The sequence below is a fragment of the Podarcis erhardii genome, assembly GCF_964252035.2.
Source record: "Podarcis erhardii genome assembly, chromosome: W".
Lineage (NCBI taxonomy): Eukaryota > Metazoa > Chordata > Lepidosauria > Squamata > Lacertidae > Podarcis > Podarcis erhardii.
The window spans coordinates 3,660,504-3,804,682 of NC_138506.1; the positions used below are offsets into that span (position 1 = coordinate 3,660,504).

Below are 144,179 nucleotides of genomic sequence, written 5' to 3' on the forward strand. Positions count from 1 at the left end.
GATCTGAAATGCCTTCCTTTTCTTGTCAATCATGTGTTCAATCTCACTGTCATTCTCATCAAACCAGTCCTGGTGTTTCGTGGTTTGGTATCCAATAGTTTGTTCACAGGCTGCAATAATGGATGTTTTCAGTTTGGTCCAGTGTTCCTCGATGTTATCAGGGAATTCTGAAAGCAGATGGTCCTTAAGAGTCATTTGGAAGCAATCCAGCTTAATGGGATCTTGAAGGGCTTGAGTGTTCATTTTGCATTTTGGTTTCCTTCCTTGAAGCATGCGTTGAGGTATAATCTTGATAGCCATCGTAGAGCGTATTAGTCGGTGATCTGTCCAGCAGGCGTCGGCGCTCATCATAGCTCTTGTAAGAAGCACATCACGTTGATCTTTAGCACGGACAATAACATAGTCTAAGAGGTGCCAGTGGTTTGACCGAGGATGCCTCCATGAAGTTTTAAATTTATTTTTCTGTCAAAAGAAGTGTTTTGGTAATAACAAGTTTGTGCACTGCACATATCGTCAAAAGTAAGATTCCATTCTGGTTGCTGTTGCCAACTCCTTCTTTCCCAATAGTCCCAGGCCACAGATCGAAATCTCACCCAACTCTTGCATTAAAATCACCCAGGAGGATAATTTTATCTTCCTTAGGCATCTCTGACAGGATGGTATCCAGCTGAGAGTAATTTTTTTCTTTAATGTCTTCATTGGCATCCAGTGCTGGTGCATAAGCGCTTATAATAGTAGCCTGTTGGTTTTTTGTGAGCTTTATTTGAAGGGTTGAGAGTCACTCATTAATGCCAGTAGGGACATCTGACAGGAGCTTCACAAGGTCGTTTTTGATAGTGAAGCCTACCCCATGTATTCAATGTTCTTGTTCAGATAGAGCTTTCCAGAAGAATGTGTAGCCTCCTTTTTCTTCCTTCAGTTGTCCCTCGCCTGCTCTTCGAGAGTCTTGAAGCGCTGCAATATCGATGCTAAAACGTCACAGCTCTCTTGCAATGATGGCAGTTCTGCATTTAGGACGTTTGCTGTCTGTGTTATCTGACAAAGTCCATATATTCCATGTTCCAAAGTTCAATTGTCTTTTACAGCCCCTTGGGTGGTGACCCCACTGGGCATAGTAATCCAGTCAGGGGAAAAGGGAGGCAGACTATGCTTAGGGCACCTTTTCTAGCCCCTCCCTCTTTTGGGGTTGAGCAGAGTGGATCCTAAAGAGGGCTGCTCAGTCATGGATACAGCTGCTGAGCTGCTCAACTGCCTCGTTCCTTGAGTCAGAACGACTGAATCTGTATCCACCGCCCATGTGCTGGTTCATGACTAGGGGCTTCCAGATTTCATGATCCTGCCCCTGTAACCATTTGCCGATCGCCATGGGACTATTGAGGTTTGGGTTGGGTTTTTGGAAGACGCCTGTGTGTGAATTTGTTTCATGTGTGTAGATCAGTGCATGCTGACCAACGCACAGTCTTCGCAGTAAGGCTCTGTTCCGATGGCATGAGTAGTCACGACAAACTGGTAGATCCTATCTGCTGCAGCCTTCATCCTTCTTCACAGCCGTTGTAACATACCGCTTGTTATCATCCGCCTGTTCTGCCGTTGATGACTTCTTGGAACATTCTTTGTCTAGCTCCTTCCCTGTTATGTACTAAGCTTGGATCCTAGAACAATAGGCAAGTAGGATCCTAGAATGCAACAACTGATTGGCTTGCAGAAAAAGACCAATCAGGCTCCAGGATCGAAGCAGAATCAGAAAAACACACGGGACTCATTGTGTAAATAATGTATATAAAAGCCTGAGCTTTGGGGGGCAATTCAATCACTGTTTTACAAGCTGCAATAAAGAGCATGAAATCACTACAGGACTCTGAATATATTTCATTCCCTTTGACCTTACCGCCTTGGGTGACCCTGCTGAGAGTACGAGATTCCCAATGGCTTCACTCACAAGGTTCATAGGAATGTGCAAGCCCACTCACCACAACAAGGTGATGATCCAGCGAGTGAGAGAACTGAGATAGATTGCACTGAGCCCTGGTCTCATTCGACAAAGCGTTCCACCAAAAAGGCTCTGGCTCTGGTTGAGGACAGCTGGATATGTTTTGGGCCAGGGAACACCAGTAGGTTGCTCTAAGGTGAGCATCACGCTCTTTGGGGGGTGTATTGAAAGATAATTCCCACAGATAAGAAAGGTGACAGGCAGTTTAGGGCTTTAAAGGTTAGCACCAAAACCTTGAACCTGATTCGATACTCCATCTGGAGCCAATCCAGCTGATGAACAACCAGCTGAATGTGGGCTCTCCACAAAGTCCCAGGAATAATAATAATAATAATAATAATAATAATAATAATAATAATAATAATAATAATTTATTTATATCCCACCCATCTGGCTGGGTTTCCCCAGCCCCTCTGGGCGGCTTCCAACAAAAGATTAAAAATACATTAAAATATAGAAATTTAAATAATCATCATCAGGCCAATGGCCCACCTGGTCCAGCATCACAATGGTACAAAATAACTCAGCAAGCTGACATTTATCAAGAGTTAAACAAAGGTTAGTGTACTAAATATTATTTCCAATTCTAGGTAGTTTGCTATTGGAGAAATACCATATATGATTATAAACATCTAAAACAAAAATTATTTAAAAATATGATTTCATTTCTAGATCAGACAGACAAGATTTCTTCTACTATATGTTTCTTTATCATATACACACAAAGCTTCTATTTTTAAACAGGAAATATTTTTGTAACCTAAGGTCTATTATACAAATCGATACAGATGTTCATTTTGTTACAGTTCTGTTAAGTTGTATACAAATTATAAAGATTCCAAGTTTTTTTATGTTCCTCCACGAGTCTATTATTTACTAAATTGGCGAGTTTTGCCATTACTGCATATTCTGTTTTTTTAAAAAATAAATTTTTATTAGGGTTTTAAAGATTACAGAAAAAAGAGAATAATAACAATCAGTGATAAAAAGAAAAAACAATACATATATAAAAGAAAATCATCAAAAGCCAGAAAACACAAGAAAAAAAAGAAAAAAACAAATCAAACCTGTACATCACTTGCTTACATTCACTTATTTCCTTGACCTCCTCACACCTCCCATTTTTGTATTCTAATTCAATTTGTTGTTTCAGCAAATCCTTCCAACCTTATGTTTATCTTAATAATTTGTCTTAGTATACTATAAATTTTACATTCTCTCTTTCACCAACTCATTTTTACTTAATCCTTTATGTCATTTCTACTAAAACCACATAATTTCCTTTTCCCAACATCTTTCTAACAATCCTTATGGACCACTGGTATGAAGTTCACGGCATGTAATGCCTTAAGAGAGAATATAATGAAAATGATGTACAGGTGGTACATGACACCAGTCAAGCTTGCAAAAATTTATCATTTTCCCGATAATAAATGTTGGAAATGTAAAGAGATTGAAGGTACATTCTTTCACCTTTGGTGGACGTGCCCAAAGATTAAGACCTTCTGGGAGATGATCTATAACGAAATGAAAAATGTATTTAAATATACCTTCCAGAAGAAACCAGAGGCCTTTCTCTTGGGCATGGTCGGCCAATTGGTGCGAAAGGAGGATAGAACTTTTTTTATGTATGCCACAACAGCAGCAAGAATACTCATCGCAAAGTATTGGAAGACACAAGATCTACCCACCCGGGAAGAATGGCAGATGAAGGTGATGGAGTACATGGAACTGGCTGAGATGACTGGCAGAATCCGGGACCAAGGAGAAGAGTCGGTGGAAGAAGATTGGAAAAAAATTAAAGTTTATCTTCAAAAATATTGCAAAATTAAGCATTACTGCATATTCTGATAGTTTCTCTTTCCATGCATCTATTTCAGGACATATGTCAAATTTCCATATGTTAGCCAACACCACTCTGACTGCTGTGGTCATATAACTAAATCGTTCCACTGATGATTTCACAATACAGTAGCTGAAGGAGTCGTTCCCAATGGCATAGTTTTGGGGTCCAATGTAAATGTAGGGTTTTTTGTTGTTGTTTTTTTACATTTTTTGCATTTCAAAATGAATTTTCCTCCAAAACTTTTTGGTCTTTTCACAGGTCCACCATAAATGGAAGAAGGTTCCTTGAGGTCTATGACATTTCCAGCACTGTCCATTCATTTCATTATTCATCTTCTGTATATCTTTCAAAGTTATATATATTGAAAGAACATATTTGTACAGTCATACATCATGTTATGGCCGCTTCAGGTTACGTGTTTTTGGGGTGTGGACCGCAGGAAACCCGCAAGTACCGCAAACTTGCTAAGATATATCACCTGTCTGACAATAAATGTTGGAAATGTAAAGAGGCGGAAGGGACATTCTTTCACCTCTGGTGGACTTGCCCGAAAGTGAAGGCCTTTTGGGAGATGATTCATAATGAACTGAAAAAGGTACTTAGATTTACCTTACCTAAGAAACCGGAGGCCTTTCTTCTGGGCATTGTGGACCAGAGAGTACTTAAGAAAGATAGAACTTTTTTTATGTATGCTACCACAGCAGCAAGGATCCTGATTGCTAAGCATTGGAAGACACAAGATTTACCCACGCTGGAGGAATGGCAGGCGCAGTTGATGGACTACATGGAACTGGCCGAAATGACTGGCAGAATCCGAGACTTGGGAGAAGAAACAATCGAGGAAGACTGGGAAAAATTTAAAGACTATTTGAAAAAACATTATAAGTTGTATGAATGTTAAAAAATGCACTTTTTAGGAAACTCTAGCTTCAGCAATTGTAAATTAATGAAATGGAAATTAAGGTACAAGAAGTCAGAGGTGGAATAATGAAATAACTTTATTATGTTTAAGCTAAAACGTATAAGATGTGGGTTACAACACTTTGGAAACTAGGTAACATGATAAAATGAAAGATACAATAAGTTTTGAAATAAGTTAACAAATTGCTGATGTTTTGTATCACAGAGAACGCAGGGTTAGGAAGATGCGGGGAAGTCCATTAGATTTGCTGAAAAAAAGGATCATGGAAATTCGCAACTTCTCTATTTTATTTTCTATATCTGTCTTTTATTCTTTTTTCTGTATTTCATAAACTTAATAAAAATATTAAAAAAAAAAAAAGAAACCCGCAAGTACCAGAATGGGTTACTTCCGGGTTTCGCTGCTCACGCATGTGCAGAAGCGCCAAATTGCGCCAGCGCGTGCGCAGACGCAGCACTTCAACATGCGAACGCTGCGGGTTGTGGAAGTGCCTCCATCACAGGTTATGTCCGCAACCCGAGGTTCCACTGTACCAATTTTGTTTTAGGGCTTAACTTGCAGTAATTTTTATTCCTTTATTCATAATTGCTCTCATTGTTCCACTGTAAACTGCTCTTAAAATTTTTGCATCCATTTTGTCATATAAGGTTTTGCTTGTTCGGGCTCGGTGTCATATTTGAGTAATAGTTTGTAAATTTTACCCAAAAGGTAAAACTCTGTTATGATGGACTCAAATTCTGTCTTTTCACTGATTTAACTGTTTGCGTGGCTATTCCCGCCCCCTCCCACAGCTGGAGTAAATAAAGACACCGGACACCAGAATTTAGGTTAATGGGCGAAAAATGGCCACAACTTTATTGATTACAGGTAAGAGGCATTGGCCCTAACAGACTATCCGGTCTAACCGGGAAGGGTTAAACACCAGCAGGGGGAGCCCCCGAGATGCACATCCCATGGCGCTCCCCGAGGGGTTACCGCTCGGGAGCGCGCTTTAGGCCCTAGCCTCCATAGGTTTCGGACGAGGCGACGCCCCTCGGAGTCCTTTAACAAACTACCCTTCAAGAATTGGGGGAGGTGATGGATGCTTGGAGGGGAATCCAACATGGCGGCGAAGGTAGTTTCCGAGTAATTTTGTTTACCCTTATCAGAGTTTTTAAGTGGTTTTAAGCGGTTTTTATCCTCCCTTGTTTTTATCCGGGAGTTTTAATGATATGCTGGCTGTGCTGGCTGTCTTTTAGTATCTTTTAGTATCCCGCTGCTTGTGTTATCTTTGTTTTCTTTTTATCTGGGTTGCTCTGACGCCGGACTTGCCGCCATGGCTGCCGCCGCCTCCCTAACTGGGAGAGATAAGTGAAAGGTTCTCCTGGGCATAAATCCTCTGCCCTGTCGACCAGCTCTTTCCTTTAGCTTTTAGTTTATTGCGTACTACGAAGTGAATTTTGCCCGACTGCTGGAACCGAGCTGTCTCGAAAATCCTAGGAACAAGGAAGAGGGGAAGGAAGAGGCTTGAACTAACTGCCTTACTGTGAGTAATTTTATGGCACCACTCTCCTGGAAGTGGTAGTATTCTTGTGAGGAAGACTAAAGGATTTAAGGAGCTCCCCAGTACAGTGCCCACGACGGTTCTCCTGCAAAATTGACTTATGGGTCATGGAAAACGTCCAAGAGACTCTGACGAGGCATTATCCTCTCCGAGGCCTAAGCAATTAAGAAAGGGTTCACCTAAAGGAGGGAGAGGCCCCGAGGAATGTACCTACTCAATAGCAACTCAAAATCGTTTTGATCCTCTAACTGCCCTTGAAACAACATCAGAAGATGAGGCCCCTGAGACGTTACAAATTGGAAACGCTAATGGTAACACAAATGGGGATGGTCCCTATCCGAAGGAGGAGTTGGTAGCCGAATCGGACTGCACAGGATGCGAGCAACTCCATCTAATAATTAGAACTCTAAACTGTATATTTAAGAGAATTGACGGCCTATCCTCTCAGCTGCATAGCCTTCAGCAAAAACTGGATGACCAGCCGGCACAGACAGCCCAAGATGGGGGAGTAGATGTTCCATTGTGCCGGCAGAAAGCTCCACCAAACACTGATTGTATGAAGAACTGCAAATACAATCTCAACCCCGCACTGAATCGCCAATCCCTGATTCTACATCCAAGGAAGATTTCCCTAACCTTCCGGGAAAGGGACCTAAGTTGGACAACGCTACATGGGTCAAAAGAGCACCTCAGATGGCTTCTAAAACTCGAGACATCACAAATAGATCTTTGTGCTGTGCTTCCCTTAGTCCGCCAGAACAGATATCAGAGAATAATGCTGGCTTTCCGCTCTGCAAAAATCCCCTCTCTTCTTATTCAGCAAAAAGCGTTTTTGAATAGTCTTGGCATTTTTCCAACGAGAGTTTTCATGGACTCCATAATTAGACCCCTCCTATCGGAGAGATTAATCAAGGAGACGGTACAACCTTCCCATCCTGAACCACAAAAGAGGGCTGAGCTGTACACCTCATGTCGGGGCCAGTCCCATAGTACCCCCACTCCTACAATTAAACACTATGATTGTGCCAGTAACTCTTTGACACCCCAGGAGGAAAGAGAGCTTATCGCCTCCTTTGGAGAGTTACCAGCGATGGAACAACAAGAAATTATAAATAGGCTGGACTCACTTAAACTTCAGCTCCTAAGTATCGCCTGCAACGGAGTTACTATGAATAATACCCACTCTAACTTAGCGGTGCCATGCCCCATGGAGGTGGAAACAACAATCCCCCAATATCCAGCAGATAAGGTGCCATCGGCATTGGATGGGAAGGTCTCACTGCTGGAGGCAGACTCTTCTCCTCCCCTTCACACTGGTAACTCATCCCTGCTTTTAATAGACTTATCTGTTCCCTCTGAAATTAACCGATCAAAGAATGAATCTCAGGATAACACTCCCCTGGATAAATCGTCGCCCCTGCATCCCTCCATGCCGGACTTGGAATCAACATACATCGAAGACCATCCACGACCTGAGACGGTAGTGGCCACTCCAAGTCAGGCTTCTCCACCAAAAATCCAAAAATTACGTGAGGAAGACACTATAGTGTCGAGAGTCAACACAGAGTGGTCCGAAGACCCAGCAGGACATATAAATCAAATGATCACAAGTGTTTCGGTTAGATCCCCAAAGAGGACGGCTCCAGCGGACTTGGCAGGAGCCTCTTCAGAGCCTAGTTGGGCCCGACAGCTAAAATCGCCAAATATTATCTCTACTCACCAGGATGCTAACTCTTTTCTGCCCCCAAAAAAGTCTGGCCCTTGCGACTTGATCGTGCCACAACCGGCTCGCACCAGAGCAAAAGACCCACCACAACTGGCGCGCACCAGAGCAAAAGACTCACCACACCAGGACGTCAACCCTCAGCAAAGGAAAATAACGGACTTCTTTAAGGGAGCGTCCTTGCTGCATAAGAGCTTCCCACAAGAATTTAAATGACGGTTAGCCGGACAACCCAAAAAACCACCAATATCGATCCTCTGTTGGAACATCGCTGGCTGGCGTAGGAAAAAATGTGACCCAGAATTCCAGTCGTATATCAATTCGTTCCATATCATTCTATTGCAAGAAACTTGGGAGGAGGGTGAAATTGTTATAAACGGATTCGACCTTCTATCTCTTCCAGCTTGCCCCTCCCAGAAAGGAGGACGGCCGAAAGGTGGTCTAGTAATTGGTATCTCACTGAAGCTGCATTTCAAATTTTCATTAGTTTTGACTGCTCCCCCCTATGCTTTATCCGGGTTGATGTTGGGGGGGGGAAGTATCACTGCTAATCTCCAATGTCTACCTCCCGCCAGGGGGTTCGTCCCTTGAACTGCACGATAGATGGGAAATATTAGAAGATCATTTAGTATCATGCCGAGTTAAATATTCCAATAGCCAATCCTTAATTGGGGGTGACTTTAACGCACGCATAGCAGCAAATTGGGTCGATTTAACTAAAGCTAAATGGTGGTCTGCTCCATGCCTCGACAATTATGATTTGAGACACGCCGTGAGGAGAACCTCAAAAGACTCTAAAGTAAACGAGGCGGGAGTACTTCTTTACCAAATGGCTATTCGCTTAAACCTAGTACCCCTGAATGGTTGCTGCCCTCCCGATATACCGGGGGAGTATACCCACCTAGGCATAAAATCAAACAGTGTACTAGATTACCTTTTAGCCTCGAGTGATCTGATGCCGAAAGCTCTCTCTTTTAAGATTGACAATATTCAGTTCAGTGACCACCTTCCACTTGCTGCTATGTTTGACCTAGACTGGCACGGGGACGAGTACAGTCATCCAACTCAATTAGACACTAACACAGAAAACCCGGTAGAGGGCATTAATACGGCATTACGAGTGAAGGGTATAAAGTGGTCTGTAACGCAGGCTCAAAAATATTCTCAATTTTTTCAGCAGGAGATCATACAAACCTATTCAGCCCTTGACATAACCTCATATGAACACGATCAAACTATTAATCTATTTGCCAATCTGTTGAATGACCTCACGTCATTCTTTACTGTCCCAACCCACCAGGTAAATCGGGCCCACTCCAAGACAGGTGCACTGTGGTTTAACCGTAATTGCAAACAAGCCAAACAACATCTTTGTGCTATTTATAATGATTACAAATCCTCAGGGGCGACTATGCTTCCCAAAGAGTACTATCAGGCAAAATCAGCTTACAAATATGTGCAAAAAAAGGCCAAACAGGAATGGCAACTGAACCGCTGGCATGCACTTATAGCTGCCTCAAATACCCGTAATTCCCGAAAATTCTGGCTGTTGGTTAACAGAAAATCTAAAAGTTACCCACTAACCGTTATTCCTGCCCCAGTTTGGGAATCATTTCTAAGGAACTATTTTGCCTTACCAGACCTTAATATTAATAAAATCAATGGATTCTATGAGCAGCTCCCTCTTTGGCCACCCACTGACCCGGAAGAAATCCACGGACTCATTTCCAATCTCAAAGTTGGAAAAGCCCCCGGTCCCGACCTAGTCCCGGCGGAAGCTATAAAACTTCATGCACACTGGTGGGCGAAAATCCTGGCCGTTACTTTTGATGCCATAAACAACAGTGGGAAGGTCCCAAGAATATGGAAGGATGCGATTATTATTCCAATTCATAAAAAGGGCTCGACAGATGACCCGGGAAATTACAGGAATATCAGTTTATTGTCAATAATTGGGAAAATATATGCACGGTTCTTGTTAACTAAGCTTACTAAGTGGGCCGAAGAGAACAACCTGATTGGGCCTGAACAGGCTGGTTTTAGACCGAATCAGTCAGCGGTTGATCATGTCTTAGTTTTATACCACCTTGCCCGGAAATATTCCGCCCCAAATAGAGGCCAACTTTGTGCAGCCTTTATTGATTTAAAGGCCGCTTTTGACAGCATCCCCAGGGGATTACTTTGGGGAAAATTAGCACGATGGGGAATAGACAAAAGACTTTTGTGGCTAATAACTAAATTGCATGACGGATCAGCCGCAAGGGTGAGAATCACCCCAGCCGGCGACCTCTCAAATTCAGTAACCATCAATAGAGGTGTCCGTCAAGGATGTATCCTTGCTCCGACCCTTTTTAATCTATTTATAAGTGATATGAGGGCGCCTCTGATAGATTCTCAAGAAACGATCCACGCCCCCCGTCTTGCCCAATATCGTTGCCCCCTTCTACTTTACGCAGACGACGCAGTGATCCTATCTTTCTCAAGAGTAGGCCTTAGGAGGGCACTGAAAATTTTTGATGCTTACTGCAAATCAAATTTTCTTACAATTAATCATGCCAAGTCCAAAGTTCTAATTTTCACCAAGAGTCGAAAAACCTATAATTGGAGAATAGACGGAAAAGCCATTGACCAAGTCTTTAAATTTCAATACTTGGGAGTCCTTCTCCAACACAACATGGGCTGGAAGGTCCATCTTGCATATGTATTAAATAGAGCTAAAGCCCTTTCCTTTGCGCTACTGCGTTTTTTCTTCTCAGATGGGGCTTTCCATATTCCATCAGTGTTAAAAGTTTTCAAGGCAAAGGTGATTGCAACAATAGCATATGCAATCCCAATATGGGGGTCCTTTGTTAATCTAACCCAATTGGAGGTAATCCAAAACCAGCTGCTAAGAAGGTTGCTAAAATTACCCAGGTGTGTAGGCAATACTGCTATACGTCTCGAACTAAATGTTACATCTCTAGAAACCACATTATGGAAATGCATCCTCTGTTACTGGTTGGCATTATGGCATAAACTTCCAAATCTCCACTTGATACAGTGTCTCTGGAGAGATGACTTCCCTAGCCCTTGGGCAAAAATAATACATGGGAAACTTGTGTCCTTAGGACTATCTCCATCTGAACTACTAAAATTGGATTTAATTTCTGCCAAGAGAATTATAACTCACAAATTAGAGGAGATGGATTTACAATTTAATATTGCGACAGGTGGTGGCACCTGTTCGCCGATAAACCTTGGCTTAACACCACCAACAAAGCTTCCATCTTATTTAACTACCTTATCTGTGGTGATGCACAGGTACGCCTTTATAAAGGCTAGATTCAATGTTTTCCCATCAAATGTGTTGGGTAACAGACTCTCCAACGGACAGATCTCACTCCTCTGTGACTGTAAAAGTGGATCTACAGAATCGTTATATCATATAATCTTCTGTTGTCCTATACATTCGGCTTCACGGTCCAAGTTTCTGGCCCCATATTTATCGAGAATAGCTGACAGACCTCAGGAAGCCCAAATAATATACTTATTAAACGACGAAGACTCAAGTAGATCCCTTGCAGTCGCTAGATACCTGATAAATGTCTTATTTCATAAGAGGAGAAATGGATCACTGTATGACTCTGACAGCTTAGCCAAACTTAAGAACCATCAATAAGTGCCAGAACTAAGACGCATATCCCCCAAAAGCTGAGGGATTTGAATTGTGGTTGACATAGAGGGAGCTTATTGTGTATAGTTTACTTAATTGAAGTAAAATTGGTTTTATAGGGGTGTTTTAACTTGGAACTGTTTAAATTGTATTGTTTATGGATAAATTTTGATGTATTGTTTTTAGATATGGGCCAATGGCCATAATAAACCAATCAATCAATCAATGGGGGAGGTGATGGCGTTCCTCCCCCCCGATCTCATTTGCATGACAATACCCCGGCCAATGCCTAACCGCCAAGACCAAGGAGTTGTGACGTTGCTACGAGGTAGGCGAAAAAACCAAGTGGCTTCAAAATTCCAGCCAATTAGCCAAATGGAAAAACTCCTACCAGGCCCCATGCGGCGACCAGCCGAAGCCCATAGCAAAGTCCGAATGCGAAACCTAAAGGGCGGGTGGGTGGGAAATCGCAGCTGCCGTAGAGGAGGGAAAGGGGCGAGCCAGGGGCTGCCCCGACCTTAAGTGCCCCTAGTACGGCCCACCCCTGCCGCCAGCCGATTGGCTGACGCTGCAGGAGATGAATAATAATGGGAATCCCTGGGTCCTGCGGGGCTGGCGCCAGCCCCGCGAGAGTGTAGGCGGGGTCGTGAGCCCGCAACACCCCCCCTCCTAAGTTCAGGAGTGGCTTTGCGTGGCTATTCCCGCCCCCTCCCACAGCTGGAGTAAATAAAAACACCGGACACCAGAATTTAGGTTAGTGGGCGAAAAATGGCCACAACTTTATTGATTACAGGTAAGAGCGGTATTGGCTTAGGCATTGGCCCTAACAGACTATCCGGTCTAACCGGGAAGGGTTAAACACCAGCAGGGGGAGCCCCCGAGATGCACATCCCTAGGCGCTCCCTGAGGGGTTCCCGCTCGGGAGCGCGCTTTAGGCCCTAGCCTCCATAGGTTTCAGACGAGGCGACGCCCCTCGGAGTCCTTTAACGAACTACCCTTCAAGAATTGGGGGAGGTGATGGCGTTCCTCCCCCCGATCTCATTTGCATAACAATACCCCTGCCAATGCCTAACCGCCACCCGAGCCAGGCTCGCCGCCAATACCCTCAGACCTGTAACCAATCCCTGATACCCTGACAAATATCGGCCAGCCAAATATCATTTCCCGCATCAGAGAGATGCACGCCATCCCCGCGATAGAGTGCTTCCTTGCTAAACTGGATGCATGGGTGTTCAATGACCCGCCCACCCATCGCAGCCACTCTACACGCCACCAAGCGCTCAAGGATCCTCCTGGCTCTATTCACAGCCACAGGATTTGCGGCGTCCCGCCAGTAGCGCCTCTCCAGCAAAGATGACCAGATTATTGTTATGTTTGAATAGGAAGCCCGCAACTCCTCCAGGTCATTGACAATATTCCACATCAATTCCACCCCTTTTCTGTAAGCCAGGTCATTCTCGCCCAGTTGGATGACCAGCGCGTCGGGTGGGCCTTCGGCTGCAATTCTTTTTGTTACTGCCGGGAAGAACTCTTCCCAATGCATTCCCCGCCGTGTAATCCAGGACAATTTGACATTGTTGGGGAGTTGCAGGTCACCGCACCAGCCCCTGATGACCGCCCGAAGTCTTGCCCAGTGAACAATACTGTGGCCAATGATCCAGAGACACACTGCCCCGACACCTGAAAGAAGAGAATAAGAGAGCTGGGTCAGGGGAAATGCTGTGCAAGGGGGAGTTAGCGTGGTTTGCAGATGTATCCCTTGTACGCGCTCGACTTCCACCGTCCCATGTCCATTATCCTCTCTGCCGGTAAACCCATGTGAACAGCGGTGGTCGCAGCCCCAATGCGGAAAGAGTGTGCAGCATACTCCTCAGGTGGAAGCCAAATGGCCGTGATCGCCTTGTGCATAACCCTCGTAAACTGGTGTTTTGACAGGCAGGAGCCATCTGCGTGTATGAAGAAAGGGCCACTTACTTTTGGTCTTATGCACAAAAACTTCCTAGCGTCCTTTACTGGGCAGGGTCCAGCTTTCTGAGTTGCCTACAGGCGGATTAGAGCCCCTCTACCAAGCTGATCGGTCTTTGAGCTACGGATCTTCAAGATTACCTCTGAGCTTGACAAGGACATGTCCTCTAACATGAGCCCCTATTGCTACTAACCGGTACATCCTCACAGACCACCTCGCCAATGCGTAAGGCCCCCCCAAAAGCAAAGGAAAATGCTGTGGAAAATAACCTGGCCTCGAACCTGGACCAGCAAATGACCCTGAGCTTCTTACGTATCTCCCTGAGTATGTCATAAGTTATGGGTCTTCTGCTGTCTGGGCCAGTAGGCCGCGACCTACGCCAGCCCTCCAGCATCTCCCACACCACGAAGTGCGCACAGGGGTCGGTTGAGAACAGAGCTTTGGAGAAGAATGATATTGCTGCAGAGTGAATGTTGAGGGTTTTGGGGGCCCGACCTAAGTCACGGAGGTGGACAAGATATTCAATGACCTCTGACTCATAAGGGGGCCTGCCTGGTTTGAATAGCCCTTTTTCTGGCGAAAAGATGTGAAATCTAACCACGCCTTATTATAGGATCTTAGGGTTGAGGGTGCTACTGCTGACAATACTCCCTTTATCGCTTCTCGTTGCCAATACTCCAGAGATGTTCCGGAAAAGGCTGCGGCAGCTGCTGTGCATCCGGCGCCAATAAGCAAAAGCGATCCATCTGGAAACGAGATAGAGCGTCCGCGATGTTGTTATCAATACCCGGGACAAATCTGGCAGAGGCGTATAGGTTTAGCCGAAGGCAGGAAAGGACAAAATACCGCAACAGCGACGCCACTCTGGGGGAGTGAGAAGATTGCTTGTTTAGGACAGACACCACTGCCTGGTTGTCTGTCCAAAAGCAAACCCTGTGGTCTTTAAATTGCTCAACCCATATGTGAATTGCCACCACGATAGGGAAGAATTCTAAGAATGTTAAATCACGCAGTATGGGCTTACCCTGCCAGGACGAGGGCCAACGTTGTGCACACCACTGACCTCTGAAGTAGACACCGAATCCCAAGGAACCTGCTGCGTCTGAGTGCACCTGGAAATCAGCTTGCAAGGCCATGTTATCTTGCCAAAGTGAAATACCGTTATAGCCATCTAAGAATTGCAACCACACCTGGAGATCTGATTTTACTGCCTTTGAGAGGCGCACCCTATGATGAGGTGACCGTAGGCCTGCTGACAGTTTCGCCAACCGTCCACAAAAGGGGCGACCGGGGGAGACTACCCGGCACGCGAAGTTGAGATGACCCAAGAGTGATTGAATTTGCCTCAGGGTCACTTTCTTCAGGGGCAGCATCTGTGAAATAAGCTCTTTTAGGGCCAACAATTTCTCATTAGGCAGGCGAGACGTTTGGGCAACCGTGTCATGTTCAATGCCCAAGTACGTCAACGTGGTGACCGGGCCCTCTGTCTTCTCGTTTGCTAGAGGGACGCCCAGTTCCTCGGCCAAGGACTTGAAGGCCTGTAGCAAGGCCAAGCAGTCCTTTGCATTACTTGCGACCAAAATAAAGTCATCCAAGTAATGCCCCACCCCTTAAGAACCAGTTTTAAATTTAAGCTCCCACTCCAGAAAGGAGCTGAAGGTCTCGAAAGCGGCACAAGCAATCGAGCACCCCATAGGCATCGCTTTATCGATGAAGTAAGCGCCCTGGAATTTAAAACCTAACCAACGATAGTCCTCAGGGTGAACTGGGAGAAGGCGAAATGCGGATTTGATGTCGCATTTGGCCAGAAAAGCGCCCCTACCGTATCTCCGGACCAACTTCACCGCTTGGTCAAAAGATGCATACTTCACTGTGCATAGCTCCTGGGGGATAGCATCGTTCACTGAAGCACCCTTGGGGTAAGAAAGGTTGTGAATCATCCGAAATTCCCCAGGGGCCTTTTTCGGGACAATACCGAGCGGTGAAATATGCAGCTGATCAATGGGAGGCTCCGGGAATGGACCAGCCACCCTCCCGGCTAGGATTTCTTTCTGGATCTTTTTCATTGCGATGTCAGGTCTCTCTAAAACTGACTTTTGATTGGGGGGGCAACTGGAATTGGGGGTAAAAACCACTGGAATTCTGAACCCTTGAGAAAACCCTTCCCCTAAAAGAATGGCAGCCTGTCTATTAGAATATAAATTTAAAAGCGTTCTTAGGGGTTGGAGCTTAATCGGAGAGTGAGCTAGGAGGAGGGACAAATTAGTAGCGATTCCCTGTTGCCCCTTGGGCGGATCCTGAAGAACCAGAGGGGGCACCCCGGCTTCCCTGGTGGAGGTGACCCCTGCCGCCTCGAAAGGGCTGTTGTCTACCCTTGTAGCAGTTACTAGCCGGGTGGTTGCCTAAACATTTATCGCATTCGTGCAAGTACTTACAAGCGGTTCGCTGGCAGGCCCCTTTATTGAAATCCCAGCATTGCTTTCGACGTTTGGCGTCCACCTTGCCGGGTTTTGTTTGGTCATGAGCTTTCTTCTCGATGTTGGGCCCCACATGCTCCATCCAGTAGTTATTGTCCCTCTGATCCCAGCGCGTTGAGGACAAAAGCGAGGCATTCCTATGGAAATCCTCGTCGTACGATATAGCAGCCTCATCTCCCGCTAACTCGCGAGCCCTTCTCACATGCGCCAGATAAGATGCAAGGTGCAAGCCACGTTTTGGATAACATCCTACAACTATCCCCATAAATACCTGGTAGCCATTGAGCCAGTTCTCGAATGTACGCCCCGCGCGAGGTGTCCTATATCTCTTTTTACCATAATACCTCTTTTTCTCACCTTTTCCTTTTATTTGTGCTGGCGGGAGTAACGTGAACATATCTATGAAATCCCCATTCAGAATCTTATCCCTTTTCCTCTTGGAAAGGTGATTACCCAATATAAAATCAGTGGACAAGTGAGTTGAAACTTTCACATCCTCCACAAGCACCCCATCTTTCCAGTCAAGGGTACCATTAAAGGTTTTCCGGTGCGAATTGGCCCGTCTCTCATGGACCCACAAGGGGGCGCCTGTCTCTTCCCCTTTCCCCCAGTAAGTCTCCATGGGCGTGTCACTATCCCCCTCTGACGAGGAAGTACCTGTCTCATCCTCGGAGTCAGATGGGCCCCTTCTTCTGCTCTTCTTAGACACGTGTTTCCTCTTCGCCTTCCGCTTCCCTCCACGGGAGCTACTGTCCTGCGGGGCTGGATCATTAGAAGTTGATGCTGCCTGATGAGGTGGCAACTCGTCATCCGAAGAAGACCGTTCCGACGAACTGTGCTGGGCAGGAGTATTCTGAAAAACACTAGGAACGCCAATTGCCTCCTGGCTTGCATTAGAGGGGGTGGCCCGTGATGATCTGGCCTTCTGCGTGCTGGCCTTAGACTTCTGCACACCGGCCTTGGCCTTCTGAGCACTAGACTTAGACCTCTGCGCACGTGCGGTTTGCAAATGTGTCTGGGGCCGATTGATGTCCTGCTGCGACGTGCTGGCTTGCAGTGACGTAGCTGAAGAGGGACCTGCCTGGGCCTGCTGACTGGGAGGGGTGTAGGGTATACAATCCTGGGATACCTCCACTATGGTAGCCATTGAGGCGACTGGGGGGCTGCATTGCGCGTAAAATGATTGTAGAGCCGAGAACAATTGGGCCAAGGCTTGAGGGTTACAGGGTCCAACAGGCACTAGAGCACCACCCGACTGGGGTGCTTGAGCATTGCCCCTGTTCGCCATGTTAACCCCCGAAATATGAATGAGTGTATGCCTGACTGCAAGGATTTGAGTATCTATCTAACTATCTATATATGTTATTTTATTTATCTATTTATTTATCTTTATTATTATTATTATTATTTTCTTTCTTACTTTCTTTTATTATTATTATTATATATTTGTGTATGTGTATATATATATATATATATATATATATATATATATATATAAGCTTAAGTTACCTTATTTATTTATTTATTTATTATTATTTATTATTTATTATTTATTATTATTTTTTAAAAATATTATTACCTATTCACTTATAATTATTTATTTTATTATTAGAATTATTGTTTATGCGTAGTATTGTACATTCGCCTAATAATTAAGTAATGTTGATACTGTTACTAGACAGCGGCTCGAAGTAAGGCAGCAAGGTTGAGGCGTGCCTTTTTAAACTTGGCAACGACTTCCCTAAGATTAAATCAAAACACCATAGCCAACACTGAACCGAATGCAGCTGCTCCTTAGGACATGAATGTAAACGAAAGGCAAGCCTCTGAGAAACACGCAGCAACTTCTTTGTAAGAATAATTTAAGACACAATAGCTGACGCTGAATAGAAATGATAACTCCCCGCATGAAATGAACAGGAACTTCCTAAGACTTATACCCAGCTATTAATTTAAGCTTAAAAACTATAAAATTGGGCATGCAGCACCTTATAGTGAGCTAATGAATTATTAATAGCAGATAGCAGGATCAAATAAAATAATTGTATGCGGCAAGTAAATTATTGAATTATGAGGTGGTGCAAGGATTTAAAATGAAGCAAGCAAGCAGCCCCTACTAATAATGATAAAGGTGCGTGGGGTATCCTGCGAAGCCGGGCTACTTTACCGCCAATAAGCCTGCTAGACTGAAGAGACTTCCAAGAACAGTAACAGAGCAGCCTTTCTTAATGCAATGCAAAAGGTATAATAACAATGCTACAATAGTTCCTATCACTAAGCTGCAAAGAAGCCGCGTGTAGGCGAGGGTATGCCTCTCCTGCCGCTGAGACCACGTGGTCGAGACAAAATGGCGTCCGCCCCCTTTGTTGCCCAGGCAACCGCGCACGCCTTGAATTACACCGCAATGCCGCCTGAATTCAACCGAGTAAAAAGAAGGGAACAGAACTGATTTTAAAGTAAAATCTAATCTATGCTAAAGCGCAGCACTCCCGGCGATCTGACTAAGGCAGCGAGCGTGCCCTCCACGCCGGACAGCTGATCAGGCGCCCACAAATCTCCTAACTCTGCAAGGGTCAAGAGAATTGCCTTCTATAACTCCCTAAAGCTACGCGTTGATCTCCCAAGGCGAGGCAACGATGGCCCCAAGCCACCGAAAAGAGGGGGGTAACAAGAGGGGGGTAACGACACCCTTCAAAGCCCGATCCACCCACGGACCGGTCCAAAAACTTGGAGGAGTACTGCTATTACAGGGCTCACCTCAGAGTGGAAGTCAGCACTGTACAGGGACTCCGCTGCGAACGCCTCCCACCGTATAGTGATCGACCCCCAACACCTCGGAGCCTGCTCCCGCCAGAAGAAATCAAACCTTCCGTGAGCGCTGTGGCAGCCCACGCTGATCCGCTCCAGGGGAGGAAGGAAGACGCATCTCCGGGGATGGATAAAGAAGAATGAAACCGGCGAAGTTCCGCTCGGAGGATTCCAGCGCGATCCACTCGCGCCCTGAGAAGCCGATGTCCGTAGCACCGAAGGCCGGGTAAGAAGCCACGGATTTAGGCAGCGACCCGTTCGTTCGCTGTGCTGTGAAGCTCACCGAGAGCCGGAACCACGAGAACTACAAGGAAAATACAACCCCGGCAAAAGAAAACCGCATGAAAAAACTTAACCACAGCTCAAACCGCAGCTGCTGTAAAGGAGGAAAAGGGGCGAGCCAGGGCTGCCCCGACCTTAAGTGCCCCTAGGACGGCCCGCTGCTGCCGCCAGCCGATTGGCTGACGCTGCAGGAGATGATTAATAATGGGAATCCCTGGGTCCTGCGGGGCTGGCGCCAGCCCCGCAAGAGTGTAGGCGGGGTCATGAGCCCGCAACACCCCCCCCTCCTAAGTTCGGGAGTGGCTTTGCCATACAGTCTTTCTTGAATCTGGATATTAGTTGACAGTATGTAAGCAGTTTCTTATTTTTTCTCCTCTTTCATACTTCAGCATGTATTTGATCTGTTCTTGAAGATGAACCATATCTTGGTACAATATATAGTCATACATTCTCCTATCGGCTCTAATAATAATGTTCCAGTGGTGACATTAACAGTGCAGGTAAGGGCATTTTGTGATTTTTGTAGTGCACCTCATGATTTTTGTGTGTGATTTGACAGTGAGTTTGGGTTGGCCCAATGCAAAGAGCGTGAGGATCCATGAGAATCCATGCTTCGAAACCACGTCTTTGGGCCAGGGTGTCACCAGGAAGCCGTAGATCCGTGATTTTTGTGTTGCATCCTGTGACCATGGCCATGATATTTGATCTGATGGTGACTTCGGGCTGATCTAGGGCAAAAATCATGAGGACCCATTAGGATCCGTGTTTTTTAACCATGTTTTTGCGCCAATGCGGCACCACGAAACAGTGGATGCGTGATTTGTTTGGTTCTGCCTACAGACTAAGATGTAGTCTAGAGCATCATGGTGTTTTCATTTTGTTTCAATATAAAAATCATGAATTCATGAGGATCCATGCCTCGGATCCATGTTTTTGTGGTGCTGCAGCACAGCAAAGTGTTGGATCCACGTTTTTTATAGTCCAGTCTGTAGGCGTGCCTTGCAGGTGTGTTTTGACACTGGATTTGTTGGAGTTATTTTTTTAAAGGGGGAGGATCCATGAGGATCCGTGTAGATCCGCCTGTAACCCAGACCCATGTTTTATGTTAGCTTGCTGGTTTGTGGTTGGCAGGCGCTGGCTCGTGTATCTAAAGTAAAATTTGCCGCCTATCTACTCTGGAGCTTTCAAGGCAGCCTACAAAACAGCTAAGAGTATATGGGTATATGGAGACTTACTGGCATTTTGTATTTTTTGTGTTTAATTGCAAATACGCAGGTTGAGTTTAGGGGCTGAACACTCGCCATAAAGTTTGCTGCTCCAGGCAACCTGTTTATTGAACATTCATCCTGATTGGTTTGTGGAGATGTTATTTAATGTCCAGTTTTTTCTGCTGCCGCCGCTCCCAGGTTTCCAGTGCATTTATATCCCAAAAGTCCCAGGCTTGGGGGTTTTTGTTTTAAGTGGGTGTCAAATCAACTTTTAATTGTGCAACCCAAATTTTTTAATATGTGTTTGACGCAACTCCAGCTCTCCAGAGAGTCACAGCCAACACCCAAAATTCTGCTAGCTTACAAATGCCCCAAAGTCAGCTGAGTCTTGGCCTCACAGACACCTAAATATTACAACATCACCTCGAAGGGAGAGGGGGATAAATATAGGCCCTTTTTCAGGTATTCACTTGCCATTCAAAAGACTTATGGAAGATCATTAACAAGTAGTTCCCACGACACCTGTAGTACAAGAGAGGTAAATAGTCCCCGTAAGGTTATGATTATACCAGTGTACCCCTACAGTATTTGAGGCCTGAAGGAGAAAAAAATCATTTTTTCCCTTCTGTCAAAAGAAGCAAAGGGAAGCTAGTTATGCTTACCCTATTAGTGAACATTGGGCCACTTCACAGAAAAATCACTTCTACTTAAAGGACACTGTGTCCATTGGAAGCATGTAGGTAGAACATGAGTTGCTTGTATGACAGAATGCTTATTTAGTGAACCTTTCATAGGACGTAACCTGCCAGTGTTGCATCACTGTATTTTTGGCTTCCTGCTATTGCAGATTCAACATGGCTGTTCTTCTGGAACAGACATTTACACTCTGATCTTTCTCTCTCAAAACTTGAGGTGATTGAAATGGAGGACTCGATGGGACGTTATGACTTCTACAGCGGACTGGGCTTGGCTCTCAGCTCTAGCCTGTTCATTGGAGGAAGTTTTATCCTAAAGAAGAAGGGACTTCTCAAGCTAAGTAGCAGAGGTGCTCTCAGAGCAGGTAATAATATTGAATAGGAGCTCACAGAGTTACCATGCCATCTGTTGTGGATGGGAAAAATCCCAGAAACCAGGCTGTCCATGAATGAATGGATTTTATTATTTTGGTCACAGACCAGTTCCAGTCCACATACAATATCAAGGAAGTCATAAAACACGATAGGGATACATTTGAATTTGCAATTAGGTATAACAGGGACAATACAGATATGGCAACAGTTTAAAAATATATAAATTAAAACTTAGCCACTAACCTATAACCTGAAATTATCATTTGAAACCTTAATAATGATGATAACACAGCTTGTTCCCTAAGTTTTATGGCAATCACACAGAATTTGGCTACTCTTAACGTGATCTCAGGATCCTTGTCCTCTACCAGGGATTTTAGACACTGAAGTTCGGATTCATTTGGAGATTTTTGCATAGCAGGGGTAATAAATACAGAGCATATATCCCCATAGAAATGGCAGCGTAACAAGGCATGAGAGACAGTTTCTACCTCCATCAAGCCGCAGGCGCAGACTCGTTCAGCGTATGGTTTACCCTCAAATCTGCCCTGCAATAAGGCAGATCGCAGCACGTTGAATCTAGCGAAGGTAAATGACCATCTGTATTTAGGTATTTGTAATTTTGACAAACAATTTGCCAGGGTAAATCCTCTCCCATTATCTTTTATTGCTGGGTGTTTATTCATCTCACTCACGTGGCATTGCATTTCCACATCCCAAATTTGTTGGTGGATTATTGCTCTAGCTTTCACATAACCTACAGCTATCAGAGTCTGTGGGGAAAACCCCAAGCCTCTTAGCTTTTCATGCAGCGTAGCTTTCCATTTAGATTGGTAGGAATCCAGTAGGGTTAAGGGTGCCAACCCAACAGGGAAAAAGATAAGTTTTAACCAATAATGGATCTTCAGAATCCATATCTGAGCGCTAACAGGGATTTGCCCGACCTCCAGGTGGACAGCTATGTTAGACACATAAGAAGGGATCCCTAGCAGGCAGCGATAGAACTTAGTTTGGAATGATTCTAAGGAAGCAAGGTTTAAGAAACTGCAGATCTGAGAGCCATATGTCAGTTGTGTTGATATTTTTGCAGCAAAGACCTGGGAGGCTGCCGGAATATATTGCCCCCCTTTTCCATAGAAAAACCTTATAATAGCTTTGGTAGATCTTTGGGCATTTGCAATTGTCAGGGATGATTGGTGGGTGCTAGAAGAGATAAGAGCCTGGGACTCCAGCCAGCTTTCCAGGATTTATTAGGTCCATTTTACTATTTACACTACAGAGCTCTCAAAAGCATGTCCGGCTCATTCGGTCTCAGTTGCCGAGACTGACCCCTCCTTTTGTTTTCTCCAGCATAACCATTTCTGGAGCCCTCCCCTCTTCCTTCCTCTTTTACGTGAAGAGCTAAACCCCGGAAGTTGCTCCCCCCTCCCTGATTCATTGCTTCCTGACAACCCTTCGTCATCCTCCCCCTTTGACAAGGTGCAGCTGCTTGCGATCGGAGGCTTCTCTCTGCATTTCCCCAGCTTTTTCCCCTTCTCAGCCTCCAGTTCCCTGACATCCACCCCCTCCTCAAAGCACCCCCTCTCCTCCTCAGGAGAGACGGCTGTCTCTGCTTCACCTATGTCGCGAGGTGCAGGAGGGAATCCTAGAAAGACGTCGTCTTCATCTTCTGTATCTGCAAAAACATCCCTCCAGCCCTCCCCCAACCCAGCAGTTTCGCGGCGATTCTCGGGCTGACCTTCTCCCATGCCATTCCCGCCGACCCCCTTCGGTTCCCACTCATCATCGTCAGATGGTGCGGAACCCTCAAAGTCCTCCTCGTCATCCGTCGGCCCAAAAATCTCCTTAAAGAACTTACCCGGGGGTTTTGGTTTGTCGGGAAATAAATCGTGGAACTCCTCCACCAGATACTCCTCAGTGATGCAACTCTCTGGAACCCACGTGTTTTCTGAGCTAGGCGCCCCCTCCCAAGCCACTAGATACTCTAGTTGCTGCCCGCTCCAATGAGAGTCCAGTATTTCTGTCACCTCGTTGCATTTCTCCCTTTCCTCTATGTTGGGATCATCCCTTCCCCCCTCCCCTGCTGGTTGCCCCCTTCCCGATAGGGCGACAGCAGTGACCTGTGGAAGACGGGATGAATCCTCATACTGTCCGGCAGCCTTAACTTAAACGCCACGGGATTGACCTGTTGGATGACCTCAAAGGGCCCCACTCTCCTGGGCTTGAGCTTCTTGCACCCACCCCTCCAGAGCAACCCCTGCGTGGACAAGCACACCCTATCCCCCACCCGGATGACCTCCCCTGGTCTTCGATGCCTGTCTGCTTCCCTCTTGTACACCTCTTTGGCCCTCTCCAAGTTCAACTGAAGCTGTTGGTGAATAGCCTCCATCTCTTCCGCAAACTGTTCACACTCCATGACTCCTCTCCCCTCCCCGGAAAGGCCCTGGGGTGACACCCGTGATTGGCAAAGAAAGGAGTCATCCCTGTGGACACGTTTTCGGCGTTATTGTACGCAAATTCTGCTAGGGCTAATTTGTCCACCCATTCGTTCTGTCTCTGACTGACATAACACCGCAAATACTGTTGCAAAACGGCATTTGCTCTTTCCGCTTGCCCGTTGGTTTCGGGGTGCCTTGCTGTCGCGAAGCTCACCTCTACTTGCAGCAAACCCATCAGCTTGCACCAAAATTGTGAGGTGAACTGCGTCCCCCAATCAGAAATTACCCTTGAAGGAACTCCATGCAGCCTAAACACATGCTCTACGAACAGCTTGGCTGTGTCCTCCGCGGTCACTGCATGGGAACATGCCACGAAGTGACACATCTTGGTTAGTAGATCCACCACTACCATGACTGCTGTTTTCCCCCTGGACGTGGGTAGGTCAGTTATAAAATCTACCGACACCACCTCCCATGGCTTCCCTGGTGTGGGCAAAGGCTCTAGTAACTCTGCCGGAGCAGCCCTCTCCCCTTTGGTCCTCTGACAGGTGTCACAACCTCTCACATATTCCCGCATGTCCTCCCTCACCTTGGGCCGCCAAAAGTCCCTTGTAACCAACAGCATGGTCTTGTGTTGCCCAAAATGTCCTGCAGTGGGGTTGTCGTGGAGCTGCTTGAGGATTTTGGCCCTTAGGGATTCACCCGGGACATACACTGCCCCCTGATAGAACAAAAGCCCCCCTTTCTCCTCGAAACCTCCCTCAGCTCCCCCCTTTTCCCTAAGCTCGTTCAGCTTCCGCTGTGCAAAAGCATTGTCTCTGATCAGTTGCTCTAGTTCAGTGTTTCCCAACCGGTGTTCCGCGGCACACTAGTGTGCCGCGAGACGTTGCCTGGTGTGCCGTGGGAGGGAGGCTGGCGAGTCGGGCGGCGAGAGGCGGGGCGGCGGCGGCAAGCACACGCGGGGCGGGGAGCGAGCTCCCTCCCACATCCCATCGCCCCGTGCTCCGCGCTGTTGTAGGCCAGCCCTGCGCACCCGGGGGACCTCCCCCCGAGAGCGCAAGGCTTGCGGGCGTCAGCTGGCAGCGCGGAGCACGGGGCGCCCTTCGGAGGACGCCCCGTGCTCCGCGCTGGTGTCGGCCAGCCTTGCGCACCCGGGGGATCTCCCCCCGGGAGCGCAAGGCTTGCGGGCAGCAGCCTGCAGCGCGGAGCACGGGGCGCCCTCCAGAGGACGCCCCGTGCTCCGCGCTGGTGTCGGCCAGCCTTGCGCACCCGGGGGATCTCCCCCCGGGAGCGCAAGGCTTGCGGGCAGCAGCCTGCAGCACGGAACACGGGGCGCCCTCCAGAGGACGCCCCGTGCTCCACGCAGGTGTCCGCAAGCCTTGCGCACCCGGGGGATCTCCCCCCGGGAGTGCAAGGCTTGCGGGCGTCAGCTGGCAGCGCGGAGCACGGGGCGCCCTTCGGAGGACGCCCCGTGCTCCGCGCTGGTTTCGGCCAGCCTTGCGCACCCGGGGGATCTCCCCCCGGGAGCGCAAGGCTTGCGGGCAGCAGCCTGCACCGCGGAGCACGGGGCGCCCTTCGGAGGACGCCCCGTGCTCCGCGCTGGTTTCGGCCAGCCTTGCACACCCGGGGGATCTCCCCCCGGGAGCGCAAGGCTTGCGGGCAGCAGCCTGCAGCGCGGAGCACGGGGTGCCCTCCAGAGGACGCCCCGTACTCCACGCAGGTGTCCGCAAGCCTTGCGCACCCGGGGGGAGATCCCCCGGGTGCGCAAGGCTGGCCGAAACCAGCGCGTTGCCTGGTGTGCCGTGGGAGGGAGGCTGGCGAGTCGGGCGGCGAGAGGCGGGGCGGCGGCGGCGAGCACACGCGGGGCGGGGAGCGAGCTCCCTCCCACATCCCATCGCCCCGTGCTCCGCGCTGTTGTAGGCCAGCCCTGCGCACCCGGGGGACCTCCCCCCGAGAGCGCAAGGCTTGCGGGCGTCAGCTGGCAGCGCGGAGCACGGGGCGCCCTTCGGAGGACGCCCCGTGCTCCACGCAGGTGTCCGCAAGCCTTGCGCACCCGGGGGATCTCCCCCCGGGAGCGCAAGGCTTGCGGGCGTCAGCTGACAGCGCGGAGCACGGGGCGCCCTCCGGAGGACGCCCCGTGCTCCGCGCTGGTGTTGGCCAGCCTTGCGCACCCGGGGGATCTCCCCCCGGGAGCGCAAGGCTTGCGGGCAGCAGCCTGCAGCGCGGAACACGGGGCGCCCTCCAGAGGACGTCCCGTGCTCCACGCAGGTGTCCGCAAGCCTTGCGCACCCAGGGGATCTCCCCCCGGGAGCGCAAGGCTTGCGGGCGTCAGCTGGCAGCGCGGAGCACGGGGCGCCCTTTGGAGGACGCCCCGTGCTCCGCGCTGGTTTCGGCCAGCCTTGCGCACCCGGGGGATCTCCCCCCGGGAGCGCAAGGCTTGCGGGCAGCAGCCTGCAGTGCGGAGCACGGAGCGCCCTTCGGAGGACGCCCCGTGCTCCGCGCTGGTTTCGGCCAGCCTTGCGCACCCGGGGGATCTCCCCCCGGGAGCGCAAGGCTTGCGGGCAGTAGCCTGCAGCGCGGAGCACGGGGCGTCTTTCGGAGGACGCCCCGTGCTCCACGCAGGTGTCCGCAAGCCTTGCGCACCCGGGGGATCTCCCCCCGGGAGCGCAAGGCTTGCGGGCGTCAGCTGACAGCGCGGAGCACGGGGCGCCCTTCGGAGGACGCCCCGTGCTCCGCGCTGGTGTTGGCCAGCCTTGCGCACCCGGGGGATCTCCCCCCGGGAGCGCAAGGCTTGCGGGCAGCAGCCTGCAGCGCGGAGCACGGGGTGCCCTCCAGAGGACGCCCCGTGCTCCACGCAGGTGTCCGCAAGCCTTGCGCACCCGGGGGGCGCATGGGGCGCCCTGGAACAGAGGGTTCCCCATGCTGCGGACTGTAGCCTGCCGCCGGACGCGCGGGGCGCCCTGAAGCAGAGCGCCCCTCGCGCCAGGCAGACATGGGCCAGCCCCACAAGCTTGGGGGACAGCGGGGAGGCGCAGCACCGCCATCCCACTGTTCCCCGACCTGGTTTTTTGGGGGGGAAATAAAGGAAAAAAAAATTTCCTTTATTTCCCCCCTCAAAAAAGTAGGTGCGTCCTATGGGACGGAGCGTCCTATGGGACGAAAAATACGGTTCTTACTATTTCATAATAAAGTAATTATAAAATACTTTCTTTGTGTTTATTTGATTCCTTTTAAAGAGAGTTACTTTATATATAGTCAATATAGGCACAGAGTTAATTTTTTAAACATTTTCTAATGGTGGTGTGCCTCGAGATTTTTTTCATGAAACAAGTGTGCCTTTGCCCAAAAAAGGTTGGGAAACACTGCTCTAGTTCACCGTCCTTCACCAGTGCCCCCCCCCCACAAGTCCAACCATCCTCCGGGAACATGAGCCTGGCCACAGGAGGTCCCTCTTCCACCCAGTACTCCGGTTTGCGTGATAGCGCATCCGCCCTCACGTTCTGCTCTCCTGGGATGTATTGAATCCTAAAGTTGAAGTTGGCAAAAAAACTCTGCCCAGCGTACTTGCCTTTGGCATAACACACGCGCCGTCCGCCAGTACTCCAGGTTCTTATGATCCGTGCATACCTGCATCTGATGTTTCGCACCAATCAGGAAATGTCCCCATTGCTTGAAAGCTGCAAAAATAGCAAGCAATTCTTTGTCGTAAATACTGTAGTTTAACTCCGACTTTTTCACTTTCCGGGGGTGGGGGGAGCGCACGGTCTCCAATCCCCCCTACCATCTTGCTGCATAAGGACCGCTCCGATGGCCCAGTCTGACGCATCCGTTTCCACTCGAAGCGGCAGATCAGGGTTGACATGCAATAACTGCTCCTCCGATGCAAAAACCTTCTTCAGTTTCTCAAATCCCTCTTGTGCCGCTTCAGTCAACAAAAACTTCTTCTTCCCACTAAGGCAGTCAGTTATGGGCGCTGTCAAACGTGCAAAATTCTTGATGAACTTCCTGTAGAAGTTGCTGAACCCCAGGAACCGCTGAACATCCTTCCTGGTCTTGGGGCTTTTCCATTCCACCCAGCCTTCACCTTCTCAGGATCCATTGCTAGACCCTTATCCGATAACCTGTAGCCCAGCAACTCGACCTCCCTCGTGTGGAACTGGCACTTTTCCAGCTTCACCCACAGGCGATGCTCCTTTAGCTTCCCCAGAACCTCACGCACGTCCTCCACATGCTGCTTTTCATTCTCAGAGAATACCAGAATGTCATCCAAGAAACAAACGCAGTTACAGTATAGTAGCGGCCCCAGCACGTGGTGCATGAACGCCTGAAAGCATAGGCTTCCACATTGTAAGCCGAAGGGCATAATGAGATATTCAAATGCCCCAAGGGGGGTAAACATGGTGGTTTTCCACTCGTCTCCCTCTCAAACCCTTATGAGATTGTACGCCCCCCTGAGGTCCAGCTTCGTAAAAATTTTCCCTTTCCGCACTCTCACCAAAACGTCGTCGATTCTTGGCATGGGGAAGGCCATGAGTTCCGTCAAGGAGTTGAGAATTCTGAAGTCAACTACCAGTCTCTTTTCTTTTGTTGCCTTCTTGTCCACAAAGAACACCGGGCTGCCACCCACTGCCTTGGACTCCCTGATGAACCCCCTTTTCAAGTTTTTGTCAATAAACTCCTTCAACTCCTGTATCTCTTGGTCGGACATCGAGTACAGCTTCCCCACCGGTAGCTTGGCCCCCGGGACCAAGTTAATCTGGCAATCGTATGGCCTGTGAGGCGGTAACATGTTGGCCTCTCTCTCACTGAACACCTCCTCCAAGTCCCTGTATTGTGGAGGGATTTCGCCTTTCCTTCCTAGACACATTGTCGCCTCCCGGGCCTTCCTTTCCCGAGGTTCTCCTCCTCCCAGGCAGTTCTCCAAACAGTTAGTCGACCCGAAAGTTAGGGACCGCTGGTGCCAAGAAACCACCAGGTCATGCAAGGCCAACCAACTCATCCCCAGAATAATAGGTGGCCCAGCCAAGGTGGCTATGTGAAAGGCAATGGTCTCGGAGTGCATGGAAATCCTCATTCTCATGGGAGGAGTCCGATGTGTGAGTTCCCCTTCCAAAAGCTCTCTTCCATCAATCGTGGTAACTTGCAGAGGAAAATCAAGCAGCCGGAGATGCAGCTGGTGCTGCGCAGCAAAGTCCCTGCTGAAGAAGTTGGCACTGGCCCCCAAATCCACTAGAGCGTGGACCTCCATTACTTGGCCGTTTGGGAGCTCCAGCAGCACCCTAACCACTATGCCTGGTTTGGGGTGGCCTGGTCGGGGCTCTTCGCTGCTGCTGCTGCTGCCTGGCTGCTGCCCCGGTTTACCTCCAGCCAGGCCTTCCCATTTCCCTGCACCTGGGGCACTTCTTCTTCTCCTTGTGGAGTGGCCCCCACCATTCCCTGCCAGTTACGACGCTCCGGACACACTCTGGCAAAGTCGCCTGGTTTCTGGCCCATAAAACACTTCTTGGCAGTGGCCTCACCCACTCTCTAGCTGGCCCAGATAGGTGGCTGATTACAAAAGCCACTTTCTGCTGATCGTTAGCAAATTCACTCCCTGTCAGGGAACTGCCATCGGAGCCAGAGGAGGAGGGAGGGCTCCAGAGGGATGCCGGAGAGCGTCCCAGGAGGGAGAGAGGCAGCCCATCTGCGGAGGAAGGAAATCAGCGTAGCACCAGTGGAGAAGGGGGGCAGATGGGGGAATCGGTGAGGAGGCTCCATGACTCCTCGCCGGAGACCAGCGGGGAGAGCACGGGTCCTCCACTGCCCACACCCTCCCTGCGCAGAAGACTTCCGCGCAGGGAGAGTTGGCAAAGAGTTGGCGTCAAAGAACTTCTTTGCTGGAAGAAGTTCAAGAAACGCCCACTGACGGATTCTGCCAGCGATTGAGACAGCCACGGGCGAGTGGCTGTCCGGACGGAAAAGGTTCACTCAGGCAACCCAGCCAGGTGTGGCGACGACTTACGCACGAGCAACCCCTAGAACCATTACACTCCCCTGGAGCTCTAATGCATATTTCATTTCAGTTTTAAAGCTTAACTATTCCTGAGGATCCCCTTCAAACCTACCGACCAATGAAGGCATTTTCCTTCCCAGCAGGTCACCCCTCGGTTCCTTATTTTGCGAACGGCTCTCCTCCAGCCTTATTCGCAGCTCCTCCACGTGTCTTTCCAGATCCGAACGGCGTTGCTTCAAAGCAGCAAATTCTTTCTTGCTAGCACCCGGCAAAGGAGTCTCGGCAAGCTGTCAGGGATGATTGGTGGGTGCTAGAAGAGATAAGAGCCCGGGACTCCAGCCAGCTTTCCAGGATTTATTAGGTCCATTTTACTATTTACACTACAGAGCTCCCAAAAGCATGTCCGGCTCATTCGGTCTCAGTTGCCGAGACTGACCCCTCCTTTCATTTTCTCCAGCATAACCATTTCTGGAGCCCTCCCCTCTTCCTTCCTCTTTTGCGTGAAGAGCTAAACCCCGGAAGTTGCTCCCCCCTCCCTGATTCATTGCTTCCTGACAACCCTTCGTCATCCTCCCCCTCTGACGAGGTGCAGCTGCTTACGATCGGAGGCTTCTCTCTGTATTTCCCCAGCTTTCCCCCCTTCTCAGCCCCCAGTTCCCTGACAGCAATAGTATTTTTAACCTGATAATGCCACAAACCCTTTTCCTGGAAGGTTATACCCAGGTATTTAAAAGATGAAACCTGTTCAATCAGATCAGAAGGTCGGCGGTTCGAATCCCCATGAGCTCCTGTTGCTCGGTCCCTGCTCCTGCTAACCTAGCAGTTCGAAAGCACGTCAAAGTGCAAGTAGATAAATAGGTACCACTCCGGTGGGAAGGTAAACGGCATTTCCGTGCGCTGCTTTGGTTCGCCAGAGGCAGGTTTGTCATGCTGGCCACATGACCCGGAAGCTGTATGCCAGCTCCCTTGGCCAATAAAGCGATATGAGCGCCACAACCCCAGAGTCGGTCATGACTGGACCTAATGGTCAGGGGTCCCTTTACCTTTACCTGTTCAATAGGTCGATTGTCAATTCTCCATTTGTGCCTCATTCTTTTTTTAGAGAACACCATAACTTTGGATTTGCTATAGTTAATTGTTAATTGTTCGGCATTACAATAAACAGTGAAAGATCTTAGAAGTTTTCTTAGGCCTACACAGGAGAAGGCAATTAGAACTGCGTCATCCGCATATAAGAGAACCGGGAGGGGTGTACCAGCCAATTTCTTTCTCCATGTTTCCTACTAAGGAGTTAATATAGAAGTTGAATAAAGTAGGCGCAAGGATGCAGCCTTGTTTAACACCATGGTAGATTTGGATTTCCTTGGATAAATGGCCCTGTCGGTCACACCTAACCTGTACCCGAGTGTTTTCGTATAAACTGCGGATGAGACACAGTAGACATCTGTCTATGTTTGAGGCGCTTAGTCTTTCCCAAAGCCTATCTCGTGATATTAAATTGAAGGCAGATTTAAAGTCTATGAAAGCTGTGTAGAGAGATCCTCCTTTTCTTGAGGTATATTTTTCCGCAAGATGTTGAAGTACTAGGCCTTAGACTAAAGTTGACCGGTTTGCCCTGAAACCAGCTTGTGCTTCTGTAAGGACATGTTCTCGCTCCATCCAATCCTCAAGTTTATTACATAAGTGGGCAGCATATAGTTTACTGATAATGCTTAGGAGACTAATTGGCCTGTAATTAGCAGGGTCCGATCTGCTCCCTTTCTTGTGTAATGGGATGATGATTGCTAGTCCCCAATCCTCTGGGATGGTAGCCGATTGATCTATGCTGGTGAACAAGGCAGCAAGCAGTGGGGCCCACCAATCAACATTGGCCTTAAGAAGCTCAGGTGAAATATTGTCTGCACCAAGAGCTTTGCCAGGTTTAAGAGATTGAATGAGCCTGCGAGCTTCTTCAGTTGACACCAGGGGCCATTCAGCACCAGTATCAGTCAGAGTTAGGGACAGAGCCTGTAGAGGTTGGTTAGTTGTGTATAAGGATTGGAAGTATGACTCCCAAACCCCAACAGAGATGGTATATTCCACTTCGGAAGGGGAATCTTGCCATCCTTTTGCAACTATTTCCCAAAAGGTGACTGATTCTCTCCTTCGAGGGGCCACTCTCCCCTTTGGGCCTGAAGCTTTTTCTCTTTAATCAAAGCTTTATAATTTCGTTTAGCTTCAAACCACTCTGAAGGGAGTGAGGGTAGATTGGCAGACCTATAGTTCCTGTATTTTCCCAACAAAGAGCGCTTCATAGTGAGGCATTCCTGATCAAACCAGGGTTTAGATTTGTTGGAGTATAATGGCCATCACATTGCCTTTTGGGGGGTCAAATAGGGTTGAAGAAGTGAAATCAAATCCTGAAACAAGTTTATTCTAGTGAAGGAATGGGTTTCCAAAACCCAAAAACTGACTGTGCAGGCAGTTTTAAACTGCACCAAAATTCCTATTTTTCCTTAGCTAAAATGCATAAAGTTGAGCCGTTGAGGAAATCCATAACAAGAACAAAGCTCTCTCCCTTATCAGTTCGTGGCGGCAATGAGTCACCTTGCCAAGTTCCAGTACAGCAGGGATGGTGCGTGTGTGCCTTATCTTGTGCGCTGACCACAAAGACGTGCAGACCCACGTCTGGGAATAACGCCAGAGTGTGTTCTCGGAAATGGTGACCTCTGCGCCCCAGATAAGAGTAGGAAGAGGAAGATCCTTTTATGGTCAGAAGTACAGGAAGGAAGATCCTTTTATGGTTGAGAGTACCAGAGCAGGAACATATGTGATGTTAACCTGCGTACGCAGGTCGACGTGGTTGGGCTCCTAGGGGAGGAGTGAGAGGGTGCCTGGAGGATATATAAACTGCATGAAACCTGTCATTTCTTTTGACTTGCTGTGGACTCACCATGCAGGTGCCTTCTGCTATCCGGAGAGCAGAATAAACTCTTTCTTTGAACCAACCTCGGTGTCATTTTGACTTCCTTCCTCCTGTCCCGGAGCAACGCAGACCCAATCGGTGAACTCCAATGTGGGAGCCATGCAGCCACTAGTAGCTTGTAACGCTACTAGTAGCTTGTAACACTGAGCTCAGTGATGCAGCAGTATAACCATATATGGAGTTGTGTTCCCTCTCGGCAGTAATTACCTTTTATGGTGATGTGTGTCATAAAACCATTATCGGGCGATGTAACGTGAGACATTGGCATGATGACCATGCTGGCTGTGAGACAAAGAAGAATAAAAAAAGTTACCGGAGAGGAGAGAAGGAGGAATGAGCTGCTCTCCACCCTGAAGATACGTTTTTGCCTCTCTGTGTGCCTTTTCTATGCTATGCACCAATTTTATGATGGCTGGCTTCCGTCAAGTGGTGCCCCGTGTGAGGCCAACTTAAAAGAAGAGGCTAACTTAAAAGAAGAGGCTAACTAAAAGAAAACAGTGTGAGGCTGTTTTAAAGGAAACCGTGTGAGGCTTTTCGATCCACGTAACGGATACCATCGACTCTCCACGCCCGGCAAGGGTTTCAAGCGCTAATCATCTTCGGATCCCGGTGAGTCGATCCCTTTTCATTTTGATTTTAGAAAAATCGGCAGCTCTTTGTCTATTCCACAACAGAAATTTTTAAAAGACTAACCCTCTCCTCCAACAAATTGGAAGTTCCTGAGGGTGATTTGATACAGCTTATTCTGGCCATCGATGAACATTGCCCCTGGTATCCCCAAGATGGAACTTGGGAATTAAAAGACTGGGATAAGATTGGAGCACATTTTCATGGACACCCTAGCATCGGCGTTCGAGTTCTGAATGCATGGTGCAAGGTTTGTTATGCCATGGGCTCTTTATCACCAAAAAATATCTCCATGGTCGCATTGCCAACATCACCTCCGGCTTCTCTAATCCAGCCTGCCTTGTTGCCATCAGTTCCGGCACTCGCCTTGCCAGCACCACCAGACCCCAAGCCTCCGGACTATAGTTCCTCGCCAGAGGATCCAATCCTGCAAAAATACCATGGTCTGGTTGGCAATGACCCTGCTCCCTCACCGACAGAACCAGCCACTCCATTTCAACGTGCAGTCCTTGCCTGTTCCTTATTTCAGGATACTGTGGCATTTCCCATTATAGTGCCCCCTGCTGGCGCCCCAGCAGGAACTCAAGCCCAACATCAACCTTTTGACTTTAAGATCTTGAAAGAGTTGCAGCAGTCAGTAAAGACCAATGGACTTCAAGCCCCATATACGCAGGCACTTTTGGAAGCCACATTCGCCCAGCTTTTGGTTCCAGATGACATAAAGCTTCTGGCCCGTACGGTGTTACCTCCATCAGCAGGTGTATTGTTTGCCCATGAATGGGAAACCTCCTGCCATGCTTATGCTCCGGCCTTATTACAACAGGTCAGGGGGAATAACCCTAACATTACCCTCGCAGATGTCATAGATGCCATGATGGGGCGTGGTCCCTTTGTTCAGGCTTCAGTGCAAGCCACACTGCTGCAAATCTTATTGAGGGATATTGCTCTTGCTGCTAAAGCAGCAATGAGAAAAATTCCAGAACCCTCCAGTATTCAATCTCGGTGGGGTTCAATCAGGCAAGAGCCAAGAGAATCATATTCTTCCTTTATGGACAGGCTGATTACAGCAGCGAGTCGCCAAATTGATAATCCTGAAGCCAAACAAATAATTATCAAACAATTGGCCTTTGAAAATGCAAATGAGGATTGTAAAGTTGCATTACGACCAATAATACACAATCCTACCACAGACACAGCAGCTATGCTTCGCGTTTCTTTTCTATCCCACTGGCCCCAGCAGACAGGGAACGGTTTGCTTTTACATTGCCAGTATATAACAATTCGCAGCCCACCCAGCGATATCAGTGGGTTGTCCTGCCTCAGGGCATGCGGAACTCCCCTACACTTTGTCAACATTTTGTGGGGGAAGCATTGAAACCTTTCCGCATGCGCCACCTAGAGGTGATATGTTATCATTACATAGACAACATTTTAATTGCTGCGAAGAAACTCCCGCCTGGCATTTTTCAAGAACTTTCTGCCACGTTGGCAGAAGCGGGACTCTGCGTAGCGCCTGAAAAAAATCATTTTTTAAAAAATAAATGTTTATTAGCATTTTCAAAAAACCACACAAAAACAAAAATTAGACAAAAAATAACAGAAATACAAAAATCCAAAACTTAAAAAAACAATTAAAAAAAGAACACATAAAATTTCAATTACTTATTTTCATATAACTTGTTTCTCAGACCTCCTCACACCTCCCCTTCCTGTATTCCAATTTAAATTATTAATTCAACAAATCCTTATATCCAAACTTAAACCTCAATACTTGTAAATCATTGCTCATTTCTAAACATTTTTCCAAAAGTCGACCAAAATTTCCCTTCCACGGCTTTCCCAAATTGCATACAGATAGCAAAACAAAATAAAAACAAAGCAAGTTATAGTTATGTACCCTTTGGATTCCCAGACTCCACCCACCCTTTTCCCGGTTTCAGTCCCCAACAAATGTTCATCAGTCTAGTGTACTGTTTAGCCTGGAGATCTCACGTCCGAGGCTCTTAAATCTCTTTCAGTTCCTCTCGGCCGGCCTTTTTGATAGTCCTTAATGTTAGACCCCAAATCTCGGAGAGGCTCCGGCCCAACAGGATCCATATTTTTTCCAGACAGTCCTCCATGCTTAAAGATAAAGCCTATGGGGTACTCCAAATCTTGTTTCATGCTCCTTTCAAGTCCAAATGTCCCCATGGCTCCAGCTTCCACCTTGATCAAATTTATAATCCTTCGGTCTTCAGATCCCCACATAAGAGGGTCTCTCAATTTTGCACTCTCCAATTCAGGCCAGACCTTCCACCTCAGATTTTTATTCTCCTTTATGTCACGCCACAAGTTGCAGCACTCCTTTAACATCTGCGAAGTTACAGCTCCTCCTTCCTTTTCTTCAGGGGCAACATATGTCTCCTTCTCCATATTCTCATGGCTCTCAAGTTTCTCTATCTGTCCAATTGTATAAGCTTCCTGCTTCAAGTCCTTATCAACTTCAACAATATTGTTTGCTGTTAAGACCAGAGTTGTGACGCTTGTAGCCAAAACATTGATTTCACCTTGTAACTTTCCCAAGAGAACAAATGTTCTTTCCAATTCAGTCTGAATTTTCCCTCCTCCAGCCATTCTTGTAATGTCCCTAAACCCCCTCTAGGGGGATTTTAGTTCCTTAATGTCTTTCAGCTCAAATCCAATAATCAAGTTAGTTTGTATCAGCCCTTCCTTATTTTCAACAAATTGTAACAAATATACCCAGCAGAAGCAACAGAAACAAAGTTCTCTTTTTCCTTCTGACAGCCAATTTGACAGCTGTCAAACTTCAAAACTTCCTCAACAGGCTCTCCCGCGGGACGCTCCCGGGTCCGGGGGGGGGGTGAAACTTCCCCAACGTTAATCTTTTATCCTCCAGTAAAATTTATTTTAGTGTCAAACCATGAAGGTTAAAGTCTTTTAGGAAAAAAAAGAAAGGTTTCTCTCAACCTTAGATAGCAGGTTCTTTGCTTTAGATTGTTTACAAAGAGGGGGGTGGACTTCCTTTTTAACCCTTCCCCGCTCGTCCTAATTCAAGAAGATTTTTCTTAAAATTCCAAATTCCATGTTACTCACGGGTTGTTACTTTAGAATCCAATTGTTGCAAGGAAAAAGTCAGCGCTCTCCGACAATGGCTTGCGGCTTCACTCCGCAGAAGGAGCAGTTTACTCACAGCACCGCGCCGCACCCCGTCCCTGTTCCGGAGCCTTTAAAAAGGCTCCTTCGCAGATTGGGGGGGCGCAAATGGTGCCCGCCGAGTCACCACGTTCACAGGCATCAGCGCCTGTGATTTTTAAGGGTCCCCACGTCGCCGCCGCAGACAAGACCCGATCCTGCGGAGCCGATTCCCTCCGGAGCTCGGAGGGAATCCGCCATTAGCCGATGGCGCTAACCCGGAAGACTCTGCGTAGCGCCTGAAAAAATTCAATTGATGTTGCCCACCACCTACTTGGGACATAAAGTCACTGCACAAGCAGCGCTGCCTATTGTTCCCCAGTTGACTATCCCTTCAAGCATGAAGCTTGTGCAATTACAGCAACTTCTTGGGCATTTGAATTGGGCTCGCTCTTTCCTTGCATTACCTACCAGCACATTATCACCATTGTTTTCGGCGCTCGCGGGACACAAGGATCCAGCAGATGTAATCCAGGTCACTTCGGCAATGATCACTGCATTACAAACCGTTAATCAGCACCTGCGATCTATTCTTGTGGACAAGATCACAGAAGCCTCTGCACACGAGCTGCATCTGGCAGTGTTTGCCACACCATTGTTTGTTGCCAACAGGAATTTTATATGCTCAGACGAACAAGAGGAAGACTATCTGCATTATAGAATGGCTACACTTGCCACATACCCCACCAAAAAACATTTATTCAGTAATTGAATCCACATCAGACATTGTCATTAAAGGACGTTCTCGCGCCATGGCCTTGAGTGGTTTTGATGTTGCATCAATTTATTTGCCTTTCTCACAGACTGAACAGCAGCACTTATTGATAACTAATGCTGCTGTGCAAATTGCCTTGGCTGATTTCATAGGTGTCATCATTTTTAACCCTCCGAAGGATGACCGTTTGACTTTTCTGACACAAGTCACCTATGTTTTAGCCAGCCCCTTGTCTCTTACACCTCTCCCCTCTGCATTGACCCTCTTTACGGATGGAACAAAAACTAGGGGGGTGGTGACATGGGAAGAGGGAGGAAAATGGAAATGTTTATTTACCCCTCCACAGTCTTCTGCTCAGCGAGCTGAGCTAGCGGTTGTGATTCTTGCCTTTCAATCCTTTTCTACTCAACCTTTCAATCTTATTGTGGATACTCAGTATGTATATCACCTTTTTGCTGTTTTACCAATATCTTATATAACTCCTTCCTTGGATTCTGACTTGTTTTCTTTGTTTCTTGCCCTGCAAGCCTTACTTCAGCACAGAGTGTTCCCTTATTATGTTGCACATCTTCGCTCCCACACATCACACCCAGGGTATTTAGCAGAGGGCAATGCAAGAGCAGATGCGGCTTTGAGGGACATTTCTGCCTTTTCTCTCTTTTCTGATCCTGTACTATGCCATAACACCTTTCACCTCCCTGCGAAAGCATTGGCAAAGCAGTTTTCTATTCCTTTGGCCCAAGCAAGGGATATTGTTTCCCAATGTGCTTCTTGTTCTAAATCACAGCTGGCCATTCCTTTTGATGCTGTCAATCCTAGGGGCACGTCTGCATTGGCGTGTTGGCAGATGGATGTCACACACATGCCTGTGTTGGCTCCACTCTCCAAGATTCACCTCACGGTGGACACCCACTCTGGATTCATATGGGCTACGCCCATGAGGGGGGAAACAGCTCGTCATGTGATCAAGCACACCATTCGCTGTTTCTCAGTCAAAACTGATAATGGTCCAGCATATATTTCTAAAACATTTTCAGAATTTTGTATGTTGTGGAATGTGAAATTAACTCATGGTATACCCTTTAACTCCACAGGACAAGCTATAGTGGAAAGAGCGCACCTGACGTTCAAAACACTGTTGTTTAAGCAGCTTGGTGGCCGAAGCATACCAACAGCAGATATCCCTTCGGCAGTCCACCAAGTTCTTTTTGTACTTAACCATCTTTTATATCCACATAATAGGACCCATACCTCTGCTGAATTGCATTTTAGGAAGGAGGAGGGACTCCCCCACCCCTTGGTGGTGTACCGACGCTTGCCTGATCCCACGTGGCATGGACCTGTTCCACTGATCACGTGGGGACGAGGGTATGCGGCAGTGGAAGTTGAGGACAAGCCTTTGTGGGTTCCAGCTCGATGCGTACGGCCATGGCGAGTCCCTTCAACTGCGGAAGCGCATTCCTCACCATCTGCCTTGCCATCCTTTGTTGCACCGTTATACAAGGAAGAGAAGCAGACGACCCAGTCCAGTTGAAACCACCATATTTCACCTTATCAGCTGGCAAGCTGCAGCCGTCAGAATTCTACTCTGGCTGGCAGTATCCACGGCTCAGCCACTCTCAAACTAGAAGAACAGCGTTGTTGAATAAGACTTTTAGGGGAGAAAATTATCATAAGATTTGGAGGGATAATATTTTTGTACAAGATATGATTATGTTTGCCAGTTTATTGCATGCTTCTAAATGTTGGTTGTGCATGCACATGCCCCCTTTTGCCCGTCATTCAGGCTTAATGCTTCATGGTGTGCCTGTTAATGGATCCATGGGCATGGTTATATTCTTGGCTTCCAGATGGGAGTTGGCTTCGACATTTATTGATTTTAGTGATCTTTATAGTAGTTATTTGCATTATTTTGTGTTGCTGTATACAATGTATTCCTTCTTTAATCTCTGTATGTACTGCATGGTTCTCCCATCAGCGGCCTGCTTCAGGGCTTACAAGGGTTGCCTATCGTGCTTGGTATAACCGTATTGGTAATGAAATATATGACTCTGATTAATAAAATAAAGAAAGAGGGCATGTGGGAGCCATGCAGCCACTAGTAGCTTGTAACGCTACTAGTAGCTTGTAACACTGAGCTCAGTGATGCAGCAGTATAACCATATATGGAGTTGTGTTCCCTCTCGGCAGTAATTACCTTTTATGGTGATGTGTGTCGTAAAACCATTATCGGGCGATGTAACGTGAGACATTGGCATGATGACCATGCTGGCTGTGAGACAAAGAAGAATAAAAAAAGTTACTGGAGAGGAGAGATGGAGGAATGAGCTGCTCTCCACCCTGAAGATACGTTTTTGCCTCTCTGTGTGCCTTTTCTATGCTATGCACCAATTTTATGACGGCTGGCTTCCGTCACTCCAATAAGGCTACATTTCTGGGTGCATTGGCCGGGAATCCGCGTTCTCTGAGGACAAGGACGAAGGACCAGGGCGTCACTGCTCAGCAAACAGCTCGGTCGGCGTCGGTGGCTCCAAGCACGCACCCTACATTTTCTAGGGGGAGCCCCCCCACCCCGTATCTGAGTAGAGAATCAGCAGAGATGGAAGAAAGACAGCAGCTGCACGGGAGAAGGGTACCCAGGGGAAAGGTAGGCTCCACAGCTTGTTTTGTGGGAGTCAGGGGTTTGATCAGCCCCGCCCAGTAGGAGCAGTAAGGTGCCGCTGGGTTTAACCAGTAGAGAGCAGTAGTGTGCCACTGGTTTGCCGGTAGAAGAGCAGTAAAAGTGCCACCAGTTTTGGGAAGTTTGTGGGTAAAGGGGATTGGGGAGGTGCATGGGGTTTGTATGTGTGAAGCAAAGGGGTACTCGCGATGTGTTAAAAATAGATCAGCCAGACAGCAATGGAGAATAAGAAGGTGAGGTTTATTGCCAGGCAATAAGGTACCCAGTTGGAATATTTTCCAAAGAACTGGGAACCCCGATTGACAGAAATCCAGAGGTCTTTATACCTGAGCAGAACACAGCAAATCATTGATCATGAGACAATCAGGAAGGATTCACAATATTGTCAGCGAGAATCAGCCAATCAGCAAGCGGTTGTCACGCTACTTGACCCCCGGTCAAACCTTGGTCAGCACCGGATTCTAGTTCTGCTTTCCGATGCTCGCAGTGACGCTCTGTCTAACCTTTCCCCCAGTTATGACAGGACAGGGAGCTTGGACATTTTGTGGTTTTGCTCTTCCTGTTCTGTGGATTAATTTAGCCTGTATCTGAGGGGATTTTGTACCAGAATCTCTGATTCATGTCTTTCCCCCTTGTCCGGGGTGCACAGATATTTAGGGGAAAGGTCGGCTCTAACTTTTTGCCGTTTCAAGCAGTTTGCAGCACAGCTTCCCTTTTGATTCAAAATGGATTATAAAGTACTGTAATCTTTGATTATGTGTAAGCATATATGAATATATTGATTATATTGGTTTCTGATAACTGATTATGTGGATAGCATAGGGGTAGCCCTTCTCCCTTGCCTCATGTGTATGGGGATTCGTATGTATGTGCATTTATTTGTGTATGGGGACACTCCAGTGAATGTTTTGAGTGGATGAGACGTTGGGGCTCAGAGCCACTGGCGAAGCGAAGTGTGGTCCTTGTAAGGTGTGGTTCCTAGCGACGCGAGTCCGTCTAGGCCACTAACAGGACGCGTAGAAAGGTGACTGGGTGAGAAACAACTCTAGGTGAGACTTCCGGGTTGGCGCCTCCGGCAAATGGCGGATTCCCTCTGAGCTCCGGAGGGATCAGCTCCACGAGATCAGGTCCTGCTCGCTGCAGCAAAGCGGGGACCCCTAAGAATCACAGGCGGGTGAAGCCTGTGAGCGTGGGACTCAGCGGGCACCATTTGCACCCCCCGAACCGCGAAAGAGCCTTCTTAAAGGCTTCGGAACGGATCGGAGTGAGCGGCGCGGTGCTGAGAGTCGACTGCTTCTTTCGTGGAGTGATGCTGCGCAGCTGTGGCCGGAGAGCGCTGACTTTTTCCTGAACAATTGGACTTTAAAGCATCTACCCGTGAGTAGGTTTATTTAACGAATTGGAAGAACAAACTGGACAAATTCAGTACCGAAAGGGGAAGGTATAAACAGGAAGTCTGCCTTTCCTGCTTGTAGATAGATCAAAGCAAAGAGACTTTAAAGCTGAAACCTTGAAAGACTTTTTTGCAAAGGCTTAAAATCCAACACCAAAAAGTGGTCTCCCCCCCCCCCCCAGTCGACAGGAGTGGAGGGGGAAAGATTTAAACTTTTAATACCTGCGTGAAAAGGGGGAAAGAAAGTTATATCCACTGCCTCAAAACCCTGGGAACGGACTGCCTTTAAATGGGGAGAGCTGATCAGTGGGAAGCCTTCGTAAACTAGAGTGAAAGTTAAAGACGTTTAAATCTCTGCGAGAGAGAAACAGTGTTTCTGGACTTCTTCTGATTCTTCTGATTTTAAAGTAACTTTCTTACGATCTTAAAGTAACTTTCAGGGACTGTGAAACTGTGGCATTGAGTGGCTGGAGGGACTTGTAAGATCTATAATTGTTTAAAGAGTTGCAATTTGAAGCTGTCCCCCTAGAGGAACATTGACATTGTTGCAATAGTAATTACGCCACTGGAAAATTCCCCTTCAAAACAAATCTCTCAGGCGTGGGACTGACCTTGGAATGGCAGATGGAAAGGGAAAACTAGACCCAGCATATAATACCAGGTCTGGCAAAACATATCGGGCTGATACCACACAGCAGAGAAGGGCCTCAACATCTGGAGCATCAGGAGGAGCTGCTGCTACGCAGACTAAATTAAAAGTTATGTCATCTGAAGATGCATTGACTCAGGCACTCAGTAAAATTAATGACTCTTTGGAATTTTTAGCAAAACAGGTAGCAGAAACGAATAAACAAGTGGCCGAGACTAATAAACAGGTGGCTGAGGCCTCAGCAAAAATTGATTTGAATACTACAAGTATTAATGATTTGGGGGGAAAAGTGAATTCTAACACACAGTCTATTGAAAAACTACTTGAGGAATCGGCCACGACCAGAAAAATTGCTGAAGAAGCAAAAGAAATTGCTTCTGCTGTCCAAGAGAAGATACTACCTGTACACAGGAAACTGGAGGACCACAACCTGACATTGTCCATGATAGAATTACAAGGGAGGGAGAAGAATTTGAGAATTAGAGCGGTACCTGAAAGTGAGAAGGGGAATCTGGTGGACTTTCTTACAAAGGAATTTACAGACTTTTGGCAAGAAGACTTGGGGAAAGAAGAATTTAAGATAGTGAGTGCATTTAGAATTGGGACACGACAGAGGAAAAATAAGGTAAGAGACTGTTTGATTACCTTTCGAACAAAAGAAGAAAGAGATAAAATTTTAAATCTGCACTACCAAAGAACTCTGGAAATTGAAGATTCATTTGTGGAGATCTTTAAGGATATCCCCAAACAAATTTTGGACATTAGGACCTACTACAGAGATCTTGTTGCCCTACTGAGGAGAAACAAAATACCCTTCAGGTGGGAATTTCCCCAAGGCCTATCTTTTAAATACAAAGAAAGGAAAATAAGAATAAGAACGGTGAATGATAAAGACAAGTTTCTGAAAGATCACGAAGAATACCTACAGAAAGAAGCGGAATCCGGAGAAGAACCAAAAACACTGGAAAAAGGAATCTTGGGCATAGCAAATTTACCATTTGGTCTCCCTAGTCCAGAGAAAGAGACACCACCGACAGAAAAAGAACAACTACTAGACAGAGCACTAACAGAGCACACCGTCTCCACCAAGGAGGAGACAGGGGACTCCCCTGAGAAGGAGGCTAGTTCACCAACACAGGAGCCAGATATATGGAGAAACGTGACTCAAAGAAGTAGGAGGCCGAGGGTTCGCTCTGATTGTTTAGAAATACACAATCGCTTTGAGGTCCTCTCCCCTAGAATGGAAGACGAAGAGCAGACTCCATTTGAGGATCTCTCCCTCATTACAGTCGATCAGGTATATGAAGACGAGCAGCAAAGTCAGTCCTCAGGGAATGTGCAGGCGACCTTGGAACGGACAGATCACGGAAGAACCCCGACCAAACCTAAGAGGAGGCGTGTAGTGGTGATAGGGGATTCCCTACTGAGGGGAACAGAAGCAGTGATCTGTGGGCCTGACAAGATGTCTCGGGAAGTGTGCTGTCTCCCCGGGGCTAAGATCCAAGATGTAACTGAACGACTGCAAGGAATCATAAAACCCACTGACAAATACCCCTTCCTCTTGGTTCATGTGGGAACCAATGACACTGCAAGCAATAGCCTCCAGAAGATCAAAAGAGACTATGAGGCTGTGGGCAGGAAATTGAAGCAATTAAATGCACAAATTGTCATCTCATCTGTCCTCCCAGTTGAACGACGTGGCCCAGGGAGAGAGAGAAAAATAGTGGAAGTGAACAGCTGGCTTCGCAAATGGTGTAAACAGGAACGGTTTGGATTCTTAGATCACGGACTGCAGTTTCTTGAAGATGGACTTCTGGCAAGAGATGGGCTGCACCTCACAATGGTTGGGAGGAATGTTTTTGCCAAAAATCTCAGAAACCTCATCAGGAGGGCTTTAAACTGACTAATGTGGGGGAGGAAGACAGTGCTCCTGAAGGTAGGATTCTATCAATTGATGAAGATGATCATCCAAATGTCATAGACCAAATGGAGCAAACAGCACGCAGACCCAGTCGTGGGAGGAAAAAATCCTTAAATAAGAGACACGGGGGAATGATTAATGGACTTCAATGTCTGTACACTAATGCGCAAAGCATGGGTAATAAACAAGATGAGCTTGAGCTCTTGGTACAGCAAACTAAATATGACATAATAGGCATCACTGAAACCTGGTGGGATAAGTCCCACGACTGGAATGTAATAATGGAGGGTTACAATCTATTTCAGAGAAACAGACCAGACAAGAAAGGAGGAGGAGTGGCGTTATATGTCAGGGATGTGTATACCTGTGAAGAGATCCAAGATTTAGAACCTCAAAGCCAAAGTGAGAGCATTTGGGTCAAAATTAAGGGAGAAAAGAATAACAGGGACCTCATTGTGGGAGTTTACTATAGATCCCCAAGCCAAACGGAGGACATAGATGATGCCTTCCTGGAACAGATGGCCAAGCATGCAAAAGGAAGGGAGATAGTAGTAATGGGGGACTTCAATTACCCGGATATTTGCTGGATGTCAAACTCAGCCAAGAGCATAAGGTCAAACAGATTCCTCACTGGCCTTGCAGACAACTTCATTGTCCAGAAAGTGGGAGAAGCAACAAGAGGAACAGCCATTTTAGATCTGGTCCTAACCAATGTTGATGACCTGGTTAGTAGGGTAGAAGTGGAAGGATCATTAGGCGCGAGTGATCATGCTCTTCTGAAGTTTACTATACAGCGGAAAGGAGCAGCCAAGCATACTAGGACTCAATTTCTTGACTTTAAGAAAGCTGACTTTATAAAACTTAGGGAAGTGCTGGGTGAGATCCCATGGACAGTAATATTAAAAGGAAAGGGAGTTCATGATGGCTGGGAGTTTGTTAAGAGGGAGATAGTAAAAGCACAACTTCAGGCAATACCAATGAGACGGAAACATGGAAGGTGCCTAAAGAAGCCAGGGTGGCTATCTAAAGAACTTTTAACTGAGTTAAGATTAAAAAAGGATGTGTACAAAAAATGGAAAAGGGGGGAAACCACCAAAGAGGAATTCAAACAAATAGCCAGCACGTGTAGACACAAAGTCAGAAAAGCTAAAGCACAGAATGAACTCAGGCTTGCTAGAGAGGTTAAAAGCAACAAAAAAGGCTTTTATGGGTATGTTCGTAGCAAAAGGAAGAACAAAGAAACAGTGGGGTCACTCAGAGGAGAAGATGGTGTAATGCAAACAGGGGACACAGAAAGGGCTGAACTCCTCAATGCCTTCTTTGCCTCAGTCTTCTCCGATAAAGAAAACAATGCCCGACCTGAAGAATTTGGAGCAAATGATTCAGCAGAGGAAACACAGCCCAGAATAACTAAGGAGATAGTACAAGAATACTTGGCTAGTTTAGATGTATTCAAGTCTCCAGGGCCAGATGAGCTGCATCCAAGAGTATTAAAAGAACTGGCAGATGTGATCTCAGAACCACTGGCAGTCATCTTTGAGAATTCCTGGAGAACAGGCGAAGTCCCGGCAGACTGGAGGAGGGCAAATGTTGTCCCTATTTTCAAAAAGGGGAAAAGAGAGGACCCAAATAATTACCGCCCAGTCAGTCTGACATCAATACCAGGGAAGATTCTGGAGCAGATCATTAAGCAAACAGTCTGTGAGCACCTAGAAAGGAATACTGTGATCACCAATAGTCAGCATGGATTTCTGAAAAATAAGTCATGTCAGACTAACCTGATCTCGTTTTTTGACAGAATTACAAGCCTGGTAGATGAAGGGAACGCAGTGGATGTAGCCTACCTTGATTTCAGCAAGGCATTTGACAAGGTGCCCCATGATATTCTTGTAAAGAAGCTGGTAAAATGCGGTCTTGACTATGCTACCACTCAGTGGATTTGTAACTGGCTGACTGACCGAACCCAAAGGGTGCTCATCAATGGTTCCTCTTCATCCTGAAGAAGAGTGACTAGTGGGGTGCCACAGGGTTCTGTCTTGGGCCCGGTCTTATTCAACATCTTTATCAACGACTTGGATGATGGACTCAAGGGCATCCTGATCAAATTTGCAGATGACACCAAACTGGGAGGGGTGGCTAACACCCCAGAGGACAGGATCACACATCAAAACGACCTTGACAGATTAGAGAACTGGGCCAAAAGAAACAAGATGAATTTTAATAGGGAGAAATGTAAAGTATTGCACTTGGGCAAAAAAAATGAGAGGCACAAATACAAGATGGGTGACACCTGGCTTGAGAGCAGTACATGTGAAAAGGATCTAGGAGTCTTGGTTGACCACAAACTTGACATGAGCCAACAGTGTGACGCGGCAGCTAAAAAAGCCAATGCAATTCTGGGCTGCATCAATAGGAGTATTGCATCTAGATCAAGGGAAGTAATAGTGCCACTGTATTCTGCTCTGGTCAGACCTCACCTGGAGTACTGTGTCCAGTTCTGGGCACCACAGTTCAAGAAGGACACGGACAAACTGGAACGTGTCCAGAGGAGGGCAACCAAAATGGTCAAAGGCCTGGAAACGATGCCTTATGAAGAATGGCTAAGGGAGCTGGGCATGTTTAGCCTGGAGAAGAGGAGGTTAAGGGGTGATATGATAGCCATGTTCAAATATATAAAAGGATGTCACATAGAGGAGGGAGAAAGGTTGTTTTCTGCTGCTCCAGAGAAGCGGACACGGAGCAATGGTTCCAAACTACAAGAAACAAGATTCCACCTAAAGATTAGGAAGAACTTCCTGACAGTAAGAGCTGTTTGACAGTGGAATTTGCTGCCAAGGAGTGTGGTGGAGTCTCCTTCTTTGGAGGTCTTTAAGCAGAGGCTTGACAACCATATGTCAGGAGTGCTCTGATGGTGTTTCCTGCTTGGCAGGGGGTTGGACTCGATGGCCCTTGTGGTCTCTTCCAACTCTATGATTCTATGATTCTATGATTCTATGAGGGAGCAGTAGGCGGGGAAGAAGAGGAAGAAGAAGAAGAAGAAGAGGAAGAGGAAGAAACAACGGAGAAAAGGTCTACTAGAATAAAAATTAAAATTAAATAGTATAATGACGTTGAAGGTATTATCTTGGAATGTAAATGGTTTGAATGAAAAATCTAAAAGGAATAAAGTTGAAAAGGTGTTAAAGAATAAAAATTATGATGTGATTTGTTATCAGGAAACACATGTGGGGGAAAAACCCACAAACATATCTTGACAAATAAAAGATTAGGGGCAGAATTTGTTAATTCAGACATTAATAAAAAAGAGGGGTAGTGATATACGTGAAGGAGAAATGGGAACCAATACCAATATGTAAGGATAATGAAGGAAGAATTTTGGGAGTACAAATTAACCACCAGGGAGAAAAGTTCAATGTAGTAAATGTTTATGCGCCAAATATAAATGAAGCAGAGTTCTTTAAAAAATTGGAGCAAATGTTACTAGATCTGGAGAATCATAAGTTGATTCTACTTGGAGACTTGAATGCTGTGCCAATACCGGAATTAGACAGAAGCGCGAAAAGAAGAAAATTAAAACAAGGGAAACTACCAAGAACTTTTAATAATCTCGTGGAAAATCTAGATTTGATAGACATCTGGAGACATAAAAATCCAATAACGAAACAATTCACACACTTCTCAGAACCACACCAAAGCTGGGCGAGATTGGATCAAATATGGGCTCCAAGAGAATTAACAACAAGAGCAGTAAAATGTGAAATCCAACCTAGAACCCTTTCTGACCATAGTTCAGTAATTCTGGAGTTAAAAAATAGAATACAGGGAACATATAGATGGAGAATTAACGACTACCTTTTTGAAAATGATGAGATAATTGAGAAGGCGAAAAGAACCTTAAAAGATTATTTTGACATGACTATAAATAAAGAAACAAATATCGACATAGTTTGGGATGCCAGCAAGGCAGTGTTAAGAGGATTCCTAATTAATCAGAATAGCTATAGGAAAAAGTTAAGAGAACAAAAAAAAGAAGGAATACTCAACCAATTAAGAGAATGTGAAAAAAAACTGGTAATAAATCCAAGTGAGGAGCAGACCAAACAAACCTATAGAATATTACAATCACAATATTCAATTCTAATAGGCCAAGAAGTGGAATGGAGAATTAAGGCATGGAAGCAAAAATACTTTGAATCAGCAAACAAAACTGGGAAATTACTGGCGTGGCAACTAAGAAAAAGCAAAAAACAAAATGTGATTAATAAAATAAAAATAGAAGAGCAAACGGTGGAAGACCCCAATAAAATAAAGGAAAATTTCATTAAGTTCTATGAAAAATTATACAAAAGAGAAAAAGAAGATACAACAGGAATAAAGAAATATTTAGAAGAAAATAGAATAAAAGGATTAACAGAAGAGGAGAAAACACAATTAAATAAACCTATAAAAATTGAAGAAATCCAGGAGGCGATAAAAAAGATGAAATTGGGAAAAACCCCAGGGCCCGATGGGTTATCCGCCAAATATTATAAAGTTTTAGAGGAATACTTAGCCCCGGTGTTATGCGAAGTAGCAAATAATATTTTAAGAGGAGGAAAGACACCTGACTCCTGGAAAGAAGCTTATATTACATTGATACCTAAACCAGATACGGACAAGTTAGACATGAAAAACTATAGACCAATATCACTATTAAATAACAACTATAAAATCTTTGCAGAAGTTATGGCCAACCGTCTCAAGAAATGTCTAACAAATTTTATTCACACAGATCAAACCGGATTTCTACCCAACAGACAATTAAAAGACTGTATTCTGCTCTGGTCAGACCTCACCTGGAGTACTGTGTCCAGTTCTGGGCACCACAGTTCAAGAAGGACACTGACAAACTGGAACGTGTCCAGAGGAGGGCAACCAAAATGGTCAAAGGCCTGGAAACGATGCCTTATGAGGAACGGCTAAGGGAGCTGGGCATGTTTAGCCTGGAGAAGAGGAGGTTAAGGGGTGATATGATAGCCATGTTCAAATATATAAAAGGATGTCACATAGAGGAGGGAGAAAGGTTGTTTTCTGCTGCTCCAGAGAAGCGGACACGGAGCAATGGTTCCAAACTACAAGAAACAAGATTCCACCTAAAGATTAGGAAGAACTTCCTGACAGTAAGAGCTGTTTGACAGTGGAATTTGCTGCCAAGGAGTGTGGTGGAGTCTCCTTCTTTGGAGGTCTTTAAGCAGAGGCTTGACAACCATATGTCAGGAGTGCTCTGATGGTGTTTCCTGCTTGGCAGGGGGTTGGACTCGATGGCCCTTGTGGTCTCTTCCAACTCTATGATTCTATGATTCTATGATTCTATGATTCTATGATTCTATGATTCTATGATTCTATGATTCTATGATTCTATGATTCTACTAGGTGCCGTTGGAGGTAAGGCAAAGTAACCTCATCATGGCTCTGCAACTTCTAAGTTGGAATTGTAATGGTCTTAACTCCCCTCGAAAGAGAAAAAGTGTGTTTCATATACTAAAAAAAGAACAATTGGACCTGATTTGTTTACAAGAAACACACATAATGAGGTTACACAGGAAATTACTTATTAATAAAAGATTGGGACAAGAGTTTGTTTCATCCGACAAAGTTTAAAAAAGAGGAATAGTAATATATGCAAAGGAGAGACTTTTACCGAAATTAATCTTTAAAGACGAACAAGGAAGATATCTGGCAATTGAAATTCAATTCCAAGGAGAGAAATTTTTGATAGTAGGAATTTATGCACCGAACGAGGGGAAATCTGAATTTTTTAAGATGCTGAATGAGATTTTACTGGACCATTTAGACTATAATCTTATCTTGATGGGGGACATGAATGGAGTAGTATCTACAAACATGGATAAGGCACAAAGACAGGTAGTCACCAAAGATGGTAGACTACCAAAAACTTTTTTCGAAATGCCTGGCAATATGGATTTGGTGGATATTTGGAGAACAAAGAACCCTCTGGGAAGAGAGGGAACCTTCTTTTCTGAAGCCAAGATGACATGGACTAGAATTGACCAAATATGGGTAACTAGAGGAATGGCCCCAAAGATAAAAAAAAGTGGAAATCTGCCCCAAAACTTGCTCCGACCATAATGCTGTAAAGATGGAAATGAAATTAATAGCAACTGGCTCCTTCAGATGGAGAATGAATGACACCTTATTTAGAGATGAAGAAATTTATAAAAAGGCCCCAAAAATATTGAAAGATTATTTTGAAATAAATTTGAATACTGAGGTTGAAAAAAGAGTAATCTGGGACGCGAGCAAAGCCGTGATGAGAGGGTTTTTGATACAACAGAATGCAATTAAGAAGAGAAGTCAAAATGAAAGGAAAGATAAAATTTTGGAAAAAATAAAAGAAGGGGAGAAGAAATTGAGAGCAAAACCAAAGTCCCAGGAGATTCTGAGAGAAATAAAGCTATACCAAACACAATATATGGAATTGATGAATCAAGAGATAGAATGGAAAATTAAACAAATGAGACAAAAGACTTTTGAATCAGCGAATAAATGTGGGAAACTCCTGGCCTGGCAAATGAGGAAAAGACAAAAATTAAATACCATTACAAATTTAGAGGTGGAAGGAAAAAACATACATAACCCAGCTGAGATCAGAAATTGCTTTCAGAAATATTTTAAGCAACTATATTCACAAGGGCCACAGAAAGAAATGGACATAGAACGGTTTTTAAAGACAAGTGAATTACAAAAAATCTCTCAAGAAAGTAAACTGATGTTGAACTATAAAATATCAGAACAGGAAACAGAAGGTGCCATCCAAAGTATGCAATTGGGCAAGTCTCCAGGACCGGATGGGCTGACTTCCAGGTACTACAAATCATTGAAGGAGTGTTTATTACAGCCTTTAAAGGAAGTCTGCAATGAAATTATGGAAGGGAAGAGGGCGCCAGAGTCGTGGAAAGAGGCATATATCACACTTATACCGAAAACAGAGACTGAAAAGACTCAACTTAAGAACTACCGCCCTATATCATTGCTAAATGTGGATTATAAAATTTTTGCTGACATTTTGGCAAAAAGATTGAAAAAAGTATTGATGGAAGAGATTCATAAAGACCAAGCGGGCTTTCTCCCGGGAAGACATCTGTCAGACAATTTGAGGAATATAATAGATATTCTGGAAAAATTAGAAGTGAACATAAATACTAAAGCAGTTTTGATATTTGTGGATGCGGAGAAAGCGTTTGACAATATTTCTTGGAGTTTTATGAAAAAGGTTTTGAAAATGTTATAGGTGCAATATATTCTGAACAGAAAGCTAAATTAATTGTAAATAATGTGGTTACGGAAGAATTTAAGATAGAAAAAGGGACACGACAGGGGTGCCCAATTTCCCCATTGCTTTCTATATCGGTCCTGGAGGTCCTGTTAAATATGATTAGAAGGGACCGGTTGGTTAAAGGTATACAGGTTGGAGTTAAACAGTACAAACTGAGAGCATTTGCAGATGACCTAGTTCTGACGTTACAGGAGCCAGAATCTAGTACTAAAAGGGTTTTAGATCTAATTCAAGAATTTGGTCATGTGGCAGGATTCAAATTGAACAAGTCAAAAACGAAGGTTTTAGAGAAAAATTTAACATCAATTGAAAAAGAAAGGTTTCAGAATGAGACAGGTCTGACTGTGGTTAAGAAAGTGAAATATTTGGGGGTTAATATGACTGCAAAAAATGTGAACTTATTTAAAGATAATTATGAAAAAAGCTGGATGGCAGTGAAAAAAGACTTAGAAATTTGGTCAAATTTGAAGCTTTCCTTGTTGGGTCGAATCGCAGCTATAAAGATGAATGTATTGCCTAGAATGTTGTTTTTATTCCAAACATTACAAATTATGGACAAGATGGATTGTTTCAAGAAGTGGCAGAAAGATATCTCTAGATTTGTCTAGCAGGGCAAAAAGCCCAGAATAAAATTTAAAATATTAACTGATGCAAAGGAAAGGGGGGGATTTGCCCTGCCAGACTTTAAACTTTATTATGAATCAGCAACATTTTGCTGGTTGAAAGAATGGCTACTTCTTGAGAACACAGACATTTTGGATTTAGAAGGTTTCAACAATGCTTTTGGGTGGCATGCATATTTGTGGTATGACAAGGTTAAAGTACATAAAGCATTCAAAAATCATATTGTCAGAAAGGCATTGTTTAATGTTTGGATAAGATACAAAGACTTATTGGAAAATAAAACTCCAAGGTGGTTGTCACCAATGGAAGCGAAAGCATTTAAAAGACTCAATATGGAGGCCAAATGGCCGAAATATTGGGAAATTTTGGAACAAGAAGGTGATAAATTGAAATTGCAGAGTTTTGAGAAATTAAAAGATAAAGTGCGAGATTGGCTTCATTACCATCAGATAATGGAGGCTTTTAAACTGGACAGGAAAATTGGCTTCCAGACGGAAAAATCAAAATTGGAAACAGAATTGTTAGATCCTAAAACTAAGAATTTGTCAAGGATGTATAACTTGCTGTTGAAATGGAATCCTCAAGATGAAACGGTTAAATCTGCTATGATTAAATGGGCACAAGATGTTGGACATAACATTATGTTGGCTGACTGGGAACAGTTATGGACCACAGGTATGAAATTTACGGCATGTAATGCCTTAAGAGAGAATATTATGAAAATGATATACAGGTGGTACATAACCCCAGTCAAGCTTGCAAAAATTTATCACTTGCCTGATAATAAATGTTGGAAATGTAAAGAAACTGAAGGTACTTTTTTTCACCTTTGGTGGACATGCCCAAAGATTAAGGCCTTCTGGGAAATGATCTATAATGAACTGAAAAAGGTATATAAATATACCTTCCTTAAGAAACCAGAGGCCTTTCTTCTGGGCATGGTCGGCCAATCGGTGTTAAAGAAAGATAGAACTTTTTTTATGTATGCAACAACAGCAGCAAGAATACTCATCGCGAAGTACTGGAAGACGCAAGATCTACCCACTCTGGAAGAATGGCAGATGAAGGTGATAGACTATATGGGACTGGCAGAAATGACCGGCAGAATCCGAGACCAGGGAAAAGAGACGGTGGAGGAAGATTGGAAGAAATTCAAAGACTATCTGCAGAGGCATTATAAAATTAATGGACATTAGTGTGATGCTGGATAAAAATTAAGTGGTTACCAGCTGTAATGTAGAGGTTGAACAATAAGTTATGATAAGTTATAACAAGTTATAATAAGGATTTGCTGAATTAAGAATTTGAACGGGAATACAAAAGGGGGAGGTGAGAGGAGGTCTGGGAAACAAGTTAATGGAAATGAGTAATGGAAACTACATTTGTTTTAACTGTTCTTTTTTGCTTTTGTATTTTTGTGTTTTTATTATCTCTTTTTTGTGTATGTTTATTTTTTGTATTAATTGGAAACTTTAATAAATATCATTTTAAAAAAAGAGAGAGAAACAACTCTAGGTGGACGGAGTGTCTCAGGGCTATGGGGAAAAAACACAAAAACAAAACAAAACAAACAGCAAACCGACCCCCTTGCAGTGTTTGTTCTTTTTGGACAATTGGAAATGTCAAGCTACAGTTGAAAAAACCCCTTTAAGCTCCTTTCTGTATTCTGGCAGTGACCAGCATAGGTGCGTCCAGCTGGCTTGTATTGTATTGCCAACACGTGGGGTCCAGGGAAAAAAAGATATGTTCTCTGCCGAGGTTCCAGGAATAGAACCCTGCATGAAGGGGTTCTCAATTCTGCCACATTCACTGTGCTGCATGATAGGGGGTTGGGAAACAGACCTTAAAACACCTAGAATCTTGCAGAGTACAAGTATAAAAAAGGGATTATTTGGTCTTTAACATTAAAAGTGACATGAGTTGCTCATGAGGTCAAATTTTATATTTTCATGTTAAAGGTGGGAAGGCTTCAATTACTAATACAATCATGTAATCATGTACTGGTTTCAGAATCTGAATGTCATCAATTCACTGTGATTTGAGCTACCTGGTATCTTAATATTTTTGTTAAAAGTTTGTTTCTTATTGACTCTGTTGCATAGGTACCCTGGGTGATTTAGAAACCACTTGTTAAATGTTGATCAAAAGTAAAAATGTACAAATGTATGAGAAAAAGTAGTGTTGTCAAAAGGGATGGGATTTTAAAATTCTCCAAATGTCAGAATTTGACATACTTTTATAAGTAGCAGCAAAGGGAATTTGCAATATTTGCAGACCTGTGTTTTAAAACTTAAAGGGGGTGGTGTGCAAGTTAGATATTGCGTGGACAGGCGGAGTCCCCAGATCATCTGGAGCTTTGAGGTACATTGCCAGCTGTATGTTGATGACACACAGCTCTACTTCTTTGCACTTGCGAGTATGGCAGTGGATGTGCTGGTCTTGCCTCCACAATGGACTGGACGAGAGTCAGTAAACTAAAGCTCAATCCGAATAAGGCTGAGGCACTGTTAGTGGGTGGTTCCCTAGACCAGATGGATGGGAGGTTGCCTGCTCTTGATGAGGTTACACCCCCTTCTGAAGGAGCAGGTGTGTAGCTTACAGGTACTTCTGGCTCCATTGCTGTTGCTTGAGGCTCTGGTGGCCCAGCTGTGCTCCTATCTGGACAGGGATAGCCTAACGTCTGTTGTCTAATCTCTGGCAACCTCTAGGTTAGATTACTGCAATATGTTATATGTAGGGCTGCCTCTGAAGATGGCTCGGACACTTCAGCTGGTGCAGAATTCAGCGGCCAAGTTGCTCACTGGGGCAAGACAGTTTGAGCATATAATACAATCCTGACATTGGTGCTAGTTTCAACTTATAAAGCCTTAAACAGCTCATGATTGCAATACCTCAAGGACCACCTCTTCCTATAAGACCTAACTTGGACTTGGATCATCATGTGAGCCCTTTCTTTGTGTGCCTTCTCCACAAGAGCCCCAAAGGGGGGAACACCAGAACGGGCCTTTTCTGCAGTGGCTCCCTGCTTGTGGGATGCTCTCTCCAGGGAGGCTCACCTGATGCCTTTGTTGTATATCTTTAGGGGCCAGGTGAAAATGTTCCTCTATAACTAAGACTTTGGCTGATCAAACATTCTATGGCCTTTCAAATGTTTTTGTGGGGACTTCCGCTTTGCTGCTGATTGCTTCCGGACGCTCATCTCGGGAGTTCCGAGGGGTGAGCACTCACCAAAGGGGTGAAAGAGGGGGGTTGCTAGGCTTCACAACTCCCAAAAGATCCAGGAGGGCTTCCTGCATCTAAAAGGACACGCTGAGGCGTTGGAGGGGTCTTCAGAGTTGAAGGAGACCACAGACGCCAACAACAGCGTTCCCTGTCAGCCGAGGCATGGTTAGCCAGGCAATCTAGCCGAAAGCAACGGCAACTTACGCACCAAGAACTCCAGATCTAGGGGCTGCACGCGTCCACGCAAAGGGCGCCCCCCGTTTTAAGTGGGGAGCGGTCATTGCGTGGACAGGCGGAGTCCCCAGATCCCGCGCGGTCCCCCTGTCATGTGGAATAACGACTCAAGACAACGTGCTATGGGATTAAATTGGCCACAACTTTATTAAATTTCAAATGTGGGTAGACCTTGGCTCAGGCATTGGGCGTTCTCCCTCCCCAGTCCCCAGCCAGGGACCTAGGGAGCATCAGGGTTATCCAGTGTGTGGGGGAGGGGATGGGCCAGCTCTGGAGAACATATGTTCAAGCAGAGATAGCCGCCCCCGTTACGCCGCGGCAGGGGAGAGCAATGACGACCTTTCGGCGTACGGCCAAAGCCTCCCTTCAAAAACCCCTTTAACGGGGAACCCTGGTATCGCCGCCGCAAAGAGGAAGGTGGACTAAAGGATTCCGCCCAAGGCCTGATACTGCCACCCGAGACCGCAAAGATTGCGGTCTCGCCGCCAAGACTACCTATATCTGAAAATCCCCTTTGCTTTGATCAGAATTATGCTTTTTTGCACGACCGAGTAATTTTCGCCAAGGTGGAGCACAACCGCGTTTGGCGGGTGGCGGAACGCAAGTTCATGACGCAACCGAGGGAGCAGGGCATCCCATCGCATTCCACGTTGACCGAACCAGGAAATGGAGATCTTTGGCTGCAGACCCAGATGTTCTCCGTCTGGACCAGTGGTGGCATGGACGGCCGCCCAATGCACTATGTTGTGGCCGAAGATCCATACATGTTTGGGGGTTGAGCCTGAAAGAAAGGATTATATGTTGTCTGTCAGAGCCTGCTGGTTGTATCTAATGTAGCCTTTGAAGGCAGCTGAACGCCACCGCCCCATTGTCTTTATGTGTTCTGCCGGGAGGCCGCTTGCAGCTGCCGTGGTTGCTGCACCGATACGAAAGGAATGCCCGGAAAATAGTGCCGGGTCGCCTCCACAAGCGTGGATGGCCTTACGCAATATTGAGACAAATTGGCAACGGGTCATGGGGCAGCCTGATGCATGAATGAGGAGAGGGCCTGGTCCCGGAGGACGTACCTTCAGGAATTTGCGTGTGTCCACGACAGGGCATGGTCCAGTGTGCAGGGAGGAGGCTAGACTTAGCGTGGAACCCCTACCTAGTTGATCGGTTTTGGAGGCTCGGATTTTGACTTGTATCATGTGCCTGACAAGGTTGATATCAGCCACAGACAAGCCCCTGCGACGAGGTGACAATGTGCCCCCTATGCACTCCCCGATACGGAGCGCACCAAAGAAGGCCAGGGAGAAGGCTGCCCTGAAGAGCCTGACCTCATAGTTGGACCAGCAAATACTGGGGAGCGCATTCCATATCAGCCGGAGGATCTCTATGGTTACTGGCCTCCTCTTATCTGGAATGGGCAGGTGGGAGCGACGCCACCCTGCAATAAGCTTCCTTACGTGGAAAGTGTTACAGGGGTCTGGGAGCCAAAAACAGTTGCTGAAGTAGGAGATAGCGGCCTTGTGCAGGCTGATGGTTTTAAGGGCCATGCCCCTACGCTTTAGGTGAACCAAGTATTTTAGAACATCAGACTCCTTAGCTGTACGCCTGCGTCGTAAGCCAAACTTATCTCTGAACCCCTCGAATTGGGACCATGCTCTGGTGTAGGACCGCAGCGTTGATGGTGCAAGGGCGCTCAGAACTCCTGCTGTCACTTCTCCCGTCCAATTTCCCAGAGGTCCTCCGGAAAGGCTTCTGGGAGTTGATCGGCCTCGGGTGCTAGGTTGCGAAAGCGCTCCATCTGAAAGTGAGACAGGGCATCTGCAATGTCGTTATTGAGGCCCGGGATGAACCGCGCAGAAAAGGAGATGTTACCTTTCAGACATTCCAGCACGAAGAGACGGAGCACGCGAATTACCCTGTTGGATTTTGCGGATTGCTTCGCAATGATTCTTACCACCGCCTGGTTGTCCGACCAGAAGCACACCCTGGTGTCCTTCAGGAGGTGCCCCCAAACACGGAGAGCCACTAGGATTGGGAAGAACTCAAGAAAAGTTAAATCACGTGTAATGCCCTCCTCATGCCAAGATGTTGGCCAAGGATGCGCGCACCAGTGACCCCTGAAGTAGAAGCCGAAGCCAAAGCGACCAGATGCGTCAGAGTGCACCTGTAGCTGTTCCTTAGGCAGCAGCCAATCTTGCCAGAAGGACACCCCATTGTAACTTTCCAGGAAGGTTAGCCATATTTTGAGGTCTTCCCTTATGGTGTGGGTGACCCTGATGTGGTGATGGGGGGCAACACCGCCAGCCGTGAGACGGGCTAGGCGTGTGCAAAAGGCGCGACTGGGCGAGATAACCCTGCATGCAAAGTTGAGGTGTCCTAAGAGTGTCTGGACCTGACGCAACGTGGTCTTTTTCTGGGCCATCATGTTAGTTATGAATTCCCTCAACGTGGCGAGTTTGGCCAGGGGCAGGCGAGAGGTTTGGCTGACAGAATCCAGTTCAATACCCAGATATGAGATGACAGTGGTTGGACCTTCGGTCTTGTCCGCTGCCAATGGGATGCCCAATTCAGCTGCCAGCTGAATGAAGCATGCCAGCGCCCTAGCGCACGCGTCTGAGCCCGCTGGCTGGACGAAAAAGTAGTCATCTAGGTAATGGGAAATGCGGTGGGACCCTGACCTGCGTTTCATGGCCCATTCCACGAATGTGCTGAAGGTTTCAAATGCCGCGCATGCGATGGAACAGCCCATGGGCATAGCTTTGTCAAAGTACCATTGGTCCTGGAATTTGAAACCTAGCAACCAGAAGTCCCTGGGGTGGACTGGTAACAGACGGAAGGCTGATTCGATGTCACATTTTGCCATGAGCGCGCCCGGGCCACACTCCCTAACCAGCCTGATTGCCTGATCGAGAGATGCATATTTGACTGAGCATTGTTCTGGGGGAATGGCATCATTTACTGACCCACCCTTTGGGTAAGAAAGGTTATGTATTAATCGAAACTCGCCTGGGGCCTTCTTAGGTACAATACCTAGTGGAGACACTATGAGGTTAGGAAATGGAGGTTCTGTGAAGGGACCTGCCACTCGCCCCAGCAAGCGTTCTTTGGTAATCTTCTTCTCGGCAATGCGTGGCATATCTCGGACAGACTTTTGGTTGGGGGGATTGGTGCATGAGGGGGTGCCTACCACTGGGATGCGGAAGCCTTCCTTAAAGCCCTCCTCAATGTATTTTGCTGCCTCTTTATTGGGGTACTGGTGTAACAAAGGCAGCATTGCTGATAGAGATATGGGTGAGGGGGCTAGGGAAAGTAGAGCACTATTTGCGGGCATTGTTTTTGCTTTGCTGAGTGCCAGAGGAGCCTGTAGAGGCTCCGGCCTCTCTTTTGTCTTGAGATGTGCCTGCACCTGATCCGCGGGAGGCTCGAAAAAGCTTCTTCCCCCGAAAACATTTCATGGTGGGGTGAGATCCACTACAGTGCTCGCATTCATGAGCAAATCGACATTTTTCTCTGGAGCAGGAGCCGTTGTTATACTCCCAGCAAGATCTCTTGGGGGCCTTGGATTGATATTTGGACTGTTTCACATTGTCGGGCCCTTTCTTGAAGAGCGGTGAAACCAACTCAGACCACACGTCATAATCTTTGATATCCCATCTAACTGTGTCGTCCACTGCCGCCCGTTCCCTGAATGCCTGGTCATAGGTGAGTGCCGCCTCCCCCCCCAGACATGGCTTCAGCCTTTAGGATGATGAGTAGGTAGTTGGTCAGGTGCCAACCCCTGTCAGGGTAACTAGCGACTATAATACCCATGTAAGTGGTGTATGCAGTGAGCCAATTACGAAAGGTACGCTCAACACTCACTTTTTTATCTTTTTTCCTCTGCTCGGCGGATTTAGATTTTAGGGCTGTCGAAGCGGCAGGGGATAGCAGATCAAACAAATCCACGAACTCCCCATTAAGGATGCGTTCCCGCAACTTCTCACGCAGGCGAATGCCTGGGGGCTGGTCAGTTCTTTTGTGGTTGGATTTCCTAATTCTACCTCTGGAGTCAATGCCCTCCTCCCCGCACGGCGCGATAGCACCATGTTCACGCCTGTGCCTCCGGTTGCGGCGCCGCCAGACCCAGTGCGGCAGCCCTGGGGCGTCGGGGCCTGTAACCCAATAGCCTTTGATGCTCCCCCCCTGTTCACTATCAGTGGAGCTGGACCTACCTGAGGAACTAGATGATCCAGACGAGTCCCTCTTGGACTTGTGGCCCCTCCTCCTGGATTTGTGGTGTTTCCTCCCGCGATGACGCGATCTGCGCGACTCAGGGCTCTTGTCACTCTTGTACCTGTCAGAGGAGCTGGAATGGGGGGACCTACCTCTGCGCCTGGTGGATGCGGATGATGAACGTGACCCACCTTCCTGAGCACGGCGGTCAGAGGAGCTGCTACTGCGCCCTCGCCTGCGGCCGTGAGGTGACCCGGAGCTCCCTCTGCGCGAATCCCGCCGCTCCAGGCGGCACCTCAGCCGGGCGATGGTCCTGTCCCTACTGTCTCCACGCACCGAGTGTGAGAGACTGCTACTAAGAGAGGAGCGGGTGGAGGAGGAGCTCTCTGTACGTCTCGGCTTGGCAGCCGACCCCCTACCGGCGCGGCTTGCCAAGGCTAGTGTGCTTATGGACCCAGAAGACCCTCTAGTTGCCGCTGCCCTCTTGGGCGCGGTTTTCTTGGGCTTGGGCTGCTCCTCCCTGGTTGAACGTGCCTTCCGCTGTCCGGTTGCCTGTCTCTGGGCAGGCTTGGTGGGCGCACCCCTTACGGTGCCCCTTCTGGTGCGGGGAGGAGAAGTAGCCTGACGCTTCGGAGGCATGGTGTGGGGCTAATGGAGTGGGTATGCTAGGGAATCCGTTAGAAGGGGGGGCAATGATTGGCAGCAAATGCCCGCTAGTAATTCGCAAACACAGGCTAGTGATAAAGGTAAGGGTACAATTAATGGGAGGGGAGAGATAAGGCAAGAACTGAGTCGCAGCAGGAAACGCTACTGAAGGCTGCAAGATAAAACAAGCAATAGTTTAGAAAATAACTGCACAGGTTTCAGTTGGGGTCCATGGGCCTTCCCTCGTTGATGATGAGCGCGATGCCTGCTGTCCGCTGTACCTGTTGGCAAGCCATGATGGTGGGATGTGAAACCAATACGTACCTAATGAGGCCATAGGTGTGCCTGAGGAGCACCGAGGCATGTCAGCCTCCATGCAGCCGGATCCAGGGTGGCCACTGCCATGCGGCCACCGATACAATGGCTGCCACCATGCGGTCGCGATTGAGATGGCTGCAGACTTGGAGCCACCACTAGGCAGGCCCTGCCACGGTTCATGGGGGTGTGGGGCAAGCAGAGGCACACACTGTCCCCAGGGGCCATCTGGGGGGGGAGGCAGGTATGCCCGCCGGCTGCAGAGGTCCCCCCCCCGCCGCCCAGGGGAGGTTCCAGGGTCGCCAGAGGCCTGGTGTAGGCCGTGCGAGGTGGCAGGGCCTCCCTGCGGCCTTAAAAGGCTGGCCAAAGGTGGGGGAAGGTCACGCGGTGTGGCCCGCGGCCCCCCACGGAATGTGGGGGCGGCAGGAAGGCCCCCGCCGCCCAGGGGAGGCTCCAAAGCCGCTGCAGGCCCAACTAGGCCGCACAATTCGGCAGAGCCTTTGTGAGGCCCAGCTAGGCCTCCCGGAGCCGGGGGAGGGCATGTGCTGCAGCGCGCGCGCCCCCGGCGATCGCGGGTGTGGCAGGAAGGCCCCCACCACACAGGGGGAGGCTCCAGGGCCGCCGGAGGCCCGATTAGGCCGCAGAACGCGGCAAGGCCTCTTTGAGGCCCAGCTAGGCCTCCAGAGCCGGGGGAAGCCGCGCAGCACGACCTGCGGTCCCCCCGACGATAGCGGGGGCGGCGGGAAGGCCCCCGCCACCCAGGAGAGGCCCCGGGGCCGCCGTAGGCCCGACTAGGCCGCGCAACGCGGCAAGGCCTCTTCGAGGCCCAGCCAGGCCCCCTCGAGGCCCAGCCAGGCCTCCAGAGCCGGGGGAGGCCGCGCGGCGCGGCCCGCAGCCCCCCGGTGATCGCGGGGGCGGCGGGAAGGCCCCCGCCGCCCAGGAGAGGCTCCAGGGCCACCGGAGGCCCGACTAGGCCGCGAAACGCGGCAAGGCCTCACCGAGGCCCAGCCAGGCCCCCTCGCGGCCCAGCCAGCCCCCCGGATCCGGGGGAGGCCGCGCGGCGGGGCCCACGGCTCCCCCGGCGATCGCGGGGGCAGCGGGAAGGCCTCCGCCGCCCAGGGGAGGCTCCAGGGCTGGGGGGCGCGGAGGAGCCCCCCCGAGGCCCAGTAAGGCCTCACGAAACGCGGCGGGCCTCCCTGCGGCCTAAAAAGGCCGCTTGGAGGCCACCGAGGCCCTGGGGGCGACTGGGGACCCCCCCTCCACCGCACCCCAGGGCCGCCAGGCCTGGCGGGGGAAGGGGAAGGGCCGCGCGTGGCGTTGCCTCCCCCCCGCGGCCCACACACCCCTGCAGGCATGGGGGGCAGCTAGAGGGACCCCCGTGTCACCACCCAACACCCCGGGGCATCAGGGCCCGCCTAGGGAAAAGGATCCCCTTTTGAAAAGGGTATCCTGAAGTCCATTACCCCCCCCCCGCTATCCCTTGGGATCCCTGTAGTGGGGGGGGGGAGGCCAAAGGCCCCAAGCTTGCCTTTAGGAGCGAGGAAGTCCAGCGACGTCCTTCCTGGAGAAGCTCTGGAGCCAAGTGAGGATTCCCAGGTAAGATCCTCCCTCTATTGTGTGGGCAGGTAATCCCTCCCTACCTGGCCTGGTCTCCTTGGCAACACTTCCCCCAGGTGGGATTGGACAACTGACTGAGGTAGGCGGAGACCCCCAGGTATCCCACCTGGGGGGAGGCAAAGCCAAGCCTATGCTGTTGGGGCCGCTCCAGATCTAGGGGCTGCACACGTCCACGCAAAGGGCGCCCCCCGTTTTAAGTGGGGAGCGGTCATTATTATAAAATCTCAGCTTAGCTTAGAATAAGGATGAGCACACTATTTGATACCAAAATTGATTTTTGCACTACCTTTCTTCTGATATATTTTTGAAATGCTGTCAGGGGCTCAGGAGCTGAGGCACAGGGAAGATGGGAGATGGAGAGAGAGGGGGAGGAATCCGAAGGGAGCGTAGGAGGGGACAGTGGTCCGAGGGATTCCATGAGCCTCTCCAGCGAATCGGAAGATTCACAGAAGGGAGCGCCAGTGGCCAGGGGCAGGGGGGTCCCAAGGGGAACGCCCCAGGAGCAAGGGGGCAGCAGGGACTCCCAGAGCAGTAGTTGGAAATCAGGACCAGCTTCCCCACCAGAGCAGAGTGGGGGGGAAGAGTCCCAGGCATCGGGGCCAGTGCTTTCCCCACCAGGGAGAGGAGACGAGGCAGAGCCTACCACGCCTCCCTCGGGGAGTCGGACAACGGAAGGGAGGTCAGATCTGGCCAGTGTCACGGAAGAGGGAAGCAGTGATAGAAGTAGTGTAACGGTTAGGAGAAAGGTCACTGGGTTGGCGTGAGAAGCAAGTTCAAATGTACAGGAGCGCGGGACAGCAGAGAGTGAGGATTGGGAACCGGGTCCTAAAGCACGCCGGAGGCAGGGGGAGGAGCTAAGCGACTCAGCGTCGGAAGAGTCCAGAAAGGGCAATGCCCCAGAGGGCAGGAGGACCCAGAGGAGAAGAGAGCAGCGCAGGAGGTGGAGCAGGGCTAGGATCTTAAACTGGTGTGGAAGGGGCGGAGACTCAGACGGGACTTCGCCGATCTAGAGTCTAGACGTAGGGCTGCACGCTCTGGCTTTGAAATGGAAATTAAACTTCAATAAAGACTTTTGTACATAACATCAGCCTGGCGTTGGTCCTCTGTGAGCTGGGACCTAGAGGCAGCTCTGACAAATGCGTATAATTTTTATTTGTAAAAGGGATGAACAATTGTGTCCCAAATGTTATGCAGAAGGTGAAGTAGTGGTCTGGGCTGGAGAAGGTAGAGGGAAGTAGAAAAGAAGGTGAGAGGTAGAGGGTAGAGAAGTGAGAATGTTGGAACAGGAGAAAAGTTGGGTAATGGGCTGTAAAGACGGTTGAGTGTTTATGCTGATGAGTATTAATGAAAGTAATATATTAAGATGCTATTATTGAGAGAGAGTTTACTAAATATAGTAAAAGCTGAATTGCATAAAGGCTGTGTATGACCAGTGACACACTTAGTCAAAGTCTTGCATGTGCTGTTAAAATGCACTCAGATTATTGGTTGAGGTTTTCATGAGTAAAAACTAGCTTTTAAAGAATTCTGAATTAAGAATTAAGAATATAATATATTATGGAGCAGACCTCTTTTTTTGGCTGGCTGGACAGCTAACCATCCATAATTTAACAGCAAGAGTAGGGACCTAGAATGTTGTTTGTGCTCTTTTTAGTATGTCCCTCCCATGAAAGATACTCCTTGGATATCTATTAAATGAAAATTGAGATGGCCCCTTTTTTTTAATTTCTAAGTGTACATGCCAGGAGAGGTCTTAGGCAAAATAACTTTTATTTCCCTGTTCACATTAGGCTGCGGAAAGTGTCCAATGCTTTGAAATTTTCCTGTTCTGAGACACACATATACTCAGCGTAGTTGCCAGAATCAAAAGCTGTCAAATGCATTAGTGACAGCAGAATTAAGATGTTGAAAGACAAATACCTCAATGCTTATTGATACAGTTACTGTCGGGAAATCAAGCCCATATCAGGAGAAACTGGCAACTCTCCCAGGCACCCGGCATGATTCCCTGTTGACCTCCCTGGCTGCAGGCAAGGTCTCGATCGGCGATTCTTCTCAAACGTGGGAAAAACACCCCCCCTCTTCCCTGCCCCCTGGCAGGGGAAAGAGATAGACAGAAACGTATTTACATGCCTTTATTTCTGTCTTTGCAGTGTTACAAAAAACATGACTGCTCTCTTCAAACTCCAGCAGTGCAGTGACAAACACTTCCTGGATAGGAACAAACGGAAGAGCTCATATTACACTCTGAGCTAATTCCGGTGCTTCGCACTGTGAAATGACTGTCCCTCTGTTTCCCACGGGCAGTCCCAACATTCCCATTATGTTTACTTTTCAAGCTAGCACTTTGCAGCTGCATTGCATCCATATCGTAACATACTCCCCCATATGAATCAATGTGCGCTGCGAACATAGCTTGATCCAGAGAAGAAAACAAACAGTTGTTATACATATAACAATCCCCTGTTGTTTCAGTTCCACCCTTGGAACTACCCACCACTGGTTTCCCCAGTGTACCTCTCTGGTTGTCTGACTTCCAAGGAACGAGTGCATCTGCATTACCTTGGCTAGGGAATGTAGTGTTACGCTTAGCAACTCCCTGTTGTGTCTTTGTCTCTGACTTAGACACAGCTTCAACCTGTCTTGAGTTGTCAACAATAGTAACACATGCAACAGCTGAGTTAGCAAACTCTTTTGAATACCTCTTGGGTGGTACACCCTTTGTAACCCTCTCGGACCTGCGTATGAGGTGCTGATCCTCTCTGCTCACTGGTTCAGTCTCAAGACTCTTTGGAGAACCAGTTCCAATAGTAAACAGTGATTCATCCTCCACCTCTGAAGGTCTAGCCATTGTGTGAGATTTCCTCTCAATGACTGTGTCAAGTGAACTCTTTGAGCTATCACTGTCATTCTCAGTACCACTGTAATCAGTAAAATCATCATCATCATCTGAATTGTCCTCAGTGGGAAATGTGTGAACAATTACTCTCTCCTGTCCAGGAGCACTCTCTAGAAATTTTGTGAGAATCACCTGACCAGATTCAGACAAAATTACTCTGTAGAGACCCTTTTCATAACCCACAAAAATGCCTCTGGCATTCTTTACTCCACCTGGAGCTTCAGTCAAAACACGAGACCCAAAAACCTTAAAATGGGCAACAGAAGGTTTTCTGTGAAATAGCTTTTCAAAAGGAGAACATCCCAAACCTTTTGAAAACTTTCTCAACCAAGAGTAACAAAAACACAATAACAATTCCGCCCAATACTCATGTGGCAAATGTGAACTCAGCAATTGCGCCTTCATCCCATTTTGCAATTCTTTGTTCACTTGCACACAGACACTTTTGTTCCATGCTCCTGCAGAAACAGCAGTCTTGTGCCTTATCCCTTTCTTATCCAGGAAATCCTGAAAATCCTGTAAAAGAAAAACTGGCTTTTCATCTGTGAAAAGACAATCAATGCTAGCATCATGAACAGTTTTAACCTTGTCACAAAACTATTTAAACCTTTCTAAGGCTTCTTGTGGTTTCTGCAATATGTATATCCACACATAATGAGTGAAATAATCCACACACACAAGATAATATCTTGCATTGCCTCTAGATGGTGCTAGAGGACCAATCACATCAGCATACACTCGCTGAAATGCACTGTTAACTTTGGTCGCCTTCTGGGCGTTCTTCGCCATACCTGCAAGAGAAATCATGTTAGATTCAGATGCATTACAATTTATGCAATCACTTTGATCAAAAGTCAACAAATACAGTCCATCTTTCTCTCTGGCGGAAAGATACAGCTCTCCATCTTTGAAGGTTTTGCAGCTTTCTCTATCATAGGACAAAGTCAGTCCTTTCTTTGTGATCTGCGAAACACTCAGCAGATTGAACTTTAAATCAGGAACCAAATACACATTGTTAATAGTCAAGTTCAGACTTTCAAGATACACTGTTCCAAACCCTGTCGCTTCAAGCTCCTGGCCATTGGCCTGTTTCACAGCGAAGCTTTGCTTCTTAAACGTAGAAAACAGTTGTCTGTGCGACGTCATGTGTTGCGTCGCTCCAGTGTCCAAAACAAAAGTGTTTTCCGTTGAAAATACGGCTTTTGTTGACAGCAATACCTTTTCAGGTTTCATCTGGGACTTGGTACGACTTTTGCCTGACGCCTCAGGCTTTGCAGAGCTCCCCTTAGCTCCTTTCTGCTGACGTGGCCTCTTACAGTTCCGCTGAAGATGCCCAGTCTGTCCACAATTGAAACAACGAACAACGTTCAGAGCTTCAGCTTGCTCTTTCCTTGCAATGGCAGTGGGGGCGCTATACCGATCCTCACTCCCCCTGTCAGCAACATCCGTTGCAGCAAGAACAGGAACAGCAACAGCAACAGCAGCAACAGTTCCTTCACTCCCCCTTTTGGGGTCAAAGCTCTCCTCAGCTTTCGATAAGCTTTCAGGAATTTGGCCAGCATCATCTTGGCTCTCCCCTTCTGGGGTAGTTAACCTTCGGCTCTTGCTTCTCACTCCAGCTTCACAAGCTTTTCGGAGCTTCTGAGAGAACAAAGCCATCTCAATCTTTAGCCTCAGCTCTCACTCTCAAGCCTCTAAATTCCAATAGCTGGCTGTTTACTCTTTGCACCTGGCAGCTAAACGGAGGCTGCTTTGGAAGTCCCTCCAAGAGCAGTGAGATAGCAGACAAAACAAACGCTGGTTTTCTAGCCTCTTACAGTCCCAGCCTCACTTCCGTGTTGGCTAGTAACTTTCCACTTTCTTTTCAAGCTAACTATCTCTGAAGTAGCTGAAAAGACTGAAGTCTCGTTGCTTAGCAAGTGGACATTCCATGGTTTGAGCTGCAAACCGTTATCAGTCCCAAGAATGTGAAGAATGTGACTGATAAAATGTCAAGGGATAAGAAACAGAGAATTACAGCTGTAAATGTTTAAGTTAAGAAAACCTGAGGGAAGTTAAATATAAAAATGGAATGAAGGATTGCTAAAAAATTGGAAACAAGGGTGCAGTGAAGGGGAGGTATGGGGAAGTCATGTGTTGTTTGTGTATGTTTTTTTTGTGTGTTTTTGTTTGTGAAAATTAATAAAAATTATTTTTTTAAAAAAAGAAGAATGTGGCTGTCTCTCAGTGCTGTTTTTCTATCCAAAAAAACAGCTTTTGTGAACCAGAGAAGAATCAATCTGCGTTCACTCTTTTAGCCCATACATCAGCATACCTTGGGGTTCCGTTGCTCCTTGCTTATCAGCAAAAACGTCTGCTTCGGTGTTCAGCCATTCGTTGTAGCCTCCATCCGCACGCTACCACAAACTCCTTTATCTCCTTGCAGAGGATGAATACGATCCATCAACCTCTTTAGCTGTTTTCATGGATCGATGCCATCGGCTCCGTGCTACCAGATGTCGGGAAATCAAGCCCATATCAGGAGAAACTGGCAACTCTCCCAGGCACCCGGCATGATTCCCTGTTGACCTCCCTGGCTGCATTCCCCAGCAGGCGCAGGCAAGGTCTCGATCGGCGATTCTTCTCAAACGTGGGAAGAACACACCCCCTCTTCCCTGCCCCCTGGCAGGGGAAAGAGATAGACAGAAACGTATTTACATGCCTTTATTTCTGTCTTTGCAGTGTTACAAAAAACATGACTGCTCTCTTCAAACTCCAGCAGTGCAGTGACAAACACTTCCTGGATAGGAACAAACGGAAGAGCTCATATTACACTCTGAGCTAATTCCGGTGCTTCGCACTGTGAAATGACTGTCCCTCTGTTTCCCACGGGCAGTCCCAATATTCGCATCATGTTTACTTTTCAAGCTAGCACTTTGCAGCTGCATTGCATCCATATCGTAACAGTTACCCAGTAAGGTGATTCCTCCTAGGTTTCTCTTGGGTGAAAGGCAATATTGAACAAAGTTACCTTATGTGTGGTTCCTTTGAAGGAAAAGTGATTTTTAATGTTTGCATGCAAATTGATGTATTAAGATAAATGGAGAAAGTATGTACAATGAACTAATCACTGATATGCTACTGAACCATGGTGAATAATTGGAAGAGGAAGAATTTTGTGTTCTGATTGTAACTGCATTTTTCCAGAACTATTTCTATCTGAAGTATGTAAGGTGTAAATGAACTTTTATATGAATGTATCAAAAGACTTTCAAGTTTATATTTGCGACCACCCAGGGGGAAAAGATATGAATTATCTGGGCATTAATTTTGAAATTTCCGAGTAATATCTGCCAGTTTCTGATGCCTGGTGGGGATTATATGCAACTCCAAAACATATGTTCTCTTGGCAAATTGTGCCTTTTATTGTTTAATAATATACAATCTTGCAGGAAGTGCAGAGAAAGTGGAATTGGGTTTTCAAACCAAAATGCTAAGTAAAACAGGATGATGTGAACACTGGCCCAACTGAATGCATGAATGTGTGAATCCATTTAGGAAGAGTGTTGGGGTGAAATAGCAAATGTGTGTATTGGGAAACTGGGACCTTAATTCATAAAGCAAATAACACCAAGCAAGCTTTGTCTTTCAGCAGAATACACTTAAGATACAGTGTACACAAAGCTACAGTGATACACAAAAGCTACAGAGCTTTTCTCTAGTGTAAGATTTGTTTACATCATCTGTAGCATATGCAAGCAGGACCAAAAATGCAGGAGAAATCAGATGCCACATTTTGAAGTAAGTGAAGGCCCCACTGCCTGTATTTGTTCGTTTGTGGTGTGTGCCTTTCTTTGTGGTTTCAAATATGAAAGTTATCAGGCACTTCTTCTTATCAGGGCTGCTGATGTCATATGCTTCCATAGCCTTCTCCGACATGGTGGTGTTCCCTAAAATGTTCCTAGTGCTCTAGGTCAGATTTTTAGTCTCACATTATGAAGAGGAACAAGCAGGAACCTTTCCCCTAAACGGTGTCTTGGTACCTGCTCTCTCAACCCCCCCCCCCATCTGCTCTGCATAGGATTGAATTAAATAGATATGCAAAAAGTTGAGTTGCACTCTGTCTCCTTCTGTGTGTGATATATACAGATGCAGAAATGAGTTTATATTTAGTCAGCATGAGTTGCTTATTCCTCCTGTTTAATAGGAATACCCTCTCAAACTGTTATGAGATGTTTTCTTATAAGAAAATTCAGCCACATAGCAGGTATCACTTAACCTATTGTTAACTGAACCACCAGTTAATTTTAACTGAACCACTGTCTCAAGCCAATTAAGTACGTGAATATGTATATCAAGATTAAATCATTTGCAGATAAATAATAGATAATAATAGGGAAAACTGGGAAGGACTGTCCTACAGTTTATTCAAAAGGTCAATCAACTTCCAAATGCAGCCCAACAAAACTCCCTTTCACAGTGAATATTCTGCAGAAAGAATTTAAAACAGAAGCATATCTTAAGAGGCAAAGGTAGGATAATCACGGTAATATGCTACCTTTCGAGGGGATCTCATTCTTTTGTGATTTAATCTCTGCTAGCAATTTGTGTGTATATGCTACAATCACATTTAGCCCTGGAGGAGAGCCAGCATCTGGTACATGTTTTTTAATGTGTTTTTAAGCTTTCTGTTTGTGTGAATGATTTCAGATGCCAGATCATCACCTGTGTTACCTTGTTGTTAATGTACTTCATCTTTGTGTCAGTGTCAAGAGAGAGAGAGAGAGAGGGGGGGGATGAGAAGGAAAAAAAAAATAATGATGTTGGATTGAATAATTTAGAAAGGACTTAAGAAAAGGAGGTGAAGTAGACAAAAGGACAGTACAAAAGGGTGTTTCAGTATATAAGATCATATAGCGATAAAGTGGGCGTAGCGCCTTTGGTCCTGAGGGCAGCAGAGTACAGGAATGGGAATTGGCTGAAGAAACAGAAGGCATTAATGGGGTAATGGGGCCCTTTGGATGTCCAGCAGTCCTTTGTTGGGCTCAAATTGTCGTTTTTGTGTGTGTATTGAATATATGCTATATGGTGATTTGTGGACCTAGTAGGTATCCAAAGCCATTTGCACATGGCGAGATATGTTTTTTTTTTCCCCCCACAATACATTTTTTATTAAAGTTATGCTCAGAACAGACATACACAAATAAGAAAAAATACACACACAAAAAATACAAAAAAGGAAATCACTACAATAGAAATACACAAGCCAGCATTTCCCTTTCTCCGACTATACAAAGACGGGTAAATTGGCTACATCATAAAAAAAAAGAAAAAAGAAAAACCAAACCCTGAACTCCCTTCCACCCTTTTGGTAAGTATCGAATATCTTCTTGCGTTACGTATTGAATTTTGATCTAAAATCTTAGATTCACTCACTGATAGAGTTGTTCTAGCCCCGCCAATTCACTTTAAACATTTGTTCCCATATAGTTCCAGTATTTACTCCAATTTTTCAGAAATTTCTGTTCATCTTGATCTCTTATTCTACCTGTTAATCTATCAAGCTCAGCATAATTTACCATTTTAATCTGCCAATCGTTCATGCTGGGAATAGTTTCCACTTTCCAGTATTGTGCCGACATAATTCTTGCTGCTGTGGTGGTGTAGAGAAATATCGTCTTATCTTCTTTTTTGATTTCTTTACCCATCATTCCCAGCAAAAAGGCTTCAGGTCTTTTGGGAAAAGTGTACTTAAGCATTTTTTTAAGCTCATTATAGATTGATTCCCAAAAGCCTTTCACCTTTTTACATGTCCACCATAAATGATATAGGTCACCCTCCACTTCACCACATTTCCAGCATTTCTTATCCTTTAATCTGTGCATTTTGGCCAATTTCACAGGCGTGTGGTACCACCTATATAACATCTTCCAAACATTTTCTCTCAATGCCATACAGGCCGTGAACTTTATGTTACTATTCCACAATTCCAACCACCTTTCAAAATCAATGTTATAACCAAAGTCAATTGCCCATTTAGTCATTGCCTCCTTCACCTCCTCGTCTTTTGTATACCACTCTAATAGTATATCATAAATTCTAGACAAAGTTTTGTTTTTACTATCTACTACCTCTATGTTAAATTTTGATTTTTTATCATCAAAACCTAGATTCTTCTTGTTACAGATAGGTAGCCGTGTTGGTCTGCCATAGTCAAAACAAAAAAAAATCCTTCCAGTAGCACCTTAAAGACCAACTAAGTCAGTTCTTGGTATGAGCTTTCGTGTGCATGCACACTTCTTCTTGTCCTCTTTCAGCAAATCGTTCACCTGGTGGTATTGCAACCAACCAGTGAATAAGCTTTTTATCTCTTCATAAGGTCTAAGTTTAAACCCTTGGTCTGTTTTTCTTAGCATTTCTTCATAAGTGGCGTTTTTCTCCTCCATATTTGTTTTCTTGATCGTTAAAACCTCTATTGGTGAAATCCACCAGGGGGTCTTTCTTTCAAGGAGGTTTTTATTCCTTTCCCATACCTGGTATATTGGTCCCCTAAAAATATGGTTCAAGAAACTCTTGTGGACCTTCACTTTCCCGTACCATAGGTACGAGTGCCATCCGTACCAATTATTAAAACCTTCCAGGTCCAATAAGTCTCTGTTCTCCAGTTTTATCCAATCTTTTAACCAAAGTATGCACGCCGCTTCATAATACAAACTTAAATCCGGCAAAGAAAAACCCCCTCTTTCCTTTTTGTCTATCAAAATTTTCATTTTTATCCGTGGCCTTTTCCCCTGCCAGATGTATTTCGCCAAGGCTCTCTGCCACTCTTTACACTGTTTTAGGCCTTTGAGTATGGGGATAGTTTGGAATAAAAACAACATTCTAGGCAGAATGTTCATTTTAACAACAGCTATCCTCCCCAAGAAAGAGAGTTTCATCCTCCCCCAAATTTCCATATCTTTCTTTATGCTCCTCCAGGTGACCTCGTAGTTATCCTTATATAGGTTTAAGTTTTTGGCCGTGACCCATATTCCAAGATATTTCACTTTCTTAGCTACCACAATTTCCGTCCTTTGTTCTAAATCTATCGTTTCTTCCTTTGTTAGATTTTTAACCAACATTTTGGTTTTATTTTTGTTTACCTTAAGTCCTGCCACAGCTCCAAATTCGTCGATTATTTGTAGAGCCTCTTTTACACTATGTTTTGGATCTTCTAAGGTTAATACGATGTCATCTGCGAAAGCCTTGATTTTATATTCCCTCTTTCCTACCTTAACTCCTTTGATTTCTGTTGCTCCCCTCAGTCTCTCATTCAATATTTCCAATACTGTTATGAATAATAGAGGAGACAGGGGGCAGCCCTGTCTGGTTCCTTTATGTATATTAAAGTATTCTGTTGTGGTGTTATTTATTACCAGTTTTGCCTTCTGTTCCTTATATATTGCTTCTATGCCTTTTCTAAATTTCTCTCCCAATCCCATCATTTCCAGACTTTTCTTTAAGAAATCCCACGAAATATTATCAAACGCCTTTTCGGTGTCTATAAATACTAAGGCCGCTTGTCTATCTATACTCATATCCAAATATTCAATAATATCTATCACGTTCCTTACATTATCCCTTAATTGTCTCCCTGGAAGGAAGCCCGTTTGATCTTTATGTATTTTATTGTTCAGAACCTTTTTTAATCTTTCTGCCATTATATCTGCAAATAGCTTGTAATCATTATTTAATAATGAGATTGGCCTGTAACTTTTCACATCCAAGGTGTCTGCATCTTTTTTAGGGATCAATGTAATATATGCTTCCTTCCAGGTGTTCGGGATCCTTCCTTCTTTTAGTATATTGTTCATCACTTCTCCTAGCACTGGGGATACTTGATCACTTAGTGTTTTATAATATTTGGCCGGAAGGCCGTCCGGCCCTGGCACCTTCCCACTTTTCATCTTTTTAATAGCCTTCTTTATCTAATTTTCTGGTCTAATATCTCTTTTTCTTCTTTTGAAATTTGCTTTAGATGGTATTCTTGCAAAAAGTAATCTATTTCTTGTTTTGTTTCCTTTCCTCTTTTATATAAATCCTTATAATATTTTTGGAATATCTTTTTTATTTCTTTTGGTTCTTCCACAATCCTTTCTCCTTCCCTTATCTTACTGATCGTATTTTGTTTTCTTCTTTCTCTTATTTGCCACGCCAAATATTTGCCTATCTTATTTGCCGATTCAAACGTCTTCTGATTCAACATTTTAATTTTCCATTCTACCTCTTGGTCAATTATTGTAGAAAATTTAGCTTGTAGTATCTTTATATTCTGTTTTGCAGTCTCCTCACTGGGGTTGATAATTAACTTTCTTTCATTTTCCATAATCTGTGTTAGGATCTGTTCTTTCTTTATCTCTTTTTCTTTTCTTAATTGGCTATTTTTCTGTATTAAAAAACCCCTCATAACTGCCTTTCCTGCGTCCCACACCGTCTCTATAGCAGTTTCCCCATTTAAATTCCATTTGAAATAATCTTCTATTGTCTCTATGGCCTTTTTTTACAATCTTCTGGTCATTAAATAAAAATTCATTCATTCTCCATCTACCTATTTTAGTGTCCTTTCCTTTTAACTCAATGGTTACCGCATTATGATCGGATATAGTTCGTGGAAGAATTTCCGATTTAATTAGATTCTGTGTCAATTCCTTCGAAATCCAAATGCTATCTATTCTCCCCCAGCTCTGGTTTGGATTTGAGAAAAAGGTATATTGTTTTATAGTGGGGTTTTTAAGTCTCCATGCATCAATTAATCCCAAGTTATTTACCATATCAAAGAATGATCGCGGTAATTTGCCTTCCTTCTTCTCTTGTTTTTTTGTTAAGTTGTCTAGGCTTGGAGACACCACGCCATTAAAGTCACCCATCAGTATTATTTTTTGGTCCATCCATTCCATCAATTTATCCCCTAGTTCAGAGTAGAAGGCGGATTTTTTATCATTTGGAGCATATACTCCAACAACAATTATTTTTTCTCCCTGAAACACCATCTGAACTATGACTAGTCTCCCTTGGTCGTCTTTATACAATAGTTGTGGGTCATATTTTTCCTTTATGTATATTACCACCCCTCTTTTCTTCACCCTGTCCGATGTCACAAAGTCTAATCCCAGTCTCTTATTACTTAGTACTCTCTTATGCTTATTTATTATATGCATCTCTTGAAGACATATTAAATCACAGTTCTTTTTCACTAGTATATGTGCAATCTAGTTCCTTTTATTTTTATTATTCAACCCATTCACGTTCCAGTTTAATATTTTTAACGCCATCTGTTATGTAATATTAATTAATTTATCAAGTCTATATACAAACTACTGTTCTTTGTCTTCTTTCTCTAGTTCTTCTCTTTCTCCTATTAAGCTCTCCTCTCTTTCTTCTTCTTCACTCCCCCCGCCTTCCTCCCCCTGCTGGTTCCCCACCTCCTCCTCCCCCATCATTTTCCCCAGGTCCTTCTCGTATCTCCTTGCAAATTTTTGAAGTTCTGAAATGGTAGACAGTTTGAACTTTTTTTCCTTGAAATAAAATGAAATACCTTCCGGAAACTCCCATCTGTACAAGATCCCATTTTTCTTCAATTGATTTGTTAATTTTTTATATGGGTCTCTCCTTCGAAGAAATCTCGAAGGAATCTCTTTAAAAATAATGATTGAGTTTCCTTCAATATATAGCCTTTTAACATAATTCTGTTTCAAAATTTCATTTCTTATCTCCAATGAATTAAACATGGCTATTATATCTCCTGGCAAATTTTTCCCTTTGGCTTTAGCCGATTTTATTCTTATTCGAAAAATATTTACTAAACAATGATTTATCTCTTCTTCTTTTCTGTCTAGCCAAATTGCCAGCTCTTTCACCACTTTAGCTCTAATATTCTCATTTATATTCTCTGGAATTCCTCTAAATTTCAGATTAAATTGATTTTGTCGCATCTGCGTCATAGCCATGTTATCCAACAACTCTTCCTGTATCACTCCTATCTCTTTAACTTCTAGTCTAATCCTGTCCACCTCTTTCTTACTGTCTTTCGTATCTTTTTGAACCCTCTTCATTGAATCCTCCAAAACCTTAGTTCTTACCGAGAGATCTTTAACTTTTCCTGTCAGTTCCCCCACCACTCCCTCCAGTTTCTTATCTAAGGTATTTTGTACCTCTATTAATTTTCTCTCAATATACTGTTCATTATTTTTGAATTCCTTTCTTATTTCGGCCATCAAGCTATCATAATCTCTGATTTCTCTTGCCTCCTTCACCTCTTCTTGTCTTGAAGGCCTCCTTTCCGTTGGTGTTGCCACCCCCTTTTTAGAACCGTTCAGCATTATATATTTAGGGTTGATTCCTCCTATAATACCGGAGGAATAAGATATAGAAATAACAAGGCTAACGTCTCTCAAGTAGTACAGCAAGGGTCCAAAATTAACTTGGTTGGTACACTTCAAAAAAAATTAACCCTTAATAGGGTATCAGATGGTAACACAATTTTAACTGTACCTTAAATCAAGGCACGTATTTAAGTCTTTTAAGTCTTGGGGGTGAGTATAGTAAAGGTCTGAACCACCAAAAACACTTCCAGACTCAGGGGCAGGGTCCGACAATACCGTATTCTTTTGACTTAGTCCCTTGGTCCAACATTAATGTATATCTCTTTAAGTCCCGAAGCGTATGTCTCTTTAAATCCCGAAGAGAGTCGCAGCCATCTAGGAGGGTCGGGAACGTATCAAATTAGGATGGCGAAGTAAAATCCCCCTTTTAGCTTGTTGAATATGGCAGTCTCTCACAGTCTCATAGTCTCTGTCTTTAAACAAAAAGTACTAGAAGAGAACCTATACTCCACACACCGTTTAAATCACAACACTCCCGAAACGCCGCAATCATAAAGTTTGGAAACAAAGGTCCTCCGCAGAAGCCCACGCTGACTATAACGCTCTCCGTCCCGATGAAACAGAAAGATCCCTTCCCCTTCTCTCTAGTCCATTAAATAGTTTCGCTGTTACGTTGCTGTTGCCTTGCCTCCGACTCTTTATACTTTGTGTCCGAGGTCTTTCCACCACGCTCACTTGGCGGCTAATTATTCTTGTTTCCTCTCTCCCAGCGTCTCGCTATACTCTTTTTTTCACCTTACCGCCAGTGGTGGACTCCTCCTCCTTTCACCGCTTATTTCGTCTCCGCTGGGTTCTTATCTTAAAGTTCCTTTAATCTTATCTAAATATTTTCCAGTATTTCTTTTATCCCACTGCTTTTTCCACAGTGTTTTATAGCTGTTTCCCAGCTTTTCCGCTGTTGTTGGAGGTCCGCCGCTTTCCCTCGGAGCCTGAGGCTTCACAACATGGAGTCTGTTGCTTCCCCTTTACGCTGCAGCTCCAGCCTTGTTAAATGCCGGCAACACAGGCGAGCACAGGCAGCGTCGCTGGGTACTTTGTCCCCCAGGATATTCCTCCTGCGGTTTCGGGGTTCACGGAGCCTTCGTGACCCCTCTAAATCTCCATGTTGTTCGAGACCCCCCCAGAGGGTTATCTCGCGCTCCTTTCCGCGGCCGCAGCGTCCCGGAAGTCGGGAAATATGTTTTTTTATCAAGGTAATTTTATCAAGGTAATTGTTAGACCCTGATGATGACCAACCCATAGCCTATTTGTCTGAAAAATTAACCACTACGAAACAAGGTTTGCCTCCCTGCATGAGAACAGCAGTGACTGCTACCACTCTGATTACAAAAGCCACCTCCTATGGGAGAGGATGGGCCTCCAACACCTGACTGCATTTATTCCAGCAGGCCTGATTTGAAGGATGAAGCAAACCCCAGGCAGTATCAGATTGGACTGCTATGATTTATCTACACCAACCCCTTCGACTCACCATCTCTCAGTGCCCTACAGACGCCGCCTCACGCTTCTCACCGCATCGGCTCGGCGCCCACCAGACGACCGCCCTGCTGGTGCCACCTCTGGAAGCTGGCATCTCTACGCACGGCAAAAGCAGAATCCACGGCAAAAGAAGAATCCAGCGTGGACTAAAAGAGGACATTTTCTTTTCTTTCCCTTTGAATATATAGCTTTGTATATAGCTTTGTGGGAGGTACCCCAGGTGTTAGAAGAAGAAGGTATTAGGAAGGTATTAGGAAATAGATATATCCCTGTGCCCAAATGACACAGGTAGGGCTGTGGGGGGACATGGTTTTAGCCGAGATGGTAGTCTTGTGATTTCTGGCCATCGCCGCACCCACACCACTTAAGGTAACCCAGCGGCTAATGAGAGAATGGGGTGCCCGCAACACGCAGAAATGGAAGCCTATTCTGCAAAACCGAATCAATTGCACGGTCTGCACCAGAACCTCTCGCACTCTGAGACTTACAGATGCTTTGGGAGGAGTACCCCTCCTCACTGTGCCTTGGAATTCCTACTGAGGCTTGGGATTCCTACTGTGGAGGGGCGAGGGTGGTATGGCGGGGGGGCAGATGTCATAGGCGAAGGGGATCGAGATATGGATATGCTCGTACCCCTTCCAATCTGCGCCCCATCCCGAGAGATGAGGGTAGGGTGAGCAAGGATTACTCACCTCCGTCACTGGTGTTGTGCAATGCCAGGTCTATAGGCAACAAAACCGCCACCCTGCGAGATTTCTTCACCTCGCAGGGGGTTGACCTGGCATGTGTGACTGAGACCTGGGTGCGCGAAGGGGATACTGTTACCTTACGAGAGATGGCGCCCCCGGGTTTCTCCGTCCTCCACCAGTCGCGGACTGTGGGCCGGGGGGGAGGGGTGGCGTTATTAATCCGGGAAGATTGTTCTTTCAGGGCTCTACCATCGCCATCGATCCCCGGCATTGAATGTGTTGGCCTAGTGTGGGGCTCCGAGGTGAGCTTGGCTGTCTGGCTGGTGTACCGGCCACCTAGCGCACCAGCAGCCACCCTGTCAGGCCTGCTGGAGGCGGTGGCCAGCTGGGCCTTGGAGTTCCCTAACCTATTGGTATTGGGGGACTTCAACATCCATGCTGATGCCACTCCCTCCTCACAGGCTCTGGACCTGGTGTCTTCCATGGCGACACTAGGGCTCTCCCAGTTTGTTTCGGGCCCCACACATCAAGCAGGCCACACGCTGGATTTGATCTTTGGCATCGGTATAGATGTGATCATGTTTCCTTCGATGAAGGTTCCATGGTCTGATCACTATGCTCTGAAAGCCAGGATTGACGTTCCACCCCCACCCTGCTTGGGTGGCGAGCCAATTTGGGCTCGCCCGCAGAGGATGATGGACCCTGATAGATTCCGTCAAGCCTTGCGGGACCTTTCTCCCCCTGGCGACTCATTGACTGAGCTTGTTGAGGCCTGGAATACCCAGCTCCTAGCAGCCATCAATGAGATCGCACCTAAGTGCCCTCTGCGACCCCGCAGAAACCGGGCTCCCTGGTTTACCGAGGAGCTCCGGAAAATGAAGCGGGACCTCAGACGGCTAGAGCGAGTATGGCGGGGTGCCCGTGACGGAGCTTCAAGAACATCTTATAGGGTTTTTATGAAAACCTACGAGATGGCAGTGAAGGCCGCTAAGAAGTCCTACTTCTCGGCCTCCATTGCATCCGCTAGCTCTCGCCCGGCGCAATTATTTAGTATAATTCGGTCTTTAACGTCCCTTGAAGGACAGCCAAATTTAAATAACAATTTGACACACAGCTGTGAGGCATTTGCGAGCTTTTTTGCGGAGAAGGTCTTGTTGCTCCGCCATGACCTCCCTGCCAATTTGGATACAATAAAGGAACTGGAGGCCCCTCGACTGTCCTCGGGTTCAGTATTAGACCACTTTGACTGGATATCCCCAGCCGATGTGGACAGACTCCTCCGAGCTGGAAAGCCCACCACCTGTCCTCTCGACCCGTGCCCGTCATGGCTGATTAGAGTGTGTCCAGACGAGGTGCGGGCCCCCCTGGGGGATACAGTGGTGCCCCGCAAGACGAATGCCTCGCTAAACGAAAAACCCGCAAGACGAAAGGGTTTTCCGATTTTTAGCAGCTTCGCAAGACGAATTTCCCTATGGGCTTGCTTCGCAAAACGAAAGCCCATAGGGAAATCTCCGGGGACAGCGGGGAACCCTCCTCCCACCGCAAGCCCCCGGGAAGAGAGGAGAAGCTGCGCGCCTTCCCCTCTGTTCCCGGACCTGTCCTGAAGGCTTGCGGTGGGAGGTCCGGGAACAGAGGAGAAGGCGCGCAGCTTCTCCTCTCTTCCCGGGGCTTGCAGTGGGAGGAGGGTTTTTCCTCCCCACCGCCAACATTCAGAAGGCTGTTCTGAAGGCTGGTGGTGGGAAGAAAAGCCCTTCTCCCGCCTCCAGCCTTCAGAAGAGTTCCCCGCAGGGCTCCCCAAGCTGTGAATGTCTGCTGCGCGCGAGGGGCGCTCTGCTTAAGAGCGCCCCTCGTGCGGGGCAGCAGGCTGCTATCCGCAGCTTGGAGAGCCCTGTGGGGAAGTCCGGCAGGGCTCCCCAAGCTGCAGATGTCTGCCCCACCCAAGGGGCGCTCTGCTTAAGAGCGCCCCTCGAGCGGGGCAGCAGGCTGCTATCCGCAGCTTGGAGAGCCCTGTGGGGAAGTCCGGCAGGGCTCCCCAAGCTGCAGATGTCTGCCCCACCCGAGGGGCGCTCTGCTTAAGAGCGCCCCTCGTGCGGGGCAGCAGGCTGCTATCCGCAGCTTGGAGAGCCCTGTGGGGAAGTCCGGCAGGGCTCCCCAAGCTGCAGATGTCTGCCCCACCCGAGGGGCGCTCTGCTTAAGAGCGCCCCTCGAGCGGGGCAGCAGGCTGCTATCCGCAGCTTGGAGAGCCCTGTGGGGAAGTCCGGCAGGGCTCCCCAAGCTGCAGATGTCTGCCCCACCCGAGGGGCGCTCTGCTTAAGAGCGCCCCTCGAGCGGGGCAGCAGGCTGCTATCCGCAGCTTGGAGAGCCCTGTGGGGAAGTCCGGCAGGGCTCCCCAAGCTGCAGATGTCTGCCCCACCCGAGGGGCGCTCTGCTTAAGAGCGCCCCTCGTGCGGGGCAGCAGGCTGCTATCCGCAGCTTGGAGAGCCCTGTGGGGAAGTCCGGCAGGGCTCCCCAAGCTGCAGATGTCTGCCCCACCCGAGGGGCGCTCTGCTTAAGAGCGCCCCTCGAGCGGGGCAGCAGGCTGCTATCCGCAGCTTGGAGAGCCCTGTGGGGAAGTCCGGCAGGGCTCCCCAAGCTGCAGATGTCTGCCCCACCCGAGGGGCGCTCTGCTTAAGAGCGCCCCTCGTGCGGGGCAGCAGGCTGCTATCCGCAGCTTGGAGAGCCCTGTGGGGAAGTCCGGCAGGGCTCCCCAAGCTGCAGATGTCTGCCCCACCCGAGGGGCGCTCTGCTTAAGAGCGCCCCTCGTGCGGGGCAGCAGGCTGCTATCCGCAGCTTGGAGAGCCCTGTGGGGAAGTCCGGCAGGGCTCCCCAAGCTGCAGATGTCTGCCCCACCCGAGGGGCGCTCTGCTTAAGAGCGCCCCTCGAGCGGGGCAGCAGGCTGCTATCCGCAGCTTGGAGAGCCCTGTGGGGAAGTCCGGCAGGGCTCCCCAAGCTGCAGATGTCTGCCCCACCCGAGGGGTGCTCTGCTTAAGAGCGCCCCTCGTGCGGGGCAGCAGGCTGCTATCCGCAGCTTGGAGAGCCCTGTGGGGAAGTCCGGCAGGGCTCCCCAAGCTGCAGATGTCTGCCCCACCCGAGGGGCGCTCTGCTTAAGAGCGCCCCTCGAGCGGGGCAGCAGGCTGCTATCCGCAGCTTGGAGAGCCCTGTGGGGAAGTCCGGCAGGGCTCCCCAAGCTGCAGATGTCTGCCCCGGGCGAGGGGCGCTCTGCTTCAGAGCGTCCCTCGCACCCGGCAGCAGGCTGCTATTCGCAGCCTAGGCAGCCCTGCAGGAACTCTTCTGAAGGCTGGCGGCGGGAGAAGGGCTTTTCTTCCCACCGCCAGCCTTCAGAAGGCTGTTCTGAAGCCTGGCGGTGGGGAGAAAAGTCCTCCCCCCCCCACCAGCCTTCAGAAGAGGTCCGGGGAAAGACTGTCCCCGGACCTGGTCTGAAGGCGGTCTCCCTAGGAACGCATTAATTGATTTTCAATGCATTCCTATGGGAAACCATGCTTCGCAAGACGAAAAACTCGCAAGAAGAAAAAACTTGCGGAACGAATTAATTTCGTCTTGCGAGGCACCACTGTATCATCAATCTGTCCCTTGGCACCGGGACATTCCCAGGGGAACTGAAGGAGGCAGTGGTGCGCCCGCTCTTAAAGAAAACATCATTAGATCCCTTAGATCTATCCAATTACCGCCCGGTTTCGAATCTACCATTCCTGGGTAAGGTGATTGAGAGAGCGGGTGCTGAACAGCTTGGTAGGTTTCTGGATGAAACATCAGCTCTGGATCCATTCCAGTCCGGCTTCCGCGCTGGTCATGGGACCGAGACGGCTCTGGTCGCCCTAACAGATGATCTCCGCAGGCAGCTGGATCGAGGCGGGTCGGGGCTGCTGATTCTTCTAGACCTGTCAGCAGCCTTCGACATGGTCGATCATGAACTCCTGGACCACCGCCTTGCCGACGTGGGGATCCAGGGCACAGTCCTTCAATGGCTGCGCTCGTTTCTCTCTGGTCGGGGACAGAGGGTGGCGCTTGGGGGGGAATTGTCATCCCGCCACTCCTTGGTGTGTGGTGTGCCCCAGGGTGCAATATTCTCCCCGATGCTTTTTAACATCTTTATGCGCCCCCTCGCCCAGCTTGTCCAGAGTTTTGGGCTGGGCTGCTATCAGTATGCTGATGACACCCAACTCTATCTGTTGATGGACGGCCACCCGGACTCGGCCCCAGACACACTGATCAGATGCTTGGAGGCTGTGGCTGGATGGTTACGTGGGAGCCGGTTGAAGTTAAATCCTTCGAAGACAGAGGTCCTCTGGCTGGGACGGGATGACATGGGACTGAGGGGGCAACTCCCATCTCTTGCGGGGGTGCAATTAGTGCCAGCACCGTCCGTTAAGAGTTTGGGTGTAATCTTCGATACCTCCCTCTCCATGGAGGCGCAGATTGCAGCTATAACAAAGGCGGCATTTTTTCATCTCCGCCAAGCTAAGCAGTTGGCTCCTTACCTCTCTCGCCCTGACCTAGCCATTGTGACCCACGCGACGGTCACCTCCAGACTGGATTATTGTAACTTGCTCTACGTGGGGCTGCCCTTGAGACTGACCCAGAAACTCCAGCGGGTGCAGAATGCTGCAGCGAGACTCCTTACGGTGTCTTAGAGATCACATTCATCCGGTGCTATACAAGCTGCACTGGCTCCCGGTGGAGTACAGGATCAGGTTTAAGGTGCTGGTTTTAACCTTCAAAGCCCTATACGGCCTAGGGCCCTCATACCTACGGGACCGCCTCTCCTGGTATGCCCCACAGAGGAACTTACGGTCTTCAAATAAAAACACCTTGAAGGTCCCAAGCCACAGAGAGGTTAGGCTGGCCTCAACTAGAGCCAGGGCTTTTTCGGCTGCGGCTCCAACCTGGTGGAACGCTCTGTCACAAGAGACAAGGGCCCTGCAGGACTTGACATCTTTCCGCAGGGCCTGCAAGACAGAGCTGTTCCACCTGGCCTTTGGTCAGGGCGCAGCCTGACTCCCTCCTTTGGCAATCTTTACAAGACTTTAGTTTATGGTTGCCATCAATTTTGATTTTAATTCATTTTTTTAATGTTTTATAATGTTGTACTGTTTTAGTGTTGTTAGCCGCCCTGAGCCCGGCTTCGGCTGGGGAGGGCAGGATATAAATAAAATTTATTATTATTATTATTGGAATGAGTCCTCAGTTACGGCCCCGATTTTGGCTTCTGCCGGATCTTGGGCTGCGTTAAATTTGACAGAAGGAGCCTGTGGCTTTAACATCCCTGACCATGGTGTAGTATTCAGCACCTGGCAACAGAAAGAGAGAAAGTAGCCCATGCTCCTGTCCCAACCAGGAAGGGATGGGACATGTCTTGGTTGACTGAGTGGCTTCCAAACCTTGGGTGGCTTAGAGGACTTGTTAATGGACTAATCTTGCTTCTTTTCTGCTCCTGTATACCCTTCTTAACGCAATGCCTGCAAAATATGATGCATAAAATGATGTTACGAATGATTCGGCCCCAGATTACAGCACTGACACGAGAATACTGGCCAGTACCTTGGGACGAGCCGAAAGGCTGTCCAAAAGAAGAGTAGGGAATGACTTCCGGGTTAGCGCGAACGGCTAATGGCGGATTGCCTCCGAGCTCCGGAGGGAATCGGCTCCGCTGAAGACGGGTCTTGCCATGCCGGCGACACGGGGACCCTCAGAAACCGCAGGCGCGGAAGCCTGCGGACTTGGTGACTCGGTGGGCACCTTAAGCGCCCTCCCCGACCCACGAAGAGCCTTTTTAAAGGCTACGGAGAGGGTACGGAGAGTGGCGTGGTGCTGAGAGTAGACCGCTACTTCAGTGGAGCGAAGCCGCAAGCCATGGCCGGAGAGCGCTGACTTTCTTCCCAAAATTTGGACTGGATAACAAAGGACCCGTGAGTAGTGGAATTTGGACTTTAAAAAATTTTTATCCTTTGAATTCGGCACGACCGGGGGATGTGTTAAAGGGAAGTCCGCACCCCCTCTACTTATAGACGATTTAAAGCAAGGAACGGAGAATTAAGGCGGAATGAATACTGTTTTGATGATTTAAAAGTTTTTCACAAATTTGATAGAAGAAGTTTTTGTGCTGGAGAGAAAGGGAGGAACTTTGGAACTTTGTGTGTAATCCCCCCCAAAACCCGGGAGTGTCCTGTTTGGGTGCCGGAGGAAGAAGTGAAAGGAGTTTGACAGCTGTCAAAGAAGCTGTCAAACGGGCGGACAAAGTAAAGAATTTTGTTATTTAACAACTCTCTGAATTAAAGGTGATACATTTGAACTGAGGCGATTGGAAACAAAGTAGTGATAATAACAAAGTAACAGATTATTGGAAAAGGACTACTAAATAACTGAAAGCCCCCTAGGGGGAATTAGTGACATTACAATGGCTGCAGAGGGAAAATTACTGGCGGAGATAGAAAAAATGTTCTTTCTCGTGGGAATCCTGCAAGAGCAGAGTATGGCTCTGAGCAAAGTATTTATGACCTTGAATTCTGAAACAAACAACTCTGCTGAATGCACAAAGGAGACGTATGACAAAAACTCTGCAGCTGAGCAGGAAGAGATGCTTTTGGAATTGACAGAGAAGAAAGAAGGAGTGCAGACACTACAAGTGGAAAATATCAACCACGAATCTACACTGTTAGAGTATGAGCAAGAAGACCTTTGGATTACAAACCTGCGAAAGATGAGAAAGAAGAAGAGGGAAGTCCCTGGAGTACTTGGAATATTAAAACTAAAAAGAATAAAGCAACATGATTGGGACTTTCCTCTTGAGTATGGAAAAGTAGATGATCCTTCGCAGCAACCACTTTTTAACATTCTGGATGAAAGAAAATATGATGTGACTCTGACTGAACTCCTTCGGGGTCTTAGGACCAACAAAGAGGACTACCAATATAGTTGGCAGAGAGGGACTGACAGAGAATCAGACGCCTCGGACGTGAGGAATCCGGGCTAAGAACTATTTTTTGTTTGTTTTTTGGACATTTGTTTGGGAAGGGACAGAAACCGGGGCGGGGGGGAGAGAGAATAGAACTATAAAATGTTATGATTTGTTTATTTGGCCAATGTGACCTATAATTAATATAATAAAGGGAAAATTTGTGGAAGGGAAGTTAGATTGACCTTAAAAAAAAAGAAATTAATGATTATAAGAGAATTGGATAAGTTGAATATAGATAAACAAAAAGAATTAAATTTTTAAAAGCGATATGAATATGTTTAAGAGGTTAGGTAAGAACTTGCTGAATTAATTATTGGAACTGGGATGTAAGAGGAGGGGGTGGGGGGAAGTCAATGAAAGTGGGTAAAGAAAATTAGGGTATGAAATTGTATTTGTGTGTTTTTGTCTTTGTGTGTGTGTTTGTTGTTATAAAATGTAAAAACCCAATAAAAATTATTTAAAAAACAAAAACAAAAGAAGAGTAGGGAATGAAGGAATGGGTTTCCAAAACCCAGAAACTGACTGTGCAGGCAGTTTTAAACTGCACCAAAATTCCTATTTTTCCTTAGCTGAAATGCATAAACTCAAGCCGTTGAGTAAATCCATAACAAGAACAAAGCTCTCTCTCCCTTATCAGTCCGTGGCGGCAATGAGTGACCTTGCCAAGTTCCAGTACAGCAGGGATGATGCGTGTGTGCCTTATCTTATGTGCTGACCACAAAGACACGCAGACCCATGTCTGGGAATAACGCCAGAGTGTGTTCTCGGAAATGGTGACCTCTGCCTCCCAGATAAGAGTAGGAAGAGGAAAATCCTTTTATGGTCAGAAGTACAGGAAGGAAGATCCTTTTATGGCTGAGAGTACCAGAGCAGGAACATATGTGATGTTAACCTGCGTACGCAGGCCGACGTGGTTGGGCTCCTAGGGGAGGAGTGAGAGGGTGCCTGGAGGATATATAAACTGCATGAAACCTGTCAGGGAACTGCCATCAGAGGCGGAGGGAAGGCTCCAGAGCGATGCTGGAGAGGGTCAACCAGAGGCAGATTCGACGGGCTCAGGAGTTCTCCAAGTTTTCCTTCGAGATACGATACGTGCCGGGAGAGGTAAACGTAAGAGCCGATGCTCTCTCCAGGAAGCCGGAGTACATGGAAGGAGAGGGACCGCCGGAGATCTGACACGTGTTTCCCGAGGACAGATGGGTGTGTGGGGGAGCGTTGGTTGGGAAACGAGAACTGGCAGGGCTTACCAGTGACGACGCGTTCGCTCAAGCCAAAATCAGAGAACTCCGGGGTGGAAGGGGAGACAATGGAGGGTTTGAGGAAAAAGAAGGGCTACTGTACTATAAGGGGGCACTGTATGTACCAGGGGAGACCTTGAGGGGGAAGGTACTCAAACAGCTCCACGACAATCCAACCGCTGGACACTTCGGGCAGCACAAGACCATACTGCTCGTCACCAGGCAGTTCTGGTGGCCAAAGGTGAGGGAGGATGTACGGGAATATGTACGGGGGTGCGACAGATGCCAGAAGGCAAAGGGGGAGAGGGCTGCCCCCGCCGGGTTACTGGAACCTTTACCCACACCGGGGAGACCCTGGGAGGTGGTGTCCATTGATTTCATGACCGATTTGCCCAAGTCGAAGGGGAAGACAGCAGTCATGGTAGTAGTCGATCTACTAACCAAGATGTGCCATTTCATAGCTTGCTCACATGCGGTGACGGCAGAGGAGACGGCCAGGTTGTTTGTAGATCACATCTTCAGGCTGCATGGGGCTCCCTCGAGGGTCATCTCAGATCGCGGGAAACAATTTACTTCCCGGTTCTGGAGGAAACTCATGAGCTTGCTACAGGTTGAGGTGGGCTTCTCAACGGCTAGGCACCCGGAAACCAACGGACAAGCAGAAACAGCGAACAGTATACTCTAGCAATACCTGCACTGTTACGTCAGCGAGAGACAGAATGATTGGGTAGAGAAGCTAGCGTTGGCTGAATTTGCATACAATAACGCTGAACATGTGTCCACGGGAATGAGCCTGTTCATGGCCAATTATGGGTGTCACCCCAGAGCCTTTCCAGGGAGGGGGGAGGAAGCATGGAGTTTACAAAAGGCAGGCGGACAAGCACCGTCGGGAGGGGGAGGCCATACGGGTGGGAGACCAGGTGTGGTTGTCAACCCAAGGGTTGCCCCTAAAGGGAGGGTGCAAAAAGTTGCAGCCAAGACGGCTGGGGCCTTTTGAAGTAACACAACAGGTGAACCCAGTGGCATTCAAGCTCAAGTTGCCGGACAGCATGAAGATACATCCGGTGTTCCACAGGTCCTTACTCTCACCGTACCGGAGGGGCGGGAATTTCCGGGGCGGGAGGGAGGAGTCACCACCCATCCACAGGTAGAGGAGAGGGAACACCGCAACCAAGCCACGGAAATACTCGATTCAAGGTGGCGAGGTCGCCATGTGGAGTACTTGGTAGCTTGGGAGGGAGAACCCAGGTCAGAAAACACGTGGGTCCCCACTGAGGTGATCAATGAGGGGTATCTGGTGAAAGAATTCCACAGCCTGTTCCCGGATAAACCAAACCACTAGCGAGATTCTGGGAGGAAGAATTTGGAACCACAGACGACGAAGAGGACTTTGTGGGTTTTCCCGCCTCCAAAGAGGAGGGAGGGGAGGAGTCCGAGGGAGAAGAATCAGACTGGGAGGCCCACCCCGCGGGAAGAGATCGGAGCGGGTGGGAAGCGGGTTTTGAATCCTCAGAGGATGGCGACAGCTCCTTCAGGGGATTCCCCGCATCGTCGGCCGAGGAAAGGGACGAAGTTGGATCAGAAGGTCGGAGGGGGTCCTGGGGGGGAGGTGGATGTCAGGGAACTGCCATCAGAGGCGGAGGGAAGGCTCCAGAGCGATGCCGGAGAGGGTCCCAGCAGGGGGAGAGGCAGCCCAGCTGCTGGGGAAGGAAATCAACGTAACACCAGGAGAGAAGGGGGGCAGATGGGGGAATCGGAGAAAAGGCTCCAAGACTCTTCAACGGAGACTAGTGGGGAGAGCATGGGTACTCTGCTGCCCACACCCTCCCTGCGCAGAAGACTTCCGCACAGGGAGAGTAGGAGGAGACTTGGCGTCAAAGAACTTTTTTGCTGGAAGAAGTTTAAGAAACGCCCACTGACGGATTCTGCCAGCGACTGAGACAGCCACGAAGTGAAGGGCTGTCCAGACAGAAAGGGTTCAACCAGACAACCAAGCCAAGAGTGGAGGCAACTTACGCATGAGCAACCCTCTAGAACCACTACAAAACCTGTCATTTCTTTGTACTTGCTGTGGACTCACCACGCAGGTGCCTTCTGCTATCCGGAGAGCAGAATAAACTCTTTCTTTGAACCAACCTCGGTGTCATTTTGACTTCCTTCCTCCTGTCCCGGAGCAACGCAGACCCAATCGGTGAACTCCAATAAGGCGACACTAGTTTCAGGGCATGAGGAGTTTAAGAGGTTGTCTCTCCTAATGAGGAATATATCTGAACGTAACCTCCCAGATACTTCCTCGTCCAGTTCATTGGACTTTCTAATGCGTTAGAACCTCAACTCCATGTCAGTGGACCTGGGGAATTCAAGTTTGTCAGTACAAAATAGATCCTTTCTTGCATCGAGGAGGAGACAGAGAGGTAAGTGGTCGCTATCGACCAGCTCCTCCACTTTGCACTCAAGAGCTCTATTCAGAAGGTTATATGACACCATAATATAGTCAATTATATATATATTTTTGTATAATATTTTATTAAGTTTTACAAAAGAAAAATGTTAACAAACCAACAAAAATCAACAAATATCACAAAAGGAAAAAAACACATAAAAAAGAAAATTTAGCATTAAAAAAACTCTCTTTCAGATTTGTAACCTTCAAGACCTTATTTCCCTTACTTCCACCCGCCTCCCTTTCTTGTATTCCACTTAAAAATTAGTTCAGCAAGATCATTCGTTATTCATTTTCATCCTTTATCCCTCCCTTTGTACTCTTATTTATCTTAGTCACTAGAACCCCTTCGTTTCATTTTCAATGTCCTCAGCATTCATATATTTTACAATGTTTTTGTAGGTAGACTTTAAACTTCTTCCAGTCCTCTTCCACCTGCTCTTCTCCTTGATCTCGGATTCTGCCGGTCATTTCTGCCAATTCCATATAGTCTATTACTTGCATCTGCCAATCTTCCAGGGTGGGTAAATCTTGCATCTTCCAGTGCTTTGCGATGAGTATTCTGGCTGCTGCTGTAGCATACATAAAAAAAGTTCTGTCCTTCTTTGACACCAATTGGCCGACCATACCCAGGAGAAAGGCCTCTGGTTTCTTCAAGAAGGTATACTTAAATACCTTTTTCAGTTCATTATAAATCATTTCCCAGTACGCCTTAACCCTTGGGCACGTCCACCAAAGGTGAAAGAATGTTCCTTCAGTTTCTTTACATTTCCAACATTTATTATCGGGCAAATGATAGATTTTTGCAAGCTTAACTGGGGTCATGTACCACCTATATATCATTTTCATAATATTCTCTCTTAAGGCATTACATGCCGTAAATTTCATACCGGTGGTCCACAACTGTTCCCAGTCAGCAAACATAATGTTATGACCAACATCTTGTGCCCATTTTATCATAGCAGATTTTACCGTTTCATCCTCAGTGTTCCATTTCAACAGCAGGTTATACATTCTCGACAATATCTTAGCATTGGGTTCTAGCAGTTCTGTTTCCAACTTTGATTTTTCCACCTGGAAACCATTTTTCCTATCCAAATTATAGGCCTCTCTTACTTGAAAGTAATGTAACCTGTCTCACACCTTATCTTTAAGTTTCTCAAAACTCTGCAATTTCAGTTTGTCTCCCTCCTGCTCCAAAATTTCCCAATATTTAGGCCAATTAAATTCCATATTAAGTTTTTTCAAGGCCTTTGCTTCCATAGGTGAAAGCCACCTTGGGGTTTTGTTTTCCAAAAAATCTTTATACTTCATCCAGACATTAAACAGTGCTTTCCTGACAATATGGTTTTTAAATGCTTTATATACTTTAGCCTTACCGTACCACAGGTATGCATGCCACCCAAAAACGTTATCATATCCTTCCAAATCTAGAATGTCCGTGTTTTCAAGAAGTAGCCAATCCTTCAGCCAGCAGAAAGCTGCTGCTTCATAGTATAACTTAAGGTCCGGCAGGGCAAACCCCTCTCTATTCTTTGCATCAGTAAGGATTTTATATTTTATTCTGGGCTTTTTGCCCTGCCAGACAAATCTAGAAATTTCTTTTTGCCACTTCTCGAAACAGTCCATTTTGTCAATAATTTGTAACGTCTGAAACAAAAACAACATTCTTGGCAATACATTCATTTTAATAACCGCGATTCTGCCCAGTAAGGAAAGCTTCAGATTTGTCCAAATTTCAAGATCTTTTTTCACTTCTGACCAGCACTTCTCATAGTTATCCTTAAATAGATTAACATTCTTAGAAGTCATATTCACCCCTAGGTATTTTACTTTTTTCACCAATGTTAAGCCTGTTTCTTCCTGAAACCTTTCCTTCTCAATCAGTGTTAAATTTTTCTCTAAAACCATAGTTTTGGATTTATTCAATTTAAAGCCTGCCACCTGACCAAATTCTTGGATTATTTCCAAAGCTCTTTTAGTACTTGGGATTGGCTCCTGCAATGTCAATACTAGGTCATCTGCAAAAGCTTTAAGTTTATAATGTTTAACTCCGACCTGTATACCCTGAATAATATAGTCAATTATAGAGGCTCCTACATTTGATATGAACTTGAATTCCCCAACCTTCTCCCCTTTGGCGTGACCATTCAATATGACCAGGTCCAGCTTGTTAGACAAGTGCAATAGGCACAGGCCTGCATAGTTGCAACCCTTATGTTTTGAGTGCCTGATTGGTATAGAATGGGCTTCCTCTAAGATGGGTGGTGATTCGTGGAAGTGAGCATATAAGTCATTGTCAGTCTGGCCAATTCTAGCATTTATGTTGCCTGCCACTATCACTGAGGCTACAGGGAACTGATATTGGCAAAACCTATTGGTGTTTCGCAACTTTCTGACTAGTTGCAGGACCTTAACCAGACCTAGCAGAGCAAACGCAAAATCCATGGAAGCAATTGGCGACTTGGCTGCAGACAGGATAGACGAAGCAGGAACCAGGAACTTGTAGTTAGGTGTTTATTATATACAGTGGACTATGTACAGGAACAGAACACGGATCTTTAGCTTGCTCTCTCATACACGACTCACAACTCCTACACTGACACACAGAACTCTGAACCTCTGAACTAACACATTCCAGTTCGTAGGCCATTAATTATCACTCCTTTGAGAGAGCTTGACCAATCATGGAGCTGTCTCCATGTCTCTGTTATCACCAGGCAGACTTCCTCCTTCACATGACCTTTTGGCTGTCTGCCAAACCTTAATTGACTCTGTGTGAGTAGCTGCATGTACACAGTTTCCCAACAACTGATTCATCAGTTTGTCAGTGTACGATTCCAGCCTGGACCAGATGTTTTTTATCAGAAAACAGACCACCTTTAACTCGGCCCCCTTTGTTGCTTGGTGATCCTGAGAGGCAGAACGAGGAAAAATTGTTGACATCTATTTCGCTTGTACTCCATGTCTCCCGTAAAAATACAATGTCATAACCTTGAATGAATTTAACAAAGGACGGGTCAGATGCCTTTTTAGGCCAGCCTGCAATATTCCATGTAGTGTAGTGGTTAAGAGCAGTAGTCTTGCAATCTGGTGAACCGGGTTCGCGTCCCCGCTCCTCCACATGCAGCTGCTGGGTGACCTTGGGCTAGTCATGCTTCTTTGAAGTCTCTCAGCCCCACTCACCTCACAGAGTGTTTGTTGTGGGGGAGGAAGGGAAAGGAGATTGCTAGCCGCTTTGAGACTTGTTATGTACTGAGTTGAGTAGGATCCAAAAGGCAGCAGTCTGATTGGTCCTAGAACAATAGGATTCAGAATGCAGCAGTCTGATTAGTCCTAGAACAATGCAGCAGTATGATTGGTTGGCAGGAACCACCCAATCATGCTCCAGATTGAAGTGAATCCACAACCTGATTGGCTTAGAGTAGAATTCCGGAATTAGCCAATCATGTGCAGCCCATTGTGTAAATAATGTATATAAAGCAGATACTTTGAGGGGACATTCATTCATTTCCTCCTCACCACTATGAGCTGAATAAAGAGCATGAAATCACTTTGCGACTCTGAGTATATTTCACTGGCGACGAAGGTGGGATCCCGCTGAGCTGACTGCCACACACAGCACCGCAGCACCGCCACCTGCCGCACCGCTGCCTCGCACCGTGTATCCAGGCTTCAGCTCTGGGACACAAGGAACTCAGAATGGCAACCAACAGCAGCTTCTCGCCGTTCAACCCAGCATCTGGAGACTGGGAAGCGTACGCCTCCCGTTTCACCTTCCTCCTAGAAGCCAAAGGGGTCACCGATGACGAAGACGCCAAGAAGAGGGCAATATTCTTCAGCGTCTGCGGAGAGGAGACATTTGAAATCGCCCGGGCTCTCCTTGCGCCTGAAGACGTTGCTACTGTTCCATACAAAACAATAATGGAACAGCTGAAGGGGCACTTTTTGCCGCAGCCCTCAGTGGTGGCTCGTCGAAATGCCTTCTACGCAAAGCGGCAAGCCCCTGGGGAAACCATAACTGGGTTTGTGACCTCTCTCCGCCAAGCCGCCCGGTTCTGCAACTTCTCAGAGCTGGAGAACATGCTTCGTGACCGCCTCGTCGGAGGCCTGAGGGATGAGAAGCTGCAACGACGCCTCTACGCTAAGAAGAACCTAACGTTCCAGGTCGCTCTGGAGGAGGCCCTGGCAACGGAAGCTGCCGAGAGGTCGACGCAAGAGGCACGGCCGAGCCAGCCGTCCCAACCAAGGGTCCACCATGAAGACCTCACCGACGACACAGGATCTGACAGGGAGGAGGTGCACCGAGTACAGCAGCGCACTCAAGCAGCCCACATACCACAACTGCCTCGACGAGAAGGAGGGAACTGCGCAAGCTGTGGAGAAAGTCACGAGAGGAGGACCTGCCGTTTCCGCAACGCAGAGTGCAGGCAGTGCAGAAAATCGGGACACATCGCCCGGGTGTGTCGGGCTCGGCCCACCCGACGCCAGGCATCAGATGACCAACCCAAGAACCCCAGGTCCCGGGGTCCAACGCACCAAGGCAACTCGACGGAGCTCACGGACTTCCAGGTATACCAGTTGCCCCACCCCAACGTAGAGAAAATTTATGTAGAGGTACAGATAGAGGGGGTCCCATGCCGCATGGAGCTAGACACGGGTTCAACTCTATCCATAATCTCGGCAAAGACCTTAAGGAAACTGTGTGTGATGGCCTGGGATTCCGATTCAGAGGATGAACCAGAGGAATCCCAGCCTGCACAGGAGTCCCCGCCTCCAGGGCCGGCTGAACTGGGGCAAGGCCTAGATGCTGAAGAGCCTGCACCTGTGGCAGAGCACCAGGAGCTGGCCCCAGGTGAAACCCTTCAGGCCCCAGAGGGGCTTGAGGACTCAGTGGCTACAGGTGAGCCTCCTCCAGGGCCCAGTAACCCTTCGGCCTCTCCTGATCTGCAGAGGCTTAGGGCAGAGAGGCGAAGGGAACTGGTTGCTCCCAGGAGGAGTGCTCGCCTTAAGGCCAGAGGAGGCGGGGCTCCTGGGGGCCGGGACCGCCCCTGGCCTTAGAAGAGGATAAAAGCCCAGTCAGCCCGGTCCCAGGTTGCGGGAGCAACGTCGTTGTTGGCTTTGGACCTTCCTGTGTTCCTGATCCCTGCTTGGCCTCCTGTTCCTGACCATCCGGTGCTCCTGTTCCCTGCTCGGCCTCCTGTTCCTGACCATCCGGTGTTCCTGTTCCCTGCTCGGCCTCCTGTTCCAGCGTTCCTGTTCCCCGCCCGGCTCTCTGCCTCGGACCTCGCCCCTCTTCGTGTGGACTCAGACTACGCTCACGGTACCTTTCCCCCGGGTCCAGCACACTGTGTCCTACTGGGGGTCCCAAACTCAGGCCGGCCCCATTCACCCTCCGGGACTTCCAGAAACGTAAGGTCCCCACACTGGGGGTGGGGACCTTCAGGGTGCAATACCGAGGGCGGACGCGGCAACTGGACTTGCTTGTGGTCAAGGGCCCCTACATTAGCTTACTGGGATTGGCATGGTTTGGACCACTGGGGCTAGCTGTCACCGGGGTGAACCACACTAGCTTACAAGTGGACGTGGACGCCATATGCAAGGAATTTCCGGGGGTTTTCGATGGGAAATTGGGACAGTATACGGGCCCCCCCATTGCGCTACAGCTTGACCCCGCAGTACGACCGGTTAGGCTCAAGGCCCGCCGGGTCCCGTTCGCCCTGAAACCCCGTATAGACGAGGAATTGGACCGGCTCATGGAGCAAGGAGTGCTGGAACCGGTGCCTAATGCCCCCTGGGAAACCCCAATTGTCACACCCGTCAAGCCTAATGGTTCAGTCCGCATCTGCGCAGACTACAAATGTACCATAAACAAGGCCCTCACGGCCCATGCATACCCAGTGCCAGTGGTCAGCCATGTCCTTGCCACCCTGGCTGGGTCGAAAATTTTTGGCAAGCTGGACTTGGCCCAAGTATATCAACAGCTGCCAGTAGATGAGGCCACAGCAGAGGCACAGACGATTGTGACGCACAGAGGAGCATTCAGGGTAAAGCGGCTGCAATTCGGTGTCAGCGTGGCACCAGGCATATTCCAGAATCTAATGGACTCTCTCCTTAAAGGGATTCCTGGCGTCACCCCCTTCTTCGATGATGTGTTGATTGCCGGGCCCACACCAGAGGAGTTTGAGGACCGCCTCCGCACCGTTCTGTACCGCTTCCAGACAGCGGGTCTCAAGGTGAAGCGGGAAAAATGTCTACTAGGAGTGCCCCAGGTGGACTTTCTGGGATTTATGGTGGACGCAGAAGGGGTCCACCCGACGGGGGGCAAGGTACGGGCCATTTGTGATGCCCCAGCGCCCAAGAACAAGACTGAACTTCAGGCCTTCTTGGGACTATTGAACTTTTACCATTCCTTCCTTCCCCACAAGGCGGCGGTAGCGGAGCCCCTACACAGACTCCTGGACAAGCGGGCCCCTTGGGTTTGGGGCCAGCGCCAGGAGGCTGCATTCCAGGCAGTCAAGGACTTGCTTGTCTCAAACTCGGTCTTGGCACACTTCGACGAGAGGCTGCCGGTGGTGCTAGCATGTGACGCCTCACCCTATGGCATTGGCGCTGTCCTGGGACACCAACTCCCAGATGGAAGAGAGGTACCGGTGGCATACTTTTCCCAGACACTCAACGCAACCGAGCGGAACTACTCACAAATCGACAAGGAGGGTCTGGCAATCGTGAAGGGAGTAAAAAAATTCCATGATTTCTTGTACGGGAGGCCCTTCACCGTGGTGACTGATCACAAGCCGTTGCTTGGCTTGTTTGCCCCCGAAAAGCAGACCCCCCAAGTGCTGTCTCCTCGCGTCCTCAGGTGGTCAATTTTCCTTGCCAGCTACCAGTATGCACTGATTCACCGCCCTGGGAAGGCGATGGGCCATGCGGACGCCCTCAGCAGGCTACCACTACCGGAAACAGGCCCCGACCCAGCACCTGCACAAGAGGTCATGAGCCTGGAGCTGCTTCCCGACCGCCCCATTCAGGCACAAGAAGTTGCACACCATTCCAAGAAAGATAGGGTCATCTCCCGGGTCCTGGACTGGGTGTGGAGGGGATGGCCCAGCAGCAGCCCCGGGCCAGAATTCGCCGGCTACACAACCCGCAAACATGAACTGTCGGCCCACAAGGGGTGCCTGTTATGGGGAAGCAGGGTCGTTGTTCCCCAGCCCCTCCGCAAAAGGGTCCTCACAGCCCTACATGAGACACACCCAGGGGTAGTAAGAATGAAAGCTCTTGCCAGAAGTTATGTGTGGTGGCCGGGGATCGACGGAGAGATAGAGGCCTGGGTCAAACACTGCCAGGCCTGCCAAGAATCCCGCCCAGATCCCCCAAGGGCTCCAGTCCAGTCCTGGGAGTCCGCCCGAGCACCATGGTCACGCCTGCATGTGGACTTCGCTGGCCCCTTTCAAGGGAAAACATTCTTCATAGTGGTGGACTCCTACACCAAATGGCTGGAAGTCGCACTGGTACCGTCCACTTCTACGTCCGCAGCCATCCGGGTACTACGCAGGCTGTTTGCAACCCACGGGCTCCCTGACACTCTCGTCTCAGACAACGGGACTGCATTTACGTCAGGAGAATTCCAAACCTTCACAGCGCAGAACGCCATCCGCCACATCCGTTTGGCGCCATTCCACCCTGCCACCAATGGCCAAGCAGAACGCATGGTGCGGACCACCAAGGACACCCTTCGCCGCATGACGCAAGGGGATTGGGAGTACCGCCTTGCCACATTCCTCCTAGCACAGCACAGCACCCCCAGCTCAATGACTGGCCGGAGCCCCGCTGAACTACTAATGGGTCGGCGCCTTGCAATCAGATTGGACCGCCTTCACCCCGATAGAGCTCAGGATGAGGTAGTGGTGGGGGAAGGCAGGAACCCCCGGACCTTCGAGGCCCAGGACCCAGTGTACGCAAAGAATTTTGGGGCAGGCCCCGCATGGGTACCCGCCACAGTCACCAGGGTCACTGGCCCCGTGTCATACGAGGTGCTAACCGATGGGGGGCAATGCTGGCGCCGCCACTGCGACCAGATACGGTGACGATTCCCGGGAGAAAACCAGGAGGAGGAGGACAGGTCAGAGGAGTCCCAAGGGAACAGTGGGGCAGTGAGGCCCATAGAGCAGCAGGGGCCAGCAGGAGAGGCAGAATCAGTAAATACAGAGAGGACCCGCGAGGCCGAAAGGACACCGGAACCAGAACCACGACTGAGCGAGCCGGTTGCGCCAGACCAAACAGCCCCATCACAGCCAGCATCCTTGGAACACGAGCCAGAACCTGAACCCCGGACCAGGGAACACCCCAGGCCGCAACGCACACGTAGGCCGCCAGCGTACCTTGAGGACTATGAATGCGACCTCCCGGGCAGGACTGGAACTTAGAGGGGAGGGGTGTTATGTACTGAGTTGAATAGGATCCAAAAGGCAGCAGTCTGATTGGTCCTAGAACAATAGGATTCAGAATGCAGCAGTCTGATTAGTCCTAGAACAATGCAGCAGTATGATTGGTTGGCAGGAACCACCCAATCATGCTCCAGATTGAAGTGAATCCACAACCTGATTGGCTTAGAGTAGAATTCCGGAATTAGCCAATCATGTGCAGCCCATTGTGTAAATAATGTATATAAAGCAGATACTTTGAGGGGACATTCATTCATTTCCTCCTCACCACTATGAGCTGAATAAAGAGCATGAAATCACTTTGCGACTCTGAGTATATTTCAAGACTCCTTAGGGTAGTGATAAAGCGGGATATCAAATCCAAACTCTTCTTCTTCTTCTTTGTCAGTTGTCTTCCGGATAACTTTTGGAGTTTGCCATTTTTTGTGGCAACTGACTGTCATTTGTTCTGGTGGTATCCTTACACGGGGAGCTGCCCAGGCATTCAATGACTTCGGACGGTGGATGTAGAATGCTCACATTAGTAGTCATAGGACCTTTGTTTTGCGAGGCCTCCTCCAGAGGATGTTCTGTCTGGTTGAAACCTAGTTCCTCCTCATCTAGATATCTCATTTTAGTTCAAAAGCCCAGAGAGATCTCCTTGGGGGTGGTTTTCCTTTTAGGGGGCGATATACTGCCCTCCCTTATGTGTTGTGCTTTCATAATTAAAGGCGGGTTTATCTCTGCCTTTACCTGGAGATTATGTGGATAACCATCTGCTGAGTTATATTCCTGTGTAGGAATCATTTTGGAGGAAATCTGGCCCTTTTTCAGGTCATCCTCCTTGGAATCATTATATGCGTCTTTCCCAGCCAGTCTGTTTCTTAATGTCTTTCTAGAATTTCAGCTTGGATTGAGGATGGAAATGACCAGAATTGACTTATTAGAGTGTTTTCTTCTGTAGAGAAATTGTCCTTTTGCTCGCTCACAGGGCATTGCAAATCATGTAAGGGTATGCTTTTCCTTTTTAATTTTGGGGTCTCTTGTTTATGATGATCAGACCAGACCTTTTGGGGTTGGCTCTCCTTTTTGGATTTTTCCTGGTCCTCTTCTACCATTGGCTTATCACACTTGGCATCAAAGAGGGGGGTCAATGGTACCCTATTTTCAAAGAATCTTAGTATTGCTATCCTTTCCTTTAAGAATAGATGTCTTGATCTGTGGATAAGTTTGGCCAAATTTTGATCTTGAAAGGTGATCATTGCTCGTACAGAGTAACCATCATAATGTAAGTACTCTATAGAAACAATATCGTTTGGCTTTACTACTCCTGGTAACATATCATTCAGGATGTTCAGGAAATGCAATATGCGATCTATCCGTGAGAGGAAGCCCTTCAGTTTTGGGTAGTTAACATATACAAGTTTTTGAGGGATTAGTACCAGGTTCCAACCTTTTTTCTAGATTGGAACTTGCCAGTCCTGTAGTATGTCACCATCAATATTGTGGGCCACGTCCTCTTTAATACCCGTATTTCTAATTGGTTTCCTTCCAGGGCTCTGAGATGTTACTTCTGTTATTACGTTTGTTTCAGGGCTCTGATTCGGGATTTCCTCCTCAGGTGTTAACTGGGGTTTTGCCTTGTTTAATCCCAACTTTGCCTTTCTCTTTACTGCCCCGTGGGGCAGATTTATTTAAGCCTGGTGTAGAGGATGGTGGAAGTAGGTTGTAAAGTTTCTGCCATTGTTTTTTGCGAGTGCGGTGGGTTATCTTTGATTTCCTTAGTGTTTTGATATTTTTTCTTTTCTTTTTTTTGCTTCTGGTTTATGTCTTTGTGACTTCTTCTGGTTACTGGGTGATTCATATGTGCTGGTTCGGGTAGGTTGCTCATTTGGTCAGAGTCATTTGGCTCTGTGCCTCTTTCTTGAGGTGTAAAATTTTCCACTAGAGTCAGAAGTAGCCCATTTGTTACTGCTAGAAATTTTTTCATGCTGGAGGGTCCGTGCATATCAAGTGGAACTGGTCCTGAAGATAGCCGTCTCTCTCCTCTGTTTGAGTACATTTGGAAGTAACCAGTCGGTTTTTTCCAAGCTCAGAAGGTGGCCTCTGGGTCGTTATATCAGTTATATTTGCCTTATAGGATTTCTCAGCTAAGGCCAGTTCTTGAGCCAGGCTTGTTGGGTAGTTAATATTTTCAGAATCTTGTCAGAGCCCTTTAAGATGAGTTGACCAGTCCAGAACAGTGGAAGGAGGAGGAATGGCCTCATTTAGAATTAACTCATTCAGCTCCCTCTTACTCTCCTCCTTTTGGAGAAAATAATGTGTGATTTTGCTCTGTCTACTTCGGGGTTCTGGGAAGCTGATTAACGAATCTGGCATGATTCCCAGATCTTTGCAGTTCTTTCTAGTAAGTAGCATAATAATTATGATTATTCATTGGCAGTTTTCAGAAATCAATTATCTCCAAATGTGGCGGCCTTGAATTTACGAGTCCGGCACCAGTGCCATCCAGTAGAAGGGAGCATTTTGGAGACACTCTGCAGCTGCCACCTGGGCTCGCTCGTCAACAGTTCTGATAATCAAGATGTTTATCTTCTTTAATTTATAACTAGTATCTTGTAAACTTTGGCTTGACCTTGTGTTTGGCTCTGCCTAGCAAAGTGCTCAGCCCAGCCCAGCTTCATGCAGTCTCAGTTTAGGGGAATTAGGAGAATAAAACAATGAGATAAAACATTAAATTAAAACAACAAAATGAAGCACTAAAAGGAGTTAAGAAATAAAATGGAAGAGAGGATAAAACCAAATGCTAAGGGTTGGTTATAGAGCAGAAACTTGCCTTAGAGTTGGCCTTAGAGCTCAAAACCCTACTTCAAACATTTGGCAGTCATCTTCCCCTCCCTTCCTCATCGCTGTCCATGCTTCTTAAGAGTTTGAAAAAGTTTTCCATGCCAGCTTCTGTTTTCATTTAAACTTCACCTTTGGTTTCTTTTCTCTCTTCACAGGTCTAGGGGGTCATGCATATCTGAAGGAATGGATGTGGTGGGCAGGGCTGCTAACTAGTAAGTACTTCCATGCAAGATTTTACCATCTTCACCTACATTTCAACAACTTTAATTATTCTCTTTGCCTTCTTACATGACCTCCAATAGCTCCCAATGAGTTCCTTGGTATTTGTTGTTGTTTAGTCGTTTAGTCGTGTCCGACTCTTCGTGACCCCATGGACCAGAGCACGCCAGGCACTCCTCTCTTCCACTGCCTCCCGCAGTTTGGTCAAACTCATGCTGGTAGCTTCCAGAACACTATCCAACCATCTCGTCCTCTGTCGTCCCCTTCTCCTTGTGCCCTCTATCTTTCCCAACATCAGGGTCTTTTCCAGGGAGTCTTCTCTTCTCATGAGGTGGCCAAAGTACTGGAGCCTCAGCTTCACGATCTGTCCTTCCAGTGAGCACTCAGGGCTGATTTCCTTAAGAATGGATAGGTTTGATCTTCTTGCAGTCCATGGGACTCTCAAGAGTCTCCTCCAGCACCATAATTCAAAAGCATCAATTCTTCAGCGATCAGCCTTCTTTATGGTCCAGCTCTCACTTCCATACATCACTACTGGGAAAACCATAGCTTTTACTATACGGACCTTTGTTGGCAAGGTGCTGTCTCTACTTTTTAAAATGCTGTCTAGGTTTCTCATTGCTCCTTGGTATAAGGAGCTTTATCATAAAACAGCCTTGCAAATTAAACCACCAGAGTGGCTGGGGCATCTACAAATGGATGGGGTACATCATCATCATCATCATCATTTAAAATCATTACTAGCCTGCCTAATAACTTAGTCATTTGTAGATTACTGACAGGAGGTGGAGGGGATAATGTTGAATTTAGAAGACTTCTCCTGCTGGTCACCTGATTTTCTTACCCACCATAAGGGAGTAGTCAGGTGTGAACCTGTTTCAAAGGAAGATGAAATTTGCTCTTTGTTAACAGTTTTTGTGCCAGTGGCAAACTGCTTCTCGCAGTGGGAATTGGAGAAGTTACCAACTTTGCTGCATATGCTTTTGCCCCAGCAACACTGGTCACTCCTCTAGGAGCATTAAGTGTTTTAGTCAGGTAAGCACAACATGATCAGATGTTTCCCAATCCGTAAGCCCTTTTCTGGAGACAAACATGCCAGTCTCAGGTCCTTTCTTAACACAGTTGTATCTTCCTATAGTGCAGTTTTAGCCTCCTACTTCCTGAACGAGCACCTAAACATCCATGGGAAGATCGGCTGTATCCTTAGCATTTTAGGCTCCACTGTGATGGTCATCCATGCCCCACAGGAAGAAGAGGTCTCCAGCCTGGAGTCAGTGGCGGAGAAACTAAAGGATCCAGGTATTAACTGCCCCTCTTCATTTACCTATTGTACACCAACAGAATACCATTTTGGGGGAGGGGGACTTGACAGAAATTGAGTGTTTTTCTTAATTTCATTGAATGAAAACTCATGTTGATAATCAGTAAACTGTGGGGACTTCCGGGTTGGTGCCATCGCCGAATGGCGGGCTCCCTCCGCGCTCTGGAGGGAGCCGGCTCGGCAGGGGCTGGGTTCTACCGCGCCGGCGACGCAGGGACCCGCAAAAACCATGGGCACGGAGCCCCATGGACATGGTGACTCGGCTGGCACCTTTAAGCCCCCCCCCGGCCCGCGAAAGAGCCTTTTTAAAGGCTGGAGAGCGGGCGCCTGGGGGGGGGTGGTGCTTTGAGTCCGCCACTTCCCCTGCCGAGCGAAGCCGCATGCCATTCGGTGGAGAGCGCTGGCTTCTTCCATTGAAAATTTGGATCCAAAAGAACAACCCGTGAGTAATTGGAATATGGATTAAAAAGAGGGATAAATTTTTAAAATCCGGAGCGAGCGGGGGGGGGGGGGTATAAAAAGGAAGTCATCCCCCCCCCAATTGTAGAAGAGCCAAAACAAAGGACTTAACAACTAAGATCGAGAGTGACCTTATCTTGATGAATTAGTGACTTCGCGAGGGAAAAATATAAGATTGAGCTGGAGGAGAAAAGTGGAATTTGAACTAAAAAGCAACCCCCCCCCCGAACCCCGGGAGCGATCGGTGAAAATGCCTGGGGAAGAGAAACGGAGGTTTTGACAGCTGTCAAAGAGCTGTCAAAACGGAAGAACAAAACAGAGACTTTGTTATGAGGACTTTGCCGGTTACATTGGTTATAAATTGGATATAAAATGTTTCAAATAAGGATCAACAAGCTACTTGGATTGGTGGATGTGATCTGGAAGGGAACTCAGTTACTGAAATCCATCTAGAGGAGCTGAGGGATATTGCAAGTGTTTTTGACTGGAAATTTGAACAGTTGAACAGAACTTTTTATCTCCTGGGAAACTGCAGAAATGGAACATTATTTTGTCTACAGAGGTCTACACACTACAGAAAACAATGGATGTAAATGAAAGGGACATGACGCAATGTTTTGCTCCTGAATAACAAGCCTCTGCAGAGAAACTAGAAACTTTTGGAAATAGAGCATTTCGGCAGAAGAGCAGGGAAAAAGCAAAAAATAAAAAGGAGGAGTGTGATTAATAAGAATAATGAAATAACAAGATCTGGACAGAACTGGAAGTGGGAACATTTGGGACATTCAGATTTGACAAGCTTACAGAAATAAAATTGGAGTTTTTGCTCCTGGATATAAAAATCTGGATAGAAGAAATGGGCCCCTTTTTGAGATAGACTCCTTCTATGATTGGACACTCGAATTTAAAAATGACTGGTAAAGGACTAGTGAGGTCTGGGTTTAGTGAGATGTGGGAACCCCAGGAAGATATCAGATGTCGAGGGATATTGGGAACGCAACCGGGAAAGGGGGGAGGGAAATCTGGAATCCAAAGGGTGCAAAACTATTTTTTATCTTGTTTACTTTTATCTGCTTTATTCTTGAAGGGGGGGAACTCGTGGAAGGGAACTAGGTCGATCTTAGGGGATGGAAATTTTCGAAAAATTGGGTTATTGACGATAAGTGTAATTTGGGGATAAGAATTTGTTGAATTGATTTGTTAAATTGGAAGACAAGAGGGGGTGGGGAGGGGAAGTCCTGGTTATTGGAAAAAGATTATAAATTGGATTTAATTTGTTTTAAATTGGAAAAATTTAATAAAAATTATTTTTTTAAAAAAAAGATAATCAGTAAACTGTGAGTGAATAATTTTTATAGCACCTATTTTATTCTCTTTATTCACCCACTGATGACATTTAGTTAGCTTTGAACCATAACAGTGAGATAAGAATTCTAAAGCACACTGTGCTCTGAAAAACTGTACAAGCAACTGAAGGAGGAAGGTCTTAGTTCTAGTCAAACCCAGTGCAAAAAAAATTATAAGCTGGGGGCTTTGTGTCTTATCCTTTGAGCCACTGTCTAAGCTCTGCTGCTTATACTTTTTCCTCTATGTATTTTACTCACCAGATTCTACTAATTGAATCTAGCTTGTGCACTCATTGATCTGAACAAAACTGTCTACATCCTGCAGAAGTAAGCTACACCTAAAAGATTCAGATTGTCCTTAACAATTTCTCCTCTATCCTCCTCCACAGGATTTATAGCGTTTGCTGTGTGCATGCTGATGAGTTCAGCTCTTCTCATCTTTGTGGCTGGGCCTTGCTATGGACAATACAATGTCTTAGTGTATGTTTTGATCTGCTCTGCCATTGGTTCGCTCTCAGTCTCGTCTGCAAAAGGCTTGGGTATTGCCCTGAAAGAACTGTTTGCTGGGAAGCCTGTCTGGAAGGAACCATTGAGCTATTTGCTTTTTATTTGCCTTGTGATCTCCATCAGCATCCAGATCAACTACCTGAACAAGGCCTTGGATATCTTCAACGCATCTGTAGTCACCCCCATCTATTACGTCCTCTTCACCACAGCAGTTATGACTTGCTCTGCCATTCTGTTCAAGGAGTGGCAGCATCTGGTTCTGATGCACATCACTGGCACCATCAATGGCTTCCTCACCACTGACCTTGGCATCTTCCTACTGCATGCTTTCAGAGACATCCCCTTCACTGCCGACCTGCTGCCTCTTATCCTGAAGGATAACCAAACAAATGTGCAAGCAGCTTCTTGGAGAAAGGGGGGCAAGCATCAGTCCTGTCTTCACTAGCCCCTTTTGGATTCTGAGGATACCCACAAAGAGGGGACAAAGAAAACAGAGGAGCAATATGGCCAAAGTTTATGAAAGCTTGCACATTATACATAGCCTTTTGGCTTAAAAAAAGATATATCCCAATCCATTTTTAAGCTGTTCTAAAGAGCTTCTTAAGACTGCTGCTGTTTTCCACTAGACAAGAATCAGATTCTAAATAAGCAACACTGAACTATTTGAAATGCTTTTATGTGCAAGTCCTTTCACTGGTAACATACTTGAACCAAATTAGAGACCCAATCAGGTCAAGCTAGAGCTCAGCAAGTGGCAGCCCTAGAGCTGAACTTGCTGTCTCCTGCATTCCCTCCCATGCAGCTAGAAGTGATGTGGAGGACAAGAAAGAAAACCAGGGACAAAAATCTGTGCACCCGAGGGTTTTTTGGACCAGCCTCTACACAAAAAACGAGTTTCAAATGTAATGGGTGATGTGGCTTTGGTAAGGAGGGTGTGAATTGCTCAGGGAGTGTTGCAAAGTAAGCAGAAGCAACATAAGCAGAAGCAAAATACTTCAGTCAGAGGCAGGAATGCACAGCAGAATTCCTCTTTCTCTTGTAATTTGCTGAAGGTAACTCAAATCTCGGGGAATGGGAGAAGTAGAGAAATACAGGTGAAACTCGGAAAATTAGAATATCATGGAAAATCAACACAGACTGTGGAAACTTCACACTGGACTTCAAGCATCTGGCATTGTGTTCCTCCCCATTCTTCCTCCAGACTCTGAGTCATAGAATCATAGAATCATAGAATCATAGAATCATAGAATCATAGAATCATAGAATCATAGAATCATAGAATCATAGAATCATAGAGTTGGAAGAGACCACAAGGGCCATTGAGTCCAACCCCCTGCCAAGCAGGAAACACCATCAGAGCACTCCTGACATATGGTTGTCAAGCCTCTGCTTAAAGACCTCCAAAGAAGGAGACTCCACCACACTCCTTGGCAGCAAATTCCACTGTCAAACAGCTCTTACTGTCAGGAAGTTCTTCCTAATCTTTAGGTGGAATCTTGTTTCTTGTAGTTTGGAACCATTGCTCCGTGTCCGCTTCTCTGGAGCAGCAGAAAACAACCTTTCTCCCTCCTCTATGTGACATCCTTTTATATATTTGAACATGGCTATCATATCACCCCTTAACCTCCTCTTCTCCAGGCTAAACATGCCCAGCTCCCTTAGCCGTTCTTCATAAGGCATCGTTTCCAGGCCTTTGACCATTTTGGTTGCCCTCCTCTGGACACGTTCCAGTTTGCCTGTGTCCTTCTTGAACTGTGGTGCCCAGAACTGGACACAGTACTCTAGGTGAGGTCTGACCAGAGCAGAATACAGTGGCACTATTACTTCCCTTGATCTAGATGCAATACTCCTATTGATGCAGCCCAGAATTGCATTGGCTTTTTTAGCTGCCGCGTCACACTGTTGGCTCATGTCAAGTTTGTGGTCAACCAAGACTCCTAGATCCTTTTCACATGTACTGCTCTCAAGCCAGGTGTCACCCATCTTGTATTTGTGCCTCTCATTTTTTTGAGATCCTTGGTTTCCAAATGAGATCCAAAAGCTGCTCTCATCAGAAAAGAGATTTGGGGAGCCATGTCATCAGCTGGTGTTGGTCCACTGTGCTTCATTAAGTCCAGCGTCAACGCAGCCATCTACCAGGAGATTTTGGAGCTCTTCATGCTTCCTTCCGCAGACGAGCTTTATGGGGATGCTGACTTCATTTTCCAGCAGAACTTGGCACCTGCCCACACTGCCAAAAGTACCAAAACCTGGTTCAATGCCCATGGGATTACTGTGCTTGATTGGCCAGCAAACTCGCCTGACCTGAACCCCATAGAGAATCTGTGGGGCATTGCCAAGAGAAAGATGAGAGACATGAGACCGAGCAATGCAGAAGAGCTGAAGGCTGCTATTGAAGCATCCTGGTCTTCCATAACACCTCAGCAGTGCCACAGGCTGATAGCATCCATGCTATACCACATTGAGGCAGTAACTGATGCAAAAGGGGCCCAGACCAAGTACTGAGTACATATGCATGCTTCTACTTCTCAGAGGTCCAATATAGCTCTATTTGCAGTCCTTGTTTTGCTGATTTCATTTAATATTCTAATTTTCTGAGATTATTACTTTGGGGTTTTCACCAGCTGTACACCATGATCATCACAATTATAACAAATAAAGGCTTGACATATCTCGCTTTGCATGTCATGAGTCTGTCTCATATATTAGTTTCACCTTTTAAGTTGAATTACTGAAATAAATGAACTTTCCCCTGATATTCTAATTTTCCGAGTTTCACCTATAGATCAGCACAGGAAGACCGACCTGAAAACCATTTTTGCTTCCCAAACTGGCCAAATGTTTTCTCTGCAAGGAGGGAGGGGGTCAGGGAGCCTTCCCATTGTCTCAGGAATTGAGTAATCAGCATTTTAATGGGTGACAGACTATCAGGAAAGGTAATCAGGAAAGGCTATCAGAAAACCTGGCAGACAGGAAAAACAACATTCAAATTTCTGTTTTAGACCACCTTTTCTGTGATGTAGGTATGTGGGGGGGGGGATCCTTGGGTTACACCCTTTCTGTGATGTATGTATGATGTATGGAGGGGTGGTCTTGAGCTCCAGGGCAGGGAATTTAAAATTTCTATATAAGGGCAGGTACACCTTTGTTCTGGGTTCCTCTTCCTTTCCTGCTTGTGAGGGGAGCACCCTGTTGTAACAGATCAATAAAGATCAGGTTTACTAGCTGCTTTGCTTCTCAATATTCTCTGGTTGGCCTCTGTTATTTTCTCCTACCAATAGGGAACCTACGTAAGGACTCTGTATGGGCTGTTGGACACCCCATAAGGGGAAAAGGGCACATTTTGTTTACAACAGATGGCAACGCACAAAGGGACATTTGGTTGCCCGGATTCTGACAGCGAGGAAGGACTGGTGATCCAGCGCACACCAGGCAGTTTGCCAGGAGGAATAACCAGTCCTCCAGCGATCCCAGGGTCTGGAAATAACTGGAGGTCCAACGGGGTTAACCAGAGGAAGCAAAGCTCGATCAGACCGGCCTTAACCAACCAGTCAAAAGATCCCAGGATCGCCAGAACAGCGAATGCGGAAGTGAGTATAAGTAGGAAACACGGGTAGTGGGTTGGGATACTGTAACCACAGCAACCTATAATTCTCTAAATCTTACTTCCTTCCCTTCCTCAAAATCCTGAACCCCTTTCCCTTCCAGACCTTTCGGAGTTTGTCCAGGTCCTCCCCCTTCAGAGCTTGTCCAGATTTCCCCCTTTTGGGACCCTTCGGAGTTTGCCCAGGTCCTTTCCCCCTTTTCAGAGATTGTCCAGGTTTCCCCCTTTCGGAGATTGTCCAGGTTTTCCCCCTTTCGGAGATTGTCCAGGTTTCCCCCTTTCAGAGATTGTCCAGGTTTCCCCCTTTCGGAGATTGTCCAGGTTTCCCCCTTTCGGAGATTGTCCAGGTTTTCCCCCTTTCGGAGATTGTCCAGGTTTTCCCCTTTTGAGATTGTCCAGTTTTTCCTAGGTTCCCCTTTCAGAGATTGTCAGTCTTAGAAAATGGGTGCACCCCTTTCAAAAGAGACAAGTCCTCAGACTCCCAGCAAGAAGGAAGCCCAATTGGTGCTTACTTCCCGCCTGGACTCTGACAGACCCCTTCAGTTTGTGTTTAAGAAACATTTTTCCTGTGTTTAAATTGACCTTAGGTAACATCCAGCAATTGCCTATCTTAAATGTGCCATCTAAAATAAATAAATAAATTGCAAGCTTGCTTCAAAATTTTAATCTAAGGAAGCCATGTTGGGCCTTATCAATCTTAAACAAGACAAATATGAGAATGAGGTGTGCAAATGTTTGTTATTTGAGAGAGGCTCCAAAGGAGAGTCTTCCTCCAAGTGGTAGAAAGAAAAGAGAAAAAAAATAAATAATAAATCCAGTGTATGTGCTTACCTGTGTTCTGAGAGGGGGATTGCCCCCCCCCTTCCCTAGACAACTAAAGAAGAAAGAAATTTGTAACTGAGTTTATGAGAGAGCTAGTTTCATGAAGCATTTGGTAGGTCTCCTTTTGAGAGAAAAGTGTTGTTCTGAGGAATCCTTGGAAGTATTATGACTATAAAAATATGGTGTTCCTTCTAAGAAGAATGTTATTAAAGGTAGAAGCTTCCATAGCCAGCAACTGTCTATCTGAGTCCAGTTTTAACTTTGATTCGGTTGGACAGAAGGGTTATTGTAAGGCTCCTGATATCAGTCTCTGTAAGATCAGCCAGGATTTCCTGGCCTCTTTTCTTGAAAAATGCCCCCCCCCCCCCGTTTCAGTCTCTTTCTGTCTCTCCCCCCACCACCACCTTCTGCGCCAGGTGAATTTACTCCCGAGTAAGCTTCCTTTAACAAGGAAATTGCAAAGGGTGGGCAGGCAATCTTTGCTAAAGGTACCCCGCATCTCACTTTCCTAAAATAGGCTTACTATTCCTATGCAAGTTCAGGAAATAATGCTCACTTTTGTATTCCTTTTAAATCAAATCTATGGCTGTTTTATTATTTGTGAGTGGTTATATCAACTCTTGAATTAACCCTATTCTTTATAAAAGATTCTCTCCCTAGCTTATCTTAGGAAAACTGTTCACTTGTATCTTTCTTTAAAGATCATTTCTCTAGGAACTTGCACTCTTTAGTCTAAGGAAGTAAACTCTCACTCAAACTATCTTAAGATCTGCTAAAAAGGTTCTGTATAAAGTTGGGTACTTTTATTTTCCTTTTCCTTAGTACACGTGTGTGCTTGCATGATAGGGGCATGGCTTGTGTTTCCTTCCCCAGTTGTGTCTGTGTGCATAAGTATGTGTGTCTCTCTCTGGTAGTACAAATCTTGCTATGAACCCTGTATTTTAGAGGGTTGGACTAGGTGACCCCAGGGTCCCTTCCAACTCTCCCAGTTTTATGGCTGTGTGTAAGGCAATGTGTCTGCAAGCATTGGAGGGTAATTTTAAAATTCTGGTGTATGGTGATGGGTTGAAGTTCAGCCCAGCTTTGCTTTTTGGTACAGAAAGATGGAAAGATTGTTTTTTAGAGTTTAGAATAAAGTTTTAAAAGGTGAGAGGTGAAAGCCGTGATGTTTTTGAAGCAGAACTGGTGATAACAAGCATTTGCCTGATTGTCTAACAGTTTTTACCATTTTGTATATTATTTAAAAAATCAGACTTAAAAGTCTATTCAAAGTTTAAGCACGTACAAATTCATAATCAAACAGACTGAGCCTTAACCATCCCTGTAAAATAAAGGGCAGAAATTTTGTCTGCAAATGGTAGGGCTGAAATGACTGAGAATGTTAAAGATCTTATGAATTCTGACTCTCTGGCCATTTTTACCCATACATAAGGGAGCAGGTGATTGTTCCGCGAATGACCAGAGAGGGAGCACACAAAATAATGATAGCCCACATTTTTAAATAGAGGCGTGCACCCCAATTTCCTGTACATAAAGGAGGTGGTACTCCCAAATTCCCTTTGCCTGGGTGCAGGTATATTTATTTGGTGAAGGAAGCATGATCCCTTAGAACTGAGTTAACAGAAATTTAATTTGACCAGCTTCTATTGCTAGCTTTGGTGAAAACTTGAATTGCTGAGTTTCTCTTTTCGTTTTAAATCTAACCCTGTTTTAAAATATACTCCTTACCCTTCCCTTCCTTTATTCAAATTGTAATTTAGCCAAAAGATGCAACACTTTTAATGGTATAAAAGATTTGCTGAAACTTGAACTCTGCACATGCACAGAGGCTATGTCAGCTTGAGAAAGAGAGAGAGAAGAAAAGGGAGGTTTTAACTAAGAGGTGATAAAGTTATGCTCTGCACATGAAACTTAAATTCAAATTTCTTTCTGTAAAATTGGGAACCATTAAGGGAAATGCAATGAGAATTACCCCTTTTCCGTATGTTGCCCAAAATCCTTGCCCTAGTACAGAACCATTAAGAACCATTGAGAACCATCAACTGTTAAGAGGCTGTCAAGTTCCAATCTAACATGCAAAGTTCTTTTCACAGCTTTCCCGCTGAGTTTGTCTTCTGAGTACTGTAGCTGTTTTTTGTTTTTGTTTTAAATGGATTTTAATGGATTTTATCCGGTTTTGTTTTGTGAGTACTATATACCTATGCATTATAGGAACAGCATTCCTGACAGAGATTTTCACAGGAAATAAAAATTTCCCTTTCAAACAGGATACATGAACCTCTAAGAGAATTCAGCAAAATTCTAAGCAAAATGTTTAATAACTTGCCAATTGTGTTCAAATTAACAAATGTTTTGTCCCTTCATTTCTTCCACAGCCAAACTAAAATTAAACAGACTGAGCAGTAAATAACAGTAGTAATTAAATGTAAATGATAATAATATTTAAATGAATAAAATGCTTAACTATGATTTTGTATTATTTACAGCTTCCCAAGAAGAAATTTCTAGAATATTCTCCCCTTTCTTGACTATTATCTTCCTCCTTTTTAAAAACTAATTATGTCTTCAGACCCCAACCCCCTGCAGGCCTATTTTCAAAGGATGTTGTCAGAGCTGCCCGAGGTCCCAGCTCACAAAGGACCAACGCCAGTTCTTGTTATATACAAAAGTCTTTATTGAAGTTCAGTTTCCATTTCAAAGCCGCGGCGCGCAGCCCTACGTCTTGAACTCTAGACCGCTGAAGCTCCGTCTGAATCTCCTCCCCCCAGACACCAGTTTAAGACTCTAGCCTTGCTCCACCTCTTCCTTTGCTCTTTCCTCCTCTGGGTCCGCTTGTCCGCTGAGGTCTTCCCCTTTCTAGACTCTTCTGACGCTGAGTCCCCTGAGTCTTCCCCCTGCCTCCGGCGGGCTTTAGGACCTGGTTCCCAATCCGGGTTTTCTGCTGTCCCACGCGCCTGTACATTTGAATTTGGTGCGCGCGCCCAGCCGGCAACCTTTCTCCTGACCGTTTCACTGCTCCTGTCACTGCTTCCCCCCTGGGGGGGGGGGTAGCTGGACCTGACTTCCCCTCCGTTCCCTCACTCTGCGATAGAGGCGTGGCCAGCCCTGACTCATCCTCTCTCCCTACTGGAGGAGACGCTGGCCCTGATTCGTGGGACTCTTCCCCCCCACTCCGCTCTGGTGGGGGAACTGGTCCTGATCTCCCGCTGCTGCTTTGGGATTCCTCGCTGGCCCCTTGCTTCTGGTGTGTCCCCCCTGGGACCCCCCTTGCCCTGGCCATCGGCGCCCCCCTCTGGGAATCTTCTGAATCGCTGGAGAAGCTCATGGAATCTCTCGGGCCACTGTCATACTCCCCTACGCTGCCCTCAGATTCCTCCCCTTCGCTCTCCGTTTCCTCTCTCCCCTGTGTCTCTGCTCCTGAGCCCCTGACATCCATCCCCCCCTCGAAGCCCCCCCTTCCCCCCTCCCCCTCTTCGGGTGCGGGTTCCGGGTGCTCCAGCGCTGTGGGGGTGAGCGCGGGATACAGTTCTTCCCCTCTGGTGTGCAGCTGGCCGTCTGGGTCCGGCCAGTCCGTAATGGGCTCGTTGACGTCGATCTCTTCTGCTTCCATCTCTCTGCAGCTGTGCTCGAACCCAGGATCCTCCCCCAAGACGTCCATGTCCGTCTCCCCCCCCCCCCGTTGCCTCGGGGGATGCTGCCTGTAAAGGCCCCTTCAGTAGTTCCCTGCTCCACCCCACCTCCGGTTGATCGTCCCACCAATAAGAGCGGTCTGTGACAGACCCCGAGAGTGATCCCTCTGGGGAGCGTGTGTCGGGTGCTGGTTCCTCATCTGATGAGAAACCCTGGAACGTGCTGGCTGAAAGCGTGGGTGTGAAAAGATATTCGTCGAAATAATCTGCCGGCATAGGTCTGTGTGGGAAGAGTGCATGGAACTTGTCTTTGAGGTAGTGCTCCTCCACAGCATAGTACGGTACCCACCTGTTGGCGCTGGCCGGGGTACCTTCCCTGGCGAGGAGATATTCAACCCCCTCTTCCCCCCATCTCGAGTCCAAAATCTCCGTGACCTCGTTGAGTGGCGCCGCTCTCGGCACCCCCCCCCCCCCGTTGGCGATTTGCGGGTTGGGTCTGGTGTGTTCCCTGGCGCCTGAAACCTGTGGGGTTCCTTGTAGGGTGTAAGCACTGATCTATGAAAGACCGGGTGCATTCTGGAGCCCTCCGGGAGTGTCAACCGGAAGGCTACCGGATTGATTTGTGCCTCGACTTGGTAAGGCCCTAGCTGCTTGTGTCTGAGCTTCTTCTTAGCTAACGTCCTGGCCGGCACTGCCTGGGCTGCTAACCAGACCCAGTCCCCCACCTGGATGTCTTCCCCGACTCTCCTGTGCCTGTCTGCCTGCACTTTGTATGCGTGTTTTGCTAGTTCTAAATGCCTTCGGAGCTGCTCGTGGACTTCCCGTAATTCCGCTGCCCAAGCCTCTGCTCCCTGTGTCTCCCCCTCCCCCACTTTCTCTAATCCCGGGAAGGTTCTGGGATGCCGCCCATTGTTGGCGAAGAACGGTGTCACCCCCGTGGACACGTGCTTCGTGTTGTTGTAGGCAAACTCGGCCAGCGGTAGGTAGTCCACCCAGGTCGAGGGCTGTTGATTCGCGTAGCATCTCAGGTACTGCTGCATGATGGCGTTGACCCTCTCCGCTTGTCCGTTGGTCTGCGGGTGTCGTGCCGACGCTAAGTTGATCTTGACGTTCAGGATGCCCAGCAGCTTCTGCCAGAAGCTCGAGATGAATTGGCGACCCCGGTCGGACAGGATGGACCGCGGTAAGCCGTGAACCTTGAACACGTGGTCTATGAACAGCTTGGCGGTCTGTTCCGCTGTGGCCAACTTCGCACAAGGAATGAAGTGCGCCATCTTGGTGAACAGGTCTACGACCACGAGTACCGCTGTTTTGCCTCGCGAGCTGGGCAGATCTGTGACAAAGTCCAGGGCTACTTTCTCCCACGGTTCGAGCGGTGTCTGTAGCAGTTCCAGCAGTCCCGCCGGCGGCCTGTGTACTGGTTTGGCCCTTTGGCATGTGTCACACCTAGTGACGTAATCCGCGACTTCCCCCCTCATCTTGGGCCACCAAAAGTCTCTGGCTACTAATTCCGCCGTCTTGTCCTTGCCGAAGTGCCCGGCGCTGGGCGCGTCGTATAACTGCTGCAGCACTTTTGCGTGGAGGTCGTCTCCCGGCACGTAGAGGGCCCCTTTCCGGATGAGCAGTCCGTCGCGTATCTGGAACTCGTCGCCCTTCGCTGTGCCTCTTCGCACCTCCTCCATCTTGGATTGTGCGAACGAATCCGTCTGCAGCGCGCGACGTACCTCGTCCAGGTTCACGGTAGCTGAAGCGCACGCCCACGCCTTCGGTGCGAAAATGTGCTTGGCCGCCACCGGTGCCGCTTCTTCGAGATACTGCGGCTTCCTGGACAGCGCATCCACCATGACGTTGCTGTCTCCCGGGATGTATTCTATCCGGAAGTCGAAATCCGCAAAGAACTCCGCCCAGCGGATGTGTCTCTGGTTCAGGAACCGCGCCGTGCGCCAGTACTCCAGGTTCTTATGGTCCGTGCGGACCTGCACTGTGTGTTTGGCTCCAATGAGGAAGTGCCGCCACGCTTTGAAGGCTGCATGAATGGCCAGCAACTCCCTGTCCCAGATGGTGTAGTTCTGTTCCGACTTGCTGAGTTTCCTGGAGTAGAATGCGCACGGCCTCCAGTCCCCCTGCGGATCTTGCTGCAACAGGACCGCCCCCACCGCTCTGTCCGAGGCGTCCGTCTCAACCCTCATTGGTTTGCTGGGGTTGACGTGTAGCAGCTGTTCTTCGGACGCGAAGAGACGCTTGAGTCTCTGAAAGGACTGCTCCGCCTGGTCCGTCCAGGTGAACTTCTTCTTCTTGGAGCTGAGGGTGTCCGTGATGGCTGCCGTCTCCATCGCGAACCCCTTGATGAACTTGCGATAAAAGTTGGCGAAGCCGACGAACTTCTGGACCTCCTTCCGATTGCGCGGGCTCTTCCAGTCCAACACCGAGTGGACCTTGGTGCTGTCCATGGCGAGTCCCTTGTCGGACAGCTTGTAGCCCAGGAAATCCACCTCCGTCATGTCAAACTGGCACTTCTCCAGTTTGGCGTAAAGTCTGTGCTCCCGTAGTCTCTGCAGGACCTCCTTGACATCTCTGTCGTGAGCCTTCTGCGATTCCGAGAAAATCAGGATGTCGTCTAGGAAGCAGACGCACTTCTTGTAGAGGAGTCCCGCTAACACGTGGTGCATGAAGGCTTGGAAACAATGGGAGCCATTTTGCAAACCAAATGGCATAACTCGGTATTCATAGGTGCCCAAAGGCGTAAACATGGCTGTCTTCCACTCATCGCCCTCCCGCATGCGTATGAGGTTGTACGCCCCTCGAAGATCCAGCTTGGTGAAGATGCGTCCCTTCCTCACCGTCGCGAGCAGGTCGTCGATCTTGGGCATGGGGAATGCCGTGGGCTTCGTCCTGGAATTGATAATTCTGTAATCAACTATCAACCTCCGTTGGGGCGTGTCTTTTTTCTTCACGAAAAACACGGGACTGCCCCCCACTGCTTTGGATTCTTGGATGAATCCCCGCTTCAAGATGTGATCTATGAACTCTCTGAGTTCTTGCAGTTCGTCTTCAGACATGGAATACAGTTTCCCAGTTGGCAGCGTCGCCCCCGGCAGGAGGTCAATCTTGCAGTCGTAGGGCCTATGGGGAGGCAGCTTGTCCGCTTCCTTCTCGCAGAAGACCTCCAAAAACGCCTTGTACTTGTGGGGTACCGCTTGCAGCATGCCTAAGTGTAGCTGTGGTTCATCCTCTTGCCCCTCGTCTTCCTGGCTAGTCAGGATGCAGTGTTCTGCGCAGTAGGAGGAGCAGAAGGTCAGTTGACGCTGGTACCATGCTAATGCCGGGCTGTGCCTGTCCAGCCAACTCATGCCCAATACTATGGGCATGTCTGACAGGTGGGTGACATTGAAGCTGATGACTTCGCGGTGATTTCCAATTCGCATCACCATTGGCGGCGTTTGCTGTACCACCTGTCCTCCCAGTAACTCTCTTCCATCGACCGTGACGACGTTCAGGGGCATCGTGGCTGGTAGCAGCGCTATGCGATGTTGCTCGATGAAATCCACTCCTATAAAGTCTGCATTACTACCACAGTCAATGGTAATAGGGACTTCCATAGTGAGTCCATTGGGCAGCTGGAGCGATGCGGTGAGTTGCACCACTGGTTTGGGCGGGAGGGGGTCTGTGGGCTGTAAAATCTCTGGGGACTGCTTCACTGACTCGCCTGGCTGGGCCCAAGTGCCTCTGCCTCCAACCAGGCTTCGTCGTTTCCCTGTAGCTGTTCCCCCTGCTGAACTGCTCCTTTTATTGTTGCCGAGGCTGCAGTGTGCCTCTGGGGCCTCTGGGGACACTCTTTGGCCATGTGCTGTGCACTGTCGCAGATGTAACACTTCCTGCTTCCTCTAGGAGGCTTCGCCTTGACTGCTCCTGGTGTTTGGGCTCTGGTTGCTGTCTGAGCCCTGGCACCACCTATCTCCATCGGCTCTTCTCCCCCTCCCAGTGGAGGCGTGGACTGGGCGCGCGCTGTCTCTCTGGGTAGGAAAGGAGTTGATCTGGCTGGTGTGCGTCTCATACGTCCCTCATCCTTGTTCCAAGGGCGTTCTTCCACACGCACCCCTATCGCCAGCGCTCTTTGGACGACTTCCGTAGTGCTGTTGGGTCTCTCCCCTCTCGCAATTTCATCTTTCACAGCCCCATTCAGCCCCTCCCAGAACAGGTCTCGGACGGCAGTTGAGTCCTTCTCCCAGCCCAGTGCATTTACCAACGCAAAAAAGCGGGAGTGATATTGTCTCACAGTGGCTTTCCCCTGCTCCAAACCATGCATTTCCCTTCTGGCCACATCCACATCAACCGTTGATTTAAAACAGGCGTCCATAGCCTTGATAAAAGCTGTTGAATCTTTGAGGGCGGGGTCATTTTCGCGCCATAAATTGCGCAGCCACGACTTAGCTTCCCCATGCAGATGAGTTATTATTTGTCCCCTTAGGACAAATGAGCAACTTTCCTAGAGTGCAAGACCAACGCCAATAAATAATAACACAATCCCATAGAAAGGCAAAGGCAAAGACACCTCTCTCACGACATGTCCAAACCTATGCCAGGGACAAGGCGACATGGTCAAAATGAAAGTCCTAAGGGATTTGCCAGGAGTTGTTGCTGTGGGTATGTTAGAGGTGTGAGACCAGAGAACTAAGTTTAACACCTGAGAACACACAAAAAGGGAGAAACAAAATAAACTGCATTTTTCAGTCATTAGTGGACCTTCCTGCTAAGTGTAAAGCATAGACCACTATTGAGTAAATGTTTCTCCCAAAGTGCTAGAATGCCACAAGTAATTTAGTAACAAAATGCATCGTGTGTTCTTTTTATGTGATATCCTATATTAACACAAAGGCATCCATTTACAACATACCATGTTATTATTTGTGGGGCAAAATGTTTAAAGAAAAATTCTAGCCCCAAAGGGGGGATTGTGATAAGAATTTTAAAGTCTTAGATATATAATAAATGTTCATAAATGTACCAACCAAGCACATACATAGATCAGCACAGGAAGACTGACCTGAAAACCATTTTTGATTCCCAAACTGACCAAATGTTTTCTCTGCAAGGAGGGAGGGGGTCAGGGAGGCTTCCCATTGTCTCAGGAATTGAGTAATCAGCATTTTAATGGGTGACAATCAGGAAAGGCAATCAGATAACCTGGCAGACAGGAAAAACAACATTCAAATTTCTGTTTTAGACCACCTTTTCCTTTCCCTATATACAGAAGGGAAGAAGGAAAGAAGGAAGAAAATATAGGAAAACAAAAGAGAGGGAGAGAGGAAGAAGAAGAAGACACGGAGGTAGAGCTTTTATGGGTATGTTCGTAGCAAAAGGAAGAACAAAGAAACAGTGGGGTCACTCAGAGGAGAAGATGGTGTAATGCAAAAAGGGGACACAGAAAGGGCTGAACTCCTCAATGCCTTCTTTGCCTCAGTCTTCTCCAATAAAGAAAACAATGCCCGACCTGAAGAATTTGGAGCAAATGATTCAGCAGAGGAAACACAGCCCAGAATAACTAAGGAGATAGTACAAGAATACTTGGCTAGTTTAGATGTATTCAAGTCTCCAGGGCCAGATGAACTGCATCCAAGAGTATTAAAAGAACTGGCAGATGTGATCTCAGAACCACTGGCAGTCATCTTCGAGAATTCCTGGAGAACAGGCGAAGTCCCGGCAGACTGGAGGAGGGCAAATGTTGTCCCAATTTTCAAAAAGGGGAAAAGAGAGGACCCAAATAATTACCGCCCAGTCAGTCTGACATCAATACCAGGGAAGATTCTGGAGCAGATCATTAAGCAAACACTCTGTGAGCACCTAGAAAGGAATGCTGTGATCACCAATAGTCAGCATGGATTTCTGAAAAATAAGTCATGTCAGACTAACCTGATCTCGTTTTTTGACAGAATTACAAGCCTGGTAGATGAAGGGAACACAGTGGATGTAGCCTACCTTGATTTCAGCAAGGCATTTGACAAGGTGCCCCATGATATTCTTGTAAAGAAGCTGGTAAAATGCGGTCTTGACTATGCTACCACTCAGTGGATTTGTAACTGGCTGACTGACCGAACCCAAAGGGTGCTCATCAATGGTTCCTCTTCGTCCTGGAGAAGAGTGACTAGAGGGGTGCCACAGGGTTCTGTCTTGGGTCCGGTCTTATTCAACATCTTTATCAAAGACTTGGATGATGGACTCAAGGGCATCCTGATCAAATTTGCAGATGACACCAAACTAGGAGGGGTGGCTAACACCCCAGAGGACAGGATCACACTTCAAAACGACCTTGACAGATTAGAGAACTGGGCCAAAAGAAACAAGATGAATTTTAATAGGGAGAAATGTAAAGTATTGCACTTGGGCAAAAAAAATGAGAGGCACAAATACAAGATGGGTGACACCTGGCTTGAGAGCAGTACATGTGAAAAGGATCTAGGAGTCTTGGTTGACCACAAACTTGACATGAGCCAACAGTGTGACGCGGCAGCTAAAAAAGCCAATGCAATTCTGGGCTGCATCAATAGGAGTATTGCATCTAGATCAAGGGAAGTAATAGTGCCACTGTATTCTGCTCTGGTCAGACCTCACCTAGAGTACTGTGTCCAGTTCTGGGCACCACAGTTCAAGAAGGACACGGACAAACTGGAACGTGTCCAGAGGAGGGCAACCAAAATGGTCAAAGGCCTGGAAACGATGCCTTATGAAGAACGGCTAAGGGAGCTGGGCATGTTTAGCCTGGAGAAGAGGAGGTTAAGGGGTGATATGATAGCCATGTTCAAATATATAAAAGGATGTCACATAGAGGAGGGAGAAAGGTTGTTTTCTGCTGCTCCAGAGAAGCGGACACGGAGCAATGGTTCCAAACTACAAGAAACAAGATTCCACCTAAAGATTAGGAAGAACTTCCTGACAGTAAGAGCTGTTTGACAGTGGAATTTGCTGCCAAGGAGTGTGGTGGAGTCTCCTTCTTTGGAGGTCTTTAAGCAGAGGCTTGACAACCATATGTCAGGAGTGCTCTGATGGTGTTTCCTGCTTGGCAGGGGGTTGGACTCGATGGCCCTTGTGGTCTCTTCCAACTCTATGATTCTATGATTCTATGATTCTATGAGGGAGCAGTAGGCGGGGAAGAAGAGGAAGAAGAAGAAGAAGAAGAGGAAGAGGAAGAAACAACGGAGAAAAGGTCTACTAGAATAAAAATTAAAATTAAATAGTATAATGACGTTGAAGGTATTATCTTGGAATGTAAATGGTTTGAATGAAAAATCTAAAAGGAATAAAGTTGAAAAGGTGTTAAAGAATAAAAATTATGATGTGATTTGTTATCAGGAAACACATGTGGGGGAAAAACCCACAAACATATCTTGACAAATAAAAGATTAGGGGCAGAATTTGTTAATTCAGACATTAATAAAAAAGAGGGGTAGTGATATACGTGAAGGAGAAATGGGAACCAATACCAATATGTAAGGATAATGAAGGAAGAATTTTGGGAGTACAAATTAACCACCAGGGAGAAAAGTTCAATGTAGTAAATGTTTATGCGCCAAATATAAATGAAGCAGAGTTCTTTAAAAAATTGGAGCAAATGTTACTAGATCTGGAGAATCATAAGTTGATTCTACTTGGAGACTTGAATGCTGTGCCAATACCGGAATTAGACAGAAGCGCGAAAAGAAGAAAATTAAAACAAGGGAAACTACCAAGAACTTTTAATAATCTCGTGGAAAATCTAGATTTGATAGACATCTGGAGACATAAAAATCCAATAACGAAACAATTCACACACTTCTCAGAACCACACCAAAGCTGGGCGAGATTGGATCAAATATGGGCTCCAAGAGAATTAACAACAAGAGCAGTAAAATGTGAAATCCAACCTAGAACCCTTTCTGACCATAGTTCAGTAATTCTGGAGTTAAAAAATAGAATACAGGGAACATATAGATGGAGAATTAACGACTACCTTTTTGAAAATGATGAGATAATTGAGAAGGCGAAAAGAACCTTAAAAGATTATTTTGACATGACTATAAATAAAGAAACAAATATCGACATAGTTTGGGATGCCAGCAAGGCAGTGTTAAGAGGATTCCTAATTAATCAGAATAGCTATAGGAAAAAGTTAAGAGAACAAAAAAAAGAAGGAATACTCAACCAATTAAGAGAATGTGAAAAAAAACTGGTAATAAATCCAAGTGAGGAGCAGACCAAACAAACCTATAGAATATTACAATCACAATATTCAATTCTAATAGGCCAAGAAGTGGAATGGAGAATTAAGGCATGGAAGCAAAAATACTTTGAATCAGCAAACAAAACTGGGAAATTACTGGCGTGGCAACTAAGAAAAAGCAAAAAACAAAATGTGATTAATAAAATAAAAATAGAAGAGCAAACGGTGGAAGACCCCAATAAAATAAAGGAAAATTTCATTAAGTTCTATGAAAAATTATACAAAAGAGAAAAAGAAGATACAACAGGAATAAAGAAATATTTAGAAGAAAATAGAATAAAAGGATTAACAGAAGAGGAGAAAACACAATTTTTTTTTTATTTTTTTTTTATAAATATTTATTAAAGTTTTTAAATATAAATGCACAAATAATAAACAGTCTTACTTCTATCACAGACATAATTTCATCACTTCTTTGGGCTCCCTCACGTCTCCCGCTCCCATTTACATCGTTAAAAGTTTTTTCCAAACAAATTATCAACTTGTTTACAATCTCATGTCCACTCATTCAAATATAATCTAGCACTTCTTCCAAAAAATTTTATATTTTCTTTAGTCTCACTTATCATCAAATTTCAAATCTAATTTAGTGGTGGCCAGTTTTTTATAATCTAGCATCCTTCTTAGCATTCAACCAAATTACAATGTTTTTGTAGATACTTCTTGAATTTCTCCCAGTCTTCCTCCATCTTCTCTTCTCCCAGGTCACGGATTCTGCCAGTCATCTCGGCCAGTTGCATATAGTCCATCAGTTGCATCTGCCACTCTTCCAGTGTGGGTAGATCTTGAGTTTTCCAGTTTTTTGCGATGAGTATCCTTGCTGCCGTTGTTGCATACATAAAAAATGTTCGGTCCTTCTTTAACACCTTCTGGCCGACAATACCCAGAAGGAAGGCCTCTGGTTTCTTTGTGAAGGTATACTTAAATACCTTTTTCAGCTCATTATATATCATTTCCCAGAAGACCTTCACCTTAGGGCATGTCCACCAGAGGTGAAAGAATGTTCCTTCGTTTTCTTTACATTTCCAACATTTATTATCAGACGAATGGTATATTTTGGCAAGTTTAACTGGGGTCATGTACCATCTATATATCATTTTCATTACATTTTCCTTCAGAGCATTACATGCGGTGAAGTTCAGCCCAGTGGTCCACAACCTTTCCCAGTCCTCAAACATAATGTTATGCCCAATGTCCTGTGCCCATTTTATCATAGCCGATTTAACCATTTCGTCTTGTGTATTCCATTTTAACAGCAAGTTATACATTCTAGATAATACCTTAGTCTTTGGTTCTAACAATTCAGTTTCTAACTTCGATTTCTCCACCTGGAACCCTAACTTTTTATCATTTTTAAAAACTTCTTTAATCTGAGCATAATGTAACCAGTCTCGCACCTTATCCTTCATTTTCTCTAAACTCTGCAATTTCCAATTGTCTCCATCTTTTTCTAATATTTCCCAATATTTTGGCCATTTAGCCTCCATATTGGGTCTTTTTAGGGCCTTAGCCTCCAGAGGTGAGAGCCACCTTGGAGTTTTATTTTCCAGTAAGTCTTTGTATTTTGTCCAGACATTAAACACTGCTTTCCTGACAATATGGTTCTTAAAGGCCTTATTGATCTTAACTTTATCATACCATAAGTATGCATGCCAACCAAAAGCATTGTTAAAACCTTCCAAGTCCAACACGTCAGTGTCTTCGAGAAGTAGCCAGTCTTTTAGCCAGCAAAAAGCTGCGGCTTCATAGTACAACTTTAAGTCTGGCAGGGCAAAGCCCCCTCTTTCTTTCGCATCTGTTAATATCTTAAACTTAATTCTGGGCTTTTTGCCCTGCCAGACAAATCTGGATATATCTTTCTGCCACTTCCGGAAGCACTCCGTTTTGTCCACAATCTGTAATGTTTGAAACAAAAACAACATTTTTGGCAATACATTCATCTTGATAGCAGCAATTCGGCCTAACAAAGAAAGCTTCAATTTTGTCCAACTATCCAAGTCTCTCTTAATTTCAGACCAACATTTTTCATAATTATCCTTAAATAGACTCAGGTTTTTTGCTGTTATGTTTACCCCTAGGTATTTTACTTTTTTAACCATAGTTAGTTCTGTTTCTCTCTGAAACCTTTCCGACTCTATATCTGTCAAATTTTTTCCCAACACTTTAGTTTTCTGTTTATTTAATTTAAATCCTGCCACCCGACCAAAATCCTGTATCAGTTGTAATACTCTTTTCGTACTAGATTCTGGCTCCTGCAGAGTCAAAACTAGGTCATCTGCAAAAGCTTTCAGTTTGTATTGTTTCGCTCCGACCTGAATCCCTTCCACCAACCGGTCCCCTCTGATCAAGTTCAAGAGCACCTCCAGAACCGAAATAAATAACAAAGGGGAAATCGGGCAGCCTTGTCGTGTTCCTTTTTCAATTTTGAACTCTTCTGTGACCACATTGTTAACTATTAGTTTAGCCTTTTGTTCTGAATATATTGCGTCAATCCCATTCTCAAACCCCTGTCCCACTCCCATTTCATTCAAATTTCCCTTCATAAATTTCCAAGAGATATTGTCAAAGGCCTTCTCCGCGTCTATAAAAATTAACACTGCTTTTGTATTTATATCTGTTTGCAAAAGTTCCAAAACGTCAATAATGTTCCTAGTATTTGCAAACATATGTCTGCCTGGGAGAAAGCCTGCCTGGTCTTTATGGATTACTTCATTAAGAACTCTTTTAAATCTACTTGCCAAAATGTCTGCAAATATTTTGTAATCCACATTCAGAAGGGAGATGGGACGATAGTTTTTAAGTTGTGTCTTTTCAGCTTCAGATTTTGGTATCAATGTGATAAAAGCTTCCTTCCACGATTCCGGCGCCTTCTTCCCTTCCATAATTTCATTACAGACCTCCATCAATGGTTGGATCAAATAGTCTTTTAATGTCTTATAATACTTGGAGGTCAGACCGTCTGGCCCTGGAGATTTGCCCAATTGCATGTTCTGGATAGCTTGTTCAATCTCTTGCTGTGTTATTTTGTTGTTCAGGATTAATCTGTTTTTTTGTGACAACTTTGTTAGTCCATTTCTTTCCAAAAATTGTTTAATCTCAACCTCATCTTGCGGCCCTTGAGTGTATAATTTTTTAAAGTATCTCTGGAAGCACTTTCTAATTTCCATGGGGTTCTGGATATTTCTTCCTTCAATTTCTAGGTTTGTAACTGTATTTAGTTTCTGTCTCTTCTTCAACTGCCAGGCTAGCAGTTTCCCACATTTGTTTGCCGATTCAAAAGTTTTTTGTTTCATTAATTTAATCTTCCATTCTATTTCTTGGTTTATCAATTTGGAATATTGAGCTTGATGCAGTTTAATTTCTCTCAGAATCGGCTGTGACTTCGGATTTGATCTTAATTTCTTCTCCAATTCTTTGATTTTCTGCAAAATCTTATCCTTCCTTTCATTTTGTGTTCTTTTCTTTACAGTGTTCTGTTGTATCAAGAACCCCCTCATCACAGCTTTGCTTGCGTCCCAGATAGTTCTTTTTTCCACCGTAGTGTTCATATTTATTTCAAAATAATCCTTCAGAGTTTTTTGGGCCTTCTTAACAATCTCCTGATCTCTAAACAAGCTATCATTCATCTTCCATCTAAAGGAGCCGGTTGGCAAAAGTGTCATATCCATCTTCAGCGCATTATGGTCGGAGCAGGTCTTTGGGCAGATTTCCACTTTTCTGACCTTGGGTGCCAGACCTCTAGATATCCATATTTGGTCGATTCTTGTCCAAGTCAGTTGGGCTTCAGAGAAGAATGTTCCCTCTCTTCCCAGGGGGTTCTTAGTTCTCCAAATGTCAATCCAGTCCATATTGTCAGCCATTTCAAAAAAGGTCTTTGGCAGTCTGCCGTCTTTTGTAACATTTTGATTTTGTGACTTATCCATGTTTGTCGATACGACCCCATTCATATCTCCCATCATAATGATGTTGTTGTAGTCCAGATAGTCCAGCATAGTCTCATGCAACTTCTTGTAAAATTCCGATTTCCCGTCATTTGGTGCATAAATTCCTAATATCAAAATCTTTTCTCCTTGATGTTGTATCTCAATTCCTAATATTCTTCCATGTTCGTCTTTAAATAAGAATTTAGGTGACAGGCTCTCTTTTGCATATATCACCACTCCTCGCTTCTTTACTCTGTCCGAGGATATAAATTCTTGACCAAGTCTTTTGTTTATTAACACCTTTCTATGGAGCCTAGTCACATGTGTTTCTTGTAAGCAGATAATATCCAATTGTTCTTTTTTTAATATATGAAAAATTTTCCTCCTTTTTTCCGGGATGTTGCAGCCATTAATGTTCCAGCTCAAAAGTTGCAGAGACATCCTGAATAAATCTGGTTATTTTTCAAGGGGTGGTATCTTATTCAGAGGATCTTCAGGGTCCAAGGGTGCAGGTACCTCTGGTGTTTCAGGCCCTGGAAGTTGGTCAATTCCTTTGTGAAGGTCCTCTCCGTATACGTTCAGAAATTTATCTCTATCTTCCGATGTTCTGATTTTGATCTTCTTCCCTCTAAAAGTAAAAGATAATCCTTGAGGAAATTCCCACCTAAAGATGATTGAGTTCTTCCTTAGTAGTCTTGTCAACTCCAAATAGTTAGATCTAAGATCTAGCAGTTGTTTAGGAATATCCTTGTAAATCTCAATTCTTTTGTCCAAAATGTCCAGTGATTTTCCGTAGTGTAGGCCCAAAATCTTATCCCTTTCCTCCTTTGACCTCAGTATTATCAAACAGTCTCTGGGCTTCTCTTTCTTTAGAAGTCTTCCGAGCCTAAAAGCCGAAACAATTTTAAAGTCCTTTTCCTCTAAACTCCAAAATTTGGAAAATTCTTTAGTCAAAAACTCAGCTAGGTTGCCTTCTTCCACTTCTGGTATTGCTCTTATCCTTAAATTGCTCTCCCTGTTCCGCAGTTCAAGCATGGACAAATAGGTCTGATGTTCACCTACTTGTTTGCAGAGTGGTCTTACCTCTTGTTCTAAATTTTCAAGTTTTTGGCTGGTATCTTCAGCCAATTTCCGATTTTCCCCTGCAGCCTCCTTCAATTCTGCGATCGCTTGAGTATTCTGTGCAACTTGTCCAGATAATTTATTTAAACATTCTGTGTTCTGCTCAATTTTATATGTTTGCTCATCGGCTTTCTTGTCCAAAGATTCTACTTTCTTATCCAAAGATTCTAATTTTTCAAAAATTTTCTCTAAAATAGCAGTGCTTGCCCCTGAGGCCATATCTTCCAGTTGTAATTCCTCAGTTTCTCCCTCCCCTGCCCGAGGCAGAGAAACAGCTTCCACCTCAGAAGGCAAAGTAGGCACAGATGATCTACGTGCCTGTGAGGCTGCGGTTAAAGTTGTCAAAGTTGTTTGTTTAGTTCTTCCTCTCCTTCTTGTACCACTCATTCCAAAGTTATCTAAAAGTCAAGGTCAAGCTGAGTTGTTCCCATGAGAAAGCCACGGCCCAGATGGTAGCAGTCAGCAGAGGGCCGGGAAAAGGAAAGTAAAATAAAAGTCACTGTTATAAGTCCCAAATCCTCTAGGGGGAGTTTAAAATATTTCAGGAAGGAGATCAATTTCAATTAAAATAAAGTCAGATTTCTAAGTCCAGGAACCCTCAATAAAAAGATTTTTCAGCAGAGTTGGAGTTTAGAACAGCAACAGTGTTTCTGAAGATGCAAGCTGGTAATCCAAATGCCTTAAAGTAGCAAGTTCAAACTCTCTCAGATTGTTTCAAAGTTCAGATTCAAAGTATCCAAACTGCAAACTGCAAGCTGACAGCTCAGTTTCTCAGGCAGCTCCAGCGCCTGGGGTTTTTAGTTAGAATGTAGCTCCAAAGGGAGAAAGATATCCCCGTGTGATTAAAATTCATAAAAGTCCAACACATAAAGTTATTGTTCCACTTAGAATAAAGTTCAATGGGTGCTCAGATCAAATAGTTTAAAAGATCTCTCTTTGCCTCCACTCCTCCAGCTCTTTGCGTTCAAGTTCAATGGGAGCGGAAGACGGACTTCCTGTTTTTCGTCACTCCGCTTTCAGCCAAATTTGATATTTTAAAGTCCCAAATTGCATACAGTCAGTTGTTTACTCACGGGTTGTTGTTTTCAAAGCATAAATTTCAGGAAGAAAGGTCAGCGCTCACTGGCAACGGCTACGCGGCTTCACTCCGCCGATTGCGGAACGACCCACAGCGCCGCAGCCTCCTCCGCGATCCGGAGCCCCTTACGGGGTTCCTTCAACGTTTCGGTGGCCGCTGCTGGCGCCCTCCGGGTCCCGGGACCGCAGGCTTCTGCTGCCTGCGGTTTTCCGTTTTGGGTCTCCGCTGCGCCGTAGCGGACGACCCTTCTCGAGCGGAGCTTCCCTTCCCCGTTAGGAAAGGGCAGCCATTACCCTTCGCGCCGCCTCCGGAAGTCCGAGGAGAAAACACAATTAAATAAACCTATAAAAATTGAAGAAATCCAGGAGGCGATAAAAAAGATGAAATTGGGAAAAACCCCAGGGCCCGATGGGTTATCCGCCAAATATTATAAAGTTTTAGAGGAATACTTAGCCCCGGTGTTATGCGAAGTAGCAAATAATATTTTAAGAGTAGGAAAGACACCTGACTCCTGGAAAGAAGCTTATATTACATTGATACCTAAACCAGATACGGACAAGTTAGACATGAAAAACTATAGACCAATATCACTATTAAATAACAACTATAAAATCTTTGCAGAAGTTATGGCCAACCGTCTCAAGAAATGTCTAACAAATTTTATTCACACAGATCAAACCGGATTTCTACCCAACAGACAATTAAAAGACTGTATTCTGCTCTGGTCAGACCTCACCTGGAGTACTGTGTCCAGTTCTGGGCACCACAGTTCAAGAAGGACACTGACAAACTGGAACGTGTCCAGAGGAGGGCAACCAAAATGGTCAAAGGCCTGGAAACGATGCCTTATGAGGAACGGCTAAGGGAGCTGGGCATGTTTAGCCTGGAGAAGAGGAGGTTAAGGGGTGATATGATAGCCATGTTCAAATATATAAAAGGATGTCACATAGAGGAGGGAGAAAGGTTGTTTTCTGCTGCTCCAGAGAAGCGGACACGGAGCAATGGTTCCAAACTACAAGAAACAAGATTCCACCTAAAGATTAGGAAGAACTTCCTGACAGTAAGAGCTGTTTGACAGTGGAATTTGCTGCCAAGGAGTGTGGTGGAGTCTCCTTCTTTGGAGGTCTTTAAGCAGAGGCTTGACAACCATATGTCAGGAGTGCTCTGATGGTGTTTCCTGCTTGGCAGGGGGTTGGACTCGATGGCCCTTGTGGTCTCTTCCAACTCTATGATTCTATGATTCTATGATTCTATGATAATATAAGACAGATAATTAACATCATTGAATATTTAGACTGCAAGAATGAAATCCCTGCGGCATTAATCTTTATTGACGCTGAAAAGGCTTTCGATAATGTATCCTGGCAATTTCTATTAGGATGCATGGAAACAGCAGGGATAGAGGGCACCTTTTTGGAGGGAATAAAAGCTATTTACTCAAGCCAGAGAGCAAAATTGATTATTAATAATGATTTAACTGACTCCTTTGAAATCTCAAAAGGCACAAGACAGGGCTGCCCTCTGTCACCTCTTTTATTTATAATGGTATTAGAAATTATTGCAAACAAGATAAGAGTAACACTAGAAATACGTGGAATCAAAATTAGGAAAAAAGAATATAAATTGAAAGCATACGCTGATGATTTGATGTTATCATTGGAAGATCCTCAAAAAAGTGTCTGCAGGGTAATAGAGCTACTAGAAGAATTTGGAAAGTTATCGGGCTTTAAGTTAAATAAATTCAAAACTAAAATGATGACAAAGAATATGGAAGAAGTTTTTAAAAATCAGTTAGAGGCCCAAATTGGAATTAAGGCAGTAAAAAAAGTAAAATACTTGGGAATTTGGCTAACTATGAAGAATATAAATTTAATGGCGGATAACTATTTTAATACCTGGAAAGAAATCAAAAAGGACGTAGAGATTTGGAACAGGATAAAATTATCTTGGTCAGGAAGAATGGCCGCGATTAAGATGAATATACTTCCAAAGTTGCTATTTTTGTTCCAAAATATTCCGGTGATAAGGGGAACCACAGTATTCAAAGATTGGGAGAAAATTTTATCTAAATTTATTTGGCAGGGAAAAAGCCCTAGAATTAAATTTAAATTACTCACGGATAGAAGAGAAAGAGGAGGATTTGCGGTACTGAACTTGAAACTGTACTACGAGGCCGCGTGCCTCTGCTGGATTAAAGAATGGATCGTTATAAAAAATGTTGACCTGTTAGATTTAGAGGGCTTCAATATCAGATTCGGATGGCACGCATATTTGTGGCACAATAAAGCAAAAGTGCATAAAGGATTCTCTAATCACATTATCAGAGGACCTCTGCTAGAGGTATGGGAAAGAAATAAAAACCTACTTGAAAGAAACACTCCCTGGTGGTTGTCACCAATAGATATTATAACAACCAAAAAAATAAACATGGAAGGTGAAAGATGGACATACGAAAATTTATTGGTCAGAACAGAAAAAGGTTGGAAAATCAAAACATATGAAGAGTTAGGAGACAAATTACCGAGTTGGCTACAATTTCATCAAATTAACACTCTGTGGACAGAAGACAAAAAGATTGGGATGAACGAAAAAAAATCTAGATTTCAGACAGAAATATTGGAAGGAAATTCAAAACTCTTATCAAAAATGTATAACCAATTGTTAGAATGGGATACTAAGGATGAGGAGATTAAGGAAGTTATGGTGAAATGGGCGATGGATTTGGGATACAATTTGGAATATGACAGTTGGATAAAGCTTTGGAACAAAGATATGAAGTCTACAGCATGTGTTGCACTAAGAGAAAACATGGAAAAGATGATGTACAGATGGTACATCACTCCTGTAAAATTAGAAAAAATCTTTAAGACTGGGGATAAAATGTGCTGTAAGTGCGAAAATAAGGAAGGAAGTTTCTACCACATGTGGTGGACTTGCGAAAAAATTAAAAAAAATTGGGAGCTTGTTTATAATGAGTTAAAAAAATGTTTAAATACACTTTTGTTAAAAAAACCTGAAAATTTCCTTCTGGGGATGATGGGTAATGAAATCAAGAAAGAGGACCAGACTTTATTCCAATATGCAACAACGGCTGCTAGAATATTAATAGCACAAAATTGGAAGTCAACTAATATCCCAACGATAAGAGAATGGCAAAGCAAGTTATTTGAATACATAGAATTGGCAAAAATGACACAAAAAATCAGAGACCAGAAAGAAACAAAGTTTATTAAGGAATGGAATAAATTTATAACATATATCGAAGTAGAATTTAAAAATGTTAAGATCACAGTAGGCTCAATATAACCCTACGACGTGCAGATATTTTAAAGAGAAACTGTGGAGGAAAATCCTTTGTTACATAACCCAAAACCGAGGTGGAGGGAAGTCAATTAGTTATATGTTGTTTTGGTCTTTTGTCTCTTTTCCTTTGTTAGTTTTGTTGTTTGTTTTGTTTTATTTGTGATGAATTTGTTCTGTGTGTATTTGTACGTAATAAAAATCAATAAAGAAAAAAAAATAGACCACCTTTTCTGTGATGTAGGTATGTGGGGGTGGTGGTCTTGGGTTACACTTTTTCTGTGATGTATGTATGATGTATGGAGGGGTGGTCTTGAGCTCCAGGGCAGGGAATTTAAAATTTCTATATAAGGGCAGGCACACCTTTGTTCTGGGTTCCTCCTCCCTCCTGTGTGTGTTGGGAGCACCCTGTTGCAACAGATCAACAAAGATCAGGCTTACTAGCTGCTTTGCTTCTCAATATTCTCTGGTTGGCCTCTGTTATTCTCTCCTACCAATAGGGAACCTACGTAAGGACTCTGTATGGGCTGTTGGACACCCCATAAGGGGAAAAGGGCACATTTGGTTTACAACAGTATAAAACCAATGTAAGTTTGTGATGTATCTATGTATAGGTTAAACTTTGTACTGTTTAACTGCATAAGCCCCTTGGTGCTATTTCCTTTGTGCATTTCTGCAGACAACACCCTTGGACACATGGCAATAACAACATTGTAACCAAGCAGCTTGCGGATGGTATTCGCAATTGCTGATGCTTTCACAATTCCTTTAAAATTAGCTGCAGTGTTTCAAGAATGCACTTGTGTCTTGGATTAGGGGTTCCAAGTCCTTCAGTCATATTCCAGGTTTGCATTCTTTTCATTTGCTCCTTGGAAAGTGTAGACTACTAAATAACGTGGAACAGATGGTTCCCAAAGCTTTGGCTTTGCTGTGAACTCCTCCAACTACAAATGTATCCTTATGAGCCATGTCAGAGTTCCCAAAATCAGGTTATGGTGATTAAGGCAAACTGTACTGAATCTGGTCATTCTTTCATTTCACTTGCTACTTTGTCCTACAGCAGTCACAGGCAAGTGCTTCAATGTTTGGTTTTGGTTTGTTGATGTTGTAATAGCAGCACAAAGATTCTCTGTCACCACACCAAGTTGTGAGGGATTTCCTATTGCTGTTTTTGGCTGCTTAATTAACTCTTTAATCCCTACCCCTACTGAAGTTAAACTTTTGTGTGTGTAACTCAGATGAGCACACACTTATCCCCTCTTTATCCCCACCTTCCTTGCTTTATTTCCTGTGTTAAGTTATAGATGGTAAACTCCACTGGGCCTCTCATTATCCTCTGCAAAGTGACAGGCAGATAGATGGTGCTATATAAATAATTAATTTACAAAAGGACCATATTGGGACCATCTCTGTAAGGGAGCTATAGGATTGGGCAGATTTGACTGTTTTGGTTCCCTGTCACTTTTGTGGTTTTTTTAAAAAAATATTTATTAAAGTTTTCAGAAAATTATCTAAAATAGAAATAACAACAAAGAAGAAGGGAAAAAAAAGATAAAAAAAGAAATACATACAATACATACAAACCACATACAATAACAAGTATAGTTTCAATCCCTTATATTCATAAACCTTACTTTCCCGACCTCCTCATACCTCCCCTTCCTGTACTCCAGTCTCTAATTAATTCAATTCAGCAAATCCTTCCCCTAATCTCAATTTAGTTTTTAATCTTTCTTTTCTTGATACCTAATCATTACAGCTAAAAACCCCTTAATTTCTAAATCGACATCGTTCTATCATTCAATGATTTTACAATTTTTCTTGAGATAGTCCTTAAATTTCTTCCATTCTTCTTCCACCATCTCTTTTCCCTGGTCTCGGATTCTGCCAGTCATTTCTGCCTGTCCCATATAGCCTATAACTTTCATCTGCCATTCTTCAACGGTGGGTAGATCTTCTGTCTTCCAACACTTGGCGATGAGTATTCTTGCTGCTGTTGTAGCGTACATAAAGAATGTTCTATCCTTCTTTGGCACCAATTGGCCGACCATGCCCAGGAGAAAGGCCTCTGGTTTCTTCAAAAAGGTATACTTAAATACCTTTTTCATTTCATTATAGATCATCTCCCAGAAAACCTTAATCCTTGGGCACGTCCACCAAAGGTGGAAGAATGTACCTTCAGTTTCTTTACATTTCCAACATTTATTATCAGACAAGTGGTAAATTTTTGCAAGCTTGACTGGGGTCATGTACCACCTATAAATCATTTTCATAATATTCTCTCTTAGGGCATTACATGCCGTAAATTTCATACCGGTGGTCCACAACTGTTCCCAGTCAGCAAACATAATGTTATGACCAATATCTTGAGCCCACTTGATCATAGCTGATTTAACCGTTTCATCCTGGGTATTCCATTCCAACAGCAAGTTATACATTCTTGATAATATTTTAGCATTGGGTTCTAACAGTTCTGTCTCCAGTTTTGATTTTTCCACCTGAAAACCAATTTTCCTGTCTAACTTATAAACCTCCATTATTTGATAATAATGGAGCCAGTCTCGCACTTTATCTTTCAGCTTCTCATAACTCTGCAACTTCCATTTATCCCCCCATTTTTCCAGAATCTCCCCATATTTCGGCCATTTGAATTCCATATTAAGTTTTTTTACTGCCTTTGCCTCCATTGGAGACAGCCACCTTGGAGTTTTATTTTCCAGCAAATCTTTGTACTTGACCCAAACATTATATAATGCTTTCCTGACAACATGGTTTTTAAAAACTTTATGGACTTTCACCTTGTCGTACCACAAATATGCATGCCACCCAAAAGCATTATTAAAACCTTCTAAATCCAAAATGTCTGTATTCTCCAGAAGTAGCCAGTCTTTCAACCAGCAGAAAGCTGCTGCTTCATAATATAATTTAAAGTCTGGCAGGGCAAATCCCCCCCTTTCCTTTGCATCTGTTAAAATCTTAAATTTTATTCTGGGCTTTTTGCCCTGCCAGACAAATTTAGAAATATCTTTCTGCCACTTCTTGAAACAGTCCATCTTGTCAATTATTTGCAATGTTTGGAATAGAAATAACATTCTAGGCAATACATTCATCTTTATAGCTGCAATTCGCCCCAATAAGGAAAGCCTCAAATTTGACCAAATTTCCAAATCTTTTTTCACTTCTGTCCAACATTTCTCATAGTTATCTTTAAACAAATTCACATTTTTAGCTGTCATATTAATCCCCAAATATTTAACTTTCTTAACCACAGTTAAACCTGTCTCATTCTGAAACCTTTCCCTTTCAGTAAATGTTAAATTTTTCTCCAATACCTTAGTTTTAAACTTATTCAATTTAAATCCTGCTACTTGACCAAAATCTTGAATTAATTCTAAAACCCTTTTTGTACTGGACTCTGGCTCTTGTAATGTAAGAACAAGATCATCTGCAAATGCTCTCAGTTTGTACTGTTTGGCTCTGACCTGGATACCTTTAACCAACTGGTCTCTTCGAATCATATTCAGCAAAACCTCCAGGACTGATATAAAAAGTACTGGGGAGATCGGGTACCCCTGACATGTCCCTTTTTCTATCTTAAATTCTTCCGTGACCACATTATTTACAATTAACTTTGCTTTTTGTTCAGAGTATATTGCACTTATACCATTTTCAAACCCTTGGCCTACCCCCATCCCCTGGAGATTTTTCCTCATAAAAGTCCAAGAGATATTGTCAAATGCTTTCTCCGTGTCCACAAATATCAACACTGCTTTGGTATTTATATTCACTTCTAACATTTCCAAAATGTCAATTATATTCCTGACATTGTCTGACAAGTGTCTTCTTGGGAGAAAGCCCGCTTGGTCTCTATGAATCTCCTTCATCAAAACTTTTTTCAGTCTCTTAGCCAAAATGTCCGCAAAGATTTTGTAATCCACATTTAATAACGAGATAGGGCGGTAGTTCTTAAGTTGGGTCTTTTCAGTCTCTGTCTTTGGTATAAGTGTAATGAAAGCCTCTTTCCGCGATTCTGGTGCTCTTCTCCCCTCCAAAATTTCATTGCAGACTTCCTTCAAAGGTTGTAATAGCCAGTCCTTCAAAGCTTTGTAATATCTGGAAGTCAACCCATCCGGTCCCGGAGATTTGCCCAGTTGCATGTTTTGAATGGCACCTTCTATTTCCTGATCAGATATTTTACAATTCATCTCTAATTTACTTTCTTCTGATATTTTTTGTAATCCATTTGTTCTCAAAAAACAATCAATGTCCAGTTCGTTCTGCGGCCCTTGTGCATATAATTGCTTAAAATATTTCTGAAAACAATCTCTAATTTCATTTGGCTTATGGATATTCTTTCCTTCCACTTCTAGATTTGTAACCGTATTCAATTTTTGTCTTTTCTTCATTTGCCAAGCCAGTAGTTTTCCACATTTATCTGCTGATTCAAATGTTTTTTGTCTCGTTTGTTTAATTTTCCATTCTATTTGTTGATTCATCAATTCCATATATTGTGTCTGGTATAATTTAATTTCTCTCAGAATCTCTTGAGATTTTGGTTTTGATCTTAATTTTCTTTCCCCTTCTTTTATCTTTCCCAAAATCTTATCTTTTTTCTCATTCTGGCTTCTCTTTTTTATTGCATTTTGTTGTATCAAAAATCCACGCATAACGGCTTTACTAGCGTCCCAGATTACCCTTTTTTCCACATTGGTCTTCATATTTATTTCAAAATAATCTCTCAAAGCTTTCTGGGCCTTTTTATAAACTTCTTCATCTCTAAATAGGGTGTCATTCATCCTCCATCTGAAGGAGCCAGTTGTTATTTGCTTCATTTCCATTTTTACAGCGTTGTGGTCGGAGCAAGTTTTTGGGCAGATTTCCACTTTCTTTATCTTTGATGCCAGTCCTCTAGTGATCCAGATTTGGTCAATTCTAGTCCATGTCATCTTGGCTTCAGAGAAGAAGGTTCCCTCTCTTTCTAGCGGGTTCTTTGTTCTCCCAATGTCAATTAAATCCATGTTGTCAGTCATTTCAAAAATGGTTTTGGGTAGTCTTCCATCTTTAGTAATTGTCTGTCTTTGTGCTTTGTCCATATTTGTAGAAACCACTCCATTCATGTCTCCCATCAATATTAAATTAAAATCTAGATAGTCCAGCAAGGTCTCATGCAACTTCTTAAAAAATTCAGATTTCCCCTCATTCGGTGTGTATATTCCTACAACCAAAAATTTTTCTCCTTGGACTTGAATTTCAGTTGCCAATATTCTTCCTTGTTCATCTTTAAAGATAAATTTCGGTTGCAATTTTTCCTTTGCATATATCACAACTCCTCTTTTTTTAACTTTATCAGCTGAGATGAATTCCTGCCCCAATCTTTTGTTCACCAATATTTTCCTATGTGACCTCGTCACATGTGTTTCTTGTAAGCAAATCAAGTCCAATTGTTCTTTCTTCAATATATGAAAAACTGTTTTCCTCTTTCGGGGCATGTTTAGACCATTACAATTCCAGCTTAGAAGTTGCAGAGCCATGATGCGACTATTTACTTACTCCTGTTGCTCCAAGTAGTTGGTCTTCTTCTGGTAGTTTCAATCCAAATGATAGGTTCGAAATGTCCAATGTTCCTTTTCCTGGCGGAGTCAGTTCCCCTCTAGATTCCACCTCTTTCACCAGATCTTCTTCGTGATCTCTCAGGAACTTGTCTTTGTCACTCAATGTTCTGATTCTTATCTTTCTTCCTTTATATTTGAAGGATAAGCCTTGTGGAAATTCCCACCTGAAGAATATCTTGTTTTTTTTCAGTAAAACGACCAAGTCTTTGTAGTCGGTTCTTACATCCAAGATAAGCTTCGGAATATCTTTAAAAATCTCCACAGAAGAATTTTCAATCTCCAAAGTTTTTTGATAGTGTAGGTTCAGAATTTTATCCCTTTCTTCTTTTGATCTTAATGATATCAAACAGTCTCTTGGTTTATTCTTCTTTTGTCTTATGCCGAGCCTAAATGCACTCTCTATCTTAAATTCTTCCTTCTGCAGATCCTGTTGCCAAAAATCTAAAAATTCTTTTGTTAGGAAATCCACCAGATTGTCTCTCTCGTTTTCCGGGACCGACCTGATCCTTAAATTTCTCTCCTTCCTTTGAAGTTCAAGCATAGAAAAGGTCAGGTCATGATCCTCCAGTTTCTTAATAACCGGTGGTATCCTCTCTTGAGTGGCAACAGCAATTTCCTTTGCTTCCTCAGCAATCTTTCGAGTTGTGGCCGAATCCTCCAAAAGTCTTACAATAGTCTCTGTATTAGAATTCACCTTCCTTCCTAGGTCATCAATACTTTTTGTGTTCAAATCAATTTTTGCTGAGACCTCAGCTACTTGTTTATTCGTTTCCGCAACTTGTTTACTTGTTTCTATTCCCTGCTTCGTTAAATGTTCCAAAGATGCATTAATTTTGCCAAGTGCCTCTGCCAGGGCGTCCTCTGTTGACATTATTTTTACTTTTGTTTGGGCAACAGCAGCTGTTCCCGTACCTCCACTTGTTGATGCTCTTCGCTGGTGGGAAAAATCAGTCTTATATTGCCTACCGGATCTTAGACTTGCACTTTTATCTTCTAGTTTCCCCTTTTCTTTATCCATAACACTCTCATTCAAAACCAAGGTCACGTCTCACAGCTGTGCCTCTGTTTTTAAAGGAATTTCCCACTAGATCTTACTTCAAGTGGCTTCGTTATTATTGTTGCAACAAAGTCACCACTAGGGGGAAGGCTCCAACTTCACTTTACACTTTTTAAAACAATGTCTCTTTAGAAACCCCCTTTATTTCCAATAAGCCACAGTTTCAAGTCTCTCTTCAATGCTACTTTATATAAAAGTCTCTCAAAGACAATGTATCTTTACGCAGAGTTATTGCTATAAACAGTTTCCAAATGCTGGTAGCTCACCCTTCAATTTCCCTCAAGGCAGTCCGACTCCAGAGATCAGGCAGCGGATGTCCTTTTTAATTTTAAGTTCGCTCCTTCATGCAAGCTTAAAAAGTTCAATTTTCCACACACCCCACCGCTCCTGCAAACCGGGGGGGGGGGGATACTCTTCCTAATGATAGATTCCCAACTTCCGAAAAAGTTCCCTCTTAAGTTACAGCTTGCAGCCTCTTTGCTTAAGATTATCTACAGGGCGGAAAGGCAGACTTCCTTTTTGTACCTTTCCCGTGCTGGTGCCGAAATTCTTAAAATTTAGTTCAATTTAAGTCCTTTAATCCTACTCACGAGTAGTTGCTTTTAAGTCCGAATTCATAAAGAAGAAATCAGCGCTCTCCGATCATGGCGACGCGGCTTCACTCCGCAGGCTGGGTGACGACCCTCAGCACCGCGCCACTCACCCGCTACCGCTCCGCAGCCTTTAAAAAGGCTCCTTTGCGGTTTTGGGGGGGGCGCAAAAGGTGCCCGCCGGGTCTCCTCGTTCACAGGCTTCTGCGCCTGTGACTTTTGGGGGTCCCCGCCTCGCCGTGGCTGCGGGACCCGAACCCGTGGAGCAGACTTCCCCCAGAGCTCGGAGGTAAGTCCGCCATTAATCACTGGCGCTGACCGGAAGTCGGTTCCCTGTCACTTTTGTATGTGTTCATTCATATGTCTGGTCTGGCCTATTTAAAAGCAGTGATGGGGGAGGGAGGATCACATTTCTGAATATATTACATATATTAAAACATTGCAATTTAAAACATGTTTTGATAACTTTTTGCTTTAAAAATACCTTGCTAAATGTAAATAAGTGCAAATCCCAAAGGATAATTACCAGTATATTCTGATTTGCAACTTTGAGAAGTACAGATCAAGTTAGTTCATAGCAAAGAAATAATAATTTTCTCAAACATCTCTAGAGCAGAGAGAGAAGAGGTGCCTGGAGAAGGAGGGTAAGGAGAGACACGACTGTGAGCCCTGCTTTGAGACTGGCCCATAGACACCCAGCTCTGCTGCCCCGGCGCTCACTTTTATTCTTTTAAAACCTTATCTTAATTGCCCTCCGGATGCCAATTTCCAACAAACGGAAAACATTTTAAAGACTCTAAGTACTTTTATAATTCCTGCTGGCTCTGCGAGCTTCAGCTTGTTCCAGCTTGTCTTCAGCTTGTCCCAGCCTGCTCCCTCCCTCCTTATCAGCTGCCCGGTCAAGGTTGCCAGAGAGGAGAGAACGCTGCTGCCTGAACTGAGAGCAGAGAGAGAAGAGGTCTAAAGATAGAACTGTGAACTGCTTACCCGACCAACGGTGCCTGGAGAAGGAGGGAAGTTTTTTAATCTACACAATAACTCTACAACAGTGTATCGGATAGGACCCTCTGGAGGTTTGGAAAACCGGCTTCAGCAAGATATCGTTCTGTGCCCTGCCTTATGTGGTAGGCCTCTGAAAGACTGCTTAGAAGGAATCAGTGAACCAGCCCACAGAAAGTTTCCCTTCTGGGGCTCTTGGATATCCTTCGTTCAGTATAGGGCGGTGGGAGATGGCCTCTAAAGACTAAGCTAGGGCCCGAAATACAAGGTTATCATAGCTGTACATGTGCTATAGCCAAACTCCACTATTATCCTTTTCCAACGGCACATAAATTGCCTAAAAAAGGCAATTTTAATTTTAATGCAGTTCTTAGCCGTTTTATTACTGCTGTCCCTTTGGCAGCATTGTTTTATTATTATATTCTGACTAGGTTGCAGCATTTGTGAAACAGCGCTGGTCGCATGATTGAGGTGAAAACTACAGGCTCAGGACAATCGCCAAGACCTAAAAGTAGAGAACTCAAAATAGAGAAATATACTGAGGCTGTTGATGAGCACATCAGGAAGCTGCTGCAGAGAGCAGGTGGGAATATAGATTGATACCCCCACTTGCCCCCCAATTTAAGGCAGTCGCACCTGGGGTAAACTGCCCTCCCTCTATATCAAGACAACTTTTACCATGGTTTTTACTAGAAGAACATATAAGGAGTTGGGTATACTGCCTGACTCGGCAATCAGCCCCCCGGGCCCTGGTAAAAGACAAAGCAAAATCACAAATTACTTTCCTAAGATGGAGGAGGGTAAGAGTCCACAAAAAGAGTTAATTCTTGATGAAGTAATACCCCCCCCCTCTAACTGTTCTTGATTGGACGTCTTATTTTAAAGAGACATATCAAGATACTGGAAATATTAACTCTCCATGCAGCCTAGCGCAAGAACTAGCTTTAGCCGAGGAACTTCAGGAGGGAAATACCTCTATTACTAAGGAACAGCGGCCCACAGAAGAAATTACATCTACCCATCAAAACCAGATACTTATTCCAAAATACTCTCAAACAGAACTGAGTGACGGCCGCCCTTTGGATTATTCCCTAGCAATAAGTACTGATCTAGCTAACATAAAAAATTATCTAATAATAACAAATGGGCTATTGCTGACGTTAGTAGAAAATTTCACACCTCAATTAAAAGAGATAAAATTAAATGATATGCCCCAAGAACATAAAACAGTTGAGCTAGTGGGGACGAACAAACCAGTAATAAATAAGAGTCTGCAAAGACATAACTCAAGGGTAAAAGTGAAGAAAAGTAAAAATATCAAAACAACAAGGAAAGCCAAGTATACCTGCAGTAATCGAAACATACATTGGCAGAAATTGTTTAAACTTCTTCCCTCGGCTCCAAATTAATCGACCACACGGGGCAGTAAAAAGAAGGGTAAAAAGAGAGAAACAAAGATAGTTGCGTGTTGAGTCCCACAATGCCACCCCCACCAAAAAATTCACACTTCACACTTCAATTTTTGTTTAAGGTTTTTGGCATAATTCTGGCCACAACTTTATTCAAATACAAAATATGTGAGTGGTTGCTTAGGCATTGGTTATGACTATCTGTCCATGCCCAGGGACAGAGCTGACTTCCGGATTCCAGCGGAAGCCAGCGTGGGAAACAAGTATTGGGTGAGAAGATGAAGCTGGGTATCAGTCCCTCACTTCTCACCCTCATGTTCCTGTGGGGCTTGCACGGCCCAGGTCTGACTCCGGGGACAAGGACGAAAAGAATGGCAAGCCCCTGGATTCCTTTAACGGAATTCCCTTTCCGCACCACCATTGGAGGGGTAGGCACTTACCCCTCCACCACCAATTTTAACCAATGCCTAACCGCCAACCTTACAAGTTGTGACTATTTGCTACGCAGTAGGCAAAACCCAAATGGCACCAGCCAATCCGCCAGATGGTAAATTCCTACCAGGCCCCCGCACCAAGGCGGGCGACCCCATGACAGGCATAGCAAGGTCAAGCGAACCAGAAAAAAAAACCCCTTAATTAAAGGGAGGGTGGGCAGGTGATCCGGTGCAGAAGCCGAGAGGGCGCCCCAGCGATAGGCGCCCTGTATTTATAGCCTCTGACCCCTCCTACCAAAATTGCAACGTCCAAAACTCCCCAGTAACCAGATTAACCCCTTAAGGGCTTAGTTACCAAATCTGCCCAACCGCAACAGGGTGGCCTTTAGTTCCCCCAACCGCAACACGTGCTCTCATTTTCAGGGAGAACACGATTTGTGTGTTGAGTCCCACAATGCCACCCCCACCAAAAACTTTACACATCACACTTCAATTTTTGTTTAAGGTTTTTGGCATAATTTTGGCCACAACTTTATTCAAATACAAAATATGTGAGTGGTTGCTTAGGCATTGGTTATGACTATCTGTCCATGCCCAGGGACAGAGCTGACTTCCGGATTCCAGCGGAAGCCAGCGTGGGAAACAAGTATTGGGTGAGAAGATGAAGCTGGGTATCAGTCCCTCACTTCTCACCCTCATGTTCCTGTGGGGCTTGCACGGCCCAGGTCCGACTCCGGGGACAAGGACGAAAAGAATGGCAAGCCCCTGGATTCCTTTAACGGAATTCCCTTTCCGCACCACCATTGGAGGGGTAGGCACTTACCCCTCCACCACCAATTTTAACCAATGCCTAACCGCCATGGAGCCCCAAGCTCACCGCCAAACCACCCACAGACCCAGCCAAGTCTTAAGCTTAGCCACCACTGCACCCAGCCACGCCTTATTCCCTAAGACGGAAAGGTGCACCCCATCATCCCTGAAGTGAGATGCAGCCCGAAAGCGAATCTCCGGATGTGAAATCACATCACCCCCCAGCTCAAAAACCTTTTTTGAGACAGCAGCATTAATACGCTTTCTGGCCCTATTGGTGGCATCTGGGCAACGACTGCCCCTCCAAACACGTCGTTGCAAAAGCTTTGACCAAAATATTTTAGCTGCCAGCACCATTGCTCGCAGCACCTCCAGGTCACTCAAAATTGCAGCACGTAAGGAAAAACAGTCCATGGAAACCAGGTCGTTCTCACCCAGTTGCACCACAATGGCCGTGGGCGGCCCTTCCACGCCCAACTGCCTCCGCATTAGCGGCAGAAATTCTGACCAGGACATTCCCCTTCTGGACAGCCATGACACGCGCACGTGTGGAGGAAGGCCGAGACCTGGACCCAATCCGGACTGCCGGGCCCCGACGCCGGCCCAGTGCACGATGCTGTGCCCCACCATCCAGATGCGGACAGCCACTAAACCTGAGGTGAATAAACAAAATATGTAAGAATATCAAATGTTAACGAACATATCCTCTAAACGCATTCGATTTCCAGCGACCCAACTCTTTTATTCTGCTGGCTGACAGCCCCCAGTGCGCTGCCGTCATGGCAGCCCCAATCCTAAAAGAATGGGGGGTAAAACCATGAGCAGAATCACCACAAGCCTTGATGGCCTTCCGCATCACCAACGCAAACTGCCGTCTAGACAGGGGCAACCCATTCTCATGCCTCAACAAAGGACCATCCCCTGGAGCACGGATGGCCAGGTACCTCCTAACATCCTTGACCGGGCAAGGTCCCGCCTCCCCCGTAGCAGGAAGACGAATAAGGGCACCCCTACCCCTCTGGTCCGTTTTTGAATTCCTAATAGTGAGTCTCAGCTCCGTCGGGAACAACTGCACGTCCTGGAGCAATAATCGCCTTGAAAGGCCGTCCCTGCGAGCCTCCAACACGAGCTCACCAACCCGAAGAGCTCCGAAAAAGGCAATAGAAAAGGCTGCGGAAAAAAGGCGAGCCTCATACCCGGACCAGCAGAGCTTCCTCAATTCCTTGCGCATTTTACACAGCAGGTCGAAGGAGACCGGGCGTCGTGCTGCTGGATGGGAAGGACAAAGCCTGCCCCACCCTTCAAGGGCCTTACGCACGACAAACTTTGCGCAAGGATCCTTGTCAAAATAAGATTTACAATAAAAGGCAATGGCGGCTGCCTGAATCCTTATAGTCTTAACTGCACGTCCTAACTGGAACAAGTGCGCCAAATATCTCAGCACCTGAGAAGTGGAAGGAGAAGCCCTCCTCTCCACCCTGGCTGACTGATATGTAAACTCCAAAAAATCAGTCCACGCTTTGGTGTACGACCTGAGGGTAGAAGAGGAAACAGAAGCTGCTACTCCCTGAAAAACTACTGCCTGCCAAGGCTCCAGAGATGATCCGGGAAATATTCCGGACGTTTCCGAGCCTCTGGAACCAGAAGTCTGAACCGCACCATCTGAAAACGGGACAGAGCATCAGCAATTTCATTAGACACTCCAGGAATAAAATGTGCAGAAAACACTATATTATTGCGTAAGCAATGTAAAACAAAAGCTCTCAAAAGAGCCGACACCCTAGGAGAGCGGGACGACAGCTTGGCCAGCACGTCCACCACCGCCTGGTTATTGGTCCAGAAGCAAACACGTCGGTCCCTGAACTCATTGACCCACAAATGTACTGCCACTGCAATGGGAAAGAACTCAAGAAAAGTTAGATCCCGCGTAATGGCGTTCCCTTGCCAATCAGGTGGCCAACGCATGGCACACCATCTGCCCTTCCAATATAGGCCAAAGCCTTGGGAACCTGCAGCATCTGATTGGACCTGAAAATCATTATGTAAGTTCAACGTATCCTGCCATAACGACACCCCATTGAATTCCTCCAAGAATTCAAGCCAGATACTAAGATCAGCCCTCACCTCACTAGAGAGGCGAACCCGATGATGTGGGGCCTTCAAACCTACCGTAAGGCGAGCCAAGCGGGAACAAAAGGGGCGTCCAGGGGCCACCACCCTGCACGCGAAATTCAGGTGACCTAATAACGATTGGATTTGCCGAAGGGACACCTTCTTCAAAGGGAGCAATTCCTCTATGAGTGCCTTCAAAGCTACCAGCTTATCCTTTGGCAAGCTGGAAGTTTGAGACACGGTGTCCAACAGGATACCAAGGTAAGTAAGCTGGGTCGAAGGACCTTCAGTCTTATCCGCTGCGAGCGGAACCCCCAATTCCTGCGTAAGGTCAGCAAAAGCACGCAGCAACACTGAACAATTGCCAGAATTACAATCTGAGGCCAATAAAAAATCATCCAAATAATGTGTGACTCCGCCCAGCCCAGTTGTTTGCTTGAGGGCCCACTCCAAAAAGGTGCTAAAGGATTCAAAAGCAGCACATGCTATTGAACAACCCATAGGCATGGCTTTGTCAAAATAATAATTTCCCTCAAAACGGAAACCTAGCAACCAGAAATCATCCGGATGAATGGGCAGTAAACGAAATGCCGATTCAATATCGCATTTCGCCAATAAAGCAGCCTGTCCAAACATCCGAATCATCTTGACTGCATGATCAAGAGAGGCATACTTTACTGAGCAAAGCTCCGGTGGAATCACATCATTGACCGAGGTACCCCTAGGATGCAATAAATTATGAATCAAACGAAACTCTCCAGGAGCTTTCTTTGGCACGATACCCAATGGGGATACATGCAAATTATAAAAAGGAGGGGTACGAAAGGGGCCCGCCATCCGATGCATAGCCACCTCCTTTGTAATCTTTTTCCGGGCAATTTCGGGTAATTCACGAACTGACTTTTGATTAGGAGGATTCCGTGCCATGGGAGGCATGGCTACCGGAATCCGAAAACCTTCAGAAAAACCATCGCTTTGGTAACGAGCAGCAGCCCTATTGGGGTAAGACTGCAGCCAAAATTGAAGGGCCGGCAGTCGCACCGGAGTATGAGCCAAAGAGGTCAATATACTATTTCCCTGCTCCTGAGGTTGAAGGGGGGGGCTGATTTGGGGGTTTGCTGAGAACCCCCTCTACCTCCACGAAAGGGCCGCCGGCCACCAAAGCAGGAGGAAGCAGGATGCGATCCATTGCATTTTTCACAATTATGCGCAAATCTACAGGTTGAACGCTGACATGAGCCCTTATTAAAATCCCAGCATAGCAGGCGACGGCCAGATCTGAAAGCAGAAAACCTCAACTTCTGCTGTTCCGGCACTTTTTTATCAATAAGTGGAGCTACATGGGTGGTCCACACATCGAGATCCTTACGATCCCAGCGGGCTGAAGGAATCTTGGCAGCCCGGCGCCTGAAATTCTCTTTTTTTTATTATAAATATTTATTAAAGTTTTTGAATACAAATAGACAAATAATAAACAATCTTACTTCCAACACAACATAGTTTCATCAATTCTTTGGACTCCCTCACGTCTCCCGCTCCCATTTACATCGTAAAAGGTTTTTTCAAGCAAATTATCAACTTGTTTACAATCTTATATCCACTCATTTAAATATAATCTAGCAATTCTCCAAAAAATTTATGTTTTCTTTAATCTCACTTATCATCAAATTCAAATCTAGTTTAGTGGTGGCCAATTTTTTATAATCTAGCATCCTTCTTAACATTCAACCAAATTACAATGTTTTTGTAAATACATCTTAAATTTCTTCCAATCTTCTTCAATCCTCTCTTCTCCCAGGTCTCAGATTCTGCCAGTCATCTCGGCCAGTTGCATATAGTCCATCAGCTGCATCTGCCACTCTTCCAGTGTGGGTAGATCTT

General features: G+C 46.1%; 1 protein-coding gene across 1 annotated transcript; it reads left to right on the top strand.

Moving 5' to 3' along the window:
* Positions 1-20,744: 20,744 nt before the first annotated feature.
* LOC309333220 (magnesium transporter NIPA2-like) lies at positions 20,745-104,116 on the top strand. Its single transcript, XM_081846641.1, has 5 exons — positions 20,745-21,477; positions 99,847-99,903; positions 100,855-100,945; positions 101,049-101,209; positions 103,426-104,116. Exons 1-5 carry the CDS (start codon positions 21,339-21,341, stop codon positions 103,986-103,988), a joined length of 1,011 nt encoding a protein of 336 aa, XP_081702767.1. The 5' UTR covers positions 20,745-21,338; the 3' UTR covers positions 103,989-104,116.
* The last annotated feature ends 40,063 nt before the right edge of the window (positions 104,117-144,179 follow it).

Excerpts from the sequence above, each read along its gene's own strand:
- LOC309333220 (XM_081846641.1), top strand. The coding sequence starts at position 21,339 with ATGGAGGACTCGATGGGACGTTATGACTTCTACAGCGGACTGGGCTTG. Across the intron at positions 99,904-100,854 it reads GTGGGCAGGGCTGCTAACTA|TGGGAATTGGAGAAGTTACC; the intron begins GTAAGTACTTCC and ends TGCTTCTCGCAG. Across the intron at positions 101,210-103,425 it reads GGAGAAACTAAAGGATCCAG|GATTTATAGCGTTTGCTGTG; the intron begins GTATTAACTGCC and ends CCTCCTCCACAG.